Consider the following 144,179-nt stretch of genomic DNA (forward strand, 5'->3'; position numbering starts at 1 on the left):
GTATAAACTCAGACGTTAAAGCTACATAGAGTTTAGACAGCATCAACAGGGGGTGCATGTGTTGGTAAAGGAAATCGTTTGGTTGGAGCAGCCTAGTCCATACATTTGAAAAGTTAAATGAGACTTGGAGTTAGGCCTTAAAGTAAACACTCCAATACCTAAAAAGGTGTTCACTGAAAATACACTATGATTGTTCCTGAAAAAAGGTACTGTATATTGCTTGTGTATATATTTTCTTGATTATAGTCAAGACAAGCAAGGAGAATATAAAACGGTGCATATGATCATTTTGCATTCTGCTATTTAGGTTGTTTTTAATATTTTCCAGTTACCCCTTAACTTCTGTAGGAAACCACTTACAGAGCTCAAGCTGAAATTTACATGTCAAGTCTGTTAATTGATTCTTCCCTCTCACTCTGTATATTTTTGTAAATTGACCAAAACCACCAGTGGTTCTTTTTATAAAATATTTTAAATGTATATTGTAAAAACTAACTAAAAATAGTATACTGCAGTAAGACTCCGTAGTAGTGTCTTTGGGTCAGTGATCTTCTCAGAAACATCTGAGACGTTTAGAAGCAGGCCACATCCTGTAAAAGATAATTCAGCATACAGTGTAGCCAGGTACAATTTGCATTACACTCACTTCCTTCTGCTTTATAGAGGTAAACCAGACACAAGAGCTTCCTCAGCTCTGTAATCTAAACTTCATAGTGCTCCCTTCCTAAGAGGTACATGTAAGCACATCTAATTCACGGCAGAGCATGTTGGGTCCAGAGTGGTAGCATGCATCTCAGGAAACCCTCACTAATAATGTAATAATAAAATTACATTCACTATAATTGGTTATATTCGTGTACTCTTCCGTGTTCATTTTCAATTCTGCCAGTTACTATTTTTGTGACAGGTTCCCATTCATTTTCCTTTACTAACAGCTTGGGGACTATACCATGGGTTAGTAGGGAAGTGTATGAACATATAGTCTGTTTAAAAGGACAACTTTTATTTACATCAGTAATAAAAAGTACCATAAGATACCATTTTCCACACTACCTGCCTATCAACAGGTTCAAGTAATGGCTGTGAGAACAATTTTTGGGCTCCCGTTTAACTGCTAATTGATCAATAGTATCTTTTGTAGTATACCAAGCTTTAATGATTCATAATATGGAGTCTGGGTCAGACAGCAACTATCCCTTAACTTCCATTCCAGATTGTGCCTAGAAACAAAGGAGAGAAGTGTGTTACATGTACCAAAGCTGGCCAGGCAGGCAGTACAGGAAGTTCTTACTGACCAACAGCTTTTTTAAAGACAAGCTTATTACAAGACAAGCGTGATTACATCATCAAGAATGCCTTCCCCACTTCTGCCTACCCTAAAGTATAATGTGTGCAGTTGTATAGACAATGGGAGGGGGTCCTAGCAGCCAACAAACCCATATCTAACATAAAGAGGCCCTATGCCTTTGAGGGCCCTCGTGCTGCTGGGCAGTCTACACAAATCATATATCAGATTCATGTTATTATACTGGGTATGCAGGGTTCATCAAACAGTTGCACTGATTGGAGAGCACCAAATGGCCAAAGGAAAGGGGAGTACGAGAAGAGGCGATTACAGTGCAGGGTAAAGAATCATCCCTTAACAGAATACAACATTGGATGTAGTGTTGGCCAAAAGTACAGAGGAAAAAGATTTGGGGTACTTATTTCACAAGATTGCAAAACGAGCAAACAGTGTGACCAGGCTGTGGAAAAAGCAAATAGAATTCTAGGATGCATCACTAGAGGGAGGAAGGAGGTCCCGATTCCCATATCGATCTTTATTGAGACCTTATTTATGGCGCTTTTCCACTGCATGGAACCGAACGTTTCGGCTCACTTTTGTGCTTTTCCACTGCTGGTACCGCATGGTACGGTGTAGGAACGGTTCGGTACGGTACGGTGGCGCTTTTCCACTGCATGGAACCGAACGGTACGGCTCTCTAAAACAGTACCACCTCGATTGTGGTTCCAAGAGGTACCATACCGGTACCATATCCCACAATCCTTTTCATGCAGTCACCACTAGCCACTGATTGGTCAGAGAATAGTTATCCCACCCACTTAACTTTAGGATTACTTTAGTGGAAAAGCAAACCATACCAAACCGTACCGAACCGTTCCAACACCACACCATGCGGTACCAGCAGTGGAAAAGCAAACAGGGCCGAGTAGAGCCGAGCCGGTACTTGCAGTGGAAAAGTGCCATTAGAATACTGTGTCCAGTGCTGGAGAACTCACTTACAGGAAGATTTTGATAAGATAGAATGAATCCAGAGACAGGTAACAAAAATAGTGAAAGATCTGAGGGATAAAACATTGAGAACTACTTCAGTAACTTAAATATTTACAGTCTGGAGGAAAGAAGGTAAAGGGGAGACATGACTGAAACCTTTAAAATACATCAAGGGGGTGAATAGGGTTCAGGAGGGCAGTTACAGTTTTGTTATATATCCTTTGTTGGCAAAGACAGAGGTCAAACATTTGAAGACTAAAGGCCCGTACACACGATAAGAAAATATGTAGGGCAAATTCGTCCGACGACAGATCTGCCGATTTTCGGATTGTTAGTATGGTGCTTTCGACAGCCAACTCCGACTTTTCGGCTGACAAAATCCTGATGTGCAAGCTATAAAATTTTTGTTGTCCGTAATAAAACGTCCGATTTTCGTCTCATTAGTACAGATTTTGACAGAAAAAAATCTTAAGCGCAAGACTAGGCATGCTCAGAGAGAAAGAACACATACAAAGCAATCCAACACATGACATCTCTTCTGAAGTAGAATTCTGTCGTACGGGAAAATTCGTATGAAAATAACCTCTTCACTTTCCACATCAGACTTGCATGCCAAAAAAAACGGACGACCGATCGTTCGATAATCTGATCAGCTGTACGGGGCCTTAAATCTTCACAAGGTTTTCACACACTGTTGCTGGTATTTTGGCCCATTCCTCCATGCAGATATCCTCTAGAGCAGTGATGTTTTGGGGCTGTGCTGGGCAACACAGACTTTCAACTCCCTCCAAAGTTTTTCTATGGGGTTGAGATCTGGAGACTGGCTAGGCCACTCCAGGACCTTGAAATGCTTCTTACGAAGCCACACCTTCGTTGCCTGGGCGGTGTATTTGAGATCATTGTCATGCTGAAAGACCCAGCCACAATTTATCTTCAATGCCCTTGCTGATGGAAGGAGGTTTTCACTCAAAATCTCATGATACATGGTCCCATTCATTCATTCTTTTATTTGCATGGATCAGTCGTCCTGGTCCTTTTGCAGAAAAACAGCCCCAAAGCATGACACTTCCAACCCCATGCTTCACAGTAGGTATGGTGTTCTTTGTATGTAACTCAGCATTCTTTCTCCTCTAAACACGAGTTGAGTTTTTACCAAAAAGTTCTACTTTGGTTTCATCCGACCATATGACATTCTCCCAATCCTCTTCTGGATCATCCAAATTCTCTCTAGCATACTTCAGACGGGCCTGGACATGTACTGGCACTGCAGGATTTGAGTCATAGTGTGTTACTGATGGTAGCTTTTGTTACTTTGGTCCCAGCTCTCTGCAGATCATTCAATAGCTCCCCACATGTGGTTCTGGGATTTTTGCTCACCCTTCTTGTGATCATTTTGACCCCACGGGGTTAGATCTTGAGTTGAGGCCCAGATAGAGGGAGATTACCAGTAGTCTTGTATGTCTTCCATCTTTTAATAATTGCTCCCACAGTTGATTTCTTCACACCAAGCTGGTGCAGGTCTATAATTTTATTTCTGGTGTCCAACAGCTCTTTGGTCTTGGCCATAGTGGAGTTTGGAGTGTGACTGTTTGAGGTTATAGACAGGTGTCTTTTATACTGATAAGTTCAAACAGGTGCCATTAATACAGGCAACGAGTGGAGGACAGAGGAGCCTCTTAAATATGAAGTTACAGGTCTGTGAGAGCCAGAAATCTTGCTCGTTTGTAGGTGACCAAATACTTATTTTACCGAGGAATTTACCAATTAATTCATTAGAAATTCTACAATGTGATTTCCTGGATTCTTTCCCCCCATTCTGTCTCTTATAGTTGAAGTGTACCTATGATGAAAATTATAGGCCTCTCGCTCATCTTTTTATGTGGGAGAACTTGCACAATTGGTGGCTGACTAAATACTTTTTTGCCCAACTGTATTTTCAATATGAAACCAAAAATCAAGAAAAACTGGAGAAAAGTTGAAAACTAATCTTAGAAAGTATTAGATTACTGAAAGGGTAGTTGATGCTTGGAAAAAACCTCCAGTAGAGGCAGTAAGCCAGTCAACTGTAAATTGCTTCAAAAAGGGTTGCACCAATATCGTTTTTTTTTTAAATCGGTGAGTACCGATACTTGCGACAATACAAAATAAATGGGGGTAAATTGCACTGCAAAATTTGTGTCCTGTCCGAATCGCATGCAATTTACCCCACCGCTCTCGTGTGTTTGAACCCAGTATCATAATAATAATAAAAAATAAAAAAAAGGAAGGCAGTGCTATCTAGTGGGCAGTTTATTAAAAAGGTTATATTCCAGGACCCCTGTGGGTATAGGGTGGAAAGGATGTCAGCTTGGGGGTAGACCGCCTATACATCTCCTGCAGCCCTGTGAGCACCTCCAGTGGCCATGGTTTTCTATGATCGGCGGGACGGGGACACTATGCAGAGTTGGACTGGAGCAGATGTGTACTTCAATGTAAATTGTAACATTTTTAATAAAAAGCCCACTAGATGGCACTTCCCTTTCTATACTAGATACACACACAGTGGGGGGAAATCGCACCACATTCTTGTCCAAATCGCATGCGCTTCTTTGCAATGCGATTTGCACCCATTCACTTTGTATTGACACAAATGGCACTGCAAAGTATTCGTTTGGAGAGCATTTTCACAAGTGAAAATACGCTATCCGCAACAATAACGGTACATCCCTACCTTGGGACAAACACAGATCAAAAAAAAAAAAATGAAAAAAAAAAACAGAATAAAATTACAAAAAGAAAACTGGCAGATTTGATGGACCACTCTTTTTTCTGCTGTCACTTTTCCATGGGTAGGAGATTATCATGTGCAGAGCAGAGGTTGCACTTGGGGAAATACCTGGAAATATGTGCAGAAATGTATAAAAAAGGTCAAATTAGAAAGAGCTTTGTAAGTTTGAGTTAAACATCTGATATGCATTTTTGTGTGTAAAAGGACTGGCATACAGGAAGAGCACAGGAGAAATGAAAAGAGGCGTGGGAGTCCAGCCGCAATGTTCAGGACATCTTCAAGTCAGTAAAGAAGAGTTTCTCCATGTTCCTCCAGACATGGTATGACAACTGAAACTTTGTATAACATAAAGACCCTTATTCATAAAGATCAAATAAAGCATACTATTATTTCAATATATATATTTTTTTTTATTTCTGCAAAAACGCACATTTTTTTTTCCAGCACATAGCACAAACCCTAGATATTTAAATATAAACCCAACATTTAACCACCCTCACCAGCTTCGTATGCTTGGCCTGGTTGCCTGTGTCTGGAAAGAGTTACATTATATTTGGCTTTGCAATAAATCTGCACTTCATTTGAGGAGCAAGCGTGGGCTCTTCATTTTAAAAACCGATGGTCCCTTTTAAACATGGTCGCCACACCTCCCTCACTTTCCTTCATGGCTTATTCAGAGACACTGCTTTCTGCAGGAACATTTTAAAAACCAGTTACAAAGTCCAGAAATAAAATTAAGAAATAAATAGAATAACTATGGCTGATAGTTTGTAGGTCTCTGCAGCATTGTAAATATTTTAAACTGGTTAAAAAATAAAATAACCTGGAGTTATTAACACACGGTCACTGCCATTTTGCCTCCATAAAAAGCACAGGGAGACCTTCTGTGGCCTGAGCTACTCTAAGTACGCAGCCTACTGATGAACTGCAGAAATGACTGAAGTATAAATAGTACCTCATGCCACAGAGATGTCACTGGTCTTCGACAAACCAGTAGACCCAAATATTGGTTTAACACACAAAACGGTCTTGACAACAATATAGAGGCAAAAGACACTTAAGATATTCAGGTACATGCTGCTTCTTTCCCTCTGTCATGTGATGATATCACACAAAACATATATATAAATATATATATTTATATAATGTATACAGATTCCCGCTCTGCTGCAGAGCGAATAACGCAGGTGTTGCAAGGCTGCAGGCCCTTATTTTATTGCATGTACAGTAGGTGGCGCTGCTGGGGTTACTGAAGCTCTTATACTGAAGAGAAAATAATTACATACAAGTGACAAGGACACGTTACTACAGGGATCATTTCCTGTATTATATCAATATTTGTTGTGTCAAGTTTACCTATTCTGGCAAAGTTTGTAAAATAAAAGTTGGCACCAGAATCTTGTGGTGTCCGTTAAAACCAAACCACCCTCCCCCACCCTACAAAGGAATGTGTTATGACTAATGGACCAGCAATAATATACAATTATACACACATCGTATGTATCCTTACATATAAAAGTGTGTAAGTTCATACACACACCTGCTTTGTGCTCTTAGCCTCCTCCTCTTTCTGACTGGGAGCCCTATTTAATAAAATGGGCGGCACGATCCTGCAGTTCACTGGCTAGACTTTGCAGGCGGTTTCTTAGTGGAGGAGTAAAAATTGGTGTACAGAGGGACCTAAGGGTGCTTAGCCGATCACTAGGGAAACCTCTGCCCGGCCATGGAGGTAATAACTGAAGAAACATTGCTGGTATCTCAAAATGATCACATCTGCAGATCTTCATTTTAGCAGATAATGTGCATGAGACTTTCATAGAACATGTAAAGCAGGGTTATGGTCTGTAGAGATGACCTCCAAAGCTTATGGAGCAGCACTGAAGGACTTAAAATAGTGCAATGATCAAAAGCGTCCAGTGATATTCCATGTCCACTGGTGTGGAATGGCCTCACTCAGATCAGGTCTTGTGCTCAGATTTGCTCCCATCACCCATTTCATTCAAAGTTGGGCTTGGAAAAAAACAAATATATATGTATATTGTACAATGGGCTCAGTTATTCTCAAAAAGGGACAGAAGGTCATCGTTGCCACTGTTTGGAAGGTCCGGTGGCCCCAGGTATGAGAGCAGCTCATCTGGATTGGTCAGATCAGGGAGAAGCTGAAAAAAGAAAAAAATGAACACATACATTAATATGAATACAAGTCACCAAACGCCGAAACAGCATAAGAGATTTTGTTGTTTTGAATACTCATACATTTATTCCTGTGAATGTAGTTTAAAGTTCACTATGGACCACTGGAGTCTAAAGATCCCTGTAGACCACGTACTCCAACATGGAAAAGGCTTTTTTACCGTTACTTCTCTAACCACATTATATATATATATATATATATATATATATATACATACACACACACACACATACATATACACTAATACACACACACACACACACACACACATATATATATATATTATATACATATACATACACACACACACATATGTGTGTGTAATATATATATTATATATACATACATACATATACATACACACACATATACATACACTCAAATCTCAAAAAAATAAAGGAACTCTTTTTAAAGCGGAGTTCCACCCATTTTAATAAGTTTAGATGTACGTAATCCCTTTTAAAAATGCTTTTACCAATGTAAACTATTTTTTTTTCTTCTTTATTCATCCGCACTTCCGGGTCCGGCCGCCTATAGGCGTTTACGTCACTCGGCGATTCGCAAGGGCTCCTGGGATAGCGGCGTCATGTATCCCAGCATACCTTGCGAATCGCCTAATGTGACTAAATCTCGCATTATTACACCGGCCCCAGCTGTACTCAGGGATGTATTGCTTGAAGTCTGCACTCTGCTCCGCCTCCACCCTGCCTCCTCTCAGTGAGCGCTACGGGATGGAATGCTTTAAGTCCCCGCTCACCGAGAGGAGGCGGGGCGGAGCACGGACAAAGCAATACATCCGTAGAGCTCACTGAGAGGAGGCAGGGCGGAGCGCGGACTCAAAGCAATACATCCCTGAGTACAGCTGGTGCCGGTGTAATAATGCGAGATTTTGTCACTAGGCAATTCGCAAGGTATGCTGGGATACATGACACCGCTATCCCAGGAACCCTGGGATAAAAAAAGTTTACATTGGTAAAAGCATTTTTAAAGGGGATTACGTACATCTAAACTTATTAAAATGGGTGGAACTCCGCTTTAATCATAGTATAGCATTAAATAAATTAAACTCCTTGGATATTGTTCTGGTCAGTTAAGTAGCAGAGGGGGTTGTTAATCAGTTTCAGCTGCTTTGGTGTTAATGAAATTAACAGGTGTATTAGATGGGCAACAATGAGATGAGCTCCATAACTGACTTCTTTTCCCTTACTCCTCCTTTTTGACTGTTTTCATTAGTTTTGCATTTGGCTAGGGTCAGTGTCTCTACTGGTAGCATGAGGTGATACCTGGACCCTATAGGAGGTTGCACAGGCAGTCCAACTCCTGCAGGATGGCACATCAATACTTGCCATTGCCAGAAGGTTTGCTGTTTCTCCCAGCAATGGAGAAGCATGGAGGAGATTCTAGGAGACAAGCACTTACTCTAGGAGAGCTGGACAGGGCCGTAGAAGGTCCTTAAAGCGGTAGTATCCCGCTTTTGAACACTTACCTACAGGTAAGCCTATAATAAGGCTTACCTGTAGGTACAAATAATATCTCCTAAGCCGGCATGGTTTAGGAGATATTTACAGTGCATGCAGCTGCTCTCGCGAGCGGCGCATGCGCTCTGAAGGTCCGGGGGGACCTTCAATTAACTTGCCGGGAGCTTGCCGGAAAATCAAGTGACATCATCGCAGCTCCGGCCAATCATCGCGCCGGAGCCGTCTCTTCCGGCCAATCACTGCGCCGGAGCCGCCGAACCCGGAAGAGACGGCGAGGGATCATGGCAGCGCCCGCAGCGATGTCCGGGGGTCCGTGTCGGGGCTTCGTTCTAAGGTAAGTTACACATAATGGGCTAGTATGCGATGCATACTAGCCCATTATGCCTTTGTCTTGCAGGTTTTTTTTTTTTTTTTTTCCAAGGGTTTACAACCGCTTTAACCCATCAGCAGGACCGGTATCTGCTCCTTTGTGCAAGGAGGAACAAGATGAGCACTACAAAATTACCTCAAGCAGGCCACTGGTGTGAATATCTCTAACCAAACAATCGGAAACACACTTCATGAGGGTGGCCTGACATCCTCTAGTGGGCCCTGTGCTCAATGTCTGGCACCATAGAGCTCAATTGGCAATTGCCATTGAAAACCAGAATTGGCAGGTGTGCCACTGGTGCCCTGTGCTTTTCACGGATAGAAGCAAGTTCACCCTGAGCACATGTAACCAATGTGAAAGGGTCAGGAGAAGCCGTAGAGAACTTTATGCTGCCTGTAACCTCATGCAGCATGACTGGTTTGGTGGTGGGTCAGCGATGGTCTGGGAAGACATATCCATGTAGAATTGATACCATTGAATGGCCCCCATGCTCGTCTGACCTAAATCCAATAGAACCTCTCTGGGACATTATGTTTCGGTCCATCCGGCCCCACCAGTTTGCACCTTCGTCTGTTCAGGAGCTCAGTGATACCCAGGCCCAGATCTGGGAGGAAATACCCCAGGACACCATCTGCCCTCTCATTAGGAGTATGCCCCAACGTTGTCAGGCATACATAAAAGCATGTGGGGGCCATACAAACTACTGAGTACCATTTTGAGTTGCTGCAATTAAATTTCATCAAAATGGACTAGCAGCACTCACAGGTCTTGAAAAGGTGAACGCACAATAAAGGTTTTATTTCGACGAGGCACAAGCTAGTCTTCCTCATCCTTTCAAGACCTGAGAGTGCTGCTCTCTTTTGGATATGTACTACAGTCTACGCACCTGGGCCCATTTATTTTCCTGATATGGGTACAGTGGCGGCCACTGGAGAAAATAGATATATAAATCTATTTATCTATATTTTATAAACACTTACATGCAGACCAGGATATCCATCAAAAGTGACATTGACTGGAATTTGGAAAGGGGTGTAAACCATGGTCACCACTCATTCCCTTTTGATTTTTAAACTGTTGCTGCAATTTCTCAAACTCCCCTGGTAGTGTTTTCCTAACCCATCACTGTCACTTTTACTAGATAGCTTGGCCCACATGTAAAGATGGAGGACAAACATAAATAAAAGAAATGTAAAAAGGGGGGGGGTAGAGAAAAAAGGAAGTGAAGAACCAAAATAAAAATAACTGTAGTAACCACAGTTATACGATTTTTCTCCTTCCTTTGCACACATAAAATGCACTTTTGGTTTGAAGATCACTTAAAAACCCTAAATTATATATTTCCTGAAAGCAGAGACCCTGTAGACCCTGGTGGCAGTTGCAAATATTTATGTTGCATAATAATTACGTTACGGTTTATCAAACCTATATTTTCAGTAACAAAATAGATGGATTGAAATAACTTTACTGCACACAAACAATATTAGCCAATGTTTTGGTAAAATATAAAAAAGAGGAGGCTCTGCTGAATACACAGATACCAAATATGTAAAGCCTTAAAATTGTGCAAGCCTGTGAAGCTGTATAAAACTACGGTACCCAAAACTGTCCAAACCCTTTAAACGTTTTTACAGCTCATTCATTTTGGCCCTTTTCACACTTGTGCGACATGGGTCTGCAAAGTCGCATGACAAGTCGTACCCCATGATTTCTGATAGCTATTCATATCTGTGTGACTTCAAGTCGCAGCGACTCCAAAGTAGTCCCTGCACTACTTTGCTCTGACTTGAGGTCCAAACAACTCAAGATTACACAGGCATTGCTTCAAATCGCATCAAAGTCATGCGACTTTCAGGTCGAACAAGTGTGAAAGGGGCCTTAGAGGTATCAGTGAATGATGACCCATTACCCAATATGTGGTACAAGTGTCATTTTCATACTCGTTTGATTTTGTATGTTTTGCCACTTAAGCCCCAGCCCTATTTCGGACACTTTTTGTTTACAAGTTAAAACCAGTATTTTTTCCTAGAAAACTTAGAACCCCCAAACATTATATATATATATATATATATATTTTTAGCAAAGACTCTAGAGAATAAAATGTCGGTCATTGCAAAAATTTTTGTCACGCGGTATTTGCACAGCGGTCTTTAAAACGCCATTTTTTTGGAAAAAAAAAATTGAAAAATCACATTTCACTGCATTTAAAAAATACTAAACAGTAAAGTTAGCCCATTTTTTTTGTATATTGTGAAAGATGATGTCACGCCGAGTAAATAGATACCCAACATGTTACGGTTTAAAATTGCGCCCCCCCGTGGGATGGCGACAAACTACGGTCAATAGAGATCTCAATCTGCGACGCTTTAAATTTATTTAACGGTTACCAGTTTAGAGGTAGAGTGTAGCTCTTTTTTTTAAATTATTGCCCACGCTCTGGCGATCGCGGCGATACCTCACATGTGGGGTTTGAACAGCGATTTCATTTGCGGCTCGACTTGCGTATACAGCCATTTTTCAAAACTGCCGCCTTTTGCAGCACAGTAACCCGGAAGTGACGTCATGGACGCCGCCTCCGGGTTACGTCACCGGAGACCCGATCTATGCCGTTTTCCGGCATTCATCGGGACTCCATCCAGCCGGCGGACGTGCCAGCTGGGTGCTCGGGGCTCCCGGTGGGACGGGAGCCCCGAGCAAAGCCACGGAAAGGTGGCGGGAGGGGGGGGGGGGGGGGGGGTTCGGGACGTCCCCTCCCGCCCCCCCCCCCGGGTAACGATCGAGCGGCTCCCGAGCCACATCGGTCGTTACCGACGGAAAGCCGACCGTTGGTTTCAAACCACGGTACCGGGATGATGCCTCTAACTAGAGGCATCATCCCGGTATAACCCCGCAAAATGTACCGACGTATCGGTACGTGGTTAGACGGAAGGGAGGCTTTTAAAAAGAATGCTTTTTTGTTAATTAATTAAAGTTTATTTAAAATGTTTTAAAATTATTTTAAAAGGATAAGTTCAAAAAGGGGGGGGGGGGGAAATCAGGCAGTGGATGCAGCATTGGGAACATGTTACATGGTCCACCCAAATAACGGGTAACATATTCCCAAAGGTGAACTTATCCTTTACCTTAACTTTTTTGCTATCACAAGGGCACAGGTGCTTTTTAGGAAGACCTCAAGGGGCCTAAGGCTGGCCATACAATTTTCTGTTAGATCTACCACAAACCACAAAATGTGAGGTCAAAGCTAAACAACACATTCACTTGTATCTAATTAGGCAGGCCTATATAGCTCCCCGAGTCACTTCTACATGAAAGCAGACAGCCTGCAAAGAAAAAGTAAACATACTCCCAGCTGCTATAGAGGTCCGGAGTTTGTTTACATGCCGCACTGTCATCGACCTAATAGTTATGACTGTTGCAGTGAAAGGGTTAATGTGCTTCTGAGTGGTTTTGTCTCCGCCCTCATTCACATTGACTGCAGCTTTGAAATCGTGCAAATTCATCAGAAATCGCACAATTTCAAAGCCGAGGGCGACTTCGGGTGCGACTTGGAAGACATCGGTGCGTCTTCATGTACAGATGTCTATTCAAGTCACAATGAAATCGCCAATAGTAGGGCATGTACTACTTTTTCCAATCAATGCGGCACCGCAAAGTCGGCATTGCACAGATTTGAACAATGCTATTGCCGGCAATAGGATACGACTTGTCATGCGATTTGGCAGGTCAAATTGCATGTCAAGTCGCTGCAATGTGAACAGGGGGCTTAATGTTGGCAGGTACCTCAGGCAGAGCGCCATCATTTTTAATTCCCCCTATCTTTGAAAGTATAGCAGAATTATACATTGGCTTGTATTTGGAGTATCCTGGCTGCTTTAAAAGCAGATTCTTTTTTTTTTTTTTTTTCCAAGCAAAAAATATAGAAGCCTTACATCAAGTGTGGGTTCGGTCACATCTCCAGTACCCGGAATTGTAGGGTTAAATGCCAGATCACCCCCAGGCTGAGCCATATTAGGCCGTGCTTGGTTCCGGTGGTGTAACTGCGGTGACTGGCTGCTCATGTTGGAGGTGTGAAGTGACTGTACTTGATTATGGGATGGATCTATCCGCCCTGTGCCAGAAACCTGTATGCAAAAGATAACAATTATAAAGTTGAGAAAAATATTCTTGAACACATACATGTATGAACATGAGACAGCACTCCTGTATTTATCCCTCAATTAATTTATGACGGCACTTTTCTAAACTGACATGAAGCTGGATCTATTTGAATGTAAAGTGGCCACATCACCCCAAAGCAAAAAATTACTGGGGTTCTTGTCTGTATCAAACAGGACTAGTGTATTGTTGAGAAGGTCTGAATAAGAAAAGACTGGAACTTCTGTAACTATTCCCAATTTGACACAGCATATTGGTTTTGGAAAAGGCAGGCACAGACAAATATTAAGGAAACAGGCTGCATATTGCAGCCCAATTAAAAAAAAAAAAAAAAAGTCTGTTTCCCAAAATGACTGAGTTTTGTTAACTACACAATAACAAAAAGGTGATGACGTATCTACCACAATGCAAATAGTAAAATATAGTATATAATAAATTAGAAAGTCCTCCATCACAAGGCTGGAAAAAAAAAAAAAATGTATATACATATATACACACACACACATATATATATATACACACATTGTATATATATATATATATATATACATATATACATATATACATACACACATACATACACACACATGCATACATACACACACACACAGTATCTCACAAAGTGAGTACACCCCTCACAATTTTTGTAAATATTTTATTCATTATTCATTTATAATCAATAATTTATTCTTTTCATGTGACAACACTGAAGAAATGGCACTTTGCTACAATGTAAAGTAGTGAGTGTACAGCTTGTATAACAGTGTAAATTTGCGGTCCCCTCAAAATAACTCAACACGCATCCATTAAGGTCTAAACCGCTGGCAACAAAAGTGAGTACACCCCTAAGTGACAATATCCAAATTGGGCCCAATTAGCCATTTTCTGTCCCCGGTGTCATTTGACCCGTTAGTGTTACAAGGTCTCAGGTGTGAATGGAGAGTAGGTGTGTTAAATTTGGTGTGATCGCTCTCACTCTCTCATACTGGTCACTGGAAGTTCAATATGTCACCTCATGCCAAAGAACTCTGAGGATCTGAAAAAAAAGAATTGTTGCTCTACATAAAGATGGCCTAGGCTATAAGATTGTCAAGACCCTGAAACTGAGCTGCAGCACGGTGGCCAAGACCATACAGCAGCTTAACAGGACAGGTTCCAAGCCTCACAATGGTCACCAAAGAAGTTGAATGCACGTGCTCAGTGTCATATCCAGAGGTTGTCTTTGGGAAATAGATGTATAAGTACTGCCAGCATTGCTACAAGTGGGTGGGGGCGTGGGGGGGGAGCCAGCCTGTCAGTGCTCAGCCCATATGCCGTACACTGCATCAGATTGTTCTGCATGGCTGTCATCCCAGAAGAGAGCCTCTTCTAAAGATGATGCACAAGAAAGTCCTAAGCAAACTGTTTGCGGGCTATCAGACTAAGGACATGGAGTACTGGAACCATGTCCTGTGGTCTGATGAGACAGAGATAAACATATTTGGTTCAGATGGTGTCAAGCGTGTGTGGCGGCAACCAGGTGAGGAGTACAAAGACAAGTGTGACTTGCCTACAGTCAAGCATGGTGGTGGGAGTGTCATGGTCTGGGGCTGCAGGAGTGCTGCCGACACTGGGGAGCTACAATTCATTGAGGGAACCATGAATGCCAACATGTACTGTGACATACTGAAGCAGAGCATGATCCCCTCCCTTCGGGGAATGGGCCGCAGCGCAGTATTCCATCATGATATTGACCGCAAACACATCTCCAAAACAACCACTGCCTTGCTAAAGAAGCTGAGGGTAAAGGTGATGGACTGACCAAGCATGTCTCCAGACCTAAAACCTATTGAGCATCTGTAGGGCATCCTCAAATGGAAGGTGGAGGAGCGCAAGGTCTCTAACATCCACTAACTCCGTGATGTTGTCATGGAGGAGTGGAAGAGGACTCCAGTGGCAACCTGTGAAGCTCTGGTGAACTCCATGCCCAAGAGAGATAAGTCAGTACTAGAAAATAATGGTGGCCACAAAATATTGACCCTTTGGGCGCAATTTGGACATGTTAACTTAGGGATGTACTCACCTTTAGTTGCCAGCTTTTTAGACATTAATGGCTGTGTGTTGAGGTATTTTGAGGGGACAGCAAATTTACACTGTTATACAAGCTGTACACTCACTACTTTATATTGTAGCAAAGTGTCATTTCTTCAGTGTTTTCAAATGAAAAGATATAATAAAATATGAGGGTGTGTTCACTTTTGTGAGCTACTATATATACACACACGTGTATATATATATATATATATATATATATATATATATATATATATATATATATATATATATACACACACACACACACACACACATATACATATATATATATATATATATATATATATATATATACACACACACACACACATATATATATATATATATATATATACACACACACATATATTGTGACGAACGCCCATTTGCTTGGATGTTCGTCACAGGTTATTGGAGGAGTGTGGAGGCCAGCCTCCTGCCCACAGACTACAGCCCTTGCTTGTAGGGGAGCGCGGCTCTGGTTGGGGGGTATGTGCTGGGGGACCATGGCAGTGGTGTTGCTTTGGACTCGGGCCCATGTCACCCAAAGATACAGACTCAGACTGGGATCAATGTTACAGGCCTAAAGCTGCCTGTTGCAGCAGACGATGTCTCCACACATTGAGAGACCAAATAGATGCTAATGACGTCTACTGTGGGGATGTGTACTGACAGTTATAATAAGGTGTGTTGGAAATGGAGACGGGCTGTCTGAGAGCCGATGTCTTCTGCTTTCATCTGTTTAGAGGTGAAGTGTGTTCACACTTCTAGGAATGTGTATTCCGCTATGTTTTGGGCTGGTTGGTTGTTGAATTAATTATGATAATGTTGCAGTCTCATTCACCTATTGTCTCTTTCGTAATTAACAGGTATGTTAATTACGTTCTGTATACAATACATTTGCATGATGTAATCAAGCTCCTAAAACTGGATATATATTGGAAGTGAGTTATATGGATATATATTGGGAGTGGAATATGGATATATATTGGGAGTGGAATATATACACATACATACATATACATATATATATATATATATATATATACACACACGCACATATATATATATATATATATATATATATATATATATATATATATATATATATATATATATATATATATATATATATATATACAGTAAAACCTTGGTTTGAGAGTAACTTGGTTTAAGAGCGCTTTGCAAGACAAGCAAAATTTTCAAATAAATTTTGACTTGATATACAAGCGATGTCTTGATATACAAGTAGCCTCAAGTCACAGCTGAGTATAAAAGAGAAGAGAGGCGCCTCTAAGTGTTGCAATATGGTTAAATTTAATGAAGGTACAACATTTAGCAACTCACATGGTTGATGATTGGAACAGGCACATCTAAGGATGCAGGCATCTGGGGTAAAGCTGTCCACATAGACCATCCTCCGCACCGTCTGCAGGGTGGTCTTCCCGGTCAGGATTACAGACTGGCAGCCAGCGGTGCAGAAGATGGTCTATGTGGACAGCTTTACCCCAGATGCCTGCATACTTAGATGTGCCTGTTTTATCCATCAACCATGTGAGTTGCTAAATGTTGAACCTTCATTAAATGGGAACCATATTGCTACACTTAGAGGCGCCTCTCTTCTCTTTGATACTCTGTAGCTCCTGCTGGATTTTGCTTCTAATCCCCTTGTGGAAGCGGCTATTTGTGGATGGACATTTTATGGTTATATAACCTATCGCAATGCTATAATCTTTTTATATGGACTATAAACTGAAGGACTTATGAATAAATGGTTGTGGAACGAATCATCTGAGTTTCCATTATTTCTTATGGGGAAATTCGCTTTGATATAAGAGTGCTTTGGATTACAAGCATGTTTCCGGAACGAAATATGCTCGCAATCCAAGGTTTTACTGTATATATATATATATATATATATATATATATATATATATATATATATATATATATATATATATATATATATATATATATATATATATATGATAAAAAAATATAAGTGTCCATAAAAATTGGATTTCATCCAATATCTATCCACCACCCCACGTGCACAAGGGTCCCCTTCAGATGTCCACTCACCAGATAAGATTGCCAAATATGGTCATATTGGCAAAATTAGGCAATTATCCCCTTTAGGGTTGATAGTGATCCACACTTAGTGCCCACTCCTCAATGTCGGTCTATACAAGTAATACGTGTATAAACAAAAATAAATCCACTAATGCAATAACGTTGCTCACAATTTATTAAAACTAATACACATACAACGCACTCACACAATGCATAGTAGGGCATCGCATAAAAATTACAGCAATGCTACTGGCATATATCCTGGTCATGGCGGACCGCACGTTTGTAGAGCCGTGTCTCACCCAAACACACTTGATGTTCCCACAGATTGTCACTTCCAGTTGCCGTACAGCCACGTCCCGATGCGTTTCATCATATTAACTTCGTCCTGGGATTGGCTGGTAGTCGATATGACGAAACGCATTGGGACGTGGCTGTACGGCAACCAGGAGTGACGCAGGATGCAACACCGGAAGGGACGATCCGGAGACACCGAGTGTGGTTGGGTGAGACACGGCCCTACATTATGAGGAAGCGATCTACAGTATCGTGAAACGCGTTAACCCAGCACGTCTGTTCGTGCACCGTCTGTCTGCTCTATTTATGAAGAATAAAGGAGTTCATTTGTTTTCATCTTATCACCTCGAGTGTGGTCTCAATTTTTGGAATTCTCTGAGACATGGCCCTACAAACATGTGGTCCGCCATGACTAGAATATGCCAGTAGCATTGCTGTCATTTTTATGCGATACCCTACTATGCATAGTGTGAGTGCATTGTATGCATATTAGTTTTAATAAATTGTGATAAATGTTATTGCATTTAGTGTGGATCACCATCAACCCTAAAGGGGATAATTGCCTAATTTTGCCAATATGAAAATATTTGGCAATCTTATCTGGTGAGTTGAGATCTGAAGGGGAGAGGTGTCATCTGTGTGTGTGGTGGATAGATATTGGATGAAATCCAATTATTATGGACACAGGGTTTATCATATATAATTAATATATATATATATATATATATATATATATATATATATATATATATATATATATATATATATATATATATATATATATATTTATTTTTTATTTTTTTTTGGGGATTTTCAACTTTGTGATTGAGAACTTTCTAATTTATTTATTTTTGGATTTTATGCACTTGTCATTCAACATGACATATTTATAGCACCACTATCTACTGTATTTTTTATACTATATTTTATAATTTGCATTGTAGTAGATACGTTGTCATGGTTTATATTTTTAAGTGGCACCTGCTCATAGATACATGTTTTTAAGTCTATTGCATGGAACAGTGGTAGTATCTCTCTATTGGCATGCTCAGATCTTGTTTAATAACAAAAAGCTAACAAAATAGAAATACACCACCATACAATATATCTACCCTAAAATGCATTACTGTTGACAATGAGCTACTATAAAGTTGGGTGTATTGTAGGCAGCTTTGTAGAAAATACCTAATCCTTCACCTAGATCTGACACACCCAACATGACCAGGAAGAGAATATTATTGGAAAAGAAAAGGCTGACGCAGAGCAAACTTTGTGCCCTTTGACTTTTATACTCGTAGATTTCACAGACCGAATAAATTATTCTAAGAACACTGGCCTAATGGAAAATATAGAAAAGGAGTTTACATAAAGGAGTTCCTGAGATCATCCGATACAACCAGCTCACTTACTGTCCAACTTTATGCCCGTGTCCATCCCCCTCCACTGCACTATGGAGACTAACAGTACAATTTAGGCATGACATGAGCCAAAAGAAAAGCCCTGGCTTTTCTGAACCCCCCCCACATTAGCCCATAATCATAATAGATTCATTTAAAGCATATTTCCATCTGGGAAGAGTCCTGCTCTTCAGCCATAAACTGCGAAGAGGCAGCAGGAGGGCACTTTGCACAGCAACTATAAGTTGTCCCAAAATTTGTAGTAATTTATGCAACTTAAAATCTTTGTGGAACAATCTACCCATAATATCCTTCAGCATGCAGAAAAAGCTGCTATAAACCTGAATAACCCTACATTTTCAATATTTATAGCAATTTATTTCCACTAGGCTACAGATCTGATTCTCTTCAGTTGTATAAAACTTCAATGTGCCCATTTATAGTGCTAGTGTTTTTCAAAAGACCTCCAACCAAAGTATGTATACACAATGTAGTTGTGTGTTGTAAGACTGCTTTCACGCTAAAAATGCATATGCATTTTTGGTGCGTTTTGCACCTGTGAAAAAGAAATATGCGACTCAATAAAATGCACCAAGAACGCAACCGCAGGTGTGTTTTTTGCCACATTTTGGATGCGGTTTCAATTCATTTCAATGGGGAGCTGCGTGTTTTTTTTTTTTTAACTGCACCAAAAACATACACCAAAAATGCAGCATGCAGAACTTTTTAAAATTCAACTGACCTGCAACTGGCTGGGGTGAAGAATTCTATAGGATTTAGTGGTCATCCATTTTTCTTCCTATTTCGGTAAGGCAAAAATGGAAGAAAAACTGATCAGTGTGAAAATTCTAACACTCAGGATTTATGTACATTACTGCTTTGTTGAACAATAAGCTTACCTTAGTGGTAGCTACCAGAGGAAAAAGCATAACATGTAATATGCAAGGTTACCCAGCAGCCTGGATGCATCTACCTCTTAGGGCTCCAGTGACCGCTGTGATCAGGGCAGGGAAAACCTAAGCTTGTGGCTGGGTTCCTGAATAGTCAAAGCTGCATTCTAACAATATCGGTGTCTGGTACACTTTTTGACTTCTACATTTTGGAACAACATTTTTTTAAAGGCTACAGACTACACTTAATCGGTGTACATAGCTGGGTATACTGTAACCAGTTCAACCTCAGCTCGTGTCATCAGAAGTTCTAACAGCATCTAGAATTCACAATATTGGTAGCCAAGAGCTTTGATCCCGAAAAAGTCCTTGGCTACCATTATTGTTGCTGGTATATGCTGAAATCAGGGATAAGGGCATATAGCACTCAGTACATGGGATAACCTACTTCTATAAAATTTAGAATTTCATAATTCACTTGCCTACTGTAAAAAATGAGGCTCACAAGCAGTGCTGTGACTATTCCTCTTATAGGGGCTGAGGGTTGTTCCTATCAGTGCCTTGCATCTTTGAGCAGAATATCAATTTGCAGAATGGGAAAATGTACTCACACTAGAAATGTACAGACAGACAATGTATATGGTACGTTTCCCATCATTCTTAATAGCTCACCTGTCCTGTCAGCGGGGGTCCGCCAGGCTTCTCCTGGTTCATCATGGAGCTTGGAATGTCAGACTGGTAAGAGATGGGTGGAGGGCCACCGGTGTTAAAGTCATTCATTGTTGGGGTGCCAGGATTTGATGAAGGGAAACTGCCTTCAGGGTATCCCCCTTGATTCTGGAAAGTGGGGCCTACAGACAGATATTGCAATGTGAATGAACATATTGACTTAGCCATTGCATCGGGCGAGCAGAAATAAACAATACATTTTTTACTGAATGTTGAACTCCAACTATGCAATACAGGCATACCCCGTTTTAAGTACACTCACTTTACGTACACTCGCGAGTACAGACACAGTCTGATCAACTTGGCATGGCACTACTCCCAGTTTTTAACATTGGCGTCTATGGGAAATCTTGGCCAGCTTGACATGGCACTGCTCCCAAACCAAAAGTGACAGGGATACCAAACTTAGGAAGCACCGAGAGGGGACCCAGGACTACAACATATCCTATTTGTAATCTACCAGGTCATAGTCCTGGATCCTCTTAACATGCTCCCCAAGCTTGATGTTCTTGTCACTTATGGTTTGGGAGCAGTGCCATATCAAGCTGACCAATATTTCCTATGGAGCTAGTGTATTTGCATGCATTGAGAAGTGAAAAAAGGTATTGCTTCACTTTAAGTACATTTTCGTTTTACATACATGCTCTGGTCCCATTGTGTACTTAAAAGTGGGGTATGCCTGTATAGAAAACCTGAAAATATACTTAAAACTACACATGCTGGCTGCAAGCGAGAATACATAATATTATGCAATATTTCCCTGGCTTTTTCTTTACATTTTTTAGTCTCGAATATAAAAAAAAAAGACAGAAAATATGAACATGATACATTCCCTTTAGATAAAGAATTGTCCAAAACTTAAAAGAAAACACAAATAAAAACACAAATTTGCAAATCCTGTATCATCTTAGTGGACCAATTCTACAGAATTGTAACTTCAAGATAAAATGGTTACATCTTGAGGTCACTGAACGTATAGAACCATTTATACTCTGGAAATTGTGACATGTGTATATGTGGAAGTACATCTTACTTTTTCCTGTACAAGACAGATAATGTAGTAAGTGACTAATCAACCAATCACTAATCAGCACTGATTAATTTTTAATCCTCATGGTGCTAGCATTAGTAAACAGATAGGAAAGTATTTCATATTAACTACTTGTTTAACCACTTGCCGACCGCCGCACGACTATCTACGGCGGCGGTCAGCCCCTCACAGGCAAAGTGACGTAGGTCTACGTCGCTCGCCTGTGAGGGTTTAGGGAGCGAGCGCGCGCCGCCGGAGGCGCGCTCCCGCATGGTCACGGACCCCCCCGCGCGTGTGACCGGCGGACCCGATCGCCGCCGGCCACTCTGCGATCGGCGGGGGAGAGGGAGAAAGTCAGGCAGCTTGTGTAAACAAGCTGCCTGTCATTCTCCTCTCTGTATGAGAGATGATCACATGGATCTACTATGTAGATCCATTGATCACTCTGCATACAGTTGAAGCCACAGCCAATCACAGTTAGAATCACGCCCCTAGGGACACACACAGCCCCTCCCTCTCAAATAAAGTTAACCCCTTCACTACCAGTGTATTTTTACAGTAACAGTGCATATATATAGCACTGATTACTGTAGAAATGTCACTGGTAACCCCAAAAGTGTCAAAAATGTCAGTCAAGGGTCCGATCTGTCTGCCGCAATGTCGCAGTACCGCAAAAAAAAAAATCGCAGATCGCCGCCATTACGCGTTAAAATAAAAAACAACAAAAATGACAAAAATCTTTCCCTTTGTTAGTAAACGCAATAACTTTTGCGCAAACCAATCAAAATACGCTTTTTGCGATTTTTTTTACCAAACATAGGTAGCATAAAACAAATTGGCCTAAAATATTAAAAAATTTTGATTTTTACATTTTTTTTGGGGGAATTTCATATAAAAAAAAGGGAAAAATATTGCTATTTTTGCAAAATTTACGCTCTTTTTTTGTTTATAGCGCGTGATCAAAAAATCGCACAGGTGATCAAATACCGCCAAAAGAAAGCTCTGTTTGTGGGAAAAAAAGGACGCCAAATTCGTTTAGGTACAGCGTCGCACGACCGCGCAATTGTCCGTTAAAGTCACGCAGTGCCGAATCGCAAAATACCCTCTGGTCGTTTAGCAGCCAAATCCTCCGGGGCTTAAGTGGTTAAACATTTTTTTTTTTACATTTCTTACTTCCTGGTTTCTTGCCTAGACAATTGATGTCATACATCCCAGGAGTCTGCAGGAGGGGAGGAGAAAGGGTTTTCTTAGCTAAGCACTCCCTTGTTCCTGCATGCATGCTTGAACTAAGGGCAGATGGGTTCCAGGAAGTAAATGCTACATTCATTTACCCTTACTCAAGAAGTGATTTTGCAATAAAATAAAGCATAGATGAATGGGGGAGTTTGCTATGAATTTTAAAAAAGAATTTGTGTTTTTGGTTCATGGTGCTCAAAAGCAGTGAAGATCCGCTTTATAAATTACTAGCCTTTATTACTCACCCTGCTGACTGCCGTAGTCTGGACCAGGGCCCCCTCCTGACTGCATGCTGTTGAATGGAGAAGAACTTGGTCCCAGTGCAGCAATCATCTCCATGACATTCGGCATTACCATGTGTGCCGGACTGAGACTTCTACAGCGCTTCAGAACTGGTCCATCGGCTTCTTCCTTTATATGGGTGTCTGGCTTCACTGGGACTGGTTTCCAGCAACACGAAGGATCAATGGTAATCTCTTCATAGTCATAGCTAGGAAGGCAACAATAAATAAGTGGATTCACTTGTAAATTTACAAACTAAAAAACAAAAACAAACACCCAAGTTGGTAATACCACAACTGGGATGAAAATTAACAAAAGTACCATTGCTGCTTTAAACATATCTATTTGAAAGCATTCATCTAAGCAGTCATTTACTTATATCTCTATAGTGTCATACTACTTATGGTAGCAGCAGTGATAGGGTTAAAAAGGGGAGCAAAAAAAAAAAAAAGGAGGACCTCCTTAGTGTGCTGCCCTTTCATTGTCCCAATCTAAAGCAGTTCCCTGACTGAGCTGTACTATTTAACTTCAAAGTCATCTCAGATCTGGCTATGCCATTGGCAGAATTAGCTGAACTGTAAAATATGCCTAACAAAATTATATATCCTTAAACAAAACAAAAAAAAAAAAACACAAACATCATTTTAACTGTGCATTTAGCCATTTGTCTGGAATTGCACTTTACTAAAAAATTCTTCCAGCATTCGATACTTACTTTTGAATATAGAGGAGAGTTCCCAGCATATACTGATCAACTTCCAAGCCCTCCAATAGGGCAGTTTTACTGTAAAAAGACCAAACATTTAGCATTGGAATATCAGAAATGTGCACACAATTGAGCAGCAAAGGGTTTAAAGCAATTATATAGCTACATTTATCAAGTGAAAATACCTTACACCTCAAAAAAAAAAAAAAAAGTAAAGAATGATTCTCAAGGGGTATAAAATTTAGAATTTTGTTTAAAACAATGATTTGATGTAAATTTCAGACTCTGCTGTAAATTCCTTATACAACTGTAAGTACAACTAGGGTGGGAATATCCAAGACTGTAGTATCACAAGAGTTTTTAAATTGATGGCTGTCATCATACCCAATGAAAGTCCTCAATATAATCCCGTCTGCCCTACTGACTTCTACAATGTCACGATGCACACAATTTATTTCAGGTTTATTTTATTTTAAATAGGGGCTGATTAGCAGGTCATAGCTGTCAAAGATGGAGGTGGGGCGATACTAAAGCAGGATGTCACAGACGCCAAAATCCTTCTGTTACTGAGGTTTAGGGTAGCTAACTCCATTTGTCACAGAATTTAGTTTGACAAAACACTGGCTTTACCAATGGTTGAGTAAAGCAAAATAAACAAATGCCATGATGCAACAGCAGCATGCAGACAATGTTCATTCATTTTCATGTTCATCTATTTTTTCCCCCCCAATAAGGCAAAATGGGACAAGACTGAAGCTTACTTGCACACAGGACATCTCCATGTCCCTCGCTCACAGTTCAGCTGCAGGTACGACTCCAGGTCAAAGCACTGAGGAGATAAAAAAATAAAAATATAAAAAAAAAAAAAAAAGTAATTAAAGCAAATAAAACAGAAAGAGAAAAAACTAATTTTCTATCTTTAACCAATAACAGATGGAAAAAGTGAGAAGAGAAATAGGAGAGAAAAATACACTGTTAAAAAAAAAAAAAAAAAAAAAAAGAAGGGAACACTTAACGGGGAAAAATATCATGCTGGATATCTATACTGATATGGACTGGGCAATGTGTTAGGAACAAAAGGATGCCACATTGATGGAAATTAAAATTAATCAACCTACGGAGGGCTGAACACCCCCAAAAATCAAAGTGAAAAAATAATGCAGCAGGCTAGTCCATTTTGCTGAAATTTCATTACAGCAACTCAAAATAGTATTCAGTATGTATGGCCCCAAGTGCTTGTATGCATGACTGACAATGTCGGGGCATATGTCTAATGAGACGATGGATGGTGTCCTGAGGCATTTCCTCCCAGATCTGGACCAGGGCATCACTGAGCTCCTGAACAGACTGAGGTGCAACCTGGCATCATCGGATGGACCGAAACGCAATGTCCCTGAGGTGTTCCATTGGATTTAGGTCAGGCGAGCGTTGGGGCCAGTCAATGGTATCAATTCCTTCATTCTCCAGGAACTGTCTGCATACTCTCGCCAAATAAGGCCAAGCATTGTTGTGCACTAGGAGGAACCCAGGACCCACGGCACCAGCGTAGGGTTTGGCAACGAGTCCCAAGGATTTCATCCCAAATCCTAATGGCAGTCAGGGTGCCATGGTCTAGCCTGTAGAGGTCTGTGCCTCCCTCCATGGATATGCCTCCCCAGACCATCACTGACCCACCACCAAACCGGTCATGCTAACCGATGGTACAGGCAACATAACTTTCTATACAGCTTCTCCAGACCCTTTCACGTCTGTGCTCCAAATGAGTGGAGGGTGAACCTTCACTCATCTGTGAAAAGCACAGGGCGCCAGCCAATTCTGTCGTTAAATGGAAAATGCCAATCGAGCTCCAGGGTCCTGGGCAGTGAGCACAGGGCCTACTAGAGGACGTTGGGCCCTCAGGCTACCCTCATGAAGTCGGTTTCTGATTGTTTGGTCAGATACATTTACACCAGTGGCCTGCTGGAGGTCATTTTGTAGGGCTCTGGCAGTGCTCATCCTGTTCCTCTGTGCACAAAGGGAACAGATAGCAGTCCTGCTGATGGGTTAATGAACTTATATGGCCCTGTCCAGCTCTCCTAGAGTAATTGCCTATCTCCTGGAATCTCCTCTATGCTCTTGAAACTGTGCTGGGAGACACAGCAAACCCCCTGGCAATGGCACGTATTGATGTGCAATCCTGGAGGATTTGGACTGCCTGTGCAACCTCTATAGGGTCCAGGTATTGCCTCATGCTACCAGTAGTGGCACTGACCCTAGCCAATTGCAAAACTAGTGAGAACAGTCGAAAAAGAAAATTCATTGGCCTCCACCTGTAAAACCATTCCTGTTTTGGGGGTTGTCTCATTGCTGCCCATCTAGTGCACCTGTTCAACACCAAAGCAGCTGAAATTATTATTAACAACCCCCTCCGCTACTTAACTGACTAGATCAATATCCCAGGAATTTAATTGAATTGATGCTATACTCGGATTGAAAAGTGCTCCTTTAATTTTTTCGAGCAGTGTATAAAAACACTTTAACAGAGAGGTGTGAACTACAGTGAATGAGAGGGCAGAATAAAGAGACCTCAAATTACCTGAATGTGCCGACAGTCATGGCCCCTGGCAGGAAGCTGAATTCTGCGGAAGGTGATTGGACATTTCAGAGATACCTTAATAGCCGTCTGTTCCACCCCATCCTCCCCATTAGGCCCAGGAGTGCCTGGGATGCTGCCACTGCTGAAATTTCTCTTAACTGAGGAAGAAAATTGAATATGGTTTATAATCTGTACAAGTCATAAAAGCAAACAATGTTCAGTAAGGGATAAGTGAGTGTTCAGAGCATTCTCTTACTTTTGGTAATGCAGTGCTCTGCAGGGAGCAGCCTCTTCTTGATCAAACCCTGTAGGACAGATCTCACAGATGGGCGATGCACCAATTGCAGCACAAACAGGTGAGACTGCAAAGAAAATGAAGACAGCTGAATTTCTGGTTGAGAAGAATATACATCATCATCAATATCCACCCATTCCAAACTACGTAGCACTTCACCTGCTTAGCAGAAACTAGAAAATCCAGCATCAACTTGATGGACGATATAATTTTTCAAGTTTTATTCAATATCCATCAAGACATAAAAAGTATCCACCATATAAAATAATTGACGCGTTTCTGCCCCAAACTTAGAGCCTTAGGCCCCTTGCCTCAGCTAAGCAGAATTCACTTGCTCAGTGGGGAATCTCTCCTCTGATCCCCACTGAGCAGGCGGATGACAAGTCTGCGTCCGCTCCACTATGCACACGGTCTCATTTTACGGGGCAATCAGATGGAAGAAAACAACCCGTTTCCATCCAATCCAATCAGCCAGACAGATGTGGAAAAGGACGTTTTTGGCAGATAGGATCAGATGGCGGCGGGTGTCAGCAGACATGTGTCCACTGGCATCCGCCGCTCAATAGAAGAGACTGGAGAGTCCAATCAGGTCAGCCTGAAAAACTGACAGTTTCCTCATGTTTGTCCATGGTATGTACAGCGTATATCCTGGCACCTGTTTCAGTGGACACTAAATTCAGGGGTTGCGCACCACAAGGTTTTTTTTTTTTTTTTTGGAATAACCTGGTTAGCTGCTGGTTTTCTCACATTTTGAGATCTAAAGCAACTATAGGCAGGTTGTGAAAAGATTTGAAGCCAAGATGTTTAAAAACAGTCCCAGAATAAGAGAAGTATAGGCTGTCCGCAGGTTACACACAATTATAGGTTCTGTAGGTTTGTGCTCAACGTGGTTGTAAAGTCAGAAGGTTTTTTTTTTTTAATCTTAATGCATTCTATACAATAAGATAAACCTGTGTGCAGCAGCCCCCCTCATACTTACCTGAGCTCCATCTAGATCCAGCGATGCTGCAGCAGTGTCCTAACTGCCCAGGACTTCCTTCCTCATTGGCTCCTGCTGCCGTCAAGGTAAGTGAGCCAATGAGAAAAGAAAGGGGGTGGGAGGGACCACGGCACTGTCTGAATGGACACAGGGAGCTGTGACTTGGTTTGGTGCCCCCATAGCAAGCTGCTTGCTGGGGCACTTACCAGGAGGGAGGGGTCAGGAGTGCCGAAGAGGGACCCGAGAAGAGGAGGATCCGGGCAACTCTGTGCAAAACCACAGCAGAGAGGAGGCAAGTATAACCTGTTTGTTATTCTTAAAAGACATGTATGGGATTCCATTTTTTCCCCCATTGATACTAGTCCGATGCTGCATCTGTCCCCCGGCTTCTCTACACTGGAAATAGAGTGACTGAACACTGCTGATTGTGCAGTTCTGACAGCTCCCCAAACAGACAGCTGCTGACTGTTAGTCAGCAGCTCTCTGCTCTTTCCCCTCTTCGCTCACTGAAACGCTGGGCTGTGGAGGGGCAAGGACCAGCCAGCTATGGCTCTCAGCTGAGTGTCGGTCCAGGCACCAGGAGGATCCTGACTCTGTGGTCGGGATGATGCGGCGCCTGGACCGACTTCTGTGACGTCAGCAGAGAGCAGACTTCAGCCCGCTCTCTGCTGAAAATGGGTCACAGGAGTGCAAAATGAACTGCACTCCTGTGATCCATAAGAGATGTACAGCCAAAACGAGTTTTGGCTGTACATCTCCTTTAAAGCTGTAGTATACCACTTTTTTCCACTTTTAACAACAGGTAAGCCTATAATAAGGCTTACCTGTAGGTACATTTAATATCTCCTAAACTGGCACGGTTTAGGAGATATTTGCACTGCATGCAGCCGCTCACGCGAGCGGAGCATGCGCTCTGAAGGTCCGGCGGACCTTCAGCTTTCCTCGCCGGGAGCTTGCCGGAAAATGACTCCAGCACGCATGCGCGGGAGTCACGTCATCGCGGCTCCGGCCAATCACAGCGCCGGAGCCGCCGAACCCGGAAGAGACGCCGAGGGATCATGTCAGCTCCCACAGCGGTGTCCGGGGGTCCGTGTCGGGGCTTCGTTCTAAGGCAGCCTTTCTCAACCAGTGTGCCGTGGGCACTGTGAGGAAGCTCCGTCAGCCTCAGCAAAGTGAAAGTAATGGGAGGGTGGAGTGTAATGTGAACCAAGCCTTGGACAGGGGTGCCTCAAGACTGAAAACACTATCTAAGGGCGCCCCGACTGGAAAAAGGTTGAGAAACACTGTTCTAAGGTAAGTAATTCATAATGAGCTAGTATGCGATGCATACTAGCTCATTATGCCTTTGTCTTGCAGGGTTTTTTTTTTTTTGGTTTACAACCGCATTAACTAAAAAAAACGTAAGACTTTATAATCCTTTTGGGTTGAATTTGTATGTATGTTGGAACAGGTAAATTTTTTAGGTGCAACTCCAGCCAAAAAATGATTTTTATGTTTTGGATAGCATAGGGAAGGGTTAACACCCCTGTAACAGGTGTCATTTCTGTCCCTATGACAACTGCATTTTTCAAAACTTTGGATTGTCACGGAAACAAGGATTGGTGATAAAGCTTCAGTGTTTTTACCCATGATCACTCTTCCAGGAGTTCCCTTCCTGTTGGCTCCCTCCATTTGTAAGTATGAGTAATATGCAAGTCAGATGTATGTAACTTGGGGACTGCCTGTATGCACTACAAAACAGGGTACATCTACATACTTGCTTTCAGTAAGAATGTAGTGCAGGGACTAATTGTCACCTACCATGGGATTCCTATGCGCATGACCAGAAGGCACTAAAATGAATCAAACTGTATGCACATATGGTACAAAGGTACTAAAGTACATATGGTAAGCAAATAAATAGGTCACCAGAGATGTTCAACTGGACAATACAGTATGTTCATTTTGTCTATTTCCTACCTTTAGAAAATGCAAAACCCAGTAAATTACTGTCTGAACCACCACGTATAATCATAATTTGGAGTGGGTGGAATGTAATGCCTGCACAGAAATTATTCAGGTTGCAGACAACTGGCAGACAGTCTGTTTTTTATTTACAACCAAGAGCAAGAGTCCGATTAAATAGAGTAAAAATAAAAATGGAACACAAGTGCTTGCCACAAGCATCCTAGACTAGTTCTTGTGTCAGGCACTAGAAGTCATAACCTATAGTTCCAAGTCAATATCGTGCTGCAGTAGCATCCCCCTTTCCCACCTCACAGCATATAGTACTCACACAGCAGCAGGCACTGACGGTGATCTGGATGCTGTTTCTTCCAGGCTGACACACATGTTTCAGATAGAGGGGTTTATGGGAGGTCTTGTTGTCTCCACGCTCAATGCTCAGTGGTGTGGAATTGACGCTGACCTGGACAGAACACGGCCAGTTTGTGTTCATCTGTCGATCTTCATGATGATAACATTTGAACTGCAGCTCTAAATCAGGCCTAAGGATGATGCAACATTATTAATATCATTCAACTGGAAAAACAGCAGAAGATTCAAGCTAGATCCGCAGTATCCAATTTGAAATACGTTACAGCAGACGCAAGGCTTCTGCCCACAGTACCACGATTCCTGGTCTCTTCGAAAATATAAAAACAGCTTCAGGCTAACAAGTTTTCACTAAGAAATGATAAAAAACATACCGCATCATAAGGGTCTTGTATACAGATTCCCTCAAATGGAACACATGGTTGCTGACGGCCAGGTTATGCTGCAATCGGAAAGGCTCGAGTACAATCCCATCTCGCACTGGGAACGTCAGACGTAGCTCATCATTGGAAGCACCTAAAAGCACAAATTTAGATGTCTGAATTCACACTCAAAAAGCATAGTGCCACATTCTTTTAAGACCTGAATCTTCCAGGTAAGAGAAACCAGAGTACCACAGAAGTCTTTCTTCTGAAAGTGCTAGTTGCCAGGTTTCAATAGCAGACAAGAAACCAGATTAGGAATGTTAGATATTCTGATCTACAGACGTGTTCCAGGTCAATGATTCAAAGTAACGAATCTATTGATTCAGGACAGCAAGGCAAACAGTCTTTTAGATGGAATGGTCCGTAATGGCAGCCTTCACACTTCCTTAGTACTGTACAGGTTTTCTCTAAAAAAAATACCCACAATCTCACCTGTTGGGGACGGGTGCAGGGTGTTGTGTGGAGGTTTCACATCTTGAAGGAATGGGGACTTGGAATCCTGTCCTGGTGAAATATACGGTTGACCTGTGCTACTAGGTGTCATAGGTGGTGTGGGGTTACCAGGTAACGGAGAACTGGGATATCCAGGCATTGAGCGTGTCGGCTGAAATACGAAGAAAATACATAATTGTTAAAAAAAAAAAGTAAAATCGTACTCTGTGTTACATAAACATTTTCGAAACGCATAACAGTTATCACCAAATCTGATCCTCACAGCTTGTTGGTCTTTAACTGTATTTGTAATTTATTTTTGTTAAACATTTATACTGTAATTGGTTGCATTGGGAGCCAAAAACTTGAGATCCAGGCCTATGAGCCTGAGAGAGTTGCAAAGCCCCTCACTACCTATACAGTAAAAAAACTGCCTTGAATAACACATTATGGACTGCTACGGAGATTTGTGCATTTCTTTCTCTACTTGTATTCAGTTAGGTTTGCTAAATAGAAAATTTAAAGTAAATCTAAGAACAAAAAAAAGCAATCTACTGCACCTTACAAGCTAGATAGATATAGTGGCTGCACGTCCCCCTCTTACCAGGCGATACCGCCAGTAACTATTCCACAATGACAATGCTAATAATTGTAGTGTAATCCAGGGAGGAGAGGTCACCCTAGGCAGCTCACTCATGATTTGGAGTATAGTCCTCCTCCACTGCTCATTTCTATAACAGAACATGTTCTGTAGTGCACACATGTTTAATAGTATCGTTAAAGGAGGTGTGCATGCTTGTATATTCAGAGCCATAGACACACTGGATGAAGACTTCATTATTTTGAGACAAATATGAACAATGTTGTTGTACTTTCAATGCAAGTGCCTGGCCTGCTCTAAAAAAACAATATTGACTCAACTTTTAGTTCAATTTCTCTTAATGCTGAGGAAGGTCAGGGCTACCCATGGCATGCTCTCCTTCGAAACAGCAGCTACTAAGTGAGGAAGTTTTCTCTGTAACCTCTAGATCAGCCTTTTTCAACCCTTTGACCATGAAGAAACCATTAAAAGGTTAAGTGCACCTTTTATACAAAATAAAATAAATGAACATCTTTTTGAAGGTAAAAGAAAAAAAAAAAAAGTGCATTTATTATTTTTTTATTTATATACTAGAGCCTGTATAGCATTGCACAAGCAATCAGCAGATCGCAGGTGCAATGCCGGAATCTTGTAGACCCTCAGTACATGGTCTGGCCATACCTCCAATATGTGCAGGCAGTTCGTGAATTGCAGGATGATCAATGTGCTATTAAGATGCTCACCTGCGCCCTCTCAGTTCATTGAGAACTAAAAACCATCAGCTGCAGAACTCTGAATGAATGAATGATGGAGAGTGGGGTCGACGATCGGCGTGCTGTGTGCATGTGAGAGCAGCCATTCTGGGGCGCTGTCATGGGACGTCGTCACAGAACGTGAGCCGCACCGCTCCGCTGTCGTTTGACGTTAGGGGGGTGGGAAGTGGTTAACATTATGCGTCAGCGAAGACGTGACCCCCCCCCCCCCCATACACCCCATACATTATGGGTCAGCGTAGACCTGACCCCCCCCCCCCCCCGTACATTATTGGTCAGCGTAGACGTGACCCCGTACATTATTGGTCAGCGTAGACGTGACCCCATACATTATTGGTCAGCGTAGATGTGACCCAGTACATTATTGGTCAGCGTAGATGTGACCCAGTACATTATTGGTCAGCGTAGACGTGACCCCGTACAATCGATGTTCAGTGAAGGCAGGAGAACAATCTGCCTTTGATCTTTTTTTAAGACCACCAAGCAAACTCTAAAGCAGGGATGGCGAACATATGGCACGTGTGCCACAGCTGGCATGCAGAGCTCTCTCTCTGGGCACACGAGGAAGAAGAGCGCACACTGACCAGCCATCCTATACGAGGTGCATCTCCTCCACACTGCACCCCCTCATAGAACTACAGCTCTAGGGCCAGAAGGGGTGATGTGTCTGGGGTGGGCGTGGACGAGACAAGGCTGTGTTGCCGGGTTGAATGAAGTCACACCGACAATGGACGCTGGAGCCGGGTGAGATTCCAATGTGCTGCAGCCTGCCGCTGTCCGTTTATGGTCTCAGCAGTCGCCCTCCATGCTTATAGGATACTCTGCTCAGGGCCAGCCACAGAGGAGCACACAGGGGGTTGGGTGTGGAGGGACAGGAGTACAATTACAGGACACGCACTGTATCTCTCCTTCCAGCAGCTGAAGGCCGGCTTCTTCCCCTCTCGTTTCCGTCCGCTTTCAGCTGCTGGAAGGAGAGACGGTGCAGCGTCCTGTAATTTTCCTTTCATCCCCGAGCACATTACTATTTCTGTCCAGTGCTTCTACAGTGTGTACAGCTGATTAAAAAAATAGCAAAGCATTCATGTGTAAATAGCGTAACATTCCCATGTAAACAGCACTATTTAAATATAAATAGTGCAGCATTCATATGCAAACCCCACGCCTCCTTCAGTTCCCACCCACCATAATCTCCTGAATGGTGCCCGAGAAGTGGATGCAAACGAACAGGAGCAGGCTTGAGAGTCCTGCTTGCCACTGCAATGCTGGATGTTCCATCAGGTACAGCATTCAGGCTTCTGTAATACTGGGTCAGCAGAGAGCAGATGGGGGGGGGGGGGGGGGTTGGTTAACCATTTGGAGTGCAAAGGTAGGGTGGGGTGCAAAGGTGGGCAAAGAAGCAGTGTGCAGGGGTCAGCAGCTTTGTGGGGGTGCAATAGTGAGCACAGGAGGTCATGTAGAAGTAGGCGAAGAGGGGGAATTTGGGATGCAGAAGTGAGCAGCTGGATTGGGGTGCATTTGCATATGCAGCAGTTCTTGCTGTCCATCTGAGAAGCAATCTATGGTGGATCAATTTTCAGAAGGCAGTTGACAGGTGGCTGGGAGGCGATATATCACCTTCTCACCACCGGTATTAACCCACTGGCACTTTGAAAAAGAAGTTGGTTTTGTGTTGCAGTTTGGGCACTCGGGCTCAAAAAGGTTCGCCATCACTGCTCTAGATCCTTCGGTTGAGAAAGGCTTTTCTATAAAGAAACAAAGATCTCACTGGTAAATAAATAGCAACAGGCAGAATGACCCCACCACAGCTCTTCTCCAATGTCATAGAAAACAAAAATGAAAAGAAATCAGAACTTATGTGGATGTACTTTTTAAAAATACCCCTAGAAGAAAGACCTGGGGGGGAAAAGTAATTAAAGAAAAAATCTTTTTAGCAGGTGAAAGACAGCTATAGCCTCCTTCCTCACCCCACTCATAGTTTGACTGTAGGCAAAGTTTCCTCCATTGAAGTTATTGCTCTGTCCATTGTATTGGTCAGTTAGCTGTGGAGAAAGCATATGAGAGAGAGAGAGAGAGAGAGAGAGAGAGAGAGAGAGTGAGATTGATCAATCAGGACAGACAAACAAAAGGACTTAATTAGGGTTTCCGAATGTATTTCTCCATAAAAACAGTTTTAGACTATCAAATTGAAGTTGAATTTCCATCTAACACTCAAAGCAGGTACATCAGTTTTTTCTTTTTGGTTTTACATAAATGGATAAAAGCTGACCATTGTAAGCACCTATGTCAGTCAATGTTAAATGGTTTGTCTCAGCCCTCTAACTGCTATTTTGTCTGGTCAGCTTGGTCTGTTAAAGCAAATTGAAAAATAACCTTATCTTGAACACCAGTAAAAAAAATAAAAATATGATAATAATAATAATAATATGAATGCAGCCCCAACAGCTAAGATTTGGTCACCTGCAATTTAAGAAATAGAAGCTGATGGGTTACCATGTACAGCTGCTCCAGATTCTGCCTGCTACAGTTTGTTGAAATCTCTTAGAGCCCATTCACACTGCTCCGACTTGTCAGCCTGACAAGCCGGGGTCCGTCGCGGTCCATTGACTGCTACAGGACCCGTTCTAATAGGTGCGACACAAGTCGCTCCAACTTAGAAAAAGGGTCCTGTACTATTTCGGGGGGCGACCTGGAGCGACTTGCATAGACATCCATCATATGAAGTCTGTGCAAGTCGCGCAGAAGTCGCGGTGCACGGGACTTCACAGGTCGCCCCCGAAGTAGTAGAGAGTCGTGCCGCTTCAGTGTGAATGGGCTCTTAATGTAGTCAAACGGTTTTGTTAAATTAGATGCATAAACAAACAAGTGTTTCTTCTTTTTTTTTTTACATATGATGAAAGAAAAAAGTAAAGGAAAGAACTCATGACTCATGTGGTTTTTCCTGGGGGGGGGGGGGGGGGGGGGATGGAGGACAGTAGAGGACTCCTAATTTAACAAAACTTCCCTGAGATTTGCCAGCCAATGGTGGCCACAGACCTAAAAAGGCAAATTTGGAGGTATTGGATAATGGACTCAGGTCTCTGGCTGCCATGCAGATATCAGAATCTGTAGCAGAGTTAAAATTACAGCTAAACATTCCATAGAAGAAAAATAAGTTATACAAGAGTTCATTCCTCATACAGTTCCACAGCACAATTTCTTCCATAGAAGACTTTCCCTTTATACACACCTATGTTTGACCTTGAGGAAAACCAATCGGCACAACACTGAAAAGTATGCAGCTATCAACAGCAGACCAGGTTAAATCCCTGACGCAGTCCTTTTTTTTTTTATACATATACACAATTATTTTATATATATATACATACACACACACTATAATAATTGTATGATATAACACACACACACACACACACACACACACACACACACACACACACACACACACACACACACACACACACACACACACACACACACACACACACACACACACACACACACACACACACACACACACACACACACACACACACACACACACACACACACACACACACACACACACACACACACACACACACACACACACACACACACACACACACACACACACACACACACACACACACACACACACACACACACACACACACACACACACACACACACACACACACACACACACACACACACACACACACACACACACACACACACACACACACACACACACACACACACACACACACACACACACACCTCAAAAAAAATTAAAGGAACACTTTAAAAACACATCAAATCTCAAAAAGGGACAAATCTCATGCTGGATATCTATACTGAAATCAAAATGAAAAAGTAATGCAGCAGGCTAGTTCATTTTGCTGAAAATTTATTGCAACAACTCAAAACGGCACTCAGTATTGTGTATGGCCCCCACGTGCTTGTATGCATGCCTGACAACATCGGGGCATGCTCCTAATGAGATGACAGATAGTTTCCTGGGGCATTTTCACCCAGATCTGGACCAGGGCATCACTGAGCTCCTGAACAGACTAAGGTACAACCTGGCAGCGTCGGATGGACCAAGACCATGTCCCCGAGATGTTCTACTGGATTTAGGCCAAGCAAGCATGAGGGCCATTCAATGGTATCAATTCTCTTATCTTGAAGGAACTGGCTGCATACTCTCGCCACATGAGGCCGGGCATTGTCGTGCACCAGGAGAAACCCAGGACTCAATGCACCAGCGTAGGGTCTGACAATGGGTCCACAGCTTCTAAAGACCCTTTCACATCTGTCACATGTGCTAAGGGTGAACCTTCTCGCATCTGTGAAAAGCACGGGGTGCCAGTGGTGGACCTGCCAATTCGTGTGTTCAATGGCAAATGCCAATTGAGCACCACAGTGCCGGGCAGTGAGCATAGTGGCCTGCTGGAGGTCATTTGTAGGGCTCTTTCAGTGCTCATCCTGTTTCTTTTTGCACAAAGGAGCAGATACCGGTTATGCTGATGGGTTAAGGACCTTCTACAGCCCTGTCCTGCTCTCCTAGAATCTCCTCTATGCTCTTGAGACTGTGCTGGGAGACACAGCAAACTTCTGGCAATGGCACGCATTAATGTGCAATCCTGGAGGAGTTGGACTGCCTGTGCAACCTCTATAGGGTCCAGGTATCGCCTCATGCTACCAGTAATGACATTGACCCTAGCCAAATGCAAAACTAATGAAAAACTGTCAGAAAAGAGTAGGGGGGAAAAAAAAAAAAAAAAAAAAAACACCTGTTAGTGCACTCCACCTGTAAAACTTCCTGTATACTGCACTGCATATTTCATAATTATATATAGAAGCTGATCACCAGGTTGACTTCTGTCAAGTGGAAACAGCCATAGATGGACTGAAATTTGTCTGATCCCTGCTGCACTGGGAATATTTCCATCCATCTATGGTCAGCCTAAAGGCCCGTACACACGTACCGATCGTCGGCATACAAACGTCGGCGGACGAAAGATCTGCCGATTGTACGCTTATTAGTATGGTGCCTCCGACAGCCGTCAGCGCACATTCTGCCGACAAGAGTCTGTCTTGCAAGCATTAAAATTTTTGTATGCCGACACCAGAGCGGCCGATTGTTCGCCAGTCAGTACAGAATTCGGACGACAGACCGCAGATTTGCAAGACTGGGCATGCTCAGAAAAGAAAAAACACAGGGAAAGTTAACCATTACATGACATCACTTCTGCAGTCGGCTGTAGTCGGCGGACAAAATTCTTGTGCTGTCTTTGCACTTTTCAACAGACACTGACAGCCCAGGGACAAAAGACGGCCGATCGTTCGCTGACGATCGGTACGTGTGTACGGGCCTTAAGTGACCAGCTGTTGCAACAGACATGAGATAGTTGCATGACTAAATTGACCCAAACCCATTTTCAGTGTAAAAGATTCAGACTCCAAAAGTATAAAAAATAAAAATTTTTGCTTAGTTTTACTAACTTCACTGATTGGCTACCATGCACAGCTGCATCTCTCGCTCTCCAAAGCTGCAGCGGTGGAGTGGGGGTACACAGTAAACTTTAAGAATGGATGCGATTGGAGCTTTTTAGCCACGAATCTTGGGCACCAGGTTGCTGTCAATGAAGCGACCAGAAACTTACAACCTGTGAAAATGCAGCCGACACAAGCTCTACTGACCCAGTGAACCTGTAAACAGTACTACTCCTCTGTAACTATTGCAAATGAAAAGTTTGCATGGAGTCAGAAAGCAGAAGTACTGGCAGCAAGGAAGGAGCGCATAGAGTAGGTTTATTAAAACCACAGTTTCAGCATCCAGCACATTTATAAAAAAAATTGGCACACATGAGATAAGGGTGACTGCTTTTATTGTTTGGAACGTGATAATATTGCTGTCTAAGGGCTCTTTCACACGGCCGTTCAGTTTTTTTTTCCGCACCGGTGCTTTTTTTTTTTTTACACGGAGCGGGTGACACTTGTGTCATCCGCTCCGTATGTCCGCATATCATCCCATCCGTTTGCGGATGTCTATGGGCATTGCGGATGTCAGCGGATGACACCGCTGACATCCGATGTTGCGTCCTTTCCGTTTATTTAAACGGAAGAAAAATTGGGTTCTGTTCCGTTCCAAAAAATGGAACAGAACTGAAAGGACGAAAATCGGATGTCAGCGGATGGTCATCCGCTGACATCCGCAATCCCATAGACATTCATTCATTCGCAAACGGATGGGGTGATTTACGGACATACGGAACGTCTGTGTGAAAGAGCCCTTAGTTATATTTTTATTTGTGAGTTTTTCCCTCGCCTCCTGGCCCTGCAATGCCTGTGCAAGAAAGTTTTTTTTTTTTTTTGAATGCTTAGCTGGATGCTGAAGCTGTGTGTACAAAGCACTCAATGTTTAAAGTGGTATTAAACTCAAAAGTAAACATTTTTTCTATTGCAGCTTAACAATTCTTTTCTTTTTTTTCAATTTCTTTCCTTTATTTTCACCTGGTGATCTGGCCATTAAGTTTATTTTCAGCTGAACAAGCTCTTCTGCAGATGTAGCAGTTAGAAGGTTGAGACAAACCATTCATCACTGACAGGGGGTGCTTACAATGGTCAGCTTTTAATTTATAAAAAAAAAAAAAACCTTTAAGCAACAGTTGTTGGTTCCTTTTGGGATAAATTGTAACTGCCTAAAAAGTGTGAGCTGGAGTTCAGCTTCAACTTGTATTAGTGATCGACCAATATCATTTTTTTTATTGCTGATACCGATATTTTTTTTGGTCATCGCATATCGCGGTATCGGCTGATATTTTTTTTTACAGGTACTGTTGTGGAGGGATCTGGGGGTCTAAAAGACCCCCAAACCTCTCCTCTGCACTATAAAGCATTCAAAACGCCAAGTTTGGTTGTCCTCTCCCGCTACTTGTAATGACAGCCGAGCGGCTTCTCAGCTGCATCAGTTGTCATTACATCGGCTATGAACGCCGGTACCGGGGCGATGCCTCTAGCTGCAGGCATCACTCCGGTACAGCACTTTACCGAAATATCGGCAATATCGGTAACCTCCGGGGCCGATTCCGATATATCGGCCCTCGATATATATCGGCTTTGCCGATAATCGGTCAATCCCCAATTTGTATCTAAATCTGTTAGTACATGTAACAATCCCCTCCCTCCAAACTGACAAGGCTGTCCAATGGGGTGCCTTCTAATTTAGGAGACGTGTTACTGGTCGATCACCAGATGAAAAGAGGGCACAAAGCCTAAAAGAGAAAACAAATGCAGCCACCACATCCAATCATTGCCAAGCTGCAATATTTTCAATTTTTGGTTTTGAGTTTAATACTACACTTCTGTACATGTTGCCATATATGTTCAAGGTTATATATTTTGGCAGTAGTAACCTATTTATCTTTATAAATCAAATAAAATTAAAACAAGAGGGGGAAAAGTAGGTCTGCAACATAACTGTCTAAAAACTGAAAGCCTATTCTCTTTCTGAAGAGGTATAGCCATTAGGAACGGTAAAACGTTTAAGGTATCCAACTTCATAAAAGGCATGACATATACCCTGTGAATCTAAGCCCAATAAATCAGAGTGGAAAACAAGTAGTGAGCCACAAGGACAGATGTACAACGTAGGAAGTAAAATGGATAATACAGTATAGAAGTAACCTACCTTGTAAAAATGTCCCCCAGGACCCGCCTGGGACATGTACTGCGTCATGTTCTGCTGTACACGATGCCCAGGGTAGGAAGGTGATGGGGCAGATTGTTGAGGGGCAGAAGGGGCATACTGGCCTCCATGCTGTGGATACTGACCCCCTTGTATGTACTGCTGAGGTGCATAACCCTGTATAAAAGTTCAAACAAAAACAGTTATCTAACACTGTAGTGAAATGGAGCAAATGTAATAAACGGAATCACTCATTCATTTCTAAGTGGATTTTGCTTGCTTACAACCTTACCTTTCACTCTGTTAGCCACAAGCACAGAATACTATCTGTTGATCCTGCAAGAAATCTAGTAAGCTCCTGTAATGCACTGACAAAGCAGTGCTGTTGCTACACTGAAATCCCAAGCAATGTTATCAGCCCTTCCTGAGCTCTTCCCTGCTGGACTACACAACACCTCCCCCTTACAGTTTGAAGAGAGGGGGGGGGGGTATGCTTGTTAGGACTAGAGAACACATCCAACTCAATTCTCACCTCATAAAATAAGGTGTGTTTTGTAGCCTTAACTTCCTGATAAGCATTGTTTTAGAGAAGACTGAGGACAACACTGAATTCCTGCCAGGATCAATACTTTTTTTCACTTATCGAACAAATTCCAACAGCATAATTAGCAGACAAAAAAGAGAAAACCTAGTTGGGCTTACACACACTATTAGCCTACATATAGGCTTTTAGGAGCTTCTGCGGTTATGAGAGGTTCAACCTCCCTCTCCTGAACATGGAAGAACCGCATCCAGGATAGGAACGCCTTAACTGCACAATCACATTGCGTTTTTCCCGAGGCGTGGTCATAATAGGCTATATGTGCACACTAATAGTTTTTTTTTTTTTTCATTAAACCCAGCAAGGCTCAATGAAAAAACTGACAGCTCAGGAACTGCTGTACTAACTATCCAATGTTAGTACAGCAATCTCTCCTGTTGTGCTATTGTGTTCTGACGGGGACAGCGTCCCTCCCCCTTCGCCATAACACTTCAGTCAGTGCTCGCAGCCATTGGCTGAGAGTGTGGATAGGGAGCCGATCAACAGAGCTTTTGCAGTAATGCCCCTTTAAACAGAAGCCGGCCATTCTGTCAGACCAACCGTAGTACACAAGGGCCGAATGTCAGCCTGTTTCTATTGAACCCACCCATGCCACCTGACATTCAGCCCGTGTGTACTAGACTTTAGACTACGTATAGAACAATATTTCTCTATAGCAGATATACCACAGCTGCTAAACAATTAATCATTTGGGTGATGATAGAAATGATCTAAGACAGGGATTTCCAAACTACGGCCCTCCAACTGTTGCGTAGCTACACGCCCCATGAGGCTTTGTAAAGCCCTGACAAATCACAGATATGACTAGGCATGATGGGAATTGTAGTTCCTGAACAACTGGAGGGCGGCCATAGTTTGGAGACCCCTGCCCTAAGATGACCACACAGGCCATTAAATCTCTTCGCCACTAAGAGATTTAACCATTTGTTGGCAGTAACTGCATTTGCAGCATATTGCAGAATCTATGCGATTCTAATGAGAGAACTGTCAACAGGCAGTCAAGTCTTTTAATAGAAAATGGATTTAAAATTCTGTGTAGTCCTAACCCAAGACACAGATGTGGTTATGGTAGGTCAGATACAGACTTGCAATGGGATTATTTCCCCCCATTCCTGCTGCTTATAATCCACAGCTTCAGGCAATGTTTTGACTCTTGAAAACATTATGGTGTTATATACCACCTTAGCAATACTATCACATCAAACATTGTAATGCAACAAAACAAGTCAATGCTTAATATAGAGACAGGTGAGCTGGGATTTTTATTCTAACATTTTCTCAAGTCAAAACAATGGTATAAAGTTCAGTCTCTGGCCTCACCTCACTGGAATATGTCCTCTTCACTCCCTGCCTAGGCATCGGCTGGCCTTGTAGCTGCCCAGTGTAACCATTAGGCGCCATCCTTTGCCCAGCGTACATAGGGTTCATGCCTGGAGCTCTTGAAGTATTCATGCCCATTTGAGCTAGGCCGGCAGCACTCATGACTGATCCCATACCAGCAGAATTCATTCCACCCTGCATGGAGGGTCCACGCGGTCCAGAATGAGGCATGAACTGTCCACCAAAATTATGAGAAGGTCCCACCTGCACATAAAAACATCAACCAAATTACATTTCTGCAACAAAATGAATGGAAAAGTAAAGGAATGCAAGGACTGACAATACAAAAAATTTGAGGCACACACAACTTACCCCTCCGTATTGGTTTAGTTCCTGGCTCTGCTTTTCCTGCAGTGCAGCTACAGTTGCTGTTGCGGTTGCTGTCGCAGTAGCTGCTGCCACTGCTGCAGCAGCAGCCGCTTGCGTAAAGTCGGTAGGACCACGACCTGTGTGCTGAGGCATGCCTAACCCACCAGCAGATGTAGGCCCTCCAGGATAACTGTTAATAGAAAGATTAAAGTTAATGCAACAGAACAGCCCCACACCAATTAGTGCACAACTTTAGTCAGAAATCATACATCGAGTTGAAACCCAAATGTAGGAACGGTTTTACATGTCAATATATTGTGTAGACTCTTGTGACTTGCTGTGGTCCATGGAAGGGAAAGTCTTTCATTGCACAGACTCCATCCCTCCCATTTGTATCCTGCCAATCCTTGGGAGCAATAGTAAACACTGCCAAATGTCCTTACAAGACACTCAATTCACCTTCAAATAATAAAACTAAGATCAAAACACTCCAGTACATGCCAGATTTCACCTTTCAGCTACCATATGACAATTCAGATTTAAGCCAATCAGCAGTGGAGCTGCAACATTAAGGACTTTTTATGTAAATGTAGCCCTTTGCTTGCCTTCATCTGGCCCTCGAGGCTCTGTTCTTCCCACTGATATAAGGCACCAATGACGGGCCACTATTGCTGCCGCCGGCACCAATGGCGGGGCCACTATTGCTGCCGCCGGCACCAATGGCGGGGCCACTATTGCTGCCGCCGGCACCAATGGCGGGGCCACTATTGCTGCCGCCGGCACCAATGGCGGGGCCACTATTGCTGCCGCCGGCACCAATGGCGGGGCCACTATTGCTGCCGCCGGCACCAATGGCGGGGCCACTATTGCTGCCGCCGGCACCAATGGCGGGGCCACTATTGCTGCCGCCGGCACCAATGGCGGGCTACTATTGCTCCCTTTTCTGGCCATGGGCACTATGTATTTTTTTAATCCCACTGAACACCAAACCCGAGACATTTCCAATCTCACTGGCCGCAGTTCTGCACCCCTAAATGCTGAAGGACTGTAAACTGGCCCTTTGTTTACAAGGTTTAGAGCCCTCTGGTTTAGAACATTCAATCCATGCCTCTGCAGTAGGATGCGGAACAAACTTTTTGTATGTACTTTTACAGCAAACAGGATGTTCCTTTAGAGAGGTTTATTACTATTGTATTTAACATAACCTGTCAAAGTTGAGCCAGTATGCACAAAGCAATGCTGGTGCCCAGGTACACAGCTATATACCCAGTTAATACACATTCCACTCTGTATGCCAAGGATGTCCATAGACTGCATTTGTAAGAATATTGGTCCAGCTACAGAATGGCTGCCTCCAGTAAATCTAACCAGATGTTACAGATCATCATCATGTACCCTTTTTAGGACCCTTTCACACCTATCTACGTGTATCACAATACATGGTATGTGTTACAGTATTTCCTATCCTATATATATCATACAAATATGCATATACACTGTAAGCAAATGCCCCTGCCCTTTAGCACAGATGTGAATGCACTGTGAATTGCAGTCTGCTGTGTTGGCCAATAGTAGTACAGATACATTTTTGAGCATTAAAGCTTAATAATGGCCCATTCAAAGTGAACATGCTTGCCTAAAAAGGTCTCTCTCATGGGAGAACAATGGAGGCTGCTATTGCTGAGCTGCCCTCTTGGGCCTCGTTCAAACCAGCGTGCTATACCCAACCCATGTGGGGGGCCATGTTTGCCCACATAGTGAAGTGCAGGTGGTGTTCTTTGCATCCCCATATAGGCAGTCCAATTTGTGTCAATTGGGACACAGCCCACAATCGCAATATGACAGCTGTGTGGGTGCCCGGCTGTCAAATTGGGAACAATGGCTGTGTCTGTGGAGTTGGGGTGTCCCAAATGACAAAAATGGGACAACCTTCACGGGAATGCACATCTGTGAATACCCATGCCTGCAAACATGGCCCCCACATAGGCATATGCAGAAGTACGCCCGAGTGAATGAGGCCTTGAAAATGTCAGTGTCCTGGGTGCCTTGCTCATGCTTTGGCTTCAGCACTGTCTTCAATCATCAACTTTTTAACAGGTATAGAGATTAGGAATTCTGACATTCACAGCATGCTTGTTCTGTGACAGAAGTACTTTTGAGATGTAAGCAAACAGCCAGGCACAAAGCATTTTTACAAAGCAGCCGGCAAAGCTAGCCCAGGCACTGAGCATGCCCCTGTGTTTTTTTACATTGCCCAATATAAATGTAACACACACTAGTGATGTCATATTGCTATGCAATACACCGAAATTCCAAAGCACCCACATGGTTATTTCTGTGCTTACACCACTAGTTTTAATTTATATTCACATGTAAAATGACCTGTTTTGGTAGGCTGATCCCCCTGGATAGCCTCCTCGTCCATACATGCTCTGCTGCAGATACCCCTTTCCTGCAGCCCCTTCAGGATATGCTTGCTGGCCAATAAACTGGGGGCTCCCCATTCCTCCTCCACTGCCAGGCATCCCTGGCATGACTCCGCCCCCTGTGGGGCCTCCACTGGGCACCATAGGATTTCCAAGAACCTGCTGACAAAAGAAAGACAGATCAGCAAAATATAAAGGAGCACACAATGACTGTTCAAGCACAGCTCACAGTGAGAAGCACGGAAGACACAGAAAGGGTTAAGCAGAGCAGAAGTCTTGAACAGGGGAGGGGTTAGAGCTGAGCAGCCCAGCGGGCTCCACCTTCAGTGACATCATGTTACCTGGCTCTGCGACGTGTTGCTCAGACCCCAGACAGTGGTTACCACGGAGAGCGATCCAGGCGCCTGATTGGTGTTTGGTTGCCAGGGAACAGACTCGTATGCAAATGAACCATCACTGTTAAGGGCAGAGGCGGGAGTTATTGGTGTGCGCACAATCCACGCACAGAATGTTTAGATACAAGACACACTGACTGCAAATATCAAATCAATACAACTGTCTGCTATGGAGCAGCTTTTCCTTCCTTGCTGCAAGCTATCATTGCTGCCACATTTACTTTGCATGATAATAGCTTGCAGATCTCTATAGAGATTAGGAAAGCTTTGCTAACTAGCTTTGTAGGAACATATACAGTATACAGAGAAATCTTCTGGCTGGACAAAAAAAAACTAAAAATCCTTATTTGAATTTATATGAACACAAAGAATAGCCATTGCATGCACAAATACCCAACCTGCATATATAAGAGCATGGGGCATGCAAGAGCACAATGAATACATGACAGTATGTCTAAAACATGGGCACCTCACCTGTGTCCTGTGCCAGGGTGTGATGGTTTCATGGGGTTCATGGAATTCATTTGCAGGTGGCTCTCGTCACTGGCTGTAGAGACAGAGATAGATTACTTGTAACATTTCTCCGTGATGCTTACTTCCCCCCAAAGGCTTGTAACGGCACCTTTAAATCACCCTGCATGACTCATAGCTTTCCCTTTATAATTATGCAGCATGCAGAATACACACGCTGCAATGCACTTTCCTCCTGCAAAGGTTAATGTTCTGCTCATCTGCCCCCGGCCTTCCCTCTGGTCACATGACCGTGCATTCTGTACACAGGACGTGGAAGCTGGCACAATGCCTGCATCTGGCACTAGTTACACAGACACCCCTTGATTAACCTTCTCGCTGCCAGGAACATACAACAGCAATATCAGATAGGGGGGGGGGGGGGGGAATATGACCTCTGAATTTGGGAGGGAAAAAAAAATAAAAAAAATTCACCCTTTGAGATCTGGTACCTGAAGCTACGCTAGCAATCTGGTCGTTATGTTAGAGCCGAACATATATATTTATTATAAATACAACACATACCATAATTATATATATGTATATATATATATATATATATATATATATATATATATATATATATATATATATATATATATATATATACACATACACACATATACATACACATATATACACACACACACACACACACACACACTATAATATATATATTTATTATACACACACAGATGCATGTTGACTATAGGGAAAGCACAGTGGACTGTAGGAGGTGATGGTTCCCATTTGTGGGGTACACAGCACACCCCCCCCCCTCTAAAGAGTTGTGGGTGTCAGTACAGGGTGTGTTCAGGAAGAGGGGGGCCCAGGACAAGGAATGCAGACAGGGGACAGGAAGGAAATGAGCAGAGGTGGGAACGGAAAAAGCTGCGCAGTGGGTGGGAGAAGGCATACAGCAGAGAGCAGAGGGTAAAACATGAGCAATGAGAAGAGGGAGGTGACAGGTGTCACGCTGTCCTCAGTTAAACTACAGGCAGCGGAGAAAAGGCCATTTCTGAGTAAGCTAGGAGGGCGTCGGAACCTCCCAACAGCACCACCACAAAATGTCATCATCAACTTTAGGGGAAAAAAAAATAAAAAATGTTGCCAATTTCAGGGACAAGCCTGAGCTACAGCTTGGCTCCTTGACATGACGAAGACAACCATGTTATACGCCAAGTATTCTTAAAGAGAGCACAATAAGATAAGGGTGGACAATTAAAGGGGAAAGTTAGCGCATAAGATAAGGCTTCCAAACAATATAGAAATGTCAGGACTACAACTTTGTCAAGTCTCTACAAAGTTTAAAAAGGCAAAAAAACTGTGCAGGATCCAAGACCTTGTCTCCATAAGATCTGCTGTTAGGTTTCTCCTAACAGTCCTGCTTGAACTGCCCACCCACTAACATGCAGGAGAAATGACAATAGTAACAGATACCTGTATTATGCACATAACCACCTAAGTATTTCATTATCAGGACATATTTAAATAAGGGCTAGTGTTGAGCGAACACGGACTGTATTATTCGTGTTCGTACCGAATAATTGGATTTTTGTTACCCGAACACGGACCCGAAAACTTTACTGTATGTTCGGGTTTAAAATCTGTGCTCGGTCATTTTATTTCCTGTTTTGTATGTAATGGCGCGCTTTTAATGGCGGGCTTTCAACAGCCAAATCAACAAGAGTTTAACTGGTGTGCGCCATCACAGCCATGCCTACTAATGTATTAGTAGCTGTGATTGGCCATCTGAAGAATGTGACCATGTCTTTATAAGTTCGAGAGCCCCAGCGCGCCGCGTCATTCTGCTGTAGTTTAGGGACAGAGTACACATCATACGTGCTGGCTGCCGATTAGGGACAGACAGTGATTCTGTGAAAAATTGTGTCCGAAAAGAATGCAGGGACAGGTCGGAGTGCAGGCAGGGAAAGTTATTAGAGCATTTTAGGGTGAGGCTGGAGATTAGGCAGGGTCAGTCTTCTACATCGATTTTGCAGTGTGGGGGGTGGTGCAGTGAACGATCTTATTGAGCATATTAGGGACAGGCTGGAGATTAGGCAGGGACAGTCTACATCGATTTTGCTGTGTGGGGGGTGGTGCAGTGAACAATCTTTTTGCCCTCACTTGAGCCCACTGAGGAGGAGGGAGAAAAAAATCTAATTTTTATCAGTCTGTTGTGTGCAGCGTTCAGCTATATTTCACTACAGATTGCTGTTCTAATCTGCTATTAAAAAATTAATTTAAAGGGGAATTTTTTTTTTTTAAGAGCACTTGCCATGCTCTTAACTACATTTTGCTGCCATTTGCAGCACTCTAGCCCTTTCCATTGGTGTTTTAGAGCCATTTTAGTGCCTGAAAGTTCGGGTCCCCATTGACTTCAATGGGGTTCGGTGTCCGGGTAAAGTTCGGAAAAAGTCCGGGACACGGACCCGGACTTTTTTTTCAAGTTCGGCCGAACCCGCCGAACACAGACATCCAGGTGTCCGCTCAACTCTAATAAGGGCTCTTTCACACTGGCGGACTAAGCTAATGGATCTGCCTGCTCAGTGGGGGATCTCTCTGCTAATCCCCGCTGAGAAGAGGGGGGGGGGGGGAATAATGGGTCAGTGTCCACTTTGCTGATGCAGAGTGGACATGGACACAGTCCGTTGACATCTGCCACTCCATAGAGGGGAATGTATGGTCAGATAAGGTCCACCTAAAAAAAAAAAAAAAAAAAAAAAACACACAACTAATAGGCGGACCTAATCGGTGTTAAAACCCATGTGAAAGGGGCTTAAAACACTACAACAGACGATCCCCCTTTTCCTAAAGCTGGCCATACAAGGGTCAGTTTTCATTCAACCAGTGGGTTGAAAAAAAAAAAAAAAAAAAAAAAAAGCAAAAAAAAACCCCACATAACGAACCTAATTCCCCCATCCACCCACTCAACATGGATGTAAAATCCTCCTCTGAGTCATTGCATTGTGACAGCGAGGAGACTCCCCTGCCGTCAGAATACACATTCAGTACTGCAGTCTATGGCCTGCAAAACTGATCAAGCAACAAAAAAAAAAAAAAAATTTAGATTCATGTTTGGCCAAGCTTAACCTAAAGAAAATGAGACAGAGAACATGGGGTTCCACTACCAAGGTTCAATTAGAAAGACTGGCCATACACAGGCAGATAACTGATCACTCGAGGGAGACCCAAGATATCTCCTGGGTCTAGCAGTGGCTATTGAATGAATTCTCATAGTGATACAGGGAAATACCACGTGTTGGAAACATTCATGTACAGTACATTCTACCAGAGAGATCTAAAAAATAAAATATCGATATTTCAGATGACTACCAACAAGCTCCATTCAACACCGCAGACCATTTCTGATTGGCATCTTTGACCAAGTTTTTACAAATCTATATCCTTACACATAGAACAAGGAAACCGGGCCATCACTTGCAGACCCTAAAACAAGGGCCTGATCTCAGCATGGTGCATCCCCTCTGAAGCTTTGTCTGTCCTTCCCTATGGTCTGCTCCCTCCTCCCGGCACGTAATGAATTTGCAGGTTTTTTTCGAGGAGGACCATTTTTTATTGGTACCCACTCTCACCGCTGCAATCCTTGCCCTGGCCCTTCCCCTCCAGTAGCTGCCTGGGATACGGTCACATGTCCCAGGAGCCTGCAGGACCATACAAAGCAACATGCGACCAGGTGCATGCACAGAGATGGCAGCACCGGGTCGCACATTGGTAAGAAGACCTGGCAGCGGGAAGACAGCGCTGGATCCCAAGCACTGATAAGTAACTGATTTTTAAAAGTCATCGACAAACAAGTCCCACTGAAAAAAGTGTTTGTAAACCTCACTCATGAAATCCGAGCAAAAAACACTGTATATGTGTAGTATTTACTTATCTCTCTCCAAAGCTCTACATGTCCTTTCTCTCTGGTGCTTCGTTCCTCTGCACGAGTCACTTCTGACAAGTTTTGAGACACAAGATAAATGTGTTGGGGAGGGAGTTCAGCACACAGCTGGTCTATGCGGAAAACTGCTCTTCTGCTGTGTGAAGGGGGGTTGGGGGGTGTTCCTTTCCGCCTTTTTATGCAATTTGGTGTGCAATTTGTGCTTGTTGTTATGAGGTGGCACCTGCAAGCTTCATTATGATTTACTCATTCACAAGTTCTTCATGCGAAACTAAGCCGGGAAAAAAAAGTCCCCCTCCCAGATGATCACACCCACCTGGTGCCACCGTTATGGTGCAAGTACAGATGTACCCATGGGCTCTGTCCAGCCTTTTGATCCAGGCAGAGCCTATCAGCACATATGCGCACATGCAAGTGTTTTACTGCACACACGAAGACTGGAGATTTCTGCATTCCCTGGTCACAGTCTTTGCGCTTGCATGGGAAATCTTGTGCAAGGGGAGATCCCGGGGAGGAGACGATCTATTTTTAGAACATCAGCAGTGTAATAACAATACAATAATCCAATGTAAGCCTTTCTGCTGGCCATATTTCACAACTTCCTGGATTCAGCGCATGCTTTGAAGCTTTTCCTCTGCTGTTTAAGCTAAATTTCTCAGGACTACATATCCCATGGTACCTTGCTAGCTGCAAGCAGTGATTCCTGTACTGATTCCACCTCCTGAGACTCCTCCTCAGCACCCTCTGTAGTTCAGAAGGTAGGCTCTGTCAAATGTGTGACACAGCAGTTCCTACTCACAGGAAATAGTGACTACAGGTCACAGAATTCAAGGAAGTAAATGTGTGGAAAACGCCACAAAGTCTACAAACTTCAAGACTGTTCAGATTAATACGAGTAGGCAAGAAATAACTGCAATATAATGTAGAATGTGGAAATAAAGATGATTTTACCAATGGGTCATATATACACTAACTACTTGAATAGTCCCCTACAAAAAAAAAAAAAAAAAAAAAAAAAAAAAAAAAAAACAAGGTTCTGGAGCTTAATAAACCTATTTAGTACATTAAACAACCAGATTTTACACTTTGTTAAATGCCAACCTATTACTGCTATTACCTGGCTAGGATAGATTTGTCTTTACTTTAAAGAAATCTACTTTCATCTTCTGCTAATACTTTTAAAGTAAATTATTTTTTTCCCTACAGTAAAAAGGGTACTTTTTTTTTTTGGTCATTTGTCCTACTTTGACCCAAATCGTTGATAAAATGCATGGTAAAAAACAAAAAAAAAAAAAAAAAAAAAAATGTTGTGTGTAATTAAAGGGAAATTACAAAACCCCCCAACTACCCTTGCATGGGGGTTCCTACACTTAAAGGTTAGGCCTCATGCACATTAGGCTCTTCCGAATGCTTTTCTCCTGACGGGGAAAAAACAGTTAAGAAACAGCTGGGTTTTTCAAACGCGTTTAGATGCGCGCAGGCGCATTAAGTGTTTTTTGGTGTTTATTCATTTCATTGGTCAGAACAAAAATTTATTTTGGGCATTGCAACACTCAAGCGCCAAAGGACCCAGCATTTAGCCATGTTGGGCTACTGGCCCCTGCATTGTACGACCACCAGTCGGAGCCTCTTGTAGAAGAGTATTACAGCTTCGTTCTCATCCCCTAAACTTAACAAGCATTTAACTTTACAGTGTGGCAGGGAAATATTGCAAGGGTAGTTTTTTGTAATTCCTGAAGTTGGGCTCAAAAAAAAAAAAAAAATGCTGACTGGTTCTTAAATTTCAGTCTGGGGTCTACAAAAATGGTTTTGATGCCTGTGTCCTACCTGGGGGGGAAGGGGATTCCCAATAGTTCCTGTTCCGACATCTGTCAAAAAGTCAGGCAATCCGCTTTGTATTACATTTAGGTCCTGTTCATACCTGAGCGTTTTTCAGCCCATAAAACGCTCATCTGTGAAAATCCAAAACGCCCAACAATCAAAATACCATTCATTTCAATGTAATTGGAATAAACATCAATTTTCACTCCAATGTTCACATCTGAGAGTTTTTGTCCCCTGAAGCAAGAGCTGTTCTGGTCCCATAGGAATGCATTAAAACGCCGTTATCAGCGTTTCACAGGCGTTTTTCAAACACACGGGTGGTCTCCACCCCTTTTTTAACATAAATCAAAACGCCTGCAAAAAACGCCCTAAAAATGCTCATATAAACGCCCAACGCCAGAGAAACGCCCAAAAAAGGGTTGAAAACAATACGCTCAGGTGTGAATGCAGCCTTAGTGGAGCACCGGGGAGACATCCAGGGTCATTAAGCCTCCATTCATACCTGAGTATCGTTTTCAACCCTTTTTGTTGGGTGTTTTTCAGGCGTTATTTGCAGGTGTTTGGAGGCAGGCATTGACATCTAACAAAAACGCTTGGAATCTGCCAAAAAAAAAAAAAAAAAAGCTCATGTACTTTTTTGATCCTCAGGCATTTTGCTTCAGGCGACAAAACTCTCATATGTGAACAGGGCCATTGAAATGAAGGGGATTTTGCTTGTTGGGCGTTTTGAGACTTCAGAGATGAGCATTTTACGAGCTGAAAAACGCTCAGGTGTGAACAGGGCCTTTGACCCTGGGTGTCTCCTAAGAGCCGGTTCACACTGGGGCGACTGCCATAGATTAGCACAGGACCCATTCTAATAGGAGCTCCGACTTAGAAAAAGGGTCCTGTACTACTTTGGGGCGACCTGGAGCGACCTGCATTGACTTCAATGATATAAAGTCCGTGCATGCCGCACCGCGATTTCACAGGTCGCCCCGGCAAGTCGGGTCGCCCCTATGTGAACCGGCTCTTAAAGAACCTGTGACCAAAAAAACAGAAAAGTAAAATGTTTTTTTTTCATTGTAAAAACGTAAAAAGTTACACCCAAGCACATAAATTGAGGCCTCCCCACCCCCCACATATACGAACAAAACAAACAAACACGTTAGGGCACCTACACCTGAAGACATCAATTGAGATACACGTTACATATCGCCGCGTACGCCGGAATGAAGGAAATAATTCTACCACCAGACCTCCTACATAAGGACAAAATAAAAGCTTTGTTAAAAAAAAAAAAAAACTTTAAAGCAAATTTGTCAAGCCCTGCACCAAGATACAATTTCATTTTTTGGCATCCCATGCAACAAAAAGATAATTTTTGTTGAGATACCCTTAAAGTGAAATCACATCTAAAAAGGGGTGCAGACCCTAACAATTTCTTCATTAGAGCACTGCAGGTGCAGCACCCGATTAATAAAAAAAATAAAAAACACTCCCATAAAGATTCACTTTGCACATGGACACAAACAGCCATTTCTTCGGAAAACAAAAAGGTAGGAATCTGCATCAAAGTTTGTTAAAATCCCTGCAATGTACAGAGATCACCCAGCGGGGAATGTTTTCTTTGTCAACAAAAAGTAGTTACTCTTTAAGTGCCGGTTCACACTTGTGCAATGCGGGAAGGCTGCGAATATGCAGCGTGTTCCCGCATCGCATCCGCACATCTGGCAGTTCACACTGCCATATGCGATATGCAGGGGGTGTCAATTAAATGTTAACGAAACCCCCAGTTTGATCGCATATCGCAGTGCGATCTGAAAGTTCGCACAGGATCGGATCGCACAAGTGTGAACCACCATGCGATACAATCCTAATGTGACTGAAAAAAAAAAGGTCCTGTGCGTGTTTGGTGCGGATACAGTGCGAATTCAGCCATACAAAGTGTATGGCTGAATTCGCATCCGCACATGAGATCGCATGTAATGAAGGAGCAGTGCGCTCCGAATTACATGCGATCTCGCAAACCGCAATACTGTAATGTGAACCGGCACTAAAGAAGCCTTTCTCAACCTTTTCAACACAGAGGAACCCATGAAATAAATTTCTGCTCTCAGGGAACCCCTGCTAAAAAAAATAAAAAATCTACAACTCATGACATATTAGTGTGACAGTCAGTGGGAAGAATAAAAGGAAAAAGGGGAACAGTAATAAGCCCCCTTTTCCTCATGGGAGAGTGGCTGGGGAAAATAGTTCATGAGGTAATAATTCCCTCCTTTTTCCCTCAGGTAAAAAAGGGAGGGATTTTCAAGGTATCCTGAGGGAATAGCTGTAGTGGGCGTGGCATTGCAGGGGTCAGAGCACCTATAGGAATAGGTTTAGTGTAGAAGCTTCTAGAGCCCTCTGAAACCTTATATAAGGTGGAGCTCCCCTCAGAGGGGCTCATTCGCCTCAGAAGATTCAGCAGTGTGAGTTCCCCATTCCCCCCCCCCCTCCCTTGCCGCGGCTGTATATTATGTGGTGGTGTCACCTTTGCTATAGCAAAGGGGGACGGTTTTTTCTTATATTTGAGTGGAAGTTGATGGTTTTAAATGTGATTTTATTTATCCGGCCTGAGCCGTGGTGGCTAGGCTGTTGAGAGTGTTAATGTTTTATTATATATTTATTGAAAGTTTTTAAAAACCAGTAATAAACAGCCGTGGCCTATATTTTTCCAAATAACACAGGTGTCTGCTTTTTATTTAAGTTAAGTGTTATTATATTGGATCCTGCCTACTGTCCCATGCGTCTTACTCTTATCATTGGGAAAAATTACCCCCTTACAGGTAGCTAAAAGGAACAATGGTGTCATTGGAAACTTATCCGAGAGGCAGAAATTGCCCATTGCTCGATGAACCCCTAGCAACCTCAGGAAGAAGCCTAGGGTTCAACAGAACCCTGCTTGAGAAACCCTGTTTTAACCACTTGCCGACCGCCGCACGACTATCTACGTCGGCGGTCAGCCCCTCACAGGCAAAGTGACGGAGGGTCTAGGGAGCGAGCGCGCGCCGCCGGAGGCGCGCTCCCGCGTGGTCACGGACCCCCCCGCGCATGACCGGCGGACCCGATGTCCGCCGGTCACTCTGCGATCGGCGGGGGAGAGGGAGAAAGTCAGGCGGCTTGTATAAACAAGCCGCCTGTCATTCTCCCGTGTATGAAGGATGATCATATGGTTCTACTATGTAGAACCGTTGATCACTCTTCATACATCTGAAGCCACAGCCAATCACATTAGAAAGCACGCCCCTAGGGACACACATAGCCCCTCCCTTTCAAAAAAGTTAACCCCTTCACTGCCAGTGTATTTTTACAGTAACAGTGCATATGTATAGCACTGATTACTGTAGAAATGTCACTGGTAACCCCAAAAGTGTCAAAAATGTCAGTCAAGGGTCCGATCTGTTCGCCGCAATGTCGCAGTACCGCAAAAAATCACAGATCGCCGCCATTACGCGTTAAAAAAAAAAACAACAAAAATGACAAAAATCTTTCCCTTTGTTAGTAAACGCGATAACTTTTGCGCAAACCAATCAAAATACGCTTTTTGCGATTTTTTTTACCAAACATAGGTAGCATAAAACAAATTGGCCGAAAATGTTAAAAAAATTTTGATTTTTACATTTTTTTGGGGGGGAATTTCATATAAAAAAAATGTGAAAAATATTGCTATTTTTGCAAAATTTACGCTCTTTTTTTGTTTATAGCGCGTCATAAAAAAAAAAAAAATCGCACAGGTGATCAAATACCACCAAAAGAAAGCTCTGTTTGTGGGAAAAAAAGGACACCAAATTCGTTTAGATACAGCGTCGCACGACCGCGCAATTGTCCGTTAAAGTCACGCAGTGCCGAATCGCAAAATACCCCCTGGTCAGGAAGGGGGTAAAATCTTCCGGGGCTTAAGTGGTTAAAGTATAACTAAAAAGAAAAAAAACTTCCTTTAGTTTTAAACAGGGCAGAGATGGACTAGAACATAAGGAAGTTTCACCCTCTCCATTTGTCCTGTTTACCATTATCACTGAAAGAGAAATTTAAAAAAAATAAAATCCCAAAATTTGGTTGATCAACAGAAAACTAATAGAGGAGGAAGTTTTTTTTTTAATGGGGACACTAGTTCTGATGAGCTGCCCCCCCCCCCCCCCCAGGGAATTTCTTTAATTTGGGGGGATTTCCCCTCACTTCCTGTTATTGCTATGGGACAAGAAGAGAAGGAAAATCTCAATGGAGACATAGATCGTAACAAAATCAAACAAAAAAAACACACAAAAAAAACAAAAAAGGCTGAATTGAGAGGGATTAGAACTCCTGTCAGGTTTCTTTTTCTGTCTGTTCACTAGGGGAATTCACCCTTTTATTTACTGTTTTCACTGAAAGTAAAAGAAAATCCCAAATTTTGGGATTTCACCAGAAACTCGTTCATATTAAAAAGTCCACAGTATCACAAAAAAAGTCAAAATTCCAGAAAAGGTGCTAAAGAGAAAGTGCTTTGAAACATTGTATGGCGAGTAGTACTAGTAGTCAGCAATGTGACAAGCCCACCACCACAGATAAAGGTATTGCGCTTACTAGAAGCTGTGGACCCAGGTACCATACAATATATGGGTCATACATGCAAGGATAATTAGCAATGACTTAAGAGACCGCAATCGCTCAGGAATCTTCAATGTGGGTAGCCACAATGTATCACCACAGTTCTGATGGGAACGGACACAGCCTTAGATGAACCGAATCTCCAGGTTTAGGCCTGCTCTGTGCAGTTGGTTTTGCAAAGAGCAGCCCAGATCCTCCTCTTCTCGGGTCACTGGCTGGAGCTCCTGGCCCCTCCCTCCTGTGAACTTCGAAGTTGAATTATTCCACAGTGGTTTTAGCCACACAGGTCAATGAGAACTTTTAAATGTGTACAACATATTCATAACCAAAAGTTAATAAGACTTACATGTATAGCCTGGTCACAGGTTCTCCTTAATGCTGCTGATGTCATTCCCTTGTCCATCCCCCTCCCTTTCTCAGAATTGGTTGATGTGGCCACTTCACGCAGACACTTAGCTAGAGGTCCTTTATAAGCTCTATAAAAACAGCGGTTGTGGAGGCACTGTCCATAACTAGATTCTAGTGGCCTTTCTACTAAAAGAACGACAGCACAAATAACAAATCTGGTCAGTCAACATAAAAATAAGGAACTTAGAGTTCAAACGGGGGAGGGGGGACCCACACACAACAAAATGTCTGCTTGCCAATTATTATTTTTTTTAATCGGTGTTGTTAACAAGCCAAGTCAAGTCAACCCCAAGCAGCGATGAAAAAAAAAAAAAAAGAGGAACAGGACGTAATGACTGAACTAATTACCACTTGTAAACTGGTTTTACGAACAAGGAGAAATGTAGCAAGAACAATAAGACAGCAGACAGGGTTAAATAATCGAGTTGCAGTAGGTTCGGCTGGCATTTCTACACAAATCCTCCTTATGATGCTCCCCCCCCTCCTCCTCCTCCTCCTCTCCCGTCATGTCCCTGGAACATCGGGTTCTGTCTTGTTCTCTCTCACCAGGATCTCTCTGTCCAACCCAAACACAAAAATGTATAAACCCCCTCCTTGAATGCTCAGTTCCCCTCCATCGTTCGCAACCCCTCCCTGCACTTCACACAAAACAAACCCAAAGCTTCCTAAAGAGAATTGCTGCAATCACCATCTCATCTTCTGCAGCTCTGGATCCAAATTTCCGACCATCATCTCTACGCTACGTATATACACATTTACATCCTAGGAAGCAACAAATTCTACCCAGATGACATCAATCCATGCACCATAAATGACCAAAATCTCTACCCTACACCTCACACATTCCCCTCCATCATATCCAGCATCTCTTCCCTATAACCTTTTCCAAACCATCAGGGTTATTTGGATTCAAACTACCCCAAAAAGTTGATAGAAATACTAGTTATTGGATTTTAAAGGTCGGAGAAAGTTCTGCCATGAACATATGAAAACTGAAGAGCAAAAGGTGGGGAAGTATAAAAGGAGTTTCTACAACTATATCATGAAGGTCCCCATATAGCTCAAGAACCCTATGGCCTGCCTACATTTATTGCCAGTAGTGCATTTTTTACAGACCTCCCTTGTATCTGTATGTTATGATTGACAATCAATAGGAGCCAATAGAGCCTTTCAGAAGCACCCCTGGGTAATCTTTTTTCCTATCAGTACAACTCTAGATCATATACATATACACGGTATTGAAAAGAATCATCCCCCCCCCCCCCTTTAAAACAATCACATTCTGTTGTTTTCCTGCCTGAAATGAAGACAGACATTTTTTGTTTTATCCAGCTCTATTTACCTAGTGCAACTTATAACTTCCAAGTAAAAAATGAAACGTATATAAAAAAAAAAAAAAAAAAATCAGTTGGAAAATGAATCACTCCCACTCCTAAAAATGACTTGTAAACTCAAATCAGGTATAGCTAATCACCTTGTCAATGGCACGCAAAGCCATCTGACTTTCAACTGTGGTCATTTTGGTTAGCTCAGCATGAAAAGAGCTTTCCTGGAGCATTTCAGTCCCTGATAGTTAATTGTTAGCTTCGATTGCACTATGGGTGGCAAGGCACTATCAAAAGATCTCTGGGATAAAAGTTGTGGTCAGGAGAGGAATAAAAACGATGTCAAAGGCTTTATCAATGCCTGGGAGGACAGTGAAGGCTATTACTAAAGTGGTAGCAAACTGTTACACCATTTATACCTTTAGGTAGGCCTATAATAAAGCTTACCTGTAGGTACTGTGAATATCTCCTAAACTTGCACTGTTTAGGAGATATTCAGAGGGCATGCAGCCAGTGAGGTCACCGACGCATGCGCTCTGAAGGTCCGGCATACAGTAGTGGACATTTAGAGCCTATTTTACACAAAAAGTGGTCATTGTGTGCATGCGACAACAATATCTCAAATTCTCCACCATATGTGGCTGGTATGGGAGGGTTGCAAGAAAAGCACCACATGCAGTCACAATTGAGCTTTGCAAAATGGCAACATGGAAAACAGTGTTAAGATAAAAAAATTCACTTTTAGTCTCATCTGACCATAACACCCAAACGATATGTCTGGCAGAAATCCAATACAGCTCACCATTTAATTACCACCATTCCTACAATAAAGCATGGGGGTGGTAATATCCTGTTATGAGGGTGTTTGTTTCTCTGCAGCAGGGACTGGAACCCTTGTCAGGATAGAATGGAAAAAATGGATGGGGCAAAATACTGTCAAACTCTTGAGGAAAATCTGCAGCCCTCTGCCAGAAAGTTGTGATTGGGAAGGTGGTTTACCGTCCAACATGATAATGTCCCTAAGCAATCAGCAATAATGACCACACAGTGGTTGAAGAAAAAAAAAAGGTGAATGTTCTTGCATGGCCTTGTCAGAACTCAGACCTAAACTCCATTGAAAATCTGTGGAATGATTTGACGACTGCAGTCCACAAGCAGTCCCCATCAAATTTAACTGAAAACTTGAGCAGTTCTGCAAAGAAGAGTGGGCATATATTGCAAAGTCTAAATGTGCAAAGTTAGTAGAGACATAGCCCAACAGACTAATGGCTGCAATTAAAGCAATAGGTGGTTCAACATAATACTGACACTAGGGATGCACCGATCCGATACTAGGATCGGATATCGGCGCCGATACTGCCAAAATAGCTGGATCCAGGGGAAATCGGTAAAATTAACCGATCTACGGGCCGACCCGGTTTTGCCGAGTCCCGGCTCAGCCATCCCTTACTTGCACGGAGCCGCTACTTCCTGTAAAGGTCCGGCTCACAGGCGGAGTGATATCAGGTGCACTCCGCCTGTGAATGGAGGAGCCATACACATGAAGCAGTGGCTTTGCTCTGTACTGCAGCCGCATGAATATTGTGTATGTGTGTAGTTCTGGATCGGTTACGGCAGATACACAATGCCAGGTATCGGTACTAGAAAAGTCGGATCGATGCACCCCTGACACAAGGGGGGGGGGGGGGGGGCGACTCTTTTTTTCCAACGCAGTGATTCTGTTTTTGAATTTTTTTTTCTGACATGTTGGTGTTATATCATTCACTTGGATGCTATAACTTGCACTGAGTAAATACAGCTGGATAAAACAAAAATAAATAAAAAAAACAGTCTTACAGCCCATTCACACTGCCGCGACAGGATTTCGTGGGGCGACCTGTGAACCGCGACCTCGGCACGACTTGCGCGGACTTCATATAATTGAAGTCAATGCAAGTCGCCTCCAGGTCGCCCCAAAGTAGTACAGGACCCTTTTTCTAAGTCGGAGCGACTTGTGTCCTGTACTATTCAATGGCGAGCGACCAAGTCGCCTGACAAGTCGCGCTAGTGTGAATGGACCCTTAATTTCAAGCTGCAAAGCAACAAAATGTGATTTTTTAAAAAAAAAAGGGGGTGATCCTTTGATACCCAGTGTCCACACACACAAACTTATGATTCACACAAAAACTTTTTTCACTCGTGGTTAGTGTTTGGTTGAAGCCATTTATTATCAATCAACTGTGTTTACGCTTTTTAAATCATAATGACAACAGAAAGTACCCAAATGACCCTGATCAAAAGTTTACATACCCCAGTTCTTAATACCCCCTTTAACATCAATGACAGCTTGAAGTCTTTTGCGGTATTTGTAAATGGGGATCTTTATTTTCTCAGATGGTAAAGCTGCCCATTCTTCCTGGCAAAAAGCCTCCAGTTCCTGTAAATTCTTTGGCTGTCTTGCATGAATTGCATGTTTGAGATCTCCCCAGAGTGTCTCAATGATATTGAGGTCAGGAGACTGGGATGGCCACTCCAGAACCTTCACTTTATTCTGCTGTAGCCAATGACAGGTCGACTTGGCCTTGTGTTTAGGATCATTGTCATGTTGGAATTTCCAAGTATGTCACATGTGCAGCTTCCAAGCTGATGAATGCAAATTTTCCTCCAGCATTTTTTGATAACATACTGCATTCATCTTGCCATAAATTCTGACCAAATTTCCTGTGCCTTTTGTAGCTCACACATGCCCAAAATATCAGCGATCCACCTCGGTGTTTCACAGTAGTAATGGTGTACCTTTCATCATAGGCCTTGTGGACTCCTCTCCAAATGTAGCGCTCAATTTTGGTCTCATAACCCCAAACGACTTTGTGCCAGAAGGTTTGAGGCTTGTCTCTGCGCTGTTTAGCATATTGTAAGCGGAATACTTTGCGGCATTTGCGTAAGTAATGGCTTTCTTCTGGCAACTCGACCATGCAGCCCATCTTTCTTCAAGTGCCTCCTTATTGTGCATCTTGAAACAGCCACACCACATGTTTTCAGAGTCCTGTATTTCACCTGAAGTTATTTGTGGGTTTTTCTTTGCAATTTTCCTGGCAGTTGTGGCTGAAAGTTTAGTTGGTCTACCTGACCAGGGTTTGGTTTCAACAGAACCCCTCATTTTCCACTTCTTGATTAGAAAATGAACACTGCTTATTGGCATTCTCATTTCCTTGGATATCTTTTTATATTCCTCTCGTGTTTTATACAGTTCAAGTTCAACTACCTTTTCCCCACAGATCCTTTGACAATTCTTCTGCTTTCCCAAAGACTCAGAATCCAGAAACGTCAGTGCAGCACTGGATGAAAGATGCAAGGGTGTGTCAGGAGTCCAGAAACTCATTGACCTTTTATACACACACACACACTAATTACAAGCAAACAGATCACAGGTGAGGATGGTTACCTTTAATAGCCATTCAAACCCCTTTGTGTCAACTTGTGTGCATGTTATCAGGCAAAAATCACCAGGGTATGTAAACTTTTGATCAGGGCCATTTGGGTAGTTTCTGTCCTCATTATGATTTAAAGAGTAATGTCCCATACACACGTGCAGATTATCTGCAGACTTTTGTCTGCAGACTTACCAAAACCATATAATATGAGGTCAAACCTAAACACTTTCAATTTGTATGCAATCCGGCAGGCCCTTGCACTACATAGAAAAGGTAAGTCTGCAGACAAAAGTCTGCAGATAATCTGCGTGTGTGTATGGGGCATAACACTAACCATAGCTGAAAAAGTTTTTGTGTTATTCATATTATATATATATCATATATACACACACACACATCAAAAAAATAAAAGGAACACTTTGAAAACACATCAGATCTCAACGGGGAAATATATCACGCTGGATATCTATACTGATTTGGACTGGCTAATGTGTTAGGATTGAAACGATTCCACAGCATTTAATGGAAAAGAAAAATGATCATCCTACAGAGGGCTGAATTCAAAGACAACCCAAAAATCAAAGTGAAAAAATATAGCAGCAGGCTAGTCCATTTTGCTGAAATTTCATTAGTTTTTATGGCCCCCAGGTGCTTGTGTATGTATACCCGACGACGTCGGGGCATGCTTCTAATGAGACGACAGATGGTGTACTGGGGTATTGTTCCAGAGGTGCTCTATTGGATTTAGGTCAGGCGAGCCTGCTGGCCAGTCAATGGTATCAATTCCTTTATCCTGCAGTAACTGGCTGCATACTCTCGCTACACGAGGCCGGCCATTGTCGTGCACCAGGAGGAACCCAGGACCCACTACACGAGCGTAGGGTCTGACAATGGGTCCAAAGATTTCATTCCAATTCCTAATAGAAGTTCAGGTGGCATTGTCCAGCCTGTAGGGGTCTGTGTGTCCCTCCATGGATATGCCTCCCCAGACCATCACTGACCCACCACCAAACCGGTCATGCTGAACGATGTTACAGGCAGCATAACGTTCTCCATGGCTTCTCCAGATCCTCTCACTTCGGTCACATGTGCTAAGGCTGAACCTGCTCTCATCTGTGAAATGCACAGGGCACCAGTGGCAGACCTGCCAATTCTGGGGTTCAATGGCGGTGTCGGCCAGTAAGCACAGGGCTCACGAGAGGATGTAAATCTGTTTTTTAATGGTTGGACAGAGACACCAGCGGCCTGCTGGAGGTAATTTTATAAGGCTCTGGCAGTGCTCATCCTGTTCTTTCTTGCACAAAGGAGCAGATACTGGTCCTGCTGATGGGTTCAAGACCTTTTTTGGCCCTGCCCAGCTTTCCGAGAGTAATTGCCTGTCTCCTGGAATCTCCACCATGATCTTGAGACTGTGGTGGGAGACACAGCAAACCTTCCGGCAATGGCACGTATTGGTGTACCATCCTTGAGGAGTTGGAATGGCTGAGCAACCTCTATAGCAGGGGTAATGAATTAAAATTCAAGGAGGTCCGGTTGCTAAAATTTATGTTTGGAGTCGAGGTCCGAATCTCAAGTCTGCTATGACTTGCGATATTATAAGTGGCATGCTGCTAGGCACATTTTATGTTAAGTGGCACTCTAATGGGCAAAAAAAAGTGTGCTCATTACAGTACTCCTTTACATCAGGTGTCCCCATCACAGTACCACCTTACATCAGGCATTCCCGGCAGAGTGCCCCATTACATCAGTTGTCCCCATCACAGTGCTCCCTTACATCAGTTGTCCCCATTAGTGTGCCCCCTTAACATAAATTGTGCCCATCAGTCTGCACACTTTATAAAACTCTCATAAGCTTTAAGAAGTGCAGCTATTGTAATAAATCACATTGGATTTCTCCTTTAAACATGTGCCCCACATACCTTTAGGGCAGGAGTCCGAAAGCTGTGCCAGGTGCCGAGGCAGGAGCCACGAGGAGCAGGGGAGCGGGGCGCGCACAAAATGTCACGCCCCAACTCGCTGCCCAGTCAGGAGCAGAAGGGCGGGGCGCGCTCGTGACATCACTGGTTGCTGGGACACCCGCGGTCCGAGCAAACCAATGACTGATTTACAGGTAGCGGCCTCGCGGTGCAGTCCGTTCTTGGACCGCCATTTAGTGACGGCTGCTCTAAAGGGTCCAGGTGTGGCCTCATGCTACCTGTAGTTACACTAACCCTAGCTAAATGCAGAACTAGTGAAAAACAGTCAGATTGACTGCTAAACTCTGCTTAAAAAATGTTCCTATATTTTTTTTAGGTGTACACACACACACACACACACACACACACACACACACACACACACACACACACACACTAGAGCTGCACAATTCTGGATAAAACGAGAATCACCACATTTTTTTGGCTTAGACTAAAGATCACAATTCTCGGCGTAACATCTTTTCACATTATACAAAAAAAAACCCCGCAAAATGGCCACCAGTCTACACAAACCTGGCCACCGTGCATTGAACACACAGGCTACAGCAAAATGGTGGCACCACAAGGCTCCCAATGACCCAGGAGGGATCCCTGGGCCTCAAAAGCGACCAGAAAGGAAATGGGCCGATTACCTGGTCACCGGCGGCGCACCCCCCCCCCCACCATCACAGCACCCTGTCCCCACCCCAGGCAGAGGACCAGTCCACCCCACAGCCCTAGCTTCGGTAAAGGAGAAAGGGGGTGGTGATAAGGCCCACAGGGACCACCAGACCGATGAGGGGGGTGCCTAACAGGAAGGAGGGGAACCCAGGGGTCCGACTGCCCCATGGAGGGGCCAACATCCACCCAAAAACCCTCCAGGGGGAGGGGGGGGGGGGGGACAGTCCCTTTCCATACCAGGAATGCTGTCGGCAAGGAGGTATACTGCGACTTGGGCCGAGCGAGACCTGGTTGTATGGGGCCTCGCGAGGCGTTTAACTCGCAGGCCATCCCTTGTCCGGTGGGGCTATGTCACGACCAACCTAGCACGGAGCTGAGGTCTGCATGTGCTCGCTGGCCAGACTGGTGTGACCACTGGATCTAGATTATCCAGCCCGTCACCCAGTCCGGCAGTTGATTGTAAATCTCACAGGAAAGAAACCAGGAGAGAGAAAAAATTCTATCTAAAAAGAAAAAAAAAAAAACTGAGTACCTATAGCAGAGAGAGGAAGTATACCCCCCTGGGACTTCCCATAGGCGTAGCCAGACTTTTCTGCCTAGTGTCCTACTCCTGTAGGGGGCAGTATAACCCAATTGTTAAGAAGATCAGGAGCTGTGTTCATCAATGAAAGAAAGAGAAATAGACCTGGCTACCCCAGGGCGAAAGTCTTTACTTATTAGTGGCCTACGGGTATATAATGTCATTAAAGCCGCATACATCTACTGCATCCTATACAATGTGGCAGCTCGGGTAATACAGAGTCACAATCACTTACTCAGAAAAATCTGTGAAGTTCATGTGACTCATGGACATATGACCCCAGCTGTGATGTCACAATGAACTCAAGTGTGGGTGTCAGATCAACTCCTGTGACATGCAGAAAAACACTTCATTCCACATCCAGGAAAATACACATTCATGGTCATGTGGACAGTGTCACCACAAATGTGCACAACCTCACACCCTGTACATCTCATGTATTTAGGCAGACCTTACATATTGTGCTTGCAAATATTTTAAGATCATCAGCCTAATGAAAAAAATGCAAAGACCAACATGACTTGCAAAAGAAGAGAAGCCAATATGCAGTGCAGCACCCAACACCTTCCCTTCCACATCATGCTGTGGCTGCTGAAAAAAAAAAACCCCTCTCGTGTTGTGGGCAATGGGAATAACAAAAAACAACATATATAAAACAACACACACATTATATATATATATATATATATATATATATACACACACACACACACACACACACACATACATACTATATATATATATATATATATATATATATATATATATATATATATATATATATTTATTACACACACACACACATACGCAACCAACAATTTTTTTTCATAATTGATTAGTTGCCAGATTGTTTCGAATTAAATCGGATAATAACCTCTCTATGCAGTTGTAAATATAAATAACCAGCTATATGGTTAGGAAGCAAAATCTCAAATCCACTCAGAGTAACAGACAGAAAAGATATACTGTATATACTGTTAATTATTGAATCTGGTAAATAGACTAATAGATCAAATTTTTTTATTTAAAGAAAAAAAAAAAAATGTAAAAACACGGTTTTGCCGATTTTCAGACAGAACTGTAATATATTATGTATGACAGACTCCCTTGTCATAGGCAGGTGGATTGATAAAAGCTCCCTGCGCCTGCTGTCTCTTATGCTGGCCATACAAAAACAATGTTTTCCTTCAAAAAAATAAAAATATAATTTTAAGAAAGTATTTTCGATTTTCTAATCGTTCGTGGGGTCAAACCGACGTTGGGTTTTCGACCACAGTGGTGGGAAAATTGGAAGGAGCAGAATAGAAAACTTCTTGGTCACAGGAATTTTCAGACTGTGTATGTGGTTTTTGTTCACAAAATTACATTCATTTTAAAACTAAATGTTGCAAGCAAGTCAAATTTTCTTTCATTTAGCGAATGTACAAAGATTTTTTGTATGATTATCATTGCCCGAAAATTGAGACGTGTATGGCCAGCATAAGCCTCAGTTCACACCTATGCAGTTTGCTTTTTATCCATTTCTGCAGTGCTTTTTGCTGTGAGTTTTTCAATTTTGATGCAATTCGTGTTTTCAATTTTTTTTTTTTTTAGGCCAATTTGTTGTTGGGCAGATTAAAAACGCAAAAAAAACGCAGTACATGCTTTTCTGCAGCGTCTCCATTGAAGTCTATTAAACCCAAAAAATAAATAAATAAAAAGCACAGTTTAACCACTTAAGCCCCGGAGGATTTGGCTGCTAAAGGACCAGGGGTTTTTTTGCGATTTTTTACTGCGTGACTTTAACTGACAATTGCGCGGTCGTGCGACGCTGTACCTAAACGAATTTGACGTCCTTTTTTTCACACAAACAGAGCTTTCTTTTGGTGGTATTTGATCACCTGTGCGATTTTTTGATCACGCGCTATAAACAAAAAAAGAGCGTAAATTTTGCAAAAATAACAATATTTTTCACATTTTTTTATATGAAATTCCCCAAAAAAAAAAGTAAAAATCAAAATTTTTTAACATTTTTCGGCCAATTTGTTTTATGCTACCTATGTTTGGTAAAAAAAAAATCGCAAAAAGCGTATTTTGATTGGTTTGCGCAAAAGTTATCGCGTTTACTAACAAAGAGAAAGATTTTTGTCATTTTTGGTGTTTTTTTTTTTAACGCGTAATGGCGGCGATCTGCGATTTTTTTTTCGGTACTGCGACATTGCGGCGGACAGATCGGACCCTTGACTGACATTTTTGACACTTTTGGGGTTACCAGTGACATTACTGCAGTAATCAGTGCTATACATATGCACTGTTACTGCAAAAATGACACTGGCAGGGAAGGGGTTAACTTTATTGGGAAGGGAGGGGTTAAGTGTGTCCTAGGGGCGTGCTTTCTACTGTGTAGGGACATTGCTATTGGTGTAAAAGCAAAGATCAACCGTTCTACATAGTAGAACGGTCAGATCTTTACTTTTACACAGGGAGAACTGACAGGCAGCTTGTTTACACAAGCTGCTCTGTCTTTCTCCCTTCACAGGAGCGATCGTAGTGTGGCCGGCGGACATCGAGTCCGCCGGTCACACGCACTGACTTGCCTGTGAACGAGCCGCGGCGGGCGCGCGCCTCGGCGGGCGCGCGCCCGCTCGCTATAGGCTCGCAAGTCAGTGACAGGCGAGTGACGTACCGATACGTCACTCTGCCTGGCCGGGGCTGACCGCCGCAGTATATAGTCGTGCGGCGGTCGGCAACCGGTTAAAAAAGTCCTTGACCCTTTCCAAATACGCAGCAGCTTAAAAAAAAAAAAAAAAAAAAAAAAAAAAAAACACACTAGAATTTCCCTGTACTTCTTTAAAGTGATTGTTAAAAAAAAAAAAAAATGTTATGTTATGCTTACCTGCTCTGTGATTTTGCACAGAGCAACCCTGATTATCTTCTCCTGGGGTTCCCCACAAACGCTTCTGGCTCCTCCTGCCTTCAGAGTGCCCCAACAGCATGCCGCAAAATATAGTATAGAGTGCCCCTATAGCAAGGTTAAAAAAAAAAAAACTTCTGCCTTTAGAGTCACTCACTTCCTGCACTCACTTACTGCCAAGGACTACATGTCCCATGAGGCATTGCTCCTCACATTCACAAGTTCTCAGGCGTGTGTGTATATATATGTGTATATATATATATATATATATATATATATATATATATATATATATATATATATATATATATATATATATACACAGGGCTTGACAAATTTTCCTGAAATCTAGGAGCCAGCTAAAAAAGTTAGGAGCCAGTTTTTTTTTTTTTTTTAAACTAACAACCAAGCTTTATTTAATAAAATGGATACTAAATTTACACATAAATACGACTAGAACCCCACTCTCCTCTAGCGCAATTGGATGAAAACAGACTGTCTGTCTCTTTCCATCCGATGCCATCTGATCCGATCCACGGGATGGATAGAAAATAGAACCACCATCCGTCTGCTTTTGGCGGACAGGATCAGATGGCGGCAGATTACTGCTCCATAGAGGAGAATGAAGGGTCCGATCAGGTCTGCCTGAAAAACAGACCCGCACACACGCACATGCCAATTTTCTGTTTTCTATTTCTAAAAAAATAGTTTTATGTATATATTTTTCTCATTTCACTTCACCAACTTAGACTATTGTATTCTGAACCATCACATCATATAATTCAGATTAAGAAAACATTGAATTTAAGGCTGTAATATAACAATTAGGGCTGAACGATATTAAATGTAACATCGAATATCGTGCTGCGGGCGTGAGCGATAGTCACATCACCAGATCATGCAATATTGGGTACTCACAGTTAAGGTAGAAGTTAAGGTAGAAGAATACAGCCCGACATCCGTCCCACATGTTAAGTCAGTCCTGCAGCTCTCCTAACTGAGCGGGGAGCAGCGGCACAGGTAACCAATTATGTGTGCCTGCACACCTGATTGGTTCGCTGTGCCCCTACTCATGACGTGATTGTTCCGCTGTGCTGTGGGGCGGAAGTGTATTGTGGGGACTGGGAGTGTGCTTCCGGTGCGAAGGAGCTGCCTGGTGGAGAGGACTACAACTCCCAGCATTACCCCCACTTCCCGTGTTTCCGTCTGCCCCCAGCCAGAGAGATTCCCCCTCCCTCCGGGAGAACCGACTTCACAGCCCGATCATGAGGGACAAACAGAAGAGGCGGAGGGAGCGCACGTGGGCCGAGGTACCAAATACGGAGGGGAGGCGACTGTACCATGTACACCAGGAAGAGGCGGGTATAAATATCGCAATATATATCGTTGGGGGAAAAATATTGCAATGTGATTTCTTTCCCAATATCATGCAGCCTTAGTAACAATATAGCTAAAAAGTCAACATACATACACATTTTTTTTTACCCCTTCTCTCTTTCATTCACTTATGGAACCCATAAAGTCCATTCCATATCAGTCACTCAAAGTCAGAGACCACCAGGATACTAGGCATTTTTCGGAAAGAGGTCAGCAACATCACAGGTTCCTACCAATGAAGGATGATGTCCTACTACACCACCAACAATCCAAGGCCATCTAAACCAGGGGTTTGGGGAAGAGAGAAGGGAGGAAGGAGACGGGGCTGGAATAATTGGACGTCTATCCTAAAACTTGACTCTCGGCACCACCTCTCTTATCAATCCACAATTTCCACTGCATTTGACTCCACTACTGGATTTCCCTCTGGAATTTACACATTCCAGGCATAAACCTGTCTATTCAGCCACATTCTCCCCCTTTTATTCCTCTGTCCTATGGCTTTTTGTACTCTTCTGATACTTGGATTTCTCCCAATTATTTAAATCAACAAGGCATTTAGCAGTCACCTCCCAGCCCCCTCCCTGTATAACCTGCTGTGAGAAGCTTGTGCCTGAGGTTACATGACTCTCACACCTCCCCCGTGTCACACAAAGAAGAAAGTATTCTTGCCAAGGTGGTGGAAGGAAACTGTGTTCTAATATATATGGAAAAAACAAATTAATGCATTAACATTGTTTTAAGCGTCACCCAGAAAAACAAAATCAGAACCTCCATTTCCTTCTCCCAGTGCAATTACAAGAAGGAAACTGAGAACCTGGTTGCCATCTGCAAAAGTGACTACCAATTTACCCTGCATGGGCAAACCACAGTATTACCTTCAAATACTGGGCCGCCTTCTGCCAAAAGTTGGGAAATTTTGAGAGCCTGATCTCAGAACTTCAGCTGGTATGTAAATAGATTAAAAGTCAGCAGCTACACTGTTGCTGACTTTTAGGCCCTGTTAACACCTGAGCGTTTTTCAGCTCGTAAAAAACGCTAATCTCTGAAGTCTCAAAACGCCCAACAAGCAAAATCCTATTCATTTCAATGCCCCCTGTTCACATAAGCATTTGTGTCATCTGAAGCAAAACGCCTGAAGCTCAAAAAAGTACATGAGCTTCTTTTTTAGCAGATTACAAGCATTTTTGTTAGATGTCAATGCCTGCCTCCAAACACCTGCAAAAAAAACGCCTGAAAAATTGCCAAAAAAATGCACAAATGCCTGAAAATTATACACTTGGGTGTGAATGGAGCCTTAGGAAACAGATATAAACCAGCCCCCGAAGACTGACGTGGTCATCCCCAGAGGTTTTTTTTAGCAAGCTTTGTCCCTCTGATGCCACCATCTTGGATTTTGGGAGCCTGTTGTGAGTTTACATTGTGGTGGCTGCAATCTTTTTTTTTTTTTCCAGGCTTTTTCCCTTGATTTGTACATGGTGATCCAACCAGTTAAACATGTCCTGTCTAAAGCCTGTTACACACTACAAAGCCAGTGGTCTAAAATTTCATCGGACCCATGAAAATTCCGGACCCTCGTCACTTCCGGTGACACTACGTCATAAACCAGCTGATGGGAGCCCAGGTGCGCACAAGGCATTTTCAAGGTCCGATGAAATTCTAAGACTTACGAACAGCTGACTGAGAGGAGGAAGGGCTGAGGTGGGACACACAGACCGCCGCGGGATAATGTTACAACACCGCCGCATCATCGAGCAAGGAACATGTTGCAGAGCTGACTTAGAGGAGGCGGGAAGGAAGTGAATACTCATACTAAATAGTCATGATAAAAAATGTTTAGTATTTCTTATTTTTTTATCATGACTATTTAGTATGAGTATTCACTTCCTTCCCGCCTCCTCTAAGTCAGCTCTGCAACATGTTCTTTGCTCGATGACGCGGCGGTGTTGTAACATTATCCCGCAGCGGTGTGTGCGTCCCACCTCAGCCCCTCCTCCTCTCAGTCAGCAGTTCGTAAGTCTTAGAATTTCATCGGACCTTGAAAATGCCTTGTGCGCATGCGCACCGGGGCTCGCAGCAGCTGGTGGTGACGGAGCGTCCCCGGAAGTGACAAGGGTCCGGAATTTTCACAGGTCTGACTAAATTTTAGAACACCGGGCTGAATGAAAGAAAAAAAAAAAAAAAAAAAAAAAAAAAACTTACAGCTTAGGAGCCACTGTCCTTACCAACCAATGGTAGTACAACTATCCCCCCTGCTGTTCTGCCCCCCCCCCCCCCTTTGGCTGAGAGCGCTGATTGGGAGCCAATCGGCAGACCTTTTTCAGTCATGCCCTTCGACAGAATCTTCTGTAGGATCGGCGCAGTATGAATGTCGGCCGGTTTCTACTGAACAGGCCGATGCCATCCGACATTCAGCCCCTGTGTACTTGGCTTAAGGGTACCTCTTTTCTCCAGATGGAGAAGCAACAGAAACATTCTTGGATTACAGCAGTCCGTTTGATTGGAGAAGGTAATGTAAAGCCAGCCATAGATGGCTAAAATCTCTGCTGATCCCTGCTGAACAGGCCAAGATTCGAACCTGATTGTACCCAAGTCAATCCATCAATGGACTTTGGTACAACCAGCGTGGTGGATTTTAGATGCGCTTATTGCCCCAGAAGCTATAGCCACTAGCAATAATCACCAGGAGAACACAATAGCTCTGCTGTAGGTTATGCCCCATTAAGACAGACTATGTTGATAAGGGAATTCATGTTTGCAGGAAAGAAAATCTGATCCTCTATGGCCAGCCTTGGACTAGCAGATTAAGATGGGCTTGACTAATACATACTCCAACTAAAGGGCCAGTTCCCATCATGCCTGCACATGAAAGTGCTGTGCGTTCCTGGGCGATTCCCATGCGGTTCTATGCAGTGCGATTTCAGCCTATTCATTTTAAATGGGCAAAGTTGCACTGCAACAAAAGTAGCGAATGCACTATAACCGGTTCGCATGGTACAAAAGTACCATGAGATCCGGCGTGGACAGTGAAGGCAAACACATTGCGTTTGCAGTGTCATTAACTTCTTGTTAATGTTCTTGTTTTAATATGCCCAGCAGAAATGCTAATGTCAATTTATCCTGAATACATCTATATTTCCTCATGACGAGGTTTCATAAACCAGTACACTGGCATATCATTTAACAGAATGAAATTATGATTAGTCAGATGCCAAATATGCTGGGCTAGGATGCATCTTATTAGCCTTCTGAACCTTGTAATATTTGGTGTCTGAGTTGAACTTTCTTCTACACTAATGCAGGACTGGTCGATCCCAGGAGCCAGGTAGCCAAGGCCCATCAAAAGGGGAGCTCCAGTAATTTGTGTTTATTACAAGTCGGCAGCTACAAAAAGTGTATCTGACTTTTAATAAACATGCACTCACCTGTCCCACGGTCCAGCAATGCGGCCGGCGGGATCCTAGGTTCCCTCCTTCTCCCCATGGTGCAGTCATCTCTAGTGTGGGCACCCGGCTGTGACAGCTTGCGCACTGCGCGTCCTTAGTGGACGGGCAATCTTCTGGGACCTTTGATATGTCCCAGAAGATTGCATGTCCCAGAAGATTGCAGGAAGGGAGGGGGAGAGGAGAACTTCCCCTCGAGCCACCTAGGCAGCCCGGGTGGAAGTGGGAGCGGGTACCTGTCAAATCTAGGTACCCTCTCCTCCCCCCAAAAAAATGACATAACAAATGTGGCATGTCAGGGGGTCAGGAGGCCTTAAAGCGGAAGTTGCATTTTTGGGTGGAACTCCGCTTTAAAGTGGAACTTCCCCTTTTGGGTGGAGCCCCTTTTTAAAAAAAACGATAGCAGGTTCCTAACATTTACAGTTTTTTCTAGTTATTAACTACTTTACGACCGCCCGCCGCAGCCGCTAGGGGGCGAGCGCGCGCCCCTCATCGGGGAACCCGATGCAGCGGGCAGGCGGCTCCCATTGCCGCCTGACACCCACAATCGTTCCCCGCTAAGAGAGAAGGACTGTTGGCTGTTGTAAACACAGCAGACCGTCCTTCTCCCTGCAATGATCATAGAGCCCATGTGATCCTTCTATTTGAGATCACATGTCTCTATGGTCATTTCAGAAGCCACGCCTCCCCCCCCAGTTAGAATCACTCCCCTAGGCTCACATTTAACCCCTTGAGCACCCATGTTAACCCCTTCCCTGCCAATATTACAGTAACTGCATATTTTTAGCACTGGTTACTGTAGTATTGTCACTAGTCTCCCAGTGTCAATCAGGGGTCCGATCTGTCCGCCGCAATGTCGCAGTCCCGCAATAAAAAAAAAAAAAAAAAAAAAAAAAATCACAAAAATGACAAAATCTTTCCCGTAGTTAGATGCGAGAACTTTTGCGCAAACCAATCAAAATACGCTTATTACGATTTTTTTTACCAAAAATCTGTAGCAGAAAACAAATTGGCCTAAAATGTTAAAAAAAAAAAAAACTTTGATTTTTACATTTTTTTTTTATTGAGAATGGCATATAGCAGAATGTGAAAAATATTGTTTTTGTTTTTTCAAAAATTGGCGCTTTTTTTGTTTATAGCACAAAAAATAAAAATTGCACAGGTGATCAAATACCGCTAAAAGAAAGCTATATTTCTGGGAAAAAAAAAGAACATCAATTTTATTTGGGTGCAGCGTTGCACTACCGCGCAATTGTCCGTTAAACGCAGTGCCGAATCGCAAAATAGGGCCTGGTCAGGAAGGGGGTAAAATCTTCCGGGGCTGAAGTGGTTAATGGAGCTGGCTTCTAATTAACCCAAAAAAAAAAATCCCGCTGGCTCCTGAATTCCATATTTATTTATCAATCTCTGCAGTAATGTAATCACTTTTTAGTAGAGAAACTCCATTACTGTAGGAATTGGAGAACATGCATGAAGCTTGACTATGAGGAACTCAGCTATAGTGCAGCATATTGTATATCACTACCCTTAGCCTTACAGATGTATATTCCTAAAACTTCACACCAGACCATGATGTGACCATTTACAGGACCATTTACGACAGGGCCTCATCACAAGTCCTTTGAAGACCCTGGGCTTGTTACAGTTTATGATGCCATGCATTTCTCCTAAATTAACTTTTTTTTGGTCAAATGCGTGCTCTTCCTTGGCTGCTGAACACAAGACCGCACATTTCAATCTGACTGACTTGTTACCAACTTATAAACCAGGGAGGTATTGTGTTCAGTTGCACTCCCTTAATCCCAAACATTATGGGGTTCATCAGACCTGCGTATGGTTACAACCCATTGCACAAAAGGAGACCTATGTACAAAAGGAGACCTATGAACAATTCGGATGTACTGTAGGAACAGTGAAATGCATCACAAGTTAGAGAGGATGGGTGGATCTCTCACCGCCCGTTGTTAAGAGGACAGTCATAAGAACGCATCCTGTCAAGTCAGTGCACAATAATAAAGTCACAGTGACACCGAGACTTTGTGCCTCACATCCCTGAAACCTCAAAAGTGGGCAACAGCAGCAATTAAGACAGCAGTCTGAAAGTGTAATTATAACATTTGTAAAGGGAGTTTGAAGAGCACTTTTTTTTTTGTTTTGATTTTTAATATACATGTGAATTTATTCCAGTTAATGCAAATCTGTATCACAGTGTGCAAATAGTAAAAAACAAAAGCACACACAAAACACTGCTCTCTATATAAAAGGTTTGTAAATAAATATGCACATGGCTCTAATATATGCAGCCTTGGTTTCCCGCTCAGAAATGCTGTATGATTATGCATTACCCCTTCTTAACATAAATCTAATTTGTGTATATGTATATATATATATATATATATATATATATATATATATATATATATATATATATATATATATATATAAAAACATAACTAATGGAAGCATACCTCAAGAACAAAATCTTAAAAATGTGCTGGTCACAAAACTATAATCATTTAAAATAAGTTTTCAACTGCAGATTGAAATAAAATAAAAAGTGCGTTTTGTGTACAATCGCCATTTGTGTAAAAGTATCTGCCTGTAATGTCACTATTTTCTAACCATTTCTATGGCATGTGTGAAAATTTAAAAAAGGAGATAACCAACTAGTTGCACCATGTATTAGGCCGGGTTCACACTGGTACAACAAGATAGTGGTACGACTGTCGATTCGACTTTGCCCAGCAACATCGGTCCTACTTCCATCCCACTTGATTGAACAGGATACGATTTTGCTCCGACATTGAGATAGTCTAACTTGTTTTGACCAATCAAAACAATCCCATCGTGACAAAATCCTTTTCCTGCTGCTATAATCACCATGTCGGATGTCACAAGTCGGATAATTAGGACGAGGATCCGACTTCAATGATATTAGGGCTCCTTCACACAGTCCGCCTCCGTAGACTGATCCGTGCTGCTCAGTGGGGAATCGATCCGCCGATCCCCGCTGAGCAGGCGGATAACAGCTCAGTCTCCGCTTGCAGTGCGGAGAGGGAGGTGTCACAGCTCCCACTGCTCTCTATGGGGTATCGGATGAGAGCGGACCGTCTGTCCGCTCTCATCCGATCCCTGAACAGATTTCACGGACAGGATCGGATACGGATGGCAGCGGGTGTCAGCGGAGGTGTCTCCGCTGACATCCGCTGCCCCATAGAGCTGCATGGAGGATCCGATCAGATCCGCCTAAAAAACTGACAGGCGGATCTGATCGCCCGTGTGAAAGAGCCCTAAGGCTGAGGTCGGACCAAAGTAGTGCAGGAACGTTTTTCAATGTCAGCCGACCTGTGTCAGACCATTGATTTGTACACGTCATGCGACATGTGCTCCCAAAGTCGGAATGTTTGTCGCACCAGTAGGAAACGGGCCTTAAAACACATTAGGGCTTGTTGAGACTTTGGTTGGGTGGACGTTAAAAACATATGGTTAAGCTGTGGCTTTTGTTTGGCGGTTTACTTCTGCTTAAAAAAAAAAAAAAAAAAAACGTTAAATGATTTTTGAACATTTTTACACATGCTGAATACCGCTCTGTATGGCTTAATTTGAAGCACACTTCCTAGTTTATGAACTAGCAGTGTTGCATGCCTTTAGGTTGTGAAAGGTTTCAAATGTACCTTAAATTGGTTTCCTCAGATTCTCTTTTATTAGAAACTATCTGAGGCGTTTGTGAAGGAGAGTACAGAACTACAGCTGTGCCACCTACACTTGTTCTCTGAAGAGAATGCGGTTTCCTTTTCCTCTTGTGAATCATGTGACAACCCCCCCATAGGAACCAACGACCCAACATGAGAGAGATCCTTCCACATGCAGATACAAGCATGACGAGTGTGGCCTTTTCTAATTTGTTTTGGATAAACACGTTAAAAAGAGGTTGTAAACCCACTTCACAAACTTTTACCTATATTAAGGCTTACCTATAGGTGCTATAAATATCTCCTAAACATGCACCGTTTAGGAGATATTTACAGTGCATACTGCAGATGACGTCATCGGCGCATGCGCTCTGAAGGAACGGCCACCCGTGCCGTTCCTTCAGAGCCCAGCGCCGTAAGCGGCGGCTCCCGCGCCTCCGGCCAATCAGATGGCCGGAGGACGCGAATCAGGAAGCAGGACGGCCGGACATGTCAGCCGTCCTGTCGCTGAGGGGGCGGCACGGCGGGGGCTTCATTTTAAGGTAACTACTTCATAATGAGCTAGTATGCGATGCATATTAGCTCATTATGCCTCTCTCTTTACAGGGCTTTTTCTCATTTTGCAGCTTGAAAAACCTCAATACAGCTTTTTTTTGTACTGCGCTATAATACAACCCATTATTTGTAAGGTGCCTATACACACATGCATGTAAACAAGCGCCGCACATTCTTCAGTGTATATTAAAAAAATAATTTTTGGTCAGTAATTTACGCTGCACGTGTGAATACAGTTGTTCTAAACCAGGGCTGTCAAACTCAATTTAATCGCGGGCCGCATCAGCATTATGATTGCCCTCAAAAGGGCCAGTTTGTATCTGTAAGACCAGATGTCCAGAGCCTGCCCTACCTTTACATAAGATGTCAAGAGCCTCCCCATCATCAGAAGTTGACACCCTCACCCCCCCTTACATCACCACTCATCTTGTGCTGCTGCTGGGAAGAAGTTGTAGGCATTGCTGGAAAGCAAAAAGTACAGGGTCTGGAGGAGGACCAGAGCAGGGCTGGAGCTCTCCTGCAGCTGCAGGAGAGCTGCAAGGGCCACATGAAATGACCTGGAGGGCCGGATTCGGCCCACGGGCCTTGTGCTTGACACATGCCTTCTAAACAATTATCCAAGGGCTCCATATTCAAGGAAAATAAACCATAGGAAAGAGCTGCAGATAGCTTAACACACTACTCTCGGGCAAGGAGAAGCAAATTCAAAAGAAAAGGCACCAAAATGCTCATTTGCATATTGTACGACGAGAAAATAAGTTTGTAGAAAAATTCACACCAATAATAATAAAGAATAAAAAAAAAAGTAGATGCTCAAACAGGAGTAGACACAGTGTACACGATCCGAAAATTGGATGAAAATACCGCTTTCAAAGCGATTGTTTGATAATCTGATGGTTAGTACAGAGCCGATCACAACAGTTCACTCGATATCATCCGATCGGACAAGTAAACGTCTCGTACGATACCAGATCGTATGATTTTTGTTTAAAGAGGAGGTAAACCCTCCTTTGTAACTTGTACCTATAGGTAAGCCTATGATCAGGCTTACCTATAAGTACTGTAAATATCTCCTAAACATGCACTGTTTAGGAGATATTTACCTTACATGCAGCCAGTGACGTCACACACACACACACACAATCTGTTGTCCGATTTTCGGATCGTGTCTACGGGCCATAGGAAAGATTACCTTGGTACATTATATCAATGTTTAAAAGAAAAGTTTGCAGGAATATAATGATGTAGACGGGGGGCTGCCATATTTGCTCATTACATATTCAGGCTCTGCTTTTCGCTGTAGAGTACTACATAATGGTTTCCCTCCTCCTCACAGGGAAAATCAACTACATTCTATGAGTGGCCGATAACTCATCTCAATAGTTGCACTTTTCTTAGTAGAACTTCACTCTCTCAATCAACCTGGACTACTTTTAACCACTTAAGCCCCGGAAGATTTTACCCCCTTCCTGACCAGGGGGTTTTTTGCGATTTTTTACTGCATGACTTTAACGGACAATTGCGCGGTTGTGCGACGCTGTACCTAAACGAATTTGACGTCCTTTTTTTCCCACAAACAGAGCTTTCTTTTGGTGGCATTTGATCACCTGTGCGATTTTTTGATCATGCGCTATAAACAAAATAAAGTGTCAATTTTGCAAAAATAACAATATTTTTCACATTTTTTTTTATGAAATTCCCAAAAAAAAAAAAATGTAAAAATCAAAATTTAACATTTTCGGCTAATTTGTTTTATGCTACATCTGTTTGGAGGGAAAAAAAAAAAAAAAAAAAATCGCAAAAAGCGTATTTTGATTGGTTTGCGCAAAAGTTATGGCGTTTACTAACAAAGGGAAAGGTTTTTGTCATTTTTGGTGTGTTTTTTTTTAACGAGTAATGGCGGCGATCTGCGTTTTTTTTTTTGCGGGACTGCGACATTGTGGCGGACAGATCGGACCCTTGACTGACATTTTTGACACTTTTGGGTTACCAGTGACATTACTGCAGTAATCAGTGCTATACATATGCACTGTTACTGTAAAAATGACACTGGCAGGGAAGGGGTTAACTGTATTGGAGAGGGAGGGGTTAAGTGTGTCCTAGGGGCGTGTTTCTAACTGTGATTGGACATGGCTACTATTGTAAAAACAGAGATCAACGGTCCTACATAGCAGAACCGTATGATCTTCACTCTTACACAGGGGAGAATGACAGGCGGCTTGTTTACATTAGCCGCCTGCCTTTCTCCCTTCCCGACGAACGATCGTGAGTGACCGGCGGACATCGGGTCTGCCGGTCACACGCACTGACTTGTTAGGGAACAAGCCGGGGCGGGCGCGTGCTTGCCCCCTTTTGGCTCACAAGCCAGTGACAGGCTAGTGACGTACCGGTACCTCACTTTGCCTGGCCGGGGCTGACTGCCGCAGTATATGTACTTGCGGCGGTCGGCAAGTGGTTAATCCTTACGCTGCTAGCATTCGTAAATAGATAGGAAACTAGATCATATTTACTTGTTTAAGCTTTTATTTTACATTTCGTCAGTTACTTCCTGGTTCCCAGGCAAATTATGTCATACATCCCAGGAGTCTTCAAAAAGGGTTCTCCAGCTAAGCATATCCTCCTGCCTGCATGGCTGAGCTAAGGGCAGTAGGATTCCAGTGATGATTCATTTGCCCTTAATTAAGATGGCTACGGCCAGAAATGCCAGGAATGTGTTTTTCAAAGTGATTTCTCCACAAAATAAAGGAGAGGAATGGATGGATTTCTGGTTTGTGGTGCTCAGATGCAGCGTGGTTCCGCTTTAAACAAAGTCCAAACAGAAAATGTTCCTGTAAAAAAGGACAGCAAATGTTCTCCTGCCACCAAAAGTCAAAACATAAGGGCCGGTTTACATTACATGCATTCCAGTGCATATTTTTTTTTTCTGCATTGAAAACGTATGAACGGTAGGTTGCATGAATTTCAATAGCAAAGTACCCCTAATTGCAGTGCGTTCCAGTACAGTCAACAAAAGTAGAACATACTCCGTTTTCTCTGCAAGGAACTGCAATGGAACGCAGAAAACCACATAATAAATGCACCAAAACACATTACAGAAAATAAAAAAACGTAAAAAAAAACACGCATCTGAACGGTGTTTCTGTGGTGAACCCTCAAAGAGGAATCCCTGGCTGAGTTTTCAGAAACCGACACTTCCAGGAGTTTTGATTATCTGGTTCACCTCACTGTCCTCCAGGCAGGTTCACTTGAAGGCAGACATACAAAATACACGACAGTCTCCCTTGCGGCCACAATCCAATGGCAATGGGGCACCTGCAGATATTGAAGCTCATCAGTGGGAAGGAGACAGATTGGAAAAACTTGCTCCTTCACTATTGGATTTCCCCGATAACTTGGCATTAAAAGGTATCTGCAAGTGGGTGTCTACACCCTCTGTAGGCCTAAACACTAAAAAGTCCCCATTGATGACTGAAATTCTTGCTGAATCACCCATCTATGCCCAATTTAACAGTCATTCAATACAGATAAAAATAAATAAGAAAGGCTCCTTTCACATGGTTTTTTTAATCAGGTTTTATCTAATCAGAAGCTTCATGTAAGTTTATGGGCAGGTATACGCTAATTAAACACACGTTTAAATGTAGCTACCTACCTTCAGCCCCTGAAAATCCAAAAAGGAAAAAAAAAAAAAAAAAAACACAACAACATGTTTTTCCAGGCCTAAATGAGATGGATGGGAGGTAGCCAGTGGTGGGATTCAGCCGGTTTGCACTGGTTTGTTGGAACCTGTTACTAACATTTCACAAGTTCCCCGAACCGATGCATGCCAGAGATTGGGCCGGTGTAGCATGAAGATATGTCTCCCTGTGAGAGCTGGTATCCCTGCCACCCAGCCGGTAATATACAGTATTTTTATTTCAGCATCTGTGCTCTGCACTGGTTGCTACGATAGCCAGCCGACTGGCGTCTAGCAACCAGTGACGTACAGAGGAGGAGAACAGAGAAGACCCAGCATGCACATGAATGTCTGGCTCCAACCACCTCCTCCCTGCATCTTCACAGTGTGGCCGCTGCAGAAGGAAAACTTGCCTGACAGAAGACACAAACTGATGCTTCGGTGAGTCTCTCCCTCCCTTCCTTCATCCCTCCATCCCTCTTTCTCTCCCTCTCTCCATCCCTCTCTCTCTCCCTCCCTCCATCCCTCTTTCTCTCCATCCCCCTCCCTTTCCCTCTCCATCCCTCTCTTTCCTTCTCTCTCTCTCTCTTCCCCTCCATCCCTCTTTCTTTCCCTCTCTCCCTTCATCCCTCTGACTTTTGTTCTCTCTTTCTCCATCCCTCTCTCTCTTATACTCTCTTCCTCCCTCCCTCTCTTTTTCTCTCCATACAGGGGAAGGGGGGAGGTTGCTGTGTCCACCACCACTCACTGATGTACTAACTCCCTGTATTTAATTTAACCACTTCTAGACCGGAAGATTTTCCCCCTTAATGACCAGGCCATATTTCGCGATTCGGCACTGCGTTACTTTAACTGACAACTGTGCAGTCATGCGACGCTGTACCCAACAAATAGAGCTTTCTTTTGGTGGTATTTGATCACCTGTGCGATTTTTATTTTTTGTGCTATAATCAAAAAAAGAGCGACAAAAAAAAAATCCCAATAAGTGTATTTTGATTTGTTTGCGCAAAAGTTATTGCATCTACAAACTAGGGGAAAGATTTATGTTATTTATTTTACTAATAATGGTGGCAATCTGCGATTTTTAGCGGGGCTGCGACATTGCGGCGGACAGATCGGACCCCTGACTGACAGATATAAAAAAAAAAAAAAAAAAAAAAAAAAAAAAAAAAAAAAAAAAAAAAAAAAAAAACACACACAACATGCTTGAAAGTCAGAACTGGTTACTAAAATTTTTGAATCCCACCACTGGAGGTAGCCAATCCGTTTTAAATTGGAGCACTGGGATAATGAATATATCAAAATATAAATCTTGAAGGGTTTTTCTGTCAAAATGCAAAAATAAATAAAAATAAGTATCTAAAGAAAAAAAAATAATAAAATTTGAACTTGCAGTTGTTGCAAAAGTGACATTCATCTTCTCAGATTTAAAGGCGATTGTAAGGTCTATTTTTTTTTTTTTTATTATAAAACATTTTAGGGTGTTTTCACACTAGCACTTTTGGTGCACACCCGGGTTTGATTGACGTCAGAATTCGGTTCTTTTTGATGATGTGAACGCTGTCTTTGAACTCAAGTGCGCACCCGCGAAACGTACCCAAGTCTACTTAAAAAGGGTGGTCTGGTTCATGTGAACTCCAGTACAGTTCGCTGCTGATGAGAACGCAATCGTACTAAAGCGAGCAATTCTATTCATTTTGGCACCTTCTCGTTTACAGCGGTTGCCAAGACACGAGTACGCGCCGGTGGCAGCTTGATGACAAGTGTACCGTGATTCGGATACAAAAATGTGAACACAGTCCATCGGGGGGGGGGGGGGGGGGGCAGGGGGGGGAAGCAATCGAACTCTGGTTCGGACCAGGCAATTGTGAAGGCAAGTGTGAAAACACCCTTATACTTGCCTCCTCTGTATAGATGGTTTTGCACAGAGTAGCCCAGATCCTTCTCTCCTCGGGTCCCTCGTTACTGCTCCTGGCCCCTCCCTCCCATCAAGTGCCTTCACAGCAACCAGCTTGCTATGGGGGCACCCAAGCCGAGCTGCAACTCCGCGTGTCCATTCAGACACAGAGCCAACATTTGACCCCGTCCCCCCCTCTCTCCTGCTTAAAAGTCAGTCCCCTCCTTTAACAGGGGATCGGTTTATGAATCCCCTACTGAACAGGCCAGACACAGAAAGTGTGAACTAGCTACTCCTGCGGAGAGGAAGTCAATACCCATTGGTGAAGACTGTATGAGTGGGCGGCGACTGTCGGAGGACGTAAGAGAAAAGTGCATTGTGTCCATCAGTTTTTGAATCTTTGGAGATCATTTGGAATTCATTGACCACTTCAAATGGGTTTTGCATTCCCATAGACTTGTATAGCAATGCGAAATCTGTCTGGCGTGAACAAAAGCCCGTCAACACAGGCCTTTATTGTAACATGAACAGCAAGAACACTTTAGTGACCTGACAGCAGTAACTGCAATATGCTGCATTTCAGATGTCGCAGACACACTGGCTACCTTCCATCCGTCCAGAATTGAATAACAGGTACACACATGATAATGAGGACTCATGATGAAATTATCTGTCAGGGACTTCAGGAAAAATTGCCATCAGATAGTAAGTTCCCTCCTGTACCCTTGTAACAAGAAATGCATGTTTTCACAGCTTTCCTGGTGTTGGAGGAATTTCAGACCTATGTATGGCTGACCCAAGGAGTTAATGTAACCCGAATGTACAAATAATGAGAAATTTCACCCTAGATTCCAAGCGCAGCAGAGTCCCCCGACCCCCCCCCCCCCCCCCAGCCACATCACGTCCCTGAAGACAACAAAAATCCCAGCACTGAGCGCTGTCTGCGATATGGACGAGACTCTAGGTTATTTTTATTCCTACTTGTTTCCCTTTTAAGGCCTGAAGAATGTGCTTTTATTTGTGTCCCTATTGAGGCAGAGATGTGGCAATACCAGCTGCATGAGCAAATACACATCGCTCCTGATCTCTTCAGTCAGTGCAAGTTCTCAATGATCTGTCTGGGGGCGAATCATGCTGCAACCCCGTCACATCAACAACCAATGGTGGAAAAAGTGGAAAACCAAGAGAACAAAAAGCTGCTCAAACTACAATCAATTTCATGCAGGGATGCATTTGTTTACTGGAACGCTGCAAAGGGCAGTTGTGTGCAGTAACCCATGATTAGTGAATGGCTGTGGGGAAAAGTTGTACATTACTGTCTGCAATGGTTGTTTGGTTGCCTTTAAGGACAATGTCAGACAAGCGTCTAGACATGCTGCTAATAAAAAAGGAGAGATGAAAAGCTCGTACACACTACAAGAAAATCATGCAAACATATTCATCCAAGGAACTTTTGCTCAATTTTCGTAAAATGTGTACAAAACTTTCTACAGCCGATTCCGACCTAAACAAAACTTTCCAAAGGAGCAAGCTCCAAAATGTTTCTTGTACAGGAACAGAACAAACGATTTTCATTTAATGTGTACTGTTTTCATACAAGAAAAATCAGAAAAGACTGCGCATGATCAGAAACCCAAAAAAAGCATTTGTCGTACGAGTATTTTCGCACTAATTTCCTTTCATCTGTTAAGAGTTGCTGGGAAACGAGGAAAATCGGACAATCGTTTGCCCTATTTTCTTATAGTGAATACCCCACTTAAAGCGGAGTTCCACCCAAAAGTGGAACTTCCGCTTTAGGTAGTTCTAACCCCCTGACATGCCACATTTGGCATGTCATTTTTTTTTGGGGGGGGGGGGGAGCGGGTACCTAGTTTTGACAGGTACCCGCTCCCACTTCCGCTCGGAGCGCCGCGGCGCCCTGAGCGGAAGTTCTCCTCTCCCCCTCCCTCCCTGCAATCTTCTGGGACATGTCAGAGGTCCCAGAAGATTGCCGGCCAATCACAACACGTAGCGCAACTCGTGCATGCGCAGTGCGTACCCGGCTGTGAAGCCGCAAACTGTCACAGCCGGTTGCCCACACCAGTGATGCCGGCGCCGCAGAGCAGAGAGGGAGAAGAGCGAGGCTTCGGGCAGCCGCATTGCTGGACCATGGGACAGGCGAGTGTGTGTTTAGGCTTGAACTCAAGGCAGGCCATACACGCGAGAGTTTCTTTCCTGCCACCACGGTAAGAAACTCACATGATTCCCCCATCAACGCAAGCAGTGCTGACAGGGGAATCAGCAATGGTCTTCTCCTGGCGGGGGCAGGGGAAACCACCCCCCTGGGAGAAGACCATGGTTACCGGTAGCAGCTGCTTGCAATAATCGCAATCAAATCTGGCAGGCTGGTTGAGCGATCAACTTGGTACATTCAGACTGCCCCATTAACGGTTCAGACCTCGGCTGGTTTCTGCTGAGCCAGATGAAATTCTAACAGTGCATGGCCAGCCTAATGGTGCTTTCACACTGCTCCGTTGCAAAACCACTATGCACTTTTTGCTGCATTGCCGTTGCGTTTTTTCCCTTAGCAAAGAACTTCCCACAGGTGCGTGTTTTGTTTTGTCCAGGATTTCAATAGAGCGGTGTAATTTTGGTGTGGATAGTTCCATAGGATTTAAAAAGGAATGCATTTTTCTTTAGTTTTTTTTTAACTGATCCAAACCTGGATCCGTGTGAAAGGGCCCTAAATGAGAGACCTGAGCATCCAATGCCATGGAACAGAGTAAACTGGTGACATCTGCCCCAGCATTAGCTCAGTTCCCTGGAAGTCAATAGTGGTAGAACAGGCATTATCTTCTCAGGTAGTGTATGGGAAGAACGAACCATTACTGAATACTCTACTCTGAGCCCTTCCCCCATGAAGGTATGGAGGGCGGAGAAATCCAATCTAAACTTATGCAAAGCTGATGCAGCTCTGCAGGGGGTAGACACAATGCACTTTTACAAGAACTCTTATCTACACAAAAGATTTGCAAAGCTTCTATTCATAGAGCTGTTCATAACCTCCATGTATACAGGAAAATGTTAAAAAGGTATTGGGCTTCCCTGGTAGCAAGAGCAATCTGCTGGTCCTTGCAAGCTCTGTATATATCCAGGGACCATACACGCATGCAGAACCAAAACACAAACGCCTAATCTTACTTTCTAAAGAATATGCACTTACACCTGATCAAGTGCCTTGATGGGGGGGTAAAAAATCTTTAACAAAACAGGTCACACCAACAGACGTTGAATAAACTATCTCTAGGAAGCTGGCATTAGGAGAGATGTGAGTAGGGATGGTATGTTCGGCAGTAAATAATGCAGTAAACAAGAGGGGGATCATGTACAAATATTACTCCCAAGGGTAACTCCATGGAAACGTTAGAGCCCTGAAACATGGTGGTGGAGGTGCTCTACCTACGCAAGGTACAAGCCTGGTCTTCTACTGCCATACTTAAATGAAAGTAGTGGAGGTACTTTACCTACCAAGGGTAAAAACGCAGTCTTCTTCTGCCATATCTGGGGACATTGGTGGACGTACTTTAGCTGCCCAGGGTACAAGCCTCGTAGTTTCCCGTCATACTTGGGGAATGTTCTGTATATGGCCACCCCGTCATTCCTGCACCATCCCTACTCAGATCTCTCCTGATGCCGGCTTCTTAGGGAGAGTGTCTTCATTATCTGTGACCTTGTGTTTTATTGGAAGTGGTTTTCCCTGTTCAGAAGACCCAATTCCTCCTCTTTTGTCCCCATTTACAGTTGGGTGTTTTGTACTGATTTTGGGAACTGCAACGCCCAATAAAAGAATCCCATTTGTCTCCCATTTGTCTCAGGGAGCCAATTCACACATGAGCAATGTGTTGCTTGCCACCTGTATCTCGAAAAAAATCCATGGGTTTCTCTGAAGAATGCAACATTTTTGGCCCCATAGACCTCAGTGGGAGTGCCAGACTCTCCCACTTGTTCGTGGGCCACCAATAGCCCTGCATTGTACACGTGGACGGCGAGTGATCCGCCGCAAGCTGGAACGAGTACTGAGGCCTGCCAGAACGAGAAGTAAAGCAGGGTACACACTAGTAGAAAATCTGCCGAAAATTCCCGCCCGATGTGAAATCGTCCGATTTTCGCCTAGTGTGTACACAACTTTCAGCAGCCGATGCCGACATTTTCAACGAAAAAAAAACGGAGGGACAAACACCAAAAATTTTTTCGTCTGTCCCCAGACGACCGATTTTCGTTTAATGTGTATGCAGTACGTCTGTGAAAAATCGGATACGAAAGACCGCGCATGATCTGAAGTTGCTGACAATCCGGAAGTCTAGGAACAAATGTGCCAAAAGAAAAAAAGAAAAAAAAAAAAAAAAAAAAAACGGACGAGAAATTTCGTGAACATTTATGCACTGTCGACTAAAAACGGTAATGAACGGCTGAGAAGACAGAAAAATCTGAGGATATTTTGTCCGATTTTCGTCAAGTGTGTAGGGCCCTTTAGGTAAGTATTAGAACCTATTCCTCCTCCATTACAGTTAACAAGCATTTAACCAGTGCATGAGGTGAGCTTCACTGCAATATGAGGGTTTTGTATTACTTGGGATAGGGCTCTGAAAACTATCACCAAAGGCAAATTTTTGTAAAAAATTTGGATACAATGGAGAGGGATTGGAACATCTGTTAGCAATAAAAACCCATCTCCCCATTAAGGAGATCCATGCTCTCCTATTATCACGGAGTGTGAAAGCACATCCTAAATTTTGAGTGGCAACCAGAACTTAACAACTCTTCATTATGGAGGGATTTCCTCTCACTTCCCGTTTCAGGAATGGGACAGGAAGTGAAGGGAATCCCCCCAATAAGACACAGATGGCTAGAAATGGACAGAGGTTATTACCGTCCCTTACTCTAACCAAAATAGGAAAAAAATAAAACACACACACCACAGCATTTTGCCTTTAGTTCCAATCTAAATTATGGATTATGATTGTTTAGCACTACACAAGTTATAATTGATGTGCCTAATCATTCTATTCAATTAAATTCAAGAAGCCTGGATTGGACCAATTGCAAACAATCCCAAGGTCACCAACTGATATCGCTCAGTAGTTCTACTGAAATATGCTAGAAGGGGGAAACTATAAGGCCTGTATGGAATACTAAACTGTAAAAATATGTAAGAAAAAATAAATAAATAAAAAATGATCACAAAGTACTTCCGTTCAAACAGGGGCGACGCTACTTGCTGGGGCGACCTGTGAAGTTGCGGTGCACAGCGTGCACCGCGACCTCGGCGCGACATGCACAGACTTCATATCATTAAAGTCCATGCAGGTCGCCTCCAGGTCGCCCCAAAGTAGTACAGGACCCTTTTTCTAAGTCGGAGCGACTTGCGTCGCTCCTATTAGAACGGGTCCTGTGCTAATCAATGGCAGGCGACCCACCGCGACTTGTCTGGCGACCAAGTCGCCTGACAAGTCGCGCTAGTGTGAATGGGGACTAGACTACACAAGATATAGTTTTCCATGTTGTCTTTGAGTATTTTAAACAGAGCCGACCGGTCAGAGCACAACAGTCAGTGAGCCGTGTCAGATTTCCACAGCCAATCACTAGTGTTCTCCCAAGATAAGACTAGTGCCGGGAAGGACCGCACTGGGGCATAAACACACATTCCAGTGATAAGACCTATCTATAAAAACCAATCATCCCACAGCTGGGTGATTCCCCTATCTATTAAAAGCAGTTGGCCCTCCATTTCATGTCTGGGGCCTAAAATTTGGATGCACTTGGCCGACACCCCCCACCCCCCCCAAAAAAAAAGGGACAGTTTTTTTAAAAATATATATAATTTTTATACATAAAATCGTATTATATGCAATTTTTTAATATCATGAATTTAAATAAGTATTAATTTTTCGGCCATTACCAATACCTTTAGTACAAGAAAAGCTCAAGAAAAAATGCACCCCTTTAAATTCTTTGTAGGTCGTCACACTGGTCCATTGCGCCTATCAAAAACCTTAGGCCTTTTTCACACGGGCGTTCCGTATATCACCCCCATCCGTTTGCGGGTGATATACGGACATAATGTATGTCAATGGGATTGTGGATGTCAGTGGATGACACCGCTGACATCCGATTTGCGTCCTCTCAGTTCTGTTCCATTTTTTGGAACGGAACAGAACCCTATTTTTCTTCCATTTAAAATACGGAAAGGATGCAAAATCGGATGTCATCGGTGTCATCCGCAATCCCATAGACATACATTATGTTCGTATATCATCCGCAAACGGATGGGATGATATGCGGACATACGGACCGGATGACACAAGTGTCATCCGTGTCCGTAAAAAAAAAAAAAAAAAGTGTCGCAGCGGACGAAATAAACTGAGCGGCCGTGTGAAAGAAGCCTTATTTTGTATTGCTTGGTAACAAAAAAAAAAAAAGAACTTTGGTAGTGTCCAGGAGGAGGCTTTTCTGTCAGTTTTGTTCCCACTGAGGTTTATTTCTCTCCCTATTCACACATGGCAGGAAGTTAGGGGAATCTCCCTACTGTGGACACAGACATTAAATGCTTCCAAAGCTCCTAACCCTTCCTCCTATTCCAAAAAAAAAAACAATTATATATTATAATATAATTATTAATAGAATGCTGAGCTGTGAAAGAAACAAGCCGAGTCCTTACAAAACAGAGTTCTAGGTTTACACAGGTTGTACTAAAGCATATGCTGATGAAGGGCCATGTTTACCTGCGCAGCGATACACAGGTGTTCTGTGCATCCCCATGCAGCCAGTCCCATTGAGGTCAATTAGGACACAGACGATGCTCCCAATATGAGATCTGTGCGGACCCCGTGCACCCGAAACAGATGTCATATTGGGAGAAATGTCTGTCTGTACAGCCGCTGCATCCCAATTGACTTCAATGGGTCTGCCTAGACAAACACCTGCGCCCCTCAATGTAAATGAGGCCCTAAAGTTTACAAAAAAAAGGTAACATTTTTTCAGGCAAGGTATGCCCGACATGTTCTTTTACTAGTCCCTCTGTGCCTTCACTCATCTGCTTTCCTGTATACCCCAAATATACTTCTTTAGGGTGACACCAGTTATTGACCAGAACAGCGGTTGTCACCCGGGCATTCCCAGTCTCATCCTCACCACAAACATTCCTGTGCCTACGCTGGAGAAACTGAGGATACTCTGGATGTGTAAAACACAAGAGTGAAAAGGCGCAGAGGACGCTGGAAAATTAATTTTTAAATGTGCACCCGCAGCTAGACAAAAACAGAAGTCACCAAACAAACATGCATGGAGGCACACTATTAGGTCTCTTGCACACGGTACTGAGGTCTGAGCTTCTGCTTTTTTGGGCGTTTTTTCCCACATATTTACGTGCGTATCCGCACATCTGTGCACACAAAACCTTCCTAGAGAAAATTCATTCATATTTTATGCTCAAATTAGCGTATTTGCACGCACCGGCACAAATTACTAACTGGGAACGCAGATTTTCCAATTATTTTTCTACCGAGAATACTCACCGCTTGTGTACAGGCTTGTGTGCACAGGCACATTGTAAATAATGGGCTACATTTGAGCAAAAAAAAAAAAAAAAACGTAGTACTAAGCTTTTCACGCTGCAGTGTGCAAGAAGGTGAGATTTAACCACTTCAGCTCTAGGAGGTTTTATCCCGTTAATAACTAGGCCATTTTTTTTTTTATTTTTCAATACGGCACTGCGCTGCTTTAACTGACAAATTGCGCGGTCGTGCGCCTCTGTACCTAAACAAACATGTCCTTTTTTTCCTACAAATAGAGCTTTCTTTTGGTGGCATTTGATCACCTCGAGGTTTTATTTTTTGCACAAGAAAAAAAAAAAAAAAAAAAAAAAAAACATGCCACACAATTTTGAAAAAAAAATATATTTTTTTTTTACTTTCTGCTATAAAATATACCCAATATAAAAAAAATTATATTATAAATATATATATCAAAAATTTCTCATCAATTTTAGGCCAATATGTACTCTGCTATATATTTTTGGTAAAAAAAAAAAAAAAAAAAAAAAATCCTAATAAGTGTATAGTGGTCTGTGCAAAAGTTAAGTCTCTACAAATTACAGGATAGATTTATAAACGTTTTCATTTTTTATTGTTCGTACTAGTAATGGCGGAGTCAGCGATTTTTAGCGGGAGTGTGACATTGCGGTGGACAAATCTGACCCCAAGTGACACTTTTTTTGGGACCAGTGAAACCAATACAGTGATCAGTGCTATAAAAAAAAAAAAAAATGCAGTTACTGTATAAATGACAGTGGTGGGGGAAAGAGTTAACGCCAGGAATCATCAAAGGGGTTAGGTGTGCTTTCTAACTGTAGGGGGGAGTGGGTGCACTAGAGGAAACAGTGATCTGTGTTTCAGCTTAGCTAATACGCCTATTTCCCAAAGACAACCTCTGGATATGACGCTGAGCACGTGCACTCAACTTCTTTGGTCGACCATGGCAAGACCTGTTCTGAGTTGAACCTGTCCTGTTAAACCGCTGTATGGTCTTGGTCACCATGCTGCAGCTCAGTTTCAGGGTCTTGGCAATCTTCTTATAGCCTAGGCCAGCATTTTTCAACCAGGGTGCCTTGGCAAAATGCCTAGAAATTGTATACAAGCCAGCAGGTGGATCAAGCCTGTCTTGTAGTTGTGCAAAGCCACAGGTTTTCATTGTACATCATTACGACCTTCTAGCAGCCTTGTTTGATTCTCCCCTGCCCCCCTCTGTCGCCGCTGGGGGTCACATTAGCTGAGTGATGGAGAAAAACTGAGGAAGATGAGAAACACTGGAATACTAGTCAGTACTAATGTGCAAAAGTGTATTTGATTTGGAAGAATAAAATCACCCCTAACGGTGTGTCCTACATGTGTGGATGTTGATGCATTATGTAAAACTATTAGAATAACTTTTTACATTTTAGAATGGGGTGCATCAAGACTGTCCATAATTTCGGAGGATGCCTTGAGATTGTCCATGATTTTAAAGGGTGCCTTGACTGAAAAAAGATTGAGAAACACTGGCCTAGGCCATCTTTATGTAGAGCAACAATTTTTTTTCAGATCCTCTGAGTTCTTTGCCATGAGGTGCCATGTTGAACTTCCAGTGACCAGTAAGAGAGTGAGAGCGATAACACAAAATTTAACACACCTGCTCCCCATTCACACCTGAGACCTTCTAACACTAATGAGCCACATGACACAAGGGAGGGAAAATGGCTAATTGGGCCCAATTTGTTTTAGGACATTTCCACTAAGCGGTGTACTCCCTTTTGTTGCCAGCGGTTTAGACATTAATGGCTGTATGTTGAGTTATTTTGAGGGGACAGCAAATTTACACTGTTAGAGCCGGTTCACACTGCCGCGACCTCTAAGTCGCCTCATAAGGGGCGACTTGTTAGCGCGACTTCTAAGATAGACGACTTTGTATTTGGCCAATCAGAATATGATGGTTCTGGGTCATGCTCAATCACACAAAATAAAAGTTCTTAAAAATTGTCGTTTTTGATAGAGAGCCAATTATTGAAAAAAAAAAATGAGATTTCTTTGGATTTAGTGTCTGGGGGGGTCTAAAAAGTGTACCTGTGAAGTTTCATCTCTGTAGCATGTCCAGAACCAGAAAAAAAAGAAATTTTTTCTTATAATTTTTAGTAGCACAGGCATATGGCTTCTCTCCACCTGGGCATTTTCTTGCAGGTATTTATTGGGCATTTTTTGGGCGTCTTTGGAGGCATGCCTGCCTCCAAAAATGCCAGATAAATGCCTGCAAGAAAAACGCCCAGGTGGAGAGAAGCCATATGCCTGTGCTACTAAAAAATAAGAAAAATGCTCTTTTTTTCTTGTTCAGGACCATTTTAATGGAAAGTCAGATCAAAAGTCGGATCACAAGTCGCTTCAAATAAGATAAGGAGGCGACTCCCATTGAAGTCTATGGGACAAGTCGGATACAAGTCGCCTCAAAGTAGTACAGGACCTTTTTCAGAAGTCGGAGCAACTTCAGTAGTGCCAATTAAGACGGCACTCATTGATTAACATTGCTTTTGTTATGTCAAGCGACTTGGGGCGACTTGAGGGCACACAAGTCGCGGCAGTGTGAATGGACTCTTAGGCCCCTTTCACACAGGCGGACCGTTCAGATCCGCCTGTCCGTTTTTTTGGCGGATCTGAATGGTCCCCCCATGCATTCCTATGAGGCATCGGATGTCAGCGGAGACATGTCCGCTGACATCCGACCCGATCCGATCTGTCAAATCTGGACGGATGGAAACCCTATTTTCCATCCGTCCAGCGGATCGGATCGGATGGGATCGGGTGAGAACGGACTGACGGTCCGTTGACATCCGATTTCCCCCATAGAGATGCATGGGGAACTGTCAGCTGTGTCTCCGCACACAGCGCGGAGACACAGCTGTCCTCCTGCTGCTCAGCGGGGGATCGGCAGCTCGATCCCCCGCTGAGAAAAATGGACTCCGTCCAACGGACGGAGTGTGTGAAAGGAGCCTTATACAAGCTGTACACTCACTACTTTACATTGTAGCAAAGTGTCATTTCTTCAGTGTTGTCACATGAAAAGATATAAAAAAAATATTTACAAAAATGTGAGGGGTGTACTCACTTTTGTGAGATACTAATATATATATATATATATATTTTAGTATCTGTATACATGTGTAAATTCAGGAAGGGAACAGGCAGCAGGCTTCAGCTGCCCACAGTTAAAATGGCTGCAGCCAGACTTAGTAAAAGGAGATTTCTGCAGCATATTTGGCAAGCACAGAATCACAGTATATATAAAATATGCAAAGTGGCTGGAGGGAAGCTTCAGAATGGCAAATCTGTTTTTATTATAAATTATGTGAGCAGACTGCACTTCCTCTTTAAACAAACAAATTCCTATGCATTCCCAGTATTAGAAGATTAGAAAGCACATCAATGTTTTAATTAGCATCTTTTAGCTCTACTTTAAGTCTTGGCCAAACATGGATGATAAATACTACTTCTTTATAGACACTGTACATGAAGAGAGCATTGTCACCCCACAGGGTGTTTGTTCACTGGTTCACCAGGTAATGGCGGGAAAAAATGTGCGTGCATATATGAGCAGGGAATTCCCTCACTGAAAAGAAACACGTCAGGATAGATTTGTGGTAATGATGAAGGAGATCAGAGGTCACCTGAAGTCTGACAATCACTGACCTCACACACCGTCTCCTATCATGTGAATGGCCATTGTGTGATGTCAGGCAGCAGCCCCCGACACTCGTGCTTAGGCGTCAGACATGAGCAAGGTAATTAAAGCTAAAATCTGAGGGAAAACCTTCATAAAAATTCAAAACAATTTGAGTATTCAGATTTAGTGACAGGGTCTCTTGAAGGCATTACAGCAGACTACAATGTATGGGTGAGGCTTTCCTCCAACTGACAAAATCAGGTCTTTGATTAAACACAACCAGAAAAGGCATCTGTACAACAACGGCGGGTGATGTATGCCATGGATTGCCGTTACCAGACAACCAGTATACATACACACCCCTCGTACATAGCAGGACCAGTGCGCCTCAGGAATTTACCAATAATGCAACATTCCTTAACAGTTATAGAACAAACATACTAAATGACACAACGTATTACTCCAGTACGGACGAACCAGGGTTCAATAGGCCAACAAACGTGCATTTGCAAGCTTATGCAATAAAAGTTACCTATAGTAACCTACTGGATTCCGGCTTACACGCATCTTGACTTTTGTGAAGGAAAATCGAATTGGCCGATATTCTTTACTGCACCCAAGCATTGCTCCTTGCACAATATATTGAACAATGTCTGTTGGTCTGAACAAACCCCCCAGGTTCATTCACATGACCAGAAAAAAAAATGTCACTGCTGGAGGCATCTGGCATAGATTTTTCTTTCTTTTTTTTTTTTTTTAAATATGCCTCTGAAAGCAGCTCTAGGTTTTCCAAACATGCATATTGTGGTGTTTACAGACATATTTCAGAGTATTGTTCAAAAAAAATAAAAATATTGCTCCAAGCCTTCGTTCAGAGCAGTTCATCAATGTAATTAGGCCCCGTTCACCCGTGTGCATTTTTCTGCTTGAAGCTCTAAAGTTCAACAAGACATCATCTGAGCATTTTATCACCTGAAATAAAAACGCCAGAAGCTCAAAAAAGTACATGAGATTCTTTTTGGCAGATTACATGCGTTTTTTTGCTTCATAGACTTCAATACAAACGCCTGACTTGAGCGTTTTGTCGCTCCTTTTCTGCTCAAACAGCAACTCTCCACCCCAATCTCCTCTCCCTTTCCTCCCCCTAGTGCTTTCTATTGGCTAAACAAACTCCTGAAGCTGTAAAGCACTTATATTTTTAAAAAGCTTACATAAAAAAAAAAAAAAACCCATGCCAGTAAATCAATACTCAGGTGTGAATGGAGCCTTACGGCCATACGCACTCAGGCATGCATGCACGTAAGAGCATACATTTATTCCATTGGCCAGAATAAATGAATATTGGGGCCAGTAGAATGTGTTCACACTCACGCAATATGCGCACAAATATATATATATATATATATATATATATATATATATATATCTCAAGAGTAGAAAAGAATCCGCGCTTAGGATAATATCGAAGGGAGGGGGTAGAAAAAAGCGATTGGCTGCAGCCCACTTCAGAATATAATCTACTAGAGATTATATTAGATATGTAAAGGAAAAAAGAAGAAGAAGTGCTTGGCGCTGCCAATATATGCGTTAGAAGTGTGGAAGGTAGAAACTAGTATAAACACAGATATCACAAATATTGCAAATATTATGCACGATTGAAAAAAAGTGATGGATGTTAGATAAATAAGTGAGGTATTAATTGAGGTAAAAACAGGAATAAAGTGTAAAAGCATAAAACCTAAAAACCAATATTTAAATGTATGCAGAAATATAAATAGGTATGCAAAAAATGAATAAATAGAAAATGACGTATATATCCACAATATACTCCAGTAACAAATATATATAGTGCCCTTCAAGTGAGGGTGAAGTGGTGATGTTAAAACAATAAATAAATATATGAATTCAGAAATGGTATTATAGTGCAGTGAATATTTGGTGATATGCAACACAGGTGTATAAGTGCTAATAAAAAAGGTAAAATAGAAGAAATTAGTAAATATAAATTAATTTACAGTGACTTGGGTGACCATAAAGTGACGTGTGCAAAAAAAGGGAAGAAACCTCAGTCCCAAACCTGGGAAGAGAGAGTGCCCAATATGGTTCCCCAAAATGACAATGGGGTGAGCCACAGATGAAAGAAAATAAATCCAAAAAAATTATTATTAATAAATAATGCTGAAAAAATTATAAAATGGTGACTAGGTGATTGTTACGCAAAATATCACAAGATCAATAGTGTGCTAGTGAAAAAATGCGCAAAGAATGTGGTCAAAAATGCATAAGAAAAACCATCCACTGAGTCCTTAAAAAGCGCATAGAGGTATAACAGTCCAAAATGGTGATGAGGTGCCAAAATCACAGGTGCGGTCGGTTGGATGGTTCTAGAGTGAAGACTATGGTGCTCCCCTATTCAATGGGTCCGGTGCTCCCCTTTCTAGTAAATACCGAGCTTACCAGAAAGTACTACCCCTACAGGGGTAGAGCGCAGGTCGATATTTGTAGGGATCGCTCCCAAAGCAGAGGGGTCCGGTCACCTGGTCCACTTCCAATATTCCAATTGCCCGAGTCACAACTGCTTGGCGTGTTAGTAGGGGTGTTCCAGCATTAATGCTCCAAACAAGCCATTCCAGGACATGTGTATAAATAAAGAGGCTACTCCTGATGACGTCATACGACGAAACATGTAGAGTGCGCACCGCATCACTTCCGCTTGTATTGTATTGATCGGCTTGGGACACAGCTCCGGTCGGGAGAACGCTTATCGTTCATCACCCCACCGCCAGAGAGGACCTTGCGGCTCCTAAGTCCTGAGGGATCGTTAGCATTGTTTTTATGTGAGTACCTGCTTTTACCTTGGATGTTTTAATAAAAGTCTAGCGGTATTTCACCATTTGGAGGCATCTTTCTTTATTTATACACATGTCCTGGAATGGCTTGTTTGGAGCATTAATGCTGGAACACCCCTACTAACACGCCAAGCAGTTGTGACTCGGGCAATTGGAATATTGGAAGTGGACCAGGTGACCGGACCCCTCTGCTTTGGGAGCGATCCCTACAAATATCGACCTGCGCTCTACCCCTGTAGGGGTAGTACTTTCTGGTAAGCTCGGTATTTACTAGAAAGGGGAGCACCGGACCCATTGAATAGGGGAGCACCATAGTCTTCACTCTAGAACCATCCAACCGACCGCACCTGTGATTTTGGCACCTCATCACCATTTTGGACTGTTATACCTCTATGGGCTTTTTAAGGACTCAGTGGATGGTTTTTCTTATGCATTTTTGACCACATTCTTTGCGCATTTTTTCACTAGCACACTATTGATCTTGTGATATTTTGCGTAACAATCACCTAGTCACCATTTTATAATTTTTTCAGCATTATTTATTAATAATAATTTTTTTGGATTTATTTTCTTTCATCTGTGGCTCACCCCATTGTCATTTTGGGGAACCATATTGGGCACTCTCTCTTCCCAGGTTTGGGACTGAGGTTTCTTCCCTTTTTTTGCACACGTCACTTTATGGTCACCCAAGTCACTGTAAATTAATTTACTAATTTCTTCTATTTTACCTTTTTATTAGCACTTATACACCTGTGTTGCATATCACCAAATATTCACTGCACTATAATACCATTTCTGAATTCATATATTTATTTATTGTTTTAACATCACCACTTCACCCTCACTTGAAGGGCACTATATATATTTGTTACTGGAGTATATTGTGGATATATACGTCATTTTCTATTTATTCATTTTTTGCATACCTATTTATATTTCTGCATACATTTAAATATTGTTTTTTAGGTTTTATGCTTTTACACTTTATTCCTGTTTTTACCTCAATTAATACCTCACTTATTTATCTAACATCCATCACTTTTTTCAATCGTGCATAATATTTGCAATATTTGTGATATCTGTGTTGTTTATACTAGTTTCTACCTTCCACACTTCTAACGCATATATTGGCAGCGCCAAGCACTTCTTTTTTCCTTTACATATATTATATATATATATATATATATATATATATATATATATATATATATATATATATATATATATATACAAAAATACGCAACATTAGAAGCATTTTTCTCTGCCAAATTCTGGCAGAGATAAATCCAGCCTATGTGGAGCACAAACTCCAATGCCTGTAGACATGAGGCCTTAGACTGCATTCAGGCCGGAGCAGAGCAAGTCAGGCATCTTTCAGAGTTTTTATTTTAGGGTTTTTGCAAGCGTACATGAGCATTTTAGAAGCAGATTACAAGCCTTTTACATGTGTCCCTGTTTTGTGAATCACCAATGTGCCAACGCTGGAAGGATCATCGATCTGATGCACCAGAATGACATCAGCAAGGGCACCTCCATCACTTCCTCCCTTACCGTGTGTCAACCAGAGATTCCATCACCCACAGGAACCGTCCACAGCCAATGGGACAGTAGACAGGACTTTCTTACTTTAAAATAAAACTTATCTTATATAAAAAGGATGACACCCACGCCAAATGTTGGATTAAGAAAGGCCGCGGCCGTTTATTATTTATTTAAATAACATTAAAATTCATCAAACTTTCAACTCATAAATAATAAACCCGACACTACAATCCAGGTTTATAATAATAAAATATTCAATAAAAAATATCCATAACAACTCAATCATATACTTAAAATTATCGTCCCCCTTTGCAACTTACAAAGGTGACCCAAAATAATAAAACTGGCCGCGACAAAACAAAAAACAGGGGAGGGGGGGGGAGGGGAACCGCTCGCTCCAGGCTTCTGAGGTGGTCTGAGGGTCCCGCTGCTCGTGAGCCCCCTTAAATAGGGCTGAGATGAGGCACAGAAGGCGGGAAGCTGACTGGAAAAAACAGGTATCTTGCACAATCTTCCCAGCTACCTGTAAAACTGACTATGATAGGGGCTCATTTCAACCAATCACTGACTAGAATTTTATTTATCCCCCTAGTAACTCAATATCTTCTACAAGCCCGCCAAACTAATTCCTGTCATAGCTAGCTGCCTGTCACTGTCCCATATAGAAAAGGGGGTCATGAACCCCCTTTTCTTTCTATTCCCAATAGAAAAACCACTGCTGCACCCAGTATCAGGCATAAAAACACAGCCAAGATGGGAGTTCCACTCCAGCTCTTGACCCGCATGGACCAGTTGCTTCTGCCTCGTGGAGAAGGAACCCAGGACAAACCTTTATGGGAGACAGGGTCCCACTCCTTAGGGCCCAAATACAAACCTCTGGAGAAACCTAGGTTCTACAACCCACTCCAGGATCACTGCTTTTGTTAAAGAGGTAACTTTTTTTTTTTTCTTAAATACACCTACAGGTAAGCCTATAATTAGGCTTACCTGTAGGTACAGTAAATATCTCCTAAACATCCACCGTTTAGGAGGGATTTACTTTAAGCAGCGCCGGTGAGGTCACTGCGCTCAATTGATGGCATACCATCCATAGTGAGCCGTAACTCCTGGGCACATGTGCAGGAGTGATGTCATCGCGGCTCGGCCAATAAAATGGCGGCTGCCCGTGAATCTGGAAGGAAGACCAGGTGAAGATGAAAGCCCTGTCAGGGGTGACAGTGTGCCCCTGTAGGGCTTAGTTTTTCAGGATGCATACTAGAGATCGAATGATATTTTTTCAGGGCCATTACCAATTTTCCGGCCACCCTTCAGGCCGATAGTCTGTACATTTAAATGTTTTACACTGTCCTTTTAAATTTTTTTTGATCACTTATTGCTGTCACAAGGAATGTAAACATCCCTTGTGACAGTAATAGACAGTGACAGGTACTCTTTACAGAGGGATCTGGGGTCCCTCCACAGCACTTAACCACTTGCCGACTGCCGCACGGCTATTTACGTCGGCAGTCAGCCCCTCACAGGCAGAGCGACGTAGTACTACATCGCTAGCCTGTGAGGGTCTAGTGAGCGAGCGAGCGTGCGCCCCCGGAGGCACGCTCCCGGTGTGGTCACGGGCCACCCCCCCCCCCCACGCGTGTGTGACCGGCGGACCCGATGTCCGCCAGTCACTCGGCGATCGTCGGTGCAGAGGGAGAAAGGCAGGCATCTGATGTAAACGAGCCGCCTGTCATTCTCCCCTGTGTAGAAACAGTGATCATACGGTTCTGCTATGTAGGACCGTTGATCACTGTTCCTACACCTCAAGCCACAGCCAATCACAGTTAGAATCACGCCCCTAAGGACACACAACCCCTCCCTCAAAAAAAGTTAACCCCTTCACTGCCAGTGTAATTTTACAGTAACAGTGCATATGTATAGCACTGATTACGGTAGAAATGTCACTGGTAACCCCAAAAGTGTCAAAAATGTCAGTAAAGGGTCTGATCTGTCCGCCACAATGTCGCAGTACCGCAAATTTAAAAATCGCACAGATGATCAAATACCGCCAAAAAAAAGCTCTGTTTGTGGGGAAAAAAAGGATGTCAATTTCGTTTAGGTACAGCGTTGCACGACCGCGCAATTGTCCGTTAAAGTCAAGCAGTGCCGAATCGCAAAATAGGCCCTGGTCAGGAAGGGGGTAAAATCTTCCGGGGCTTAAGTGGTTAAAAGCATTTAAAAAATGCCAAGTTTGGCTGTTTTGAATACTGCCTTTTTTTTTTTTTTTTATTAAATCTGGTGGCTTTAAGGCTCCAGTAACTGGAAGTGATATCTGGACATCGCTTCCAGGTTACTACATTGGAGATCCAAACAAAGCTTCCGCCAGCCGGTGGGGAAAAAAAATAAAAAAACAAAAAACACGGCTATTTGGAGTTTATGAGCATTTTTAAACCATTAGCTCTTGTGGGAGTAGATTTTATTTTATGTTTTTTTAACAAAAAAACACTCTTATCCAAAACGCTAAGCGCCGGTTCACACTACCGTGACGCTACTTCCCGGGGCGACCTCCGAGATAGCGGTGCGAGCAGCGCGCCACGACCTTGGAGCGGCCGCCACGGACTTCATAACATTGAAGTCTATGGCGGTCGCCTCCTGGTCGCCCCGGACTTGTGTCGCTCCTATTAGAACGGGTCCGCAGCTTCCCTATGGGAGGCGACCTGCGGCGACCTGTGAGGCGACCAGGTCGCCTCACAGGTCGCCTTAGTGCGGGGGCTTACAAAAAAAAAAAAAAAAAAAAACTTGCGTTTTTAAACACAGCATTCTACAAGCTAAAGCTACTGCCATTTTTTAGAACGTCCAGTGTGCAGGAGGCCTACATGGTCAGCAACATCAATTTCTCTTGTGACAGATTTAAGAGAGAATTGTACAAAGGAAATATGGAGGCAGTCTGTATTGGAAAGTCCCTCTACCATACTAGTGCAATGCCTTCAGGACTGACCCAGAACAAGTAGACAAATCAGAACAAAAAACGCAGATGTAAGGGAGCTGCCATTGCTAGAATGAGTTTCAGGCCCTGTTCACACCTGAGCGTTTTTCATCATCTCTGAAATCTCAAAAACGCCCAAAAAGAAAAATCCCATTCATTTCAGTGGTCCCTGTTCACATATGAAAGTTTTGTCGACTGAAGCAAATCACCTGAAGCTCAAAAAAAGTACAAGAGCTTCTTTTTTGGCAGATTACAAGCGTTTTTGTTAGAGGTCAATGCCTGCCTCCAAAAACGCCTGAAAAACACCCAAAAAAAACCGCCTAAAAAATGATACGCTCAGGTGTGAATGAAGCCTCATAGTGCACACTGCAGAGCGGTCATCACTACCTAATAAGTTAGTGGCAAATCAGAAGTCAGGACACAGGCTTCCTCCAGGGCACCGGAGTAGGGACACAAGGATAAAAAAAAAAAAAAGACAGATACAGAATGTGAATATTCAAAAACAAACAGCTCAACCCCCCCCAAGGAATAGCATTCACTGCAGAATCCAGACTAAGAGCTAATTCAGACTAGCGTGACTTGTCAGGCAACTTGTCAGCCTGACAAGTCGCGGTCCATTGAGTAATACAGGACCCGTTCTAATAGGAGCGACACAAGTCACTCCGACTTAGAAAAAGGGTCCTGTACTACTTTGGGGCGACCTGGGAGCGACTTGCATAGACTTCCATTATGTGAAGTCGCGCCGAAGTCGCGGTGCACGTGACTTCACGGGTCGCCCCCCCCCCCCCCCCCGAAGTCGGATCGCCTCAGTGTGAACCGGCTCTTAAGGATACATTCACTTTTAAAACAAAAATAAATAAATGAATGCACTTTTTTTTTTTGCAGATCGCTGGTGGCATGCAGGTCTCCTGTAGACCTGTCACTGTATCTGTGTGCCCGTATAGGCAAGCAGATTCAATCTGTCAGGAAGCTGCAATTACCACAGCATAGTTCATTGAGAACTACAAGCCGACATCAGCAAAGGATGTTGGGACTTGTAGTTCATTCATACAGAGAGTTGTGTGAATGAATGACAAGGCCGTGTGGGCTGAGCCCCCCATGGCTGCGCCAATTTAAAAAAAACAGATGGCTGAACTTATCAGTTCAACAGCAGATCATAAAGGGATATCCCAGTTGACGCCTTCTGAGAGGAAGCGCGTCGGTTGGAGCAGCAGCATCGTCACCACACACCGTCTGCACTGCAAGCAGCTAAGCACACTTGCTAATGCTGTTTTTTTCTTTTGCCTACATACATGCAAGTGCAACTTTATATTAAGAGGTAACGCACTATTAGCCTCTCCATTCATTTATATGTCAGTCATGGAAAGCCCTGGATGTGCATGAAGTATCCCAATCCATGGATTGTCGTAATTCAAAGATTCCCCCATCTGCTGGGACTAGTCTAACCCTAGAGTGTATGATAACCACAGGTTTTCTGATCATGTTCCTCTGGTAAGCAGCCACCCATTCTTTCGTTTGATCACAGTGGAGTCGCATGCATGTGGGATTTGATCACGGTGGGGGGGTCGCATGTGGGGTTGACATTACAGGTCGTGTGAATTCACTTAATATCAAGGAATGGGTCGCTGGATTTCACCTTCAAGGCTCCATTGATACTATATGGTTTATCAGTGACTATTTTTTTGTACGTTTGTTCATTGGTACCATTTATTTATGGCTAATTTTCCTGCACCTTTGTGGTTTATGGACACTTTTTTCCTTTTTGTGTTTCACTACTGTCATATTTTATTATGTTTGCTCATTTATATATTTTTAGCGCACTAGTCTTTTTCACTCATACAGGGATATAGCACGGGCTTTTCTTGGATGGTAACCGCCATATTGAAATAAAAGATATTGGTCCAGATCCCTATAACCACAGTCATGAGGTCACAGACCTGGCTGTGTTGTTCCAGCAGGCAGGCAAGGCTTTTCACAGAATTTTTAGTTGTGCTGTCGTCGTTTGCCCAGAGTTCAGCTTTAACTGAATAAAGGCCAGACTGCTGTCTTGCAGGGCACTTTAAGAATGGCCGTTCCCAGCCCACGCATATTTATAATAATAAATGATCAAATTCCCACATCCACACATGCAAGTCAAACAGGTACTAAATAAAAGCATAGAACCACATATACATATATATATATATATATATATACATATATATATATACATATATATACATATATATATACATATATATATACATATATATATATATATATATATATATATATATATATATATATATATATATATATATATATTTTTTTTTTTATTTATTACACACACACACCCCCAATGGGTGTACAGAGCTCAGTTTTGCCATTCTCAGATATGTGTATTATGCAACATATGACCCCCCAATGTTTCCCACTAAAGTGCGAGGATGGACATAGGAAAAAATACATTGGGCTCCATTCACATAAATGCGGGGTTTTTTTGGGCTTTCTGTAGAAATGCCTTTTTTTTCCCACATCGATGCATTTTTGGAAAGGGTCAGAACTTCCCCCCTCCCCCCTGCTGTAAAATGTAGCATTTTGCATGTACAAGACATCAATGGGCATGCATTAAAAACACAATTCCTGCGTTTTTGGCATGCTTTACATTATTTAATCTGCCCAAATACAAATTGGTAAAAAAAAAAACCAAAAACGCTTTAAAAATGCAGAAAACATGGCAAAAAGCACAGCTGAAACGCTCAAAAGCAACATGCATAGGTGTGAATCAAGCGCTATAACCTGCTGATTATTCAAGAAGTATTGATGCCATTGGATCAGCATGACAAACCGGATTTTAAAAAGTAAAAAAAAAAAAAAAAAAAAAATAGCCATGTTATTTCCCTCAGGACCAAAATACACAATTCTTGGAAAGTAGGTAAAAAGATGCAGTTTTAACAACTGATTAGGCCTTTGCCAGAATAATAGGTGGTTTATTGTTTCTGATCATGCACAGTCTTTTTTTCTGATTTTACTTGTACGAAAATCATACAAAAACAGTACACATTGAGCGAAAATCATTCGTTCTGTTCCCTTACAAGAAAAACTTTAGAGTTTTCGTACGAAAAGTCGGAATTGGTTGTCGAAAGTTGTGTACACACTATATAAAAATTCTTTGGACGAAAATGTTTGCCCGATTTTCTTAAAGTATGTACAAGCCTAATTACTTTAAAGCGGAGTTCCAGCCTTTTCTGTGTTTATTAAAAGTCAGCAGCTACAAAAAGTGTAGCTGCTGACTTTTATTAAACACACACTCACCTGTCCCGCGGTCCAGCGATGCGGCCGCCCGAAGTCTCAATCCTCTCCCTCTGGTCTCGGCGGCGCCGGTATCACTGGTGTGGGCACCCGGCTGTGACAGTTTGCGGCTTCACAGCCGGTACCGGCACTGCGCAAGTTGCTCTATGCGTCTTGATTGGCCGGCAATCTTCTGGGACCTCTGACATGTCCCAGAAGATTGTAGGGAGGGAGGGGGAGAGGAGAACTTCCGTTCAGGGCGCCGCCGCACTCCGAGCGGAAGTGAGAACCTATCAAAACTAGGTACCTGCTCCCCCCCCCCCCCAAAAAAAAAAATGACATGCCAAATGTGGCCTGTCAGGGGGTTATTACTACCTAAAAAGAGAAGTTCCGCTTTTGGGTGGAAGTCCGCTTTAAAAGATCGTCCATTTGTTTTGTATAAATACCAAATCCAGGCTGATATTACGGGCACGTTACCAAACTTTCAGTTAAAGAGGAACTATACTCCAGGAAAAATGGGTAAATTATGGAATTTCTGATATGCATGTGAATAAAATTTACATAATGCAAGATATTTATTATTTACAATTATAGTTTCACAAACTGATTAAAAAATGTCCCACCACCCACCGCTTTCTTCTGCTGGTCAACTGTCCCAGCTTCAGACTAGCCCTTGCGGCTCTTATGTACAATTTAAAGCTGCTTCAAGGCACTGGCTGCACAAAGAGGATTTGTACTTATCCCTCCCCCTTCCCAAAAATGAGCATTACAAAGGGGGGGGGGGGTTGGTAAATTTAAAAGCAGTCTGCAGTTGGGCTTAAAAAAAAAAAAAAAAAAAAAAAAACACCCGCACACCGTTTCTTCAGCTGTTTTTTTTCCAGAGCAAATCTGAATCTGTTGAGTTGCTGTGGAGGAATACAGATAGTCTTTTAGACACCCCAGTTAGGCCGATATTTCATGTTCTGATTAAAACCAGACACCTGATCAGAAACCAAACCTAAAGCAGGCCAGAGATGGATCGAAATTCATCCGGTTCAGCAGAGACTGGCTACATTTTGATCCTTGTATGGCTGTCCCCGTTTACCAGAAATTGATTGTTAGAAGAACTTCCGTTGACCAGGAATGTTGGAAAACTTGTCAATCTGTGGCTGCAGCGGCTGATCGGTGTATTCTGACAGCAGACAACTCTGTCAAAATACAATGTCCCAGCGGGGAGGATTCCTCCATCCACCTTGCTTGTGTGGATGGAAGAATCTATTCTCCCCCTCCCCCCCGATCAGTCCAAGTTATTCATGGCCGTTTTTTGGTCGAATTGTCCTGTAGAGTATTCCTGTTCAAAAAAAAAAAAAAATGTATTCCCCCGTTCCACGCTAAACATCATGGATGGAGGAATCTCCACTGAGGACTATTGTATGCAGCAGCCACAGCACTCAATTTTTAAACAGACTTTTGTCGAGTTGGATGGTGATTGCAGGGCCATCAGCAGGAATCAGCCAAAATTTGAGCCACCTATGGCCAGCCTTAAAGAGGTTGTAAACCCCCTTTTTTTTTTTCTTTTTCACCCTGCAAGAGAAACCCATAATGAGCTAGTATGCATCGCATACTAGCTCATTATGAAATACCTTAGAACAAGCCCCCGCCGTGCCGCCCGCTTAGCTGGATGACGGGCGACATGTCCAGTCGCCCGTCTTCCGGGATCGCGGCATCCGGCCATCTGATTGGCCGGAGCCGCGGTGACGTCACTCCCGCGTACGCGCGCGGGAGCCGACGGGCACGGGGCTCTGAAGGAACGGCACCAGCGGCCGTTCCTTCAGTGCGCATGCGCCAGTGACGTCACTGGATGCATGTAAGGTAAATATCTCCTAAACGGTACATGTTTAGGAGATATTTACAGTACCTTTAGGTAAGCCTTATCATAGGATTACCTATAGGTACAAGTGTCAGAGGAGGGTTTACTTCCTCTTTAAAGGGGATCTTCACTGCCTCTGAGAGCCACAAATCAAAACGCAATTCATTTTTAATATTCAAAGCAAACTCACCCAATGTCTTTATGCTTTATTTTGTTGAGAAATCACTTTGAAAAACACTCCCTAGTATTTCTGGCCGTGGCCATCTTGAGTAGGGGCAAATGATTCATGTATTTCTGGCCATGGCCTTCTTGAGTAGGGGCAAATGATTCATGTAACATTTACTTCATGGAATCCATCTGCCCTTAGGTCAAGCATGCATGCAGGAGTTTGCTTAGCTGATAAAACCCCCCCTCCTCTCCTCCTGGGATGTATGACATCATTTGCCTAGGCAACAAACCAGGAAGAAAAAAAAAATTCAAACACACATAAATAGGATATATTTTCCCATTTATTTACTAATGCTAGCAACATAAGGATTAAAAATAATCAATGTTGATTGGAAGATTGGAGTTCCACTTTAAGCTGGTCATAAATGGTTCAAATCTCAGCCAGTTCAGCAGGGAACGGCCAAGACTTGAACCATGTATGGGCAGGCTGATTGTACCCAAGTTGACTGATTGTACAACCAGCCTGCTGGATTTTTTATGTGATTATTGGTAGTAGCTGTAGCCACTAGCAATAATCACGGTGTGTTCTTTCGGCTAGGATGGCTCCCTCCGCCAGGAGAAGACAATAGCTCTACTGGAGGGATTTCCCCCATCAATACTGACTGCGTTTATAGGGGAATCAAGCCATTTTGTTTCCTGAAACCCATGGTTGCAGGAAACAAAAATGCACCATCTATGGCCAGCGTAGAATCCCAGCTGAGATAAAAGATAAGTCACAACTATACCGTTTTCTGTAAGTCGGCACAGACTGATGGAGTAAAGCTGGGTACACACACAGATCATTTTCTTTCTAACTACGGTCTGAATGAAAATAAATCTAAGAGATTCCTCCACCCACACTATACAGCGCAAGTGGAGGAATCTCCAGCTATTCTACTCCAAGAGCCGGGCCTGCCAGCTATCAAACTATGATAAGAATTATGACTGAATGCAGCCGTTATTTAGCTGACAATTTTCCACCCAGCCACTTCGATTTTTCAATTGAGGGAAGCAGCGTGTACCTAGCTGTAAAGTGTATGTCCAGGCATTACCAAACTATTATTTGTTCTGTATCCTTGTCCCTATAATGAACAACAACTTTTTAGCTCCCTGTAATATCGCCAGACTTGTAAAATTCTGGCAGGGACATCAGCTGGAAGCTTCGTTCCCAATTACGTAGGCACGCCCCCAGAACTGCATCTCCCAAGAGCCCTTTCCCTACACACAATGTACGAGCAGGATCTTGGGATTCAAGGGAGTTGAATTGCTTTGGAAGTAAATAAAATTTAGAGATATGAAAACCATCTTGGCTCACCGATTTGTACAGTTTGTTTTATTAATATTTTTAATATAGAGGGATATGACATTCAAAGTAAAACAGTCACAACTGGGTGAGCCAAGATGGTTTTGTATAAATAAATTGCTTGGCTTTTTATTTGGAATTTCCCACTGAAATGCCTGGACTTTCGTGGTGCCAAGTTTGGTGCCATATTTTATGATTTACATCACTTGGCTAAGGCCAAATTTAACTTTTCTATATTGAAAGATGCCCAATTGGTAGAAAAAAGTGATGGTTTTTATATAGGAATACCATGGCTTTTTATTGAGAACATTCCATTGACATGCATGGAAGACACGCTGCCATATTCCATGGTTTATATATCACATGGCTGAGGCCAAATTAAACATTTCTATATAGAAGGATGCCCAATTAGTATAAAAAAGTGGAATTTGGGTGAGCAAAAATGTTAATATGGCAATTGCTTGGTTTCTTATTCAGAATTTCCTATTGAAATGCATGGCTGTCATGGTGCCAAGTTTGGTGCCATATTTTATGATTTATATCACTTGGCTAAGGCCAAATTTAACTTTTCTTTATAGGATTCCCAATTGGTATAAAACAAGTGAAATTTGGGCGATCCTAGATAGTTTTCATATAGGAATAGCTTTGGCTTCTTAGTCAGAAATTCCCCATTTTAGCAGGGTGCCAAATTTTATGATATACAGTATCTCACAAAAGTGAGTACACCCCTCACATTTTTGTAAATATTTTAGTATATCTTTTCATGTGACAACACTGAAGTAATGACACTTTGCTACAATGTAAATTAGTGAGTGTACAGCTTGTATAACAGTGTAAATTTGCTGTCCCTTCAAAAGAACTCAGCGCACAGCCATTAATGTCTAAACCACTGGCAACACAAATGAGTACACCCCTAAGTGAAAATGTTCAAATTGGGCCCAAATTTTCCCTCCCCGATGTTATGTGACTCACTAGTGTTACAAGGTCTCAGGTGTGAATGGGGAGCAGGTGTGTTAAATTTGGTGTTATCGCTCTCACTCTCTCATACTGGTCACTGGAAGTTCAACATGGCACCTCGTGGCAAAGAAATCTGAGAATCTGGGGGGAAAAAAAAGAAAAAAAAAAAAAAAAACTGTTGCTCTACATAAAGATGGCCTAGGCCAGTGATGGAACCCTTGGCACCCCAGATGTTTTGGAACTACATTTCCCCTGATGCTCATGCACTCTGCAGTGAAGCTGACATCCTGGGAAATGTAGTTCCAAACCATCTGGGGTGCCAAGGTTTGCCATCAGTGTCCTAGGCTATAAGAAGATTGCCGAGACCCTGAAACTGAGCTGCAGCATGGTGGCCAAGACTATACAGCAGTTTAACAGGAGAGGTTCCACTCAGAACAGCCCTCACCATGGTCGACCAAAGGGGTTGAGTGCACGTACTCAGCGTCATATCCAGAGGTTCTCTTAGGGAAATAGACGTAAGGTTAAGGGGGGGGGGGGGGTCAGCCTGTCAGTGCTCAGACCATACGCTGCACACTTCATCAAATTAAGTCTGCATGGCTGTCGTCCAAGGAAGCCTCTTCTAAAGATGACGCACAAGAAAGGCCGCAAACCTGACTAAGGACATGGATTACTGGAACAATGTCCTGTGATCTGATGAGACCAAGATAAACTTATTTGGTTCACATGGTGTCAAGCGTGTGTGGCGGAAACCAGGTGAGGAGTACAAAGACAAGTTTGGCTTACCTACAGTCATGCATGTTGGCAGGAGTGTCATGGTCTGGGGCTGCGTAAGTGCGGACACTGGGGAGCTACAGTTCATTGAGGGAACCATGAATGCCAACATGTACTGTGACATACTGAAGCAGAGCATGATTCCCTCACTTTGGAGCTGGGCCGCAAGGCAGTATTCCAACATGATAATGACCCCAAACACCTCCAAGACAACCACTGCCTTGCTAAAGAAGCTGGGGGTAAAGGTGATGGACTGGCCAAGCATGTCTCCACACCTAAACCCTATTGAACATCTGTGGGGCATCCTCAAACGTAAGGTGAAGGAGCACAAGATCCCCAATATCCTCAGCTCCGTGATGTCGTCATGGAGGAGTGGAAGAGGACTCCAGTGACGCTCTGGTGAACTCCATGCCCAAGAGGGTAAGGGCAATGCTGGAAAATAATGGTAGCCACACAAAATATTGGCACATTGGGCCATATTTGGACATTTTTACTTAGGGGTGTACTCACCTTTGTTGCCAGCAGTTTAGACATTAATGTCTGGGTGTTGATTTATTTTGAGGGGATGGCAAATTTACACTGTTATACAAGCTGTACACTCACTACTTTACATTGTAGCAAAGTTATTTCTTTAGTGTTGTCACATGAAAAGGTATAATACAATATTTACAAAAATGTGAGGGGTGTACTCACTTTTGTGAGATACTGTATATCACTTGGCTCAGGCCAAATTGAAATTTTCTATAAAGAAGGATGCTCAATTAGTATAAAAGCAAGTGGAATTTGGGTGAGACAAAATGGGTTTCATATAGGAAGTTCTTGGTTTCCTACTCAGAATTTCTCATTGAAATACATGGCTGTCAGGGTGCCACGTTTGGTGCCATACTTTACGATTTAGATCACTTGGCTCAGGTCAAACTGAACTTTAACTAATAGAGGGATGCCCAACTATATGAACAAGTCACATCTGTTTGAACCAAGATTGTTTTCATAGAGAAAAAAGGTATTTATTTCAAATGACCCCATTAAATACATGGCAGTTAGGGAGATATCACAATTTTGTTATAAACTTTGCAGATAGTAAATCACTTTTGTGCATAAAGACCCAACATGAATAAGAAGCTGTGTGAAAAGGAGGCTAACTTCTGCATTCGAATAAGAAGCTGGCTGAGTAAGGAGCCACCTTCAGCATCATGCTTCTTTGTGGGAACAGCCCCTTCCTGTTCCAAAATGACTGCGCCCCAGTGCACACAGCAATAATAAATAAATAATAATAATAATAATAATAAAGACATGGATGAGAAAGTTTGGGGTGGAGGAAGTGGCCTGCATAGAGTCCTGTCCTCAACCCAATAGAACACCTTTAGGATGAATTAGAGCAGAGACTGTGAGCCAGGCCTTCCCAGAAGAGTCGAAGCTGCTATAGCTGCATAGAGTGAGCCAACTCAATATTAAACGCCACAGACTAAAGCTAGAATGCCATTAAAGTGCATTTGCGTGTGAAGGCAGGTGTCCCAATATACTAGATTTTGCAGAAATGTATACATTTTCATTTTGCCATGGCATACACATTAAGCACAATCATTGTACTGTGTATAGCATGACTCCATACAAGCAGTCCTGCCTATGTATAGATGTAATAGACAAATATAATTGCTATCGTTTCAAAAACAAACAGAAACTAACGTCAAAAAGCATTAGCAAAAACCCTAAGTTTATAAAATCATCTTAAAAAAAAAAAAAAAAAAAAAAAACACACAAAACACTTTAAAAAGAATATAGAGTGAATTGGCACCAACCATATAATACTACGCTCGCTATACATAAGTGAAAGAAAACTAGATTCCATATGACCACATATAGCTAACTAAAGAAAAAGGAGGACGTTTACATCCTTCTATTACCCACCAAACACACAATGAGATGACTTAGCTGATCATGGAATAAGACGCAAGAGACAAGTTCGGCTAAACACACCTAATCAAACGGAAACCGGTACAGCTCAATGTATAGCAGGTGGGATCCATGGTTTGGATTCCAGGACACTGGAAACAAAAACACAACCAAAACGAACCAGTCGCTATGGGTATATACAGGAATATCTACAGAAGAATGGAAACCCAAGGAGACACATTGTTTCACTTCTTCATTTATTACAGCTCCAGACACCCAGCAAAGGCCAACTTATCACCAAGCAGCTGTCCATGCCACCACAGACTGGTCTACAAATGGAGGTGTCATACAAATGGGAGTTCATCACACAGCAAAACGTATTTACTGGACAATACACTTTATCAGCAAAGTCTGCTAACAGGCCATGAAAATACATACAGCAATGCAACATGGTTCCAGGGGGAACCAGATCCTACCGCCGCGCTGCCGGGGCCCAACCGGACCCCCAACGCCATGCTGCCGGAGCCCAGGGGGGAACCGGATCCTAGCCCCGCGCTGCCGGAGCCCAGGGGGGAACCGGATCCTAGCCCCGCGCTGCCGGAGCCCAGGGGGGAACCGGATCCTAGCCCCGCGCTGCCGGAGCCCAGGGGGGAACCCGATCCTACCGCCGCGCTGCCGGAGCCCAGGGGGGAACCCGATCCTACCGCCGCGCTGCCGGAGCCCAGGGGGAACCCGATCCTACCCCCGCTCTGCCGGAGCCCAGGGGGAACCCGATCCAATCATATTATGGCAGCCCGCAAGGGCTACTGGATCCTTCCCCATGCTGTCAGACCCCACAAGTAGCCAAATCCCACCATACACTGCCAGACCACAGGGGGCCAAGGTACCCTACCCCACAATGTCAGATCTGAGGGGTGACCTTATTCTGTCCAAACGCTGCTAAAACCCAGGGGGCAACCAAATCCATCCCCGCGCTGCCAGACCCCAAGGTGGCAATCGGATCCTGCGCTGCCAGACCCCAAGGGGCAATCGGATCTGTCCCCAAGCTGCCATACCCCAAAAGGGCAACCGGATCCTTCCCTGCCAGACCCCGGGGGTGCAACCGGGTCCTTCCCTGCTTTGCCAGACCCTGGGGGGGGGGGGGCAACCGGGTCCTTCCCTGCTCTGCCAGACCCCGCAGGGGCACCGGATCCTACTCTGCTCTGCCAGACCCCGCGGGGGCAGCCGGATCCTTCTCTGCCAGACCCCGCGGGGGCAACCGGATCCTTCCCTGCTCTTGCCTGGCCTGCCAGACCCCGGGGGGGCAACCGGATCCTATGATATGATTCCAGACTTTAGGGCAACCAGACCCTACCCTGTCAGACCCCAGGGATGACCGGATCCTATCATACAGTGCCAGTCCCCATTCCACCCCCACACTGGCAGACCCCCTCCAGGGTGACCGGATCCCACCTCACACAGGAAGACCCCCGGGATGACCGGATCCTCCCCCCCGATCACACAGAGCCGTGCCTATATAATGTAGCGCCAAGCACACTGCCCACCTGCTCTATAAGCCGGTGATCTGTAACAATGAGCCCTCTAGTAGAGGCATGGAGGACGGGGCTGTCTGCTCTTACCTGGCCCAGGAAGCGGGATGAGGCTATGGCTGTCCGATCATCGTGCCCGGAGCCGGGGAGGGAAGGCGGACATACAGTGCAGGCTCTGGCTCAGGGGACGGTGCAGTGCATGCAGTGAGAGGGTGCAGCGCTGGGAAGAGGAGGCGGTGGGGGGGAGGGGCGAAGGGAAGGGCTACACACATCCAGCAATCCAGTCACCAGCAGATCCAGCCGGAGCACGGCGCAGAGTCCACACTACAACCCAGAGCCCAGGACCCAGAACCAAGAACCCACCATCCAGAACCAAGAACCCACCTCTCTCCACTCTCCTCTCTCCGAACCCGACACCTGATCGCCAATTGCACAATGCTTGCTCATTAATATTCAGAAGCTTCCTTCTTCTCCTAGGGTTTCTGACCCCGCCTCCTCCCGCCTGACCCCGCCCAAGACACGGCTAGGCAGAAGCAGATGAGCGCTGAGCGCACCGAGCTGGAAATGTGAGGAGGGGGGATGGGTGAGACAATGTATCAGTAGACGCAGGCCTGCTAACCCTTTCACTGCCGGACATTCTTGTAGCCAGAAGAAAGGGAGAGCAGCCTGCTGCAGGAGTGGAGTCAGGGGCTGACCTTGTCACAGACGGCTCTTCTATGGCTCCTGTGAATAATATGATATAATATTGTCATTGTTAATAGAAAATATTCTTATTATTTAGGAGAAGAGTTGCTTGTTGGCAGGAATGTGGAGTATGGTGGTCGGTGAGGAGATTGAGGATGACATTGGGGACTCGTTTACATCAGACATGTGTGAACACATATAAAAGGTAGGCTAGGTACACGGCGTGGCGGCGTCTCAGGAACGCATGTAATCCACGCACACAGAGAAACGCGTTGCACTTCAGAAGTCCCACAGGGCTGCCATTAACCACTTAAGCCCCGGAAGATTTTACCCCCTTCCTGACCAGGGTCTATTTTGCGATTCGGCACTGCGTGACTTTAACGGACAATTGCGCGGTCGTGCGATGCTGTACCCAAACGAATTTGACGTCCTTTTTTTCCCACAAACAGAGCTTTCTTTTGGTGGTATTTGATCACCTGTGCGATTTTTTTTGATCATGCGCTATAAACAAAAAAAGCGACAATTTTGCAAAAATAACAATATTTTCACATTTTTTTATATGAAATTCCCCCCCTAAAAAATGTAAAAATCTAAATTTTTTAAAATTTTTGGCCAATTTGTTTTCTGCTACCTATGTTTGGTAAAAAAAAATCACAATAAGTGTATTTTGATTGGTTTGCGCAAAAGTTATTGCGTTTATTAACTAAGGGAAAGATTTTTGTCATTTTTGTTGTTTTGTTTTTTTAACGAGTAATGGCGGCGATCTGCGTTTTTTTTTCGGTACTGCGACATTGCGGCAGACAGATCGGACCCTTGACTGACATTTTTGACACTTTTGGGGGTACCAGTGACATTACTGCAGTAATCAGTGCTATATATATGCACTGTTACTGTAAAAATGACACTGGGAGGGAAGGGGTTAACTTTATTGGAGAGGGAGGGGTTAAGTGTGTCCCTAGGGGCGTGTTTCTAACTGTCATTGGATGTGGCTAGTGGTGTAATAGCACAGATCAACGGTCCTACATAGCAGGACCGAGGGATCAGTGCTTTTACACAGGGGAGAATGACAGGCAGCTTTGTTTACATTAGCCGCCTGCCTTTCTCCTTCTCTGCCCGACGATCGCGAGTGACCGGCGGACATCGGGTCCGCCAGTCACACGCGCCGGCTTCGTCGGGTACGAGCGGGGGCGGGTGCGCGCCTCCGGTGGCGCGCGCTCGCCCCCTATTCGCTCGCAGGCTAGTGACGTACCGGTACGTCACTTTGCCTGGGAGGGGCTGACCTCTGCCGTATATAGGCGGGCGGCAAGTGGTTAAGCTTGGTTCATATCATTGTGGCTGAGGAACGTGCGCAAAATTTTGAGCATCTGTCCCAACCCGCAGACAAAACGCTGCACTTTAATTCTTAGAAACAAGAAAAAAGGGGCTTTGGGACTTTGTGTGAGGTGTGTGAACCATCAAAGCTATATTTCTATATCTATACATACAAAGGTATAAAAATGGTATGAATAAAAAAAACAAGTGTTTTATTGAGTAGTCTTTGCAACACAAAATGGTAAACAGCAATACATCATAATATTGTATACATGACTGATGAATTTAGTCCATATGCTCAAAAGATGCAGTAAAGCCATGAAAGCCTAACAAACAGTATAAATGAGTACATACAAGTAATGTAGCATATGCATGATTGCCAGAAATGGACGTATCAAAATGTCGAATCATATGGTAAACTTAAAGCGGAGTTCCACCCTAAAAAAAAAAAAAAAAAAAAACTTTTCACCATCCGCTAGCTTACACAAACCTGAAAAAGAATTGGATAATTAATTTTTTTTTTTGTTTCACTTACCTTGTTTAATGAAAATATATTTACCTTCCTTCCTCTTCCTCCCTCTGCGGAGTGCGGACACGGCCCACGACATCACTGACTCCTGGGAGATGAGCGTCATCGATCCCAGGAGTCAATGCGCCTGTATTGGCCCTGCTCGTCACTTCTGGTGCAGACGCGTCATTCCCTGCAGAAGCTGTTTAGGGATGACGCGCCTGCCCTGGAAGTGACGAGCAGGGCATTCTGGGAATCCGACGTCACTGAAGAGGACGCTCCGGCTTCAGCTGCCCACACCTGAGATGGCAGCGCTAGACAAGACATTTTCAAGGTAAGTATTTCTTCTAAAAGGTAAGTGAAACAGGGGACAGTTCAGAGGCTATTGTTGCTTAAATGAATTGGCCCTGACTGTCCCGGGGGTATTTTTTGGTGAAAAAAATTTTCTAGGGCTGCATCCAATAGTGCTCTACGCGTTTCGTGAAAAATCACTTCCTCAGGAGCATGTGCAGTTCGTGCATCTATAAAGAATATATGTTAGTTCACAGTCATGTGTCCAAGCAGATGACACATATATGAACAATATCAAATGCAAGTATGACTTGCATATCCACTCAGTTAATTCTTATGTCACCCCCACACAGCAGCGTCCATGGCACATTTTCACACATGCAAATACTGCATCATGCCGCAGCAAAAAAAGAGTCAGTGATTTGTTCCTTGTGTTTTACGCAGATAGGGCAGCCCATTCATTTCAATGCCATGTGTGCATGCCCAGATTTTTAATGGCACCCCCCACACATCACATTTTCAGTGTGTCACAATTTTTCCGGTGATCCTGGACTGCTTTGAGTGCCACTCCAGCTCACTGGAATGGGGTATGAATCCCAAGCATCCACCACTGGGAGTGCCACACAGGAGGGAGTTTGTCCCAGCTTCTACAATCACCGGCAGTAAAGAAAGGACTCCCTGAAGCCGCACATCCGTGCTGTCCCTATACTAGGTGATTGGCATCCTCAGCCTGGACTCCAACCAGGCCACGCCCCCAATGCATTTCCCTCCGCCCCTCAGAGCTTAGTCATGGACCATGACTAAGCTTCCATGGGGCGGAGCAAAATTTGTTGGGGGCATGGCCTGGTTGGAGTCTAGGCTGAGGTTGCCATTCAATCATCTAGTATAGGGACAGCATGGATGTGCGGCTTCAGGGAGTCTTTTCTTTACTGCCAGTAATTTTACTAGTCATAGACTTTTCTAATGGGGAGGGCAAGCTACAGTGCCTTGCGAAAGTATTCGGCCCCCTTTAACTTTTTGACCTTTTACCAAATTTCAGGCTTCAAACATAAAGATATAAAACTGTAATTTTTTGTGAAGAATCAACAACAAGTGGGACACAATCATGAAGTGGAACGAAATTTATTGGATATTTCAAACTTTTTTAACAAATAAAAAACTGAAAAATTGGGTGTGCAAAATTATTCAGCCCCCTTAAGTTAATACTTTGTAGCGCCACCTTTTGCTGCGATTACAGCTGTAAGTCGCTTGGGGTATGTCTCTATCAGTTTTGAACATCGATAAACTGAAATATTTGCCCATTCCTCCTTGCAAAACAGCTCGAGCTCAGTGAGGTTGGATGGACAGTGTTTGTGAACAGCAGTTTTCAGTTCTTTCCACAGATTCTCGATTGGATTCAGGTCTGGACTTTGACTTGGCCATTCTAACACCTTGATATTATTTGTGAACCATTCCATTGTAGATTTTGCTTTATGTTTTGGATCATTGTCTTGTTGGAAGACAAATCTCCGTCCCAGTCTCAGGTCTTTTGCAGACTCCATCAGGTTTTCTTCCAGAATGGTCCTGGATTTGGCTCCATCCATCTTCCCATCAATTTTAACCATCTTCCCTGTCCCTGCTGAAGAAAAGCATGCCCAAACCATGATGCTGCCACCACCATGTTTGACAATGGGGATGGTGTGTTCAGGGTGATGAGCTGTGTTGCTTTTACGCCAAACATAACGTTTTGCATTGTTGCCAAAAAGTTCGATTTTGGTTTCATCTGACCAGAGCACCTTCTTCCACATGTTTGGTGTGTCTCCCAGGGGGCTTGTGGCAAACTTTAAACTACACTTTTTATGGATATCTTTAAGAAATGGCTTTCTTCTTGCCACTCTTCCATAAAGGCCAGATTTGTGCAGTATACGACTGATTGTTGTCCTATGGACAGAGTCTCCCACCTCAGCTGTAGATCTCTGCAGTTCATCCAGAGTGATCATGGGCCTCTTGGCTGCATCTCTGATCAGTCATCTCCTTGTATGAGCTGAAAGTTTAGAGGGACGGCCAGGTCTTCGTAGATTTGCAGTGGTCTGATACTCCTTCCATTTCAATGTTATCACTTACACAGTGCTCCTTGGGATGTTTAAAGCTTGGGAAATCTTTTTGTATCCAAATCCGGCTTTAAACTTCTCCACAACAGTATCTCGGACCTGCTTGGTGTGTTCCTTGTTCTTCATGATGCTCTCTGCGCTTTAAACGGACCTCTGAGACTATCACAGTGCAGGTGAATTTATACGGAGACTTGATTACACACCGGTGGATTCTATTTATCATCATTAGTCATTTAGGTCAACATTGGATCATTCAGAGATCCTCACTGAACTTCTGGAGAGAGTTTGCTGCACTGAAAGTAAAGGGGCTGAATAATTTTGCACGCCCATTTTTTCAGTTTTTTTATTTGTTAACAAAGTTTGAAATATCCAATAAATTTCGTTCCACTACATGATTGTGTCCCACTTGTTGATTCTTCACAGAAAAATACAGTTTTATATCTTTATGTTTGAAGCCTGAAATGTGACAAAAGGTTGAAAAGTTCAAGGGGGCCGAATACTTTCGCAAGGCACTGTATTGAAATGAATGAGCCACCCTACACAGAGCTCGCACAGATGGGAACCAAGGCTGAGGGTCCATTCACACCAGGCATAGCAGGACCTGTTTTTGAACACATTCCCACTGCATAAAGAATTTTAAAATCCATGCTATCTGATGGGCATAGTTCCCACCAGTGCTGCATTTTTTCGGGACAAAAACATGTGTAAATGTGAGTTAACGTGCATAAATGTGACAAAATGCACAGAACATTAAAGCACAAAGAAGGTGGAGGTGACCTCACAGCAAAATCAAAGGGGCCTAAACCTCCTACTAGATTGGCTGAAGAAATCTGTGAGATCTCATGCTATGATCAGTGATACCAGTGACATCCACTGGTGACAGTGAGAAATCACAAGCTTAGGGAAAAACCAGGTGAAGAACTATACAATCTCAGAACTAACTATAGCCACACCAAAAACTAAATTGACATAGTAGCCCCTGTTTAGGACAAGAGCGCTATACACAGAGCATTTGTGTATCCCTGTGTGTTTGTAAACACTTACATAAACCCAGTGAAATGACTATCCTCAGGTGATACACAGAGATTAAACAAATCCTGCATAAGTTGTACCTATTTTTCTGCAGTCTTCTCTACATCTGTTCTAAGCTTGTCTTGCAGTTCAGAAAAAGGGGGTGGAGAGCTGAAGTTATACTCTGCAGAGCTCAGTCAGGAGAGCTCTGAGAGCTGATTGGAGGGAAGGGACACAGCACTCTTCACACCGCACACAGGGACAGAGCTGAGGCTGTCAGTTAGCTGGAGACTTGTCCCCTGTCACCATTTTTCTCTTGGTGTCAGGAAAACTTGTCAGAGGTGATGCTGATAGAGGAATGAAGCAGCAGACAGAAATTACACTTAATGATCTTATTTGAGACAAGAACACACTATAGAGGGATAAGCTTTGTTCATATTTAATGTCTGGGGTTTACAACCACTTTATGTACACCTGTGTGAACACCACCAAAGGAGAAATAAATGCATAGTAACATTTAAGGTTGTAGGGGGGGGGGGTTGGAAAGAGGGATGGTTAAAAAAAAAAATGCTTTTTAGCCCGAATGCTACTTTAACCACTTGCCGGCCGCCGCACACAGATTTACTGCGGCAGGGCGGCTTGGCTGTGCATACTCATGTAGATCTACGCGATTATGTGCATGCAGTTTCGGCGGCTTGCGCGCGCCACCAGGGCCGCTCTTTCGCTGTGATTAGACACAGCGGGAGCCAGACCGCTAGAGGAGTGGGCTCAATCGCCGCCGGCCTCCTCCGATCTTCAGCTAGACTGACAAAAGAGCCGCCTGCTTATGTAAACAAAGCAGGCGGGTCTTCTGTCAGAGGGGCAGGGAAAGATTGTGTGATTCAGCTAAGCTGAATAATTGATCTCTCTCTGCCGCTGTCCAACCCCCCCCCACCCCCACACACACACAGTTAGTAAGCACAAAAGGGAACACATTTAACCCCTTGATCACCCCCAGTGTTAACCCCTTCCCTGCCAGTGTCATTTATACAGTAACAGTGCATATTATAATTATTTAGCACTGATTACTTTATTAATGTCACTGGTCCCCAAAAAATGTCAGTTAGGGGTCTGATCTGTCCGCCACAATGTCGCAGTCCTGATAAAAATCAATACTCACCGCCATTACTAAAAAAATTAAATAAAGTTCATAAAGCTATCCTGTAGTTTGTAAACGCGATAACTTTTGCGCAAACCAATATAGGCTTTTTGCGATTTTTTTTTTTACCAAAAATATGTAGCAGAACACAAATTGGCCTAAACTGATATAAAAAATTAGATTTTTTTACATTTTTTTATGTGATTGTTTTATAGCAGAAAGTAAAAAAAATGTGTTTTTTTTTTTTCAAAATTGTCGCTCTTTTTTTGTTTATAGCGCAAAATCTAAAAACTGCAGAGGTGATCAAATACCACCAAAAGGAAGCTCTATTTGTGGGGGGAAAAAGGACAAATTGTATTTGGGTATGGCGTCACAATTGTAAGTTAAAGCAACGCAGTGCCGAATTGCTAAAAATGGCCTGGTCATTAACCGGTTGCCGACCGCCGCACAACTATATACTGCGGCGGTCAGCCCCGGCCAGGCAGAGTGACGTATGGATACGTCACTCGCCTGTCACTGACTTGCGAGCCAATTGCGGCTCGTTCACAGACAAGTCAGTGCGTGTGACCGGCGGACTCGATGTCCGCCGGTCACACTACGATCGCTCCGGTGAAGGGAGAAAGGCGGAGCGGCTTATGTAAACAAGCCACCCGTCATTCTCCCTGGTGTAAAAATGAAGATCAGACGGTTCTACTATGTAGGACCGTTGATCTTTGTTTTTACACCAATAGTAATGTCCTTGCACAGTTAGAAGCACGCCCCTAGGACACACTTAACCCCTCCCTGTCCAATAAAGTTAACCCCTTCCCTGCCAGTGTCATTTTTGCAGTAACAGTGCATATGTATAGCACTGATTACTGCAGTAATGTCACTGGTACCCCCAAAAGTGTCAAAAATGTCAGTCAAGGGTCCGATCTGTCCGCCGCAATGTCGCAGTACCGGAAAAAAAATCGCAGATCGCCGCCATTACGCGTTAAAAAAAAACACCAAAAATGACAAAAATCTTTCCCTTTGTTAGTAAACGCGATAACTTTTGCGCAAACCAATCAAAATATGCTTTTTGCGATTTTTTTTACCAAACATATGTAGCATAAAACAAATTGGCCGAAAATGTTAAAAAATTTTGATTTTTACATTTTTTTTTGGGGAATTTCATATAAAAAAATGTGAAAAATATTGTTATTTTTGCAAAATTGACGCTCTTTTTTTGTTTATAGCGCATGATCAAAAAATCGCACAGGTGATCAAATACCACCAAAAGAAAGCTCTGTTTGTGGGAAAAAAAGGACGTCAAATTTGTTTAGGTACAGCGTTGCACGACCGCGCAATTGTCCGTCACGCAGTAAAAAAAATCGCAAAAAAAACCCCTGGTCTTTTAGCAGTCAAATCCTCCGGGGCTTAAGTGGTTAAGGGGTAAAACCTTCCGGAGCTGAAGTGGTAAACATTGTTGCAATGCAATAAAGTAATTTTCACTTACTGTATATAACCTAATGTATATCATTAAAGTAGATCTAAGGCCAAAGTGCATCCGGAAACTATTCACAGCACTTCACTTTTTCCACATTTTGTTAGGTTACAGCCCTATTCCAAAGTGGATTAAATTCACTATTTTCCCCAAAATTCTACAAACAATGCTTCATAATGACAACATGAAAAATATAAAATGAAAAAGTCACATGTACATAAGTATTTACAGCCTTTGCCATGAGACTCAAAATTGAGCTCAGGCGCATCCTGTTTCCACTGATCATCCTTGAGATGTTTCTACGACTTGATTGGAGTCCACCTGTGGTAAATTCAGGTGGTAGGATATGATTTGGAAAGGCACACACCTGTCTATATAAAGTCCCACAGTTAACAGTGCATGTCAGAGCACAAACCAAGCCATGAAGTCCAAGGCAGGGTCTGTAGACCTCCGAGACAGGACTGTATCGAGGCACAGATCTGGGGGAAAAGGTACAGAAACATTTCTGCAGCATTGAAGGTCCCAGTGAGCACAGTGGCCTCCATCATCCGTACATGGAAGAAGTTTGGAACGATCAGGACTCTACCTAGAGCTGGCCACCCGGCAAAACTGAGCAGTCGGGGGAGAAGGGCCTTAGTCAGGGAGATGACCAAGAACCCAATAGTCACTCTGACAGAGCTCCAGCATTTCTATGTAGAGAGAAGAGAACCTTCCAGAAGAAAAACCATCTCAGCAGCACTCCACCAATCAGGCCTGTATGGTAGAGTAGCCAGACAGAAGCCATTTCTCAGTGAAAGGCACATGACAGCCCATCTGGAGTTTGCCAAAAGGCACCCGAAGGACTCTCAAACCATGAGAAACAAAATTCTCAGGTCTGATGAAATAAAGATTGTAGTCTTTGGCCTGAATGGCAAGCGTCATGTCTAGAGGAAACCAGGCACCGATCATCACCTGGCCAATGCCATCTCTACAGTGAAGAATGGTGGGGGCAGCATCATGCTGTGGGAATGTTTTTTAGCAGCAGAAACTGGGAGACTAATCAGGATTGAGGGAAAGATGAATGCTGCAATGTACAGGGACATCCTTGATAAAAACCTGCTCCAGAGTGCTCTGGACCTCAGACTTAGGCGAAGGTTCATCTTCATGAACAGAGCAATGATCCTAAGCACACAACCAAAATAACAAAGGAGTGGCTTTGGGACATGTCCATGAGTGGGCCAGCCAGAGCCCAGATTTGAACCTCATTGAACATTTTTGGAGAGATCTGAAAATGGCTGTGTACTGACACTCCCCATCCAACCTGATGGAGTTTGAGAGGTCCTGCAAAGAAGAATGGGGAGAAACTGCCCAAAATTAGGTGTGCCAAGCTTGTAGCATCATACTCAAAAAGACTTGGGGCTGTAATTGGTGCCAAAGGTTCTTCAACAAATTTTTGAGCAAAGGCTGTGAATACTTATGTACATGGGATTTTTTTTTTTTTTTTAATAGGTTTGCAAAGATTTTAAACAAATTTCTTTCACGTTGTCATTATGAGATATTGTTTGTAGAATTTTGAGTAATGTAATTTCTAAAGTGGTTTTGCATTTTTCATGAAAATATTCACTGGTTTTGCTGCCTAAGGGACCTTGCCCAGGCGCTTCCTGTTATGTGGGTATAACTGTCTATCACTTGTCCTCCTGCACTGTCACCTTGTCACACATGCTCTTGGTTGAGGCTATATATTACCATGCCAAACAGGGATGAGGTCAGCTGTGTCCATTGTGTCTGCCTGAGCTTTTAGACCAGAGTCATGAATCATGAGTGGCATGGCAGAGGAATTCCCTACCCCAGATATGCATGTATACAAGAGGTGCGCATATGACAGTGACAGTTCAGGTGGGTTCAGACTAGGTTGTGAACACCTCTGAGCTCCTCCCTAAACCCAATACATGTTGCGCAGTGATAATATCGTCACTATCAGGAAACCCACCCCGTGAGCAACAATGTGAGCGAGTCCAGCTAGACAGGAAGTGGCTACAGGATATCGGCAGCACTGGGATTCAAAACAGGATAAAAAACGTGAAACAGCATTTTTTCAAAGCAAAACAAGTTTGGGTTTAGATCCACCTCAAAGTGTATGTTACCCCAAAAATGCATATTCCTGATGTGTTTATGTTGCTATGTTCTTGTGCGAAAAGGTATCCTGTTCTCTTTGCATTGCTTCCTTTAAATGAAATATCCGGTGATCCTGCAAGTCCCTCCCACTTTCCTATTTCAAACTGACCACACTAGACATGGAAGCACATCCTTCCCAGTGTGGAAAGTTTGCATCTTTGCATTCTGCTTGGGAGCAAAGCCTGCCTGTACTCCAATGCAGTGCTGTGTCTTGGCCTAGGCCAACAAGGCCCAGGCCTAGGTTGGCACTTTCTGGGGGCAGGGGCGGCAAAAAAGCCACCCCTGCACAAAAAAGAAGGCCTCCCCTCCTCACGGCTCCCGCCTCCTGCACAAAAACATTCCCCCGCGGCAGTCGGTTTATGGTAGCGCCAGTGTTATGGGGCGGACTGGGCAGGCACTGGCGCCAGTGTTATGGGGCATAATTGGCCCGGGGGGCAGGGATGGTGCCTCCATAAAGCTGCCGGTGACTGGCCAGACCGACCACACTTAACTTGCAACTGGTAGAGGCAGAGCCAAATGCACTGCCTACCTTTGTTTACGGCATCCTACATATCACAACTTCCTCCCGGCCCAGGCATGTCATAGTTACATAGTTAGTGAGGTTGAAAAAAGACATCAGTCTATCCAGTTCAACCGATAATGTGTGTGTGTTTGCTGTTAACCATACATACCCCTGTATGTTGTGGTCTTTAAGGTGCCCATCTAATAGTTTTTTTAAACTATCGATGCTCCCTTCTGATACCACTGCTTGTGGAAGAGAATTCCACATCCTTACTGCTCTGACAATAAAAAACCCCTTTACGTAGTTTAAGAGTAAACCGTTTTTCTAGTTTTAGTGAGTGGCCAAGTGTCTTATTGTATTCCCTTTCTCTGAAAAGTTTGTTCCTTATGCTAGGGTCACCAGTACAGTATTTGTGTACATTGATATCATATGTATCCCCTTTCAAGCGTCTCTTCTCCAGAGAGAATAAGTTCAAAGCTTGTAGTCTTTCCTCATAGCTAATGTCCTCCATTCCCCTAATTAATTTTGTTGCCCTTCTCTGGACTCTCTCCAGTTCCAGCACATCCTTTCTGAGGACCGGTGCCCAGAACTGATCGGCATATTCCAGATGTGGCCAGACTAGAGTCTTGTAAAGTGTGAGAATAATCTATTTCTGGAGTGAATCCCTTTTTTTATACATCCCAGTATTCTGTTGGCTTTGCTTGCAGCGGCTTGGCATTGCATACAACTGCCAAGCCTGTTGTCGACTAGGACCCCCAGGTCCTTTTCCATTTTAGATTCACCCAGAGGTCCCCCCCCCCTCCCCCAGCAAGTAACTTGCGTTCGTGTTTCTGACGCCCAAGGGCATTACCTTACATTTTTCAACATTAAACCTCATCTGCCATGTAGTTGCCCACACCATTATTTTTTTCAGGTCTGCTTGTAAAGTTACCACGTCCTGCATAGAAGTTATAGCCCTGCTTAGCTTTGTATCGTCCGCAAATACCGAGATTGTGCTGGATATCCTATCCTCTAGGTAGTTTATGAATAAATTAAACAGGATTGGTCCCAGGACAGATCCTTGGGGGACCCCACTTTCCCCACCCGCCCAATCTGAGTACTCCCCATTAATCACCACCCTCTGTACTCGCCCCTGGAGCCAGTTCTCTATCCAGGTGCTCACCTTATGGTCCATACCTACGTACTTTCGTTTGTACAGTAAGCATTTGTGGGGAACAGTGTCAAAGGCCTTTGCAAAGTCCAGATACACCATATACACACACAGGCTTTCCTTTATCTAGATGGCAACTCACTTCATCGTAGAAGGTTAATAGATTGGTTTGGCAAGAACGATTTTTCATGAATCCATGCTGATTACTACTAATAATACCATTTTCATTACTAAAGTTTTGTACATAGTCCCTTAACACACCCTCCAAAATCTGGCAGACTACTGATCTTAGGCTGACCGGCCTATAGTTACCCGGGATATATCTCAGCCCTCATTTAATTATTGGTACCACGTTGGCTTTTTTCCAATCAGCTGACACCATACCCGTTTGTAGACTATCCATAAAGCCCAAGAATAACGGTCTGGCTATCACTTGGCTGAGTTCTTTAAGAACCCTCGGGGATGTCGATAGGAGAGAAGAGGAGGAAGGAAACCCCAAGGCCAGGTATGATTAGAATGCAATTGGAGATCCTTATTGGGCACTGGCAAGGCTACATTGATGGGCACTGATTAGGCTGCATTGATAGGCAATGGTGAGGCTGCATTGATGGGTCCTGATCAGGCTGCATTGATGAGCACTAGTGAAGTTGTATTGATGGGCTCTGATGAGGCTGCTCTGAAGGGCACTGGTGGGGCTGCATTGATGGGCACTGATGAAGCTGTGCTGATGGGCACTGGAGGGGCTGCATTGATGGGCACTGGTGAAGCTGCATTAATGGGCACTGATGAGGCTGCGCTGATAGGCACTGGTGAGGCTGCATTGATAGGCACTGATCAGGCTGCATTGATGGGCACTGATCAGGCTGCATTTATAGGCACTGATCAGGCTGCATTTATGGGCACTGGTAAGGCTGGTATACAAAACAACAAAATATACAAGTAGGCACTTGGTACCCACTTTTAATATACAGGGAGGAAGAGCTGGAGCTCTAAGAGAAAATTGTGGAGCCTAACGAGGAAGGGGTTAAACAGGAAGGGGTGGGTCATATTTAAATTAGGAGTTGCACAAGTTTAGTCAGGCCTAGGGCAGCACAAAATCTAAATACACTTTTGCTCCAATGGGCAGACCTTTGCTGACATGCCCCCCTGCACAGTTCTTCACTGGAAAGATCAGTGTCTTGCTGTTTCTCTGCCTCCTGCTTGTAAGCAGGTGCTTAATAAGGTACTGCTGTGTTGCCTGTGTTAATTATGCTTTTGGTTGAGTTGTTTTTTCTATTGAAACTGCTATGTTAATTGCACTACTTAATTCATGTTGCTCAGTAGAAATGGTCCTGCCCGAGAGGTAAAGGTTAACTCTACTGGCCAGGTTTTCCCAAGCTTTTTGAAAGGTAATGCCCTCTGCTGGACAAAATATATAAAAAGGGAACTGTCACAAGGTAAAATGTCAGTGTTCAGTGGTTGTCATTATTGGTTGCTCTCTGCATGGGAAGGAAACAGGAGATGAGCTGGGTAATTGTCATTTTGCTGCTTATGCTTTGCTGTAAGTATGCATCGGGAGCTTTCCGGTCCCCACCGGTGACTGTGCTGACAGCCCGCACTCTCAGCACAAAAAACTGTATACATAAGGCCACTCTCTGTGTGTTAAAGTCCACTCGCTTAGAGGCCGCATATATGCGTCACGTCTGCAGGAAGTGGTTGCGGTAAGAATACCTCATGGGGCAAAAAGGGAGTAACGGGGCACAACTAAAAGGCACTTAGAGGACTCTGTACAGGACTCTGTATTGAAGATGTCTTTGAGAACTGTTCATCTGTTATGTTTAAATACTTCAGCAAAATAACTTTGTTGTAATTCAGGTTGCCTGGTATGAAGTCACTAAAGGGTTGCATGCATGGCTAATGAATACAGACTAATGTCATGTCATAAGAAGCCAGTTGGGAAATGGGTAACATGGCAAGAGTGATGGAGGCCTTGGTAGTGAATGAGCTTGGTGCTTAGTCTCCTTCCCTAGCGACCGGTTCCCCACATACTTAGACCAACATTGCAGCACTGGGGGATCCTACGGACCTTGCCTGGGATTCACGGAGGGTGTAGTCAGGTCTTGGGAGAAGAATAAGCATGGAATATGTACAAGATAGCTTCCTGTTATCCAAGTTAAATATACAAATCATTGTCACTGGGATGAGGTGACAGGTTACTGGGTTGGTGGAGACTGATATAAGCTCAGCAGTACTGGCTCATGAGGAAACTGTGGACATAGTGAACAATGTGAAGTCTTACAAAAGTTAGCTATGGTTTATAGAGTCAACCGTGTTCTGATAGAGGAGCCTTGCTTTTAGGTTGGAGTGATGCCTTAACTCTGTATTAGTGTGAAAGTCAGTCTCAGCCCGCCTCAGGGGGCAGTAGTAAGAGATCAGCAAAAGAGGCAAGGGAACCGCTTAGGTGAGAAGATAATCCCGATCATCAAGGCAAGGTGCATCTAAGATCCGCAGTCCAGACAGCTATATTATGTAGAGAGAAAGGCAGCCGCACTCGAACTTGAAGGTGCAAAATATAAAATCCGTTTATTTGAATCCAAAAGTTAAAATCAATCCAAGATACAGTCCATGATAGGACTAAGCGGACGTTTATCCGTGAAACGCGTCAACTGCTATGCTTTCATCCCTTGTCACTCCCCCTTCAGTCTCCACCCCCAGCATCGTTACGCTCCATATGAAGCGGAGAACAGAGATCATGTGATCACTTTTTTTTTCTATTTTAAACTCAATGGGTTGTTTTACAAGGTAAGGGTTCATTTGTACTTTAAAGCCCATCTAGCGCACCCCCCTGTCCCTGGAGGCAGGTGAGTACCCCCAGAGACAGGGTGGGCTGACACTTCAGGGTTTAGCTCTCAGGTAGTAGTATAATATAATAGTGGAAAAGGTGAACAAATGGGCTCCAGTCACTTTCAGATGCAGAGATAAAAGAGTTTATTAACCTACATGCAAATTCCAAGGAGAGAGGGGTAGAGCATTCAGAATACCCATTAGTGACCTGCAGACTCACTAGAATAACAATGGACACCAGTACAGGAAAGGGCATTTAAGCTGAATCCAGCAACCTGAACCATCTTAGATGAAGAAGCAGTTCCCAATAGTAACCAGATCTTCATTAGTAACAGCAACCTTGATGATTCCATCTTGATGCTTTCCTAGGCTTTCCTTGAGTTCCTCCTCCATAGGACCTCAAGTGGCAGAGTTACAACTGGTACTTCATGTCAGACATTGTTTCTTCCTCAACTGTCCTCTGCGAGGCTCCTAAACCTCAGGGCCTCAAGAAACAGGACACTCTGGACAGGCAGGCTCCTTCTGCTCCCAGGCCTCTGCTCCAACCATATGCATAGAACCCAGCTCAGCTGCTTCTCATACATCCTCCCCAGGCTGTAGCCGGGGGAAAAGAGAAGAGAGCAATCATATGGCCCTCACTAAATATTTTTACTCTCCCCCAGTATGCACCAGTGGCAATAAACCTCCTACTGGTTGGCTAGGGGAAACATAAATATTGATTGTTTTACTGTAGCTTCTCATGCTATTGCCAGAGGTACCAGTGACACCTACTGGTAGTATTGAGAAACCATAGTGCTACTGAATTTAGGGAAAAAACAGGTGAACAAATAGATTATAAATCAGCTAGGCTGCTTACTACCCAAATAAAAAAACTAAAAATTTGAATAATAGCCCCTGTTTAGGACAGTTTGCAATCACAGGGATAATGTGATTGAGAGTAGTTCAGTCTTGCTCATGATCATTCGTAGGAGACCTGGCGCAGTTGGTGACACCTCGGCCTCTATGCTTGGAGCACGCTAGGAAGCAGGCTTCCAGCACAAATGCTGAACACATATATGCGGCGCCTCAGAAGAAAGCCCACTTCCATGACACTACATATATGTGTGAGCTCAGCGTAAACAGGACAACACATAAATCTTGTGTTTTGCTCACTACTTTTGTAAGTTCCGCTGCAGCGGAACGGTGTCTATGCTGAACACCAGTCCCTGTGTTGTTCCTTTGTCCCCTCACCCTGCTTTGCCATTTACTAAGCACATCACAAACATCATCACTGTTCTTTGTGAAAGGCAAAGCAGAGTGTGGGGTAGAGGCACAACATCAGAAGAGCTGTGAGTTATAGACATTGCCCCAATACAATACAATATGGAGGTAGAAGTTCAGTTACCTTCTCTATATATCAGAATCACTCAGTGAAGATTGGAGAGCTCTAAAAGTAGTTAAAATAATCAAAGTGGTTGTAAAAGCTAAAGTTTTTTTCCTCTATACAATCTCTGCATTAGGGTACAAAACCTTATAAGTGCAGTGCCCCCCCCCCCCCCAGCCCTCCCTAAATACTTATGTAGCAGGATTCCCAGCCATTTTGCTGGATATGGGTCCGTCTAGCATGTTCTCCAAGTGTGAGCACTGAGACAATGACCAGTCCAGTATCTTTGGGTTTTTATATTTATTGAGAACTTGGATGGGAGAAGGGAATGAGTGGGATACTCCTTTGGCTCAACTATGCACAAATTGCTAGGGACAACTGGAAAATGCCGAGTGACACTGACTTGACGCTGGCTAGATGCCGGTCATAGCCAGCTGATGCTGGTTAACGCTGGCTTGCAGCCTGTTAACTCCAAACTGACTTTGGACTGCTTTATTGCATAAAGGAGTCCCCTTTGAGCTCCCTTAAGCACTCCTTGCTGAGGTAGCTTGTACTACTGCTGCTGCTAAACACTTCAGGGCCCACACCGGCGCCCCCTTTCACTCACTTATTTTCAGGGCTTAGACTCTGGCACCCCCTTTTCTAAGCCTTCCTCTACTGGTTAGCTGGCTTCTGGATCCCTCTGACCTTCTGGAGTGGTCCCCTCTCCTAGGCAGACCCCTGGGCAGTTTCAAGTACTCACAATACTGTTTTTCCTGGAAACTTCTGCCCAGCAGCTCCACTCGGTCCACAGCACTCTGGATCCCTCTCTGCAGCTCAGCTCAACCTTCATCCTCTAGGCCGACTGCCCAGGACACCCTCACTAGCGCTGACAGGAAGAGAGACAGCCGTCACCCTCCTCCTGGGACTCTGCTTCCCGCCAAAGATGCTCGGTCATGCGCTCCCTTCAGACTTATATCCCATCGCAGGGTGCATTGCGTCAGGTGCCACCCACTGAGATTAATATAAGCCATGGTGTGCTATTGGCAGACAGGGCCACAATATGCTCTTTCCTAGCACCTACCTAGGAGGGTGCTACATCTACCCGAGTCCGATCTCAATCCAATGCTGTGCCACACAGTGTGGCTTGGGAGCAAGTGGCACGAGTACCCTCTCTCCCCGCCCTCCCCCAGCAAGCCGCTTGCTTATGAAGGTACTCCAAGGCAGGAGGAGCCAGGATCGGTGGCAGGAAACCTGAGAAGAGGAGGATCTGGGCGGCTCTGTGCCAAATAACTGCACAAAGCAGGTAAGTTTAACATATTTGTTATTTGGTGAAAAAAAAGACTTTAATATCGCTTTAAGGTGTCTCCACTCCGGATGAAGGAGCAACAGAGCAACCCTTGGACAGCAGCATTGTGAACCTGAGCAGAGGGTGGTGTTAAATGCACTGGCAGATTTAGATGGACTTAACAGGGAACTGAAGGCATTTGGGTGTCCACACAACTGACTCCTACCCACAGACAGGAATTATGTCATTCTGTGCCAGCCAATGAATATGCCCAAAGACTGGCACCCGGGGAGAAGATGCTGGTGCCAGTGAGGGTCACTTTCCAGACTTCAGACCATGAGAGAGGAGATAAGTGTAGTGTCTTTGGGTTTTAATTTGTTAGTTAAAGCAACACTAAACTCCCGCTAACACTTTATAAGTAGTTACATCAACAGTTTCTATTTCTTTTTTGGATACAGATTCTACATGAAAAAAGCTGACCATTGGAAGCACCCCTGTCAGTGTTAAATAGTTTCCATCCTTTAACTGCCACTTTTGTTGGACAGCTTGGTCTGTTAAAGGAAGTTAAATCATAACAGACTTACTGGCTGGATCGTCAGGTTAAAAATAAAGGTAAAAAGCCTAAAGGAAACGAATGCAGCCTTCGCATCTAAGAATTGGTAAGTTGAAATATAATACATTTTTGTTTTCGGGTTTAATATTGTTTTAAGTTATAAGGACTAAGAATGTATGAATAACTGTTAGTTATGAGTTCTGAGAGGTAAACTATAGGACTGGTCCCATGCCAAGTAAAATGCAGCTGCACAGTACAAGCACTGCCTGACCCCTTGGCTATTTTATTATTAATTTTAATTAAAAACATATTAGCTCCCTCTCCCAGAGTGAACTGCCAAAGGAGTTGTCCGCACCTTCTTTTTGTACCCAGGGCGCCCTAGAAGGAGGAGGAAATGTGCCACCACCTTTAAGTACCTGCATTAAAATTCTGATGTTATTTTTCCCAGGAAGAGGTGAGTACAGGTACACTTAGCTTGCAGCGTCCCTTATATCTAGCTCCTACCTCCTATGACCTCCTACATACACACAAGCCTCCTACATTTAGTTTATTTAAACGCAGAAGAAAATCTGTGAAAAGTATAAAAAACATTTTTCTTTTGATGGTATTTGATCACCTCTGCAATTTTTATTTTTTGCGCTATAAACAAAAAAGAGCGACAATTCTGAAAAAAAAAAAAACTATTTTTTACTTTCTGCTATAAAACATTCCCAATAAAAAACAATTAAAAATCAAATTTTTTCCTCATTTTAGGCCAATATTTATTCTGCTACATAAATCCCAATAAGCATATTTTAATTGGTTTGCGCAAAAGTTATCGTGTCTACAAACTAGGAAAACAATTAAGTCATTTTTATTTATTTATTTTTTACTAGTAATGGGGGCGATCGGTGATTTTTAGTGGGACTGCAACATTGCGGCAGACAGATCAGACACCTAACTGACATTTTTGACACTTTTGGGGTGACCAATGACATTACTACAGTAATCAGCGCTAAAAATATGCACTGTTACTGTAATAATGCCATTAGCAGGGAAGGGGCTAATACCAGGGGTGATCAAAGGGTTAAATGTGTCCCTAGGGGGTGCTTTCTAACTGTGTGGGGGTTGGACTTTCTGAATGAACACAGAGACCTGTGTTCCTAGATAAGAGGAACACGGGATCCCTGTGTTCATTAATGACAGAACAGTGGTCTGCTGTGTTTACATAGGCAGTCCGCTGTTCTGTCTCCACGGGGAGAGATTGCGGGTCCCCGGTGGCAATCGAAGCTGCCAGACGCGCTGATTGGCTCCCCCACCAGTACATCATTTCACAGGACGGAGCCAACCTGCCGCAGTAAGTACGGCGGCCGGTCAGCAAGTGGTTAAATGTACTTGCGTTTACACATGTTTATGTTCATGTGTTTACATGCATTTAGACACGCTAAGAGTATCTAATCTGCTCCTGGACACATGGAATTCTATTTTCTCTAAACACATGTGCACGACCCCCCTAGGGGTGGCAGATGACAGGGTTCTCAACTGCTGCACAGCCAGGCACACAACAGCTTCCGAATTCACTTGAACACAGTTAACAGTCCTTGAGCTTTGTTTGTGTTTTTATTAGAGGAGTAGTAACTTGGATGGGGAAAAGAATTATGGGATGCCCAACTTGAAAGTATCAAAGGAAAACTTTCTCCCTATTTACAGCTCCAGTTGACTCTTCTCCTTTACTCTGCATAACTCTAAGGCTCTGTTCACATACTGGTGTATCGGATTGCGGGCAGAATCGCCACCATTCTGCCCGGGATTCCAAATCATTGGGACGCCTGTGCGATTCCCGTGACTTGCAATGGCACCCCATACGCAGCACAATTTTGCCAATGATTGTTGCCCAAAGAATCATTGTAGAATCGTGGGATGCCTGTCGCCCACAATAAGATCTTGTAATTTTTTGGGTGACAGGCGTCCCGCGATTCTGTTTGCACGATTTTACCGCCAGTATGTTAACGGAGCCTAATGCTGGCAAACACCATAAGAAAAATCGTCGAAATTCCTCATTTGGACAGTTCTTTTGATTTTCGGCCAGTTAATGGGCACTAATCGGTTGCAATGTTTTTGAGCCGAAAAAACGAAGCACAAGTTTGGAAATTTTCTGCCGAATGAACGATAAATTGAAAGGTTAATGTGTTTCTCGTCCAAAATGTTTGCACCAGGTATATGTGAAAAAAAACAAACAAAAAACTGATTAATTTATGTCCATTGAACGAATTATCAGTAATCACATGATGGCACGATTGTTTGCTCTCATGGCCGAGTGTTCGTTTTTCGAAAATGAGTGTGCATGATTTTTCGTATAGTGTATGGCCAGCATAAAGCTCTGTTTACATCTAAGCGTTGTTAGTTTTACAGGCGTTTTTGCAGACGTTTTTACAGCGTTTTTTGTGCAGGCATTTTTAGGTTGACAAGTGACCAATGAAAAAAATAAAAAAAACGCCTGTAATCTGCCAAAAAAAGAAGCTCACGTTCTTTTTTTTGAGCAACGGGCATTTTGCTTACGGCGACCGAACAGTCAAATGTGAACAGGGGCCATTGAAATGAATGGGATTTGTCTTTTTGGGTTTTTTTTTAGAGCTGAGGCTTAGAGCAGAAAATCGCCAAAAAAACGCCTAGATGTGAACAGAGCCTGAAACTCACAAAAGTTCTGGAGCTTTTTTTGTAGCTCGAATCGGCCAGATTTGGGTCTTTTTGGCGTGTTTTTATTCCCATAGAAGTACATAGAAACACGTGATTCGCGCGTTATGTGCTTTTGCGCATTTTGTTGCCCGACTTGGCGTGTTTTTCTGACACAGGAAGTGGATGAAAACATAGCAACAAATGATGAAACAGATGATCTTTTATCTATTGGCTAATAAAAAACGACCAAGAGCAAAAACGTGGCATAAAACGTGTGAATGCAGCCTTGGTCTGTACAGCTCTGATTGATATAGGTGTGATAAGAGCGGAACCCCATCCCTGCAAATAATTTCATTAGCGCAGGGATGGGGTTCCGCTACTTTCACACCTATATGTGTGTATGTGTATATATATATATATATATATATATATATATGTGTGTGTGTGTGTATATATACCCCTATACAGAAGTTCAGATGTTATGCCTGCCTCCAAAGACGCCCAAAAAATGCCCAATAAACGCCTGCAACAACACAAACAACAAAAAGTTCGGAATTCGGCCGAATTTCGAACAGTCAATGTTCGGGTCGAACCGATGGTCGACCCGAACCGTTCGATCATCCCTAGTCAGGATATACATTTCCCTACACTCACACAAGTAACACACTAAACGCAGCTAAACTAAACGCATCTGAATGCAGGTAAACATGCACGTAGGCTTTATGTACACTGCCTAAAGAGGGCCATACAACTTTTTGAGATGGGAACGAGGGACACCTAATAGCAAAAGCATGTAGGGCATAGAACACACCTCCTGCCATGCCCCCTTGGGGAGAATTATACAAAAATAAAATTAGTTCAACCCAAAAGTGCTTTTTTTACCACTAATATTCCTTTATATTGGCTTTTGAAATATACAAAGGCAGCAATTTAGAAATTGGATAAAAGTTTTAGCACTGGGAAACACTTTTTGAAAGAAAAAAGGTGCATTTTACATACAACTATATAGATCAGAGCAAAACGAGGGACAAATAAGGATGAAAAAGGGACAGAGGGATTTTGTTCTAAATCAGGGACAGTTGGGAGCTATGCATACGCTTGGTAGAATTCCCTTCCTGGGAGTCACCGGTGCAGCTGACAGCCATATGCTGGCAGCCTGTCAAAATCAATGAGCAGCTGTGCACAAATATACACACATCTGAGTGGTACTTGCCTATGGGAACATGTACGCTGCCCCAAATGCAGACAGACTGTATTTGGGTCAGTTCATAACCATTTGAATGTGCATTTATCAGCATACACCCCCTGGGTATTTCAGCCTGTCACTGATTTCTATGGGCTGCACACTGCACCTGTGACTCCTGGGCAGAGCATTACGCCTGAATAGACGCCCTACGGTCTTCTTGCGCATGTGTGCATGTACCCTTTTACCATTTAAAATGGTAACGTGCGTTCTTATGCATTTAGAAATGTCCTTTTAAGGCATTATGTCATTGCCAGTGAAAATGAGACCTAATAGCATGACTTCCACTGCTCTGCTGCAGCCACAGTACACTGGACCCTGGCTGGATTTAGGTTTTCTGCCTGTGAGGCTAACTGTCTTTGCTACCCTTCCCTAGGCAAATAAGGCTAACTGTCACCTCCCAGTCAACAACACAACATATGGGTGACTGTAAGCCGCTTTTGACAGTACTGCCACCCCATGCCATGGTTAATGTTGGCTATGTAGAACTCCAGCACTGCTGAAGGTCAATTTGGCCAATGACAGTTGTGGCCATATTAGGTCAATGATGTCACAAACATCCCTGTCCCTTTGCATAGGGGAAGCCTTGGCCATAGCTGACCCTCAAGAATGTGATCATGTGACTGTCAAGATCTTACCTTGATCTACTGTTGGCAGCCATCTTGGACATGTGCAGACTGCTGCCTCTTATAGACTCTGATTGCATCATCACTTCCTGCTCCCTGGGCGTCACACATTGATGATGTCACACACCTGACTATATCTATCACCTGCTGGGTTGCTATGATTGCCCTTGTGCTCTAAGGTGCAATTTTTTTTTATTTTAAGCAGTCTTTTGTTCACTGTGGTCCTCTGTGCATGACCTGGTTTGGCTGATGACTCTCCTGGCTCTTGACCTGGCATCCGCTGACGACTCTCCTGGCTCTTGACCTGGCATCGGCTAACATCCTGGCTTTGGCAGACGACCTGGCTTCAGAAGACTACCCACTTCTGGATCCAACCCCTGCTTGGATTACTACCTGCACCTGGACTTAACACCGGCTTGTGCCTGCTCTCATTTCCTCACTGTTGCTGTGTGATTATTTAATAAACAAGCAAAAAATTGGGGGAGCAAACCCTGAACATGTATATCTAAAGCCGGTGCAGCTATGGACCAAGCAACATGTATATTAAAAAAGAATAGCGCAACCATGCAAAAGAAATGACTATCAAATATGGAGACAATCCATAAATAAAAATGGGGATTTAGTTCCACCATATGGCCATATCGTGCTCAAGCCCACCACTGCGTCAAAGTACCCCATTATCGGGATACCCGATAATGGGGTACTTTGACGCAGTGGTGGGCTTGAGCACGATATGGCCATATGGTGGAACTAAATCCCCATTTTTATTTATGGATTGTCTCCATATTTGATAGTCATTTCTTTTGCATGGTTGCGCTATTCTTTTTTAATATGCTGTGTGATTATTGTTGCTTCCTCCAATAAATGGCTTCATTTTACCTGTATTCCTGTGTTGTCTGGTTTCCTGGCACCCTGGCAGTGACAGCTTCCTGTAGGTACTGCTGAACCGGGGTTAAACCAAGTTTAGACTAAACCCAGCTTTTACCTTGTGTGGAGGGACAGGAAAGGACAGTGAAGAGAGAGGGCAAAAAAATTCCTCCAAAGATGCAACCACTACCCTGACAGGCTATGTAGGGGGAGTTGTCAACACACCTCAATGAACCAGCAAATATTTCTGCATCTTTTTTCCAATGCACCACAGTGATTGGTGTGTGTGTTGTGGTTCACTGCTGTGTTTTGTGCATTGGCAGCCAGTGCACAATCTATTAGGGTGCCATTCACAATGAATGGCATCACAACTCTGCACATTGAACTGTGGATTGCAGTAATGCATATTTATACACAATACAATAGCATACCTCCCAAACTTTTAAGATGGGAACAAGGGACACCTTTCAGTAAAAGTATGTAGGCATAGGACACACCCCCTGCCATGCCCCTCAAAGGAGAATTATAAAAAAAAAAAATTGTTGAACCCACAAGTTTTTTTTTTTTGGCTGCTACTTATCGTTTATGCTGGCTTTTGACATTTAAAAATGCAGCAATTTAAAAAAAGTGTGAAAGACTTGACACTGGGAAACACTATTTGAAAGATTAATAGTGCAATTAATCAGTGCTTTTTTTTTCAGTGGGAATCTGGGGGAATGCAGTTCAGGCACTGAATGTATGTAATGGCAATGGGTGTGGGGTGTGCTGGGGGGGTCTATTGATGCTGGGGGATCTATTATCACTGATAGGGATCTGTTTTTGTGTGAGGGTCTATTGTTGCTGGCGGGAGATCTATTGTTGCTGGGGGGTTCTTATTGTTGCCGGTAGGTATTTACTGTTGAGGGAAAGGTCTATTATTGCTGGCTGCTGAGGGTCCATTGATGCTGGCTGTTTGGAGATCTGTCCTTGCTGCTAGGGGATCTAATGTTACTGGGGTGGATCCTTTGTTGCTGGGTGGGGTATTTTGTTGTGGGTGGTCCATTGTTGCTGTTTGGGGTGTGGAGAACCTATTGTTGCATGGGGTCTGTTGTTGCTGGGTCAGGATGTATTGTTGCTGGGGTGGAGTACTTTGTTGCTGGGTAGGTCTATTGTTGTGTGGGCTATCTATTGATGCTGGGGAGGGTCTATTGTTGCTGGCGGCAGGGGATCTATTATTGCTAGGGTGGAGTCCTTTGTTGCTTGGGGGGGTCTATTGTTGTGTGGGCTATCTATTGATAAAAGTTCAAATCGCAGCACTTGATAGAGAAGTCTTCCACCACCAAAGTGCAGATAAGCACATGGCACCTCACTGTGCTCTTGAAGTCTCCTTACCAGATAGGAGATAAGCAATGCACAGGGCTCAAGATGGCTGATCCTCCCAGTATCCAGAAAAGCAGCACGACACAAAACACACAGGATGGATGTTAGATCTCTGTCCACCAAACCTCCACTCCAGTTGCAGTCATAATGAAACAAAAGAGGATCCCATGGTGCAGTACGTTTCAATCATATACCAAATTTATTTAAAATTATTCTCACAAAAATGCAATAAAAACGAACATCGTATGCACAAATATTCAGGGTCTTCCAGCATGTCTGTGTTAGCGTAGTCACCTGACTAGTTTTGGCCAATCAGCCATTGTCTATCTATTGTTGCTGGCCGCAGGGGGATTCTTTTACTTCTTTTCTTGTGATCATTAACAAAATCCATGCAAAATATTAGGCACCACAAAATGATACATGGTTTTGTATTCTCTAAAAGAGGCAGTACTGGGAGGTGGGTAGGGGGTGGAACCAAGGACGGTGCTCAGAGGTGGGTAGGGGGCAGAAACAAGGGGTGACTCAGAAGGGGGGAGTTCCTGTAATGATTCTTTGAGAAAAAAAAAATTCCTGTATTGTATATACAACTATATAGATCTGACCAAAATGAGGGAAAAATTAAGAGGAAAGATGGACTTTGTTCAGAATCAGGGACAGTCCCTTGAAATCAGGGACAGTTGGGAGCTATGCCTTAGTACGAATAGGCCCTGACAGGCTACGGAGAAAGGCGAGAAGCAGTAAAACGATTCCTCCTTTCTCTCTCTCCACGCAATTTGTATATTTGCAGATAACTGTGTAGAGGCTGTGGGTAATGTGCAGATTTCATTCAGACAATGTCATGTATGTCCCAGGAATTCAAAAAACTATTGTTAGGTAGTATTGTGTTTCCAATATGTTGTCGTTTTTTTACATTTTTTTTTTACCATAAAGTATTCTGCAAAAAAAAAAAAAAATATTGCTACATATAAAGACTTTCGTTCCATGAAATAGGCACTCCCCACACTCACTCTGACCTGAAAACAGAACTTTCATTAAACATTAATGTCTAACACATGTCTACACAGCTGCTGTACTGAATAATGATTCCTGAAACATTCGTGAAAATGGCTGCATAAAAAATCTTCACAATGGTGCTAGCTGTAAAATATTTGTCAGTAGAGAAAAAGAAATGAGCGTTGTTTGAAAAGTAAAAATACAAAGTATTTGTTTTGTTGAATAATAATAAGGAATATTGTCATAGAACGCGCCACAACCTCAGATAGAGCTTTCTGTGTCTCCAGTCCATGTATATATTTCCCAGATACGCTCGGTCACTTGGCATGCTTGTCAGAAAAGGGTGTTGTCCAGATGGAGTGTCACATCCTGACCACTTGACCATGATGGTGGTGTAATATTAACTTTGTAAGCAGATAAGAATTTCAGTGACAAGTTAAGACATTTTTTATATCAAATACAAAAATCAATGTTCTTATCTGTATGTTATTGCTTGATCCATAACTTGCCTAAACCAAAAACTGCTGGAGTAAATTTAAAGTGTATGTAAAATTGTTAATCCTTATATTGGATTTCTGTTTTTGTTCCATTTTTGGTCAGTTAACCACTTGCCAACCGCCGCAAGTACATATACTGCGGCGGTCAGCCCCGGCCAGGCAAAGTGACGTACTGATATGTCACTAGCCTGTCACTCGCTTGCGAGCCAATAGCAGGCGAGCGCGCGCCTCAGCCCGCCTGCCCCGGCTCGTTCCCTAACAAGTCAGTACGTGTGACCGGCGGACCCGATGTCCGCCGGTCACTCGCGATCGTTCGCCGGGAAGGGAAAAAGGCAGGTGGCTAATGTAAACAAAGCCGCCTGTCATTCTTCCCTGTGTAAAAATGGAGATCAGACGGTTCTACTATGTAGGACCGTTGACCTCTGTTTTTACACTAGTAGCCATGTCCAATCACAGTTAGAAACACGCCCCTAGGACACACTTAACCCCTCCCTCTCCAATACAGTTAACTCCTTCCCTGCCAGTGTAATTTTTACAGTAACAGTGCATATGTATAGCACTGATTACTGCAGTAATGTCACTGGTAACCCCAAAAGTGTCAAAAATTTCAGTCAAGGGTCCGATCTGTCCGCTGCAATGTCGCAGTCCCGCAAAAAAATTGCAGATCGCCGCCATTACTCGTTAAAAAAAAAAAACAACAAAAATGACAAAAATCTTTCCCTTTGTTAGTAAACGCGATAACGTTTGCGCAAACCAATCAAAATACGCTTACTGCGATTTTTTTTTTTACCAAACATATGTAGCAGAAAACAAATTGGCCTAAAATGTTAAAAAATTTAGATTTTTACATTTTTTTATTTTTGGAAACTTCATGTGAAAAAATGTGAAAAATATTGTTATTTTTGCAAAATTGTCGCTCTTTTTTTGTTTATAGCGCATGATCAAAAAATCGCACAAGTGATCAAATACCACAAAAAGAAAGCTCTGTTTGTGGGAAAAAAAGGACGTCAAATTAGTTTAGGTACAGCGTCGCTCGATCGCGCAATTGTCCGTTAAAGTCACGCAGTACCGAATCGCAAAATACCCCCTAGTCAGGAAGGGGGTAAAATCTTCCGGGGCTTAAGTGGTTATATATTAATTCAATAAATGTGTTTTGGTATATCTCTTTGATAAATAATAATAAAAAAAAAAAAAAAAGAATGTTGATCCTGCCAGAAATCCGGTGAGCTGTGCTCTCTGCCTGCACTTCATCACTTACATTGTTTCCAGTTATCTCAGTGAAGTACAAAACACCACATCCCGTATCATGGAGAAGAGGATAGGGATAGGTGTTCTGTTCTAAGGTGGGAATGCTGTTCCTCCATAGATACAGTACAGATACAATACAGGATGTGTGTTACTAGCAGGATCATAAGGTGAAAACAAGTAAAAAAAAATGCCTGGGAAAAAAAAAACTAAGCAGCATTACATCTAAGGCAGGGCCATCTTACCGAATGGGCACGCTGGGAAGTTGCCCAGGGGCCCCACTTGCCCAGGGGGCCCCAGCGAAGTATTAGTCCCAATTCCTGTGTGCATCCCACCGCTGAACTTAGCAGGTGGCAAGCGCCTGTTGTCTGGCCACTTGGGTCATGGAGGGGGAGCCCACAACTGCAGGAATGCCTGTCCCCCTCCACCGGAACAGGCACATGCATTTTTATTCTCAAGGGTGATTGTGTAGGCAGGCCCCAGTGCACTGCATTGCCCGGGGGCCCTTTAATGCTCTTAAGATGGCACTGATCTAAGGCCTCGTAATGTGCAAGACAGTTTGGGTACTTGGGTTTAGAAACACTGTAAGGACCTATTTATGCACACATGTTGCAGGACATGTTGTAATGTACACACCTATGTGTGTGTGTGAATGGGCTCTTGTTTTCCCTTAACACACTAAATACACTTGGTTTAAAGAATGTAACAAATACGAACCAACAAAAGAAGTGGCTTTATGCTGACCTATCTCTGATCTCCAATCTTCGCATCATTCAAAAGGTATGGCTGCCTGTGGTTCTTTCCATTGATTTCTATTTTCTACTGTGTTCACTGTGTCCTGTACTGATGTAGGGCCCAGTGTAATGAACCACAGAGTACAGTGGCAAACCAGGCACCAGACTGGTTTGTGTCAGTACAGAATATGCATACTGTATATATTTTTATATATTAAGAGAGAAAGATATGTGATTTTTGGTTTTCTTAACAAACATCAGTTTTCTTGTGCAAACTTCTTTTAATCACATGCCATTGAAAATCAAGCAATGTTTTAATGTCTATACAAGACTAGATTTGCAGTCCTTTAATAAAATGAGAAAATACATCTTTTTGTGTTATATGTGAGCAAGAAAGTACACATTTTAGCTGTTCCCGTTGTTTTAGAGGAGCTCTTGTCAAACACTAGACCCAAGCTTAGCTGTAGCTCTGTAAATGACTGAACAATAGCCTGACTTTTTTTACACATTTGATCTATGACATGTTGGCAATACACTGCCATTGAGAGTCTTTAGACAGAAATGTGTTCCTCATAGAAACTTATGTAGATACCGGATTTCAAAGGGCTATGCCCATGTGAAAAAGGGCTACCAAACTTTCCAAGATAAAAGGCCAGCAGCACAAGGTGAAAAAATGTATCTGTCATGGGACAACACTAGAAGCCACACTACTAGAAAGACAGAGACTGCCAAGATCAAGAACCCATTTTCCTGCAATTTCTTAAAATGCCTGGAGTCCTGTTTGCTATGCAAATGGTGGACCAACTATAATGGAAGCAAAGTGAATTTTGGTGTATCCTTATTGATTACAAATTAGTGCATTTGCTAGAAAAGGATAGGTAGTGTGTGCATGTGTTTATGCATATTTGAAGTACTATGTATGGTTTGTATTCCTTAAAGTGTAAATAATTTGTCTGTGAAGCATTCTTGTTTAGTAAAGACAAGTTCATTTACTAGGGGGTTGTTTCCTTGGCAAGAATTAGACAAACAGCAATAATTTAGAGATCAAAACTTGCAGGAACGGGCAAAGGGACAGGTACGCGTTTTTTGTTTTTTTTTTAACCAAGTGACAGAGATGTTATAATGCACAGGTGAAAGGACACCTAATGTGGGCTGTTCTCAACTCTTATTTTGCTGGTGAGCCATATTAGTAAACTGCTAGAGAAAGAAGAAGGGTCAGCCATCTCAGTCTATCTCAAACAAACACATCCAATGATATGAATGGCAAACATCTGCGGATGAGAAAATTATGTTTCACTTTGCAGGTCATTCTCATACTGATTGGCAGGCAGAGTTGGCACAAAACACTGACCAGAGGGGGGCATTGTAATTTTAATGAGTTGGCACACTTTCTATAAAAATAATAAAAGGAGATTCCATCCAAACTGAATAGCAGTGCTCCAGACCAAAGCCTTTCCTCCACTGTGGACTCCTGGTGCCAGCAAAAGAGCTTGTCCAAGCTCACAATCCTCAGGAAGCAACGGAACATAAGCTGCACTCCAATGACGTCAGCTCCTCTAGAAGATTGCCTTCAGCCACAAGCTACACAAGCAGGTCAACAATGCGCATAATTTCCCTGCCCAGGGCTGTCCCTGCTTTATGCGTTTCGCCATGATAGGATTAGTTATAAGGATCCTATTCCTTATCAGGTGCCATCAACTTGAGATCTGGGAACACAGTCACAAATGTAATAAAATATAGCCTTTAATCTCGATCCACACTAACGCGACTTGTCAGGCGACTTGTCAGCCTGACAAGTCGCGCTCCCTCGCGATCCATTGACTGCTACAGGACCCGTTCTAATAGGAGCGACACAAGTCGCTCCGACTTAGAAAAAGGGTCCTGTACTACTTCGGGGCGACCTCGGAGCGACTTCCATAGACTTCCATTATGTGAAGTCCCTGCAAGTCGCTCCGAAGTCGTGGTGCATGGGAATGCACAAGTCGCCCCCGAAGTAGTAAGGAGTCGTGCCGCCCCAGTGTGAACCGAGCCTTAATAATAAATGTTCAAAAAATGTAAACAATATAAAGAAAATACTCTGGGGCAACAGTAATACATTGACAAAATATTAGAAATTATAGACACCACTAATAATATATATATTTTTATGTCATTGAATCCCACATAGGGCATTTAAAAAAAATCTACTGTACCAAGGACAATAAGATCTTGTTGTACTACGATAGTCCATAAATCGAACATTCTTAGCCCAGAAAAAGTGTAGGTTCTTTACATAACAAATCAGTTCGCCATATTAAATGTACAAATGTCTGCAAACTTCCTATAATATAGTATAATAATATAATATAGTCCTGCAGTTCATAAAATAGTATTAAAGTAAAGTATGGGCGTTGCATCAAACAGCATAGCCCTGCTTGAAGGTTGAGGCTTGAAAGAAGGCCATTAATTAGCAATTTCTAATATTTTCAATATATCATTGGGGTCCTAAAGTATTTCATTTGCATGTTAATTTTGATCATTAATTATTAGGTCTCTTTTACACAGGTGTACTGATCCGTACACCCGTGTGGAGGGCCATTTTCACCTGCACAGAATGCACAAGTCTCCTGTGCAGCCCTGTATAGGCAGCCTATCCAAATCAGTCTGTCTGCATTCTGATCCGTGCATTGGACCAGCACTAATGTATACCCCAGGATATGCTTGGAGATATGTGCAGGTCTGTGCAGCTAGCCACCTGTCATTGATGTGGACAGGATGCATAAGTGTGGGCAGCTCATTGCATTTGGTTCCCTTCACACGAGCGGTTAAATCACCATAAAGGACATTAGGGGGTTTATCCAACGAAGTAGAGATATAATTGGAATGTGGATGTCTCCTCGGATCTTAGGTGGATAGTGTCTGAAGTGTATATTCCCTCTCCTTCTAAGGACCTGTATTCTGGCGTGTTCCTATGATACTCGATCACCCAAATGACAAGAGAGGGCTCTCATAGAGTAGTAGGTAAGTTTTAATAAATCAAAAAATCATAAACACTTACAGTTCAGTTAAAAATTGTGAGCTGGAGCCAACAAACAAACCGACGATGTGGTGTACACAGATGCTTCCGGTCTCGGCCGTAGACCGGAAGTGACGTCACCCGGCTTCTCCTGACGTGTTGCGCCACAACAAACACGTGCCTTTATCAAGGGTATACAAGATCTACCTGCACCTTATAGACAGGGTTAATTATTGCAAACACAGTTGCCCAGCCCCACATAAAGAGAACTATGCAGAATTTTTACTTGTTGGAGCATCCAGAATAAGTGGCGGTTCACATTTGTGCGATCACAGAGATCGCATGTAATTTGGAGCGCACTGCTCCTAAAAATGACATGCGATCTCTGTGCGGTGAAAACTCAGCCATACAGTTTGTATGGCTGAATTTCGCACCGCAATTGCACTAAA

At 43.2% G+C, this 144,179-nt stretch overlaps 1 protein-coding gene across 4 annotated transcripts; it reads right to left on the minus strand.

Moving 5' to 3' along the window:
* Positions 1 to 5,438: 5,438 nt before the first annotated feature.
* ZMIZ2 (zinc finger MIZ-type containing 2) lies at positions 5,439 to 112,500 on the minus strand. Of its 4 annotated transcripts, none has more exons than XM_082256766.1 (20): positions 112,297 to 112,500; positions 45,582 to 45,654; positions 45,054 to 45,168; positions 44,669 to 44,874; positions 42,290 to 42,476; positions 41,918 to 42,181; positions 40,000 to 40,173; positions 34,289 to 34,363; positions 30,972 to 31,143; positions 30,489 to 30,630; positions 30,077 to 30,287; positions 26,784 to 26,889; positions 26,528 to 26,685; positions 24,714 to 24,781; positions 23,962 to 24,030; positions 23,210 to 23,454; positions 20,642 to 20,820; positions 19,822 to 19,878; positions 13,014 to 13,205; positions 5,439 to 7,201 (listed from the first exon to the last, which is right to left on the minus strand). In XM_082256766.1, exons 2-20 carry the CDS (start codon positions 45,629 to 45,631, stop codon positions 7,094 to 7,096), a joined length of 2,778 nt encoding a protein of 925 aa, XP_082112892.1. In that variant the 5' UTR covers positions 45,632 to 45,654; positions 112,297 to 112,500; the 3' UTR covers positions 5,439 to 7,093. The 4 variants fall into 4 exon arrangements, with proteins under 4 accessions (XP_082112892.1, XP_082112893.1, XP_082112894.1 ...); XM_082256767.1 differs by having other exon boundaries at positions 44,669 to 44,871; positions 112,297 to 112,499; XM_082256768.1 differs by lacking the exon at positions 19,822 to 19,878 and having other exon boundaries at positions 112,297 to 112,499.
* Between the last annotated feature and the right edge of the window lie 31,679 nt (positions 112,501 to 144,179).

The sequence above is a fragment of the Pelophylax lessonae genome (assembly GCF_965119305.1).
Source record: "Pelophylax lessonae genome assembly, chromosome: 4".
Lineage (NCBI taxonomy): Eukaryota > Metazoa > Chordata > Amphibia > Anura > Ranidae > Pelophylax > Pelophylax lessonae.

Excerpts from the sequence above, each read along its gene's own strand:
- ZMIZ2 (XM_082256766.1), bottom strand. The coding sequence starts at position 45,631 with ATGAATTCCATGAACCCCATGAAACCATCACACCCTGGCACAGGACAC. Across the intron at positions 31,144-34,288 it reads ACAGTCAAACTATGAGTGGG|CCGACACGCTCAATGCCTGG; the intron begins GTGAGGAAGGAG and ends TTCGTATTTCAG. Across the intron at positions 26,686-26,783 it reads AGAGCACTGCATTACCAAAA|TTAAGAGAAATTTCAGCAGT; the intron begins GTAAGAGAATGC and ends TTTCTTCCTCAG.